The following is a 123,740-nucleotide window of genomic DNA, read 5'->3' as shown; positions in this document are numbered from 1 at the left end:
TTTATTTTAATTTATAGTTAAGAACAATGAATCTATAATACTTTTATCTTGGAACTAAACAAATCTATTAAACTCATTCATGATTTAATATAATAAACCCAAACTATTTGTAATATACACATATTAATGTCCCTCACATCCTACAAGAGTTGTTTTTTAAATAATACTTTTATTTTTATTTTATTTTAATTTACAGTTAGGATCAATGAATCTTTATTACTTTTATATTGGAACTAATGAAATGTATTAAACTCTTACATGATTTAATATAATTAACCCAAACTATTATTAATATACACTTTTTAATGTCCATAACAACCTACAGACCTTGTTTTAAAATTACTGCTTTTTATTATTTTTGAAATTAAAATTTAAAATCAGTAAATCCATAATACTTTTATATTGGAGATAAATAAATCTATTAAACTCTGATATTATTTAATATAATAAACCCAAACTATTTTTAATATACACATATTAGTATCCCTCACATCCTACAAAAGTTGTTTTTTAAATAATACTTTTATTTTTAATTTATTTTAATTAATAGTTAGAATCAATGAATCAGTAATACTTTTATATTGGAATTAAATAAATCTATTAAACTCTGATATCATTTAAAATAATAAACCCAAACAATTTTTAATATACACATATTAATGTCTCTCACAACCTACAAATGTTGTTTTAAAAATACAGCTTTTTGTTTTTAAATTTATAGTTAAAATTTTTATATACATAATACTTTTATATTGGAATTAAATAAATCTATTAAACTCTGATATGATTTTATATAATACACCCAAATTATTTTTTATAAACACATATTAGTGTCCCTTACATTCTACAAAAGTTGTTTCATAGATACTGCTTTTTTTTATTCTGTTTATTTATACTTAAGATCAATGAATCCATAATAAGTGTGTATCAGAGGTAAATCTATTAAACACTGATATGATTTAATATAATAAACCCAAACTATTTTTATATACACATATTAATGTTCCTCTCAACCTACAAACCTTATTTTATAGATACTGCTTTTATTTTTATTTTATTTTTATTCATAATGAAGATCAATAAACCTATAACACTGTTATATTGAAACTAAATAAATCTAATAAACTATGATATGATTTAATATAATAATGTCAAACTATTTTTAGTAAACACATATCAATGTCCCTCACATCATACAAATGTTGTTTTAAAAATACTGCTTTTTTTATTTATAGTTAAAATTGTTAAATACATAATAATTTCATATTGGAATTAAATAAATCTATTAAACTCTGATATGATTTTATATAATAAACCCAAGCTATTTTTAATATACACATATTAATGTCCCTCACATCCTACAAACCTTGTTTTGTAGATACTGCTTTTATTTTTATTTTATTTTAATTCATAGTTAAGATCAATGGATCCATAATATGTGTATATCAGAGATAAATCTATTAAACTCTAAAATGATTTAATATAATAAAGTCAAGTTTTTTTTATAAACACATATTAATGTCCCTCACATTCTAAAAACATTGGTTTATAGATATTGCTTTTATTTTTTATTATTTTAATTTATACTTTAGACCATTGAATCCTCAATACTTATACATTGGACACAAATAAATCTATTAAACTCTAATATAATTTTATATAATGAAGTCAAACTATTTTTAATATAAACATATTAATGTTCCTCACAACCTACGAACCTTGTTTTATAATTACTTTGTAGTTAAAATCAGTACATTCATAATACCTTTATATTGGAACTAAATACATTTATTTAACTCTGATGAGATTTAATATAATAAAACCTAACTATTTTTATATACACATATTACTGTCCCTCACATCCTACAAACATTGTTTTATAGATACTGCTTTTATTTTTTTAATTTTAATTTATAGTTAAGATCATTAAATCCAAAATAAGTGTGATTAAGAGATAAATCTATTAAGTTCTGATATAATTTAATATAATTAACCCACATTTTTTTTTATATATACACACATTAATGTCCATAACATCCTACAACAGTTGTTTTGTAGATACTTCTTTTATTTAGATTTTATTTTATTTTATGGTTCAAATCCATAATAAAAAACCATAATAAGTGTGTATCATAGATAAATCTATTAAACTCAGATTTGATTTAATATAATAAAATAAAACTATTTTTTAAAAACACATATTAATGTCCCTTATATCCTACAAACCTTGTTTTGTAATTACTGCTTTTATTTTTAATTTATTGTAAATTAAAGTTAATATCTGTAAATACATAATAATTGTATATCAGAGATAAATCTATTAAACTCTGAAATAATCTACTATAATAAAGTAAAACAATTTTTTATATACACATATTAATGTCCCTCACATCCTACCAACATTGTTCATAAGATTTATTTATTTCCAGTATAAAAGTTTTATGAATATTTTGATCATGACTATAAATTAAAATAAAATAACAATAAAAACAGTATCTATAAAACAAGGTTTGTAGGATGTGAGACATTAATATGTAATTAATAAAAATAGTTTGACTTTATTATTTTAAATTATATCAGATTTTAATCAATTTAACTCTTATACACACTGATTATGGATTTATTATTATGGATTTTAACTATAAATTAAAATAAAATAAAAATATGAGCAGAATCTATAAAACAAGGTTTGTAGGTTGTGAGGGACATTAATATGTGTATTTAAAAAATAGTTTAGGTTTATTATATTAAATCATATCACAGTGTAATAGATTTATCTCTGATAACCACTTATTATGGATTTATTGATCTTACGTATAAAAAAAAAAAAAACAATAAAAATAAAAGCAGTAATTGTAAAACAAGGTTTGTAGGATGTTAGGGACATTAATATGCGTATATTAAAAAAAGTTTGGGTTTATTATATTAAATGATTTCAGAGTTTCATAGATTTATTTACCTTCAATATAAAAGTATTATGGATTCATTGATCCTAACTATAAATAAAGATAAAATAAAAATAAAAGCAGTAACTACAAAACAAGGTTTGTAGGTTGTGAGGGACATTAATATGTGTATATTAAAAATAGTTTGGGTTTATTATATTAATTCATATAAGAGTTTAATAGATTTATTTATCTCCAATATAAAAGTATTATGGATTTACTGATATTAACTATGAATTAAAATAAAATGAAAATAAAAGCAGTATCTACAAAACAACTTTTGTAGGTTGTGAAGGACATCAATATGTGTATATTAAAAATAGTTTGGGTTTATTATATTAAATGATATCAGAGTTTAATAGATTTCTTTAGTTCCAATATAAAAAATATTATGATTTTACTGATTTTAACTATAAATTAAAGTAAATTAAAAATAAAAGTATAATTTAAAAAACAACTTTTGTTGGATGTAAGGGACATTAATATGTGTATTTTAAAAATAGTTTGGGTTTATTATATTAAATGATATCAGAGTTTAATAGATTTCTTTAGTTCCAATATAAAAATATTATGGGTTTACTGATTTTAACTATAAATTAAAGTAAATTAAAAATAAAAGTATAATTAAAAGTAGGATGTAAGGGACATTAATATGTGTATATTAAAATTAGTTTGGGCTTATTATATTAAATCATGTAAGAGTTTTATAGATTTCTTTAGTTCCAATATAAAAGTATTATGGGTTTACTGATTTTAACTATGAATTAAAGTAAATTAAAAATAAAAGTATAATTTAAAAAACAACTTTTGTAGGATGTGAGGGACATTAATATGTGTATTTTTAAAATAGTTTGGGTTTATTATATTAAATGAAATTAGAGTTTAATAGATTTCTTTAATTCCAATATAAAAGTATTATAGATTCATTGATCATAAGTATGAATTAAAATAAATTAAAAATAAAAGTATTATTTAAAAAACAACTTTTGTAGGATGTGAGAGACATTAATATGTGTATAATAAAAATAGTTTGGGTTTATTATATTAAATCATGTAAGAGTTTAATAGATTTATCTCTTACACACACTTACTACATATTCATTGATTTTAACTAATAATTAAAACAAACTAAAAATAAAAGTATTATTTAAAAAACAAGTTTTGTAGGATGTGAGGGACATTAATATGTGTATATTAAAAATAGTTTGGGCTTAGTATATTAAATCCTGTCAGAGTTTAATAGATTTATCTCTTATACACACTTATTACGTATTCATTGATTTTAACTAATAATTAAAACAAACTAAAAATAAAAGTATTATTTAAAAAACAAGTTTTGTAGGATGTGAGGGACATTAGTATGTGTATATTAAAAATAGTTTGGGCTTAGTATGTTAAATCATGTCAGAGTTTAATAGATTTATCTCTTATACACACTTATTACGTATTCATTGATTTTAACTATTAATTAAAATAAACTAAAAATAAAAGTATTATTTAAAAAACAAGTTTTGTAGGATGTGAGGGACATTAATATGTGTATATTAAAAATAGTTTGGGTTTATTATATTAAATCATGTATGAGTTTAATAGATTTGTTTAGTTCCAATATAAAAGTATTATAGATTCATTGTTCTTAACTATAAATTAAAATAAATTAAAAATAAAAGTATTATTTAAAAAACAACTTTTGTAGGATGTGAGGGACATTAGTATGTGTATATTAAAAATAGTTTGGGCTTAGTATATTAAATCATGTAAGAGTTTAATAGATTTATCTCTTATACACACTTATTACGTATTCATTGATTTTAACTAATAATTAAAACAAACTAAAAATAAAAGTATTATTTAAAAAACAAGTTTTGTAGGATGTGAGGGACATTAATATGTGTATATTAAAAATTGTTTGGGCTTAGTATATTAAATCATGTCAGAGTTTTATAGATTTGTCTCTTATACACACTTATTATGTATTCATTGATTTTAACTATTAATTAAAATAAACTAAAAATAAAAGTATTATTTAAAAAACAAGTTTTGTAGGTTGTGAGGGACATTAATATGTGTATATTAAAAATAGTTTGGGTTTCCTATATTAAATCATGTAAGAGTTTAATAGATTTATTTAGTTTCAATATAAAAGTATTATGGATTCATTGATCATAAGTATACATTTTAAAAAATAAATTAAAAAAAGTATTATTTAAAAAAAACAACTTTTGTAGGTTGTGAAGGACATCAATATGTGTATATTAAAAATAAATTGGGTTTATTTTATTAAATGATATCAGAGATTAATAGATTTCTTTAGTTCCAATATAAAAGTATTATGGGTTTACTGATTTTAACTCTAAATTAAAGTAAATTAAAAATAAAAGTATAATTTAAAAAACAAGTTCTGTAGGATGTGAGGGACATTAATATGTGTATATTAAAAATAGTTTGGGTTTAGTATGTTAAATCATGTTAGAGTTTAATAGATTTATCTCTTATACACACTTATTACGTATTCATTGATTTTAACTAATAATTAAAACAAACTAAAAATAAAAGTATTATTTAAAAAACAAGTTTTGTAGGATGTGAGGGACATCAGTATGTGTGTACTAAAAATAGTTTGGGTTTATTTTATTAAATGATATCAGAGTTTAATAGATTTATCTCTTATACACACATTACGTATTCATTGATTTTAACTATTAATTAAAATAAACTAAAAATAAAAGTATAATTTAAAAAACAAGTATTGTAGGATGTGAGGGACATTAGTATGTGTATAATAAAATAGTTTGGGTTTATTTTATTAAATTATGTAAGAGTTTAATAGATGTATCTTTTATACACACTTATTACGTATTCATTGATTTTAACTATTAATTAAAATAAACTAAAAATAAAAGTATTATTTAAAAAACAAGTTTTGTAGGTTGTGAGAGACATTAATATGTGTATTTTAAAAATAGTTTGGGTTTAGTATATTAAATCATGTCAGAGTTTAATAGATTTATTTAGTTCCAATATAGAAGTATTATGGATTCATTGATCCTAAGTATAAATTAAAATAAATTAAAAATAAAAGTAGTATCTATAAAACAAGTTTTGTAGGATGTGAGGGACATTAATATGTGTATGTTAAAAATAGTTTGGTTTTATTATATTAAATCATATAAGAGTTTAATAGATTTATCTCTTATTCACACTTATTACGTATGCATTGATATAAACTATAAATTTAAATAAATTAAAAATAAAATTATTATTTAAAAAACAAGGTTTGTAGGATGTGAGGGACATTAGTATGTGTATATTAAAAATAGTTTGGGTTTCTTATATTAAATCATGTAAGAGTTTAATAGATGTATCTCTTATAAACACTTATAATGTATTCATTGATCTGAAGTATAAATTAAAATAAATTAAAAATAAAAGTATTTTTTTTAAAACAAGTTTTGTTGGATGTGAGGGACATTAATATGTGTATATTAAAAATAGTTTGGGTTTATTATATTAAATCATATTTCAGTTTAATAGATTTATTTGTCTCCAATATCAAAATATCATGGATTTATTAATCTTAATTCTAAATTAAAATAAATGACATATAAAAATAGTATCTATAAAACAAGGTTTGTAGGTTGTGAGATACAATAATATGTGTTTATAAAAAATAAATTGACATGAATCCATTAATACATTACAAGACTGTAATGGATGTATTTCTCTGTAATAAGTGCAGAGTAAATGTTTCCTACGTTTTTCTGTTAGTTTTATGACGCTCCCTAACGCTTTAGCTGAAGTTAACGCTTGATCAGCGGTTTCATTTTAATCTTTCTTTAAATAAATACATTTAACCTTAAAATTATTATAAAATAGTTTTTGTAGTATGTAGCCTACTTAAATCTGTGCAAGATTTCGTAAAATAAGTAGGTGTTAGGTGTTTTTTCAACCATTTATATAGATCGGAATGGCGAATGTTAAACGAATGTCGAATATAAAACTAACTTTACCGCAGTGCTGATAGCCTAAATACAACAATTAATAACACCTGCAAATAAACCCAAACATTCATCTGTAGACGCACTGGAACGCTTGTCTGAAGCTCATCTTTCACAGGAATTGATTATTTTAACTACTTTGAAATATCAGTGGTAATTTGCTACACGAAATGTAGCAGATATAAAACAGTGTTTCCACGTTACCATTTTCCGAAGAAGTGTAAAAATAATAAAGCAAGCTAACAGCTTGCAGCAATTACCTGTGCCCCAAGCAACTTATAAATGAAGTTTGTACAACTAAGCCTAATAAACCTATTTAATCTAAAAAAGAATTTAAGGAGCTTTTACCTCGTATCTCGTGTCCAGTGGTTCGAATGAAAGAAAGCACCCAGTCCTCAGCTGTTGAACTGGCAGCATTCCGTGTTCCCATTTTAGACTGTTGAACCACACAAAATACATCTTTTTTTATGACAAACATTTTCAGTATTGTACACCATTGTCTGGTTTATAGTGAAACTGAAAAGGTACTACTATGGAGACAGTATTAAACTTGTACAAAATGTGCATTCCTAAACCACATACATGTACACACGATGGTGCTGTTTTACTTACAAAGCGTTTTTATTTTTAGCTGTAGCCATTGTACAATATAAACACATTAAATATAAAGTAAACAGCCACAGGAATGTTCGGGAACTATATCTATCTGGTACATATCTTTATCTATCTATAAATCTGTATATCAGTGCTACACATGGGTCATAGTTGGATCCATTGGAGGAACACTGGTTCAAAACTGTTTTAGTATTCAGCCTTTGGGAGCCTAGAGTATCTGAAGAGATTATATACATATTTATATACAGTATATTGGAGTTTACTAATATTTTAACAATAATACTTTGCTACACATGCATGAATTAAGGGCAGCTTTTTGTAAATGAGGGGCGATATGTATATGGGGGGGGGGTACTTTACGCACTTTACGTACCTCTTGCATATTCATCAAACATACTTAACCGTAAGAGTTTCGTGAATCTGACTTGCGTATCTCATTGTGTGCATTTAAATGTGCGCTTATTTTGAGGCAATTTTGATAAAGAAAGACGAGTGTTTTTAACTTTACACTCATAAGTGTGAATAAAACAGTATGTGTTTATCAGAATAAGCAAATATAAGCTTGAAAAAGCGGAATTAACAAGGACAAACAAATGTATAGAGTTTGACAGTACTGCGCATGCGCACAGTTCTTGCTCCCAGTGTTGTTAAACGGCAACATATAGTTACACTATCTGTAGTTTATAATGAGATATGTCTGCTCACTACACATAACAAATATACACCCAGTCGGCACAACTTTGTTAAAACTGTTATTCGTATTATTTGTAACGTTGTACTGATGTAGTAAGAAAGCTGAAATTAAACATTTTAGTGATTGTGGCAACGTTGTTCTGTAACGATGTACTGTATAGAAACAAACTGCCTCACAAGGTTCCAGTCTGCAGTCTACAATATACATGTACTTCGATAAAAATAAAGAAAATTTTTAATGCTTTTATGTGTTTATAAGAATAAACAAATATATGTTTGAAAAGGCGTAATTATCAAGGACAAACAAATGCATAGAGTGTGCCGGTACTGCGCATGCGCACAAGTGCTTGGGCTGTAGTTCCTATTGCAGTTATAGAGTAACTGTTATAGCTAAACTATCTCTAGTTTATGATAAAATACTGACGTGCTTATATAAGTTATCTGGTCAGTAATGTGAATGTAGACAATGTTAAACTGTTAATAAACTCTCTTAACTGAAGTGGAAGTTCCCCTCATGTTTTCATCTCGGAGCTTTGGTACTCAGTTTCTCACTTCAACCGTCCTTTATAATACAAATTTGCACCCACCCAGCCAGTTTTGTTAAACCAGCTATTCTTATTATTAATAACGACATAATTTGTGAATGTATTACACGATTGCTTTATTAAAATGTGGGACGAATAAGAACCATAAACATTATTCTGATACATGAGCGAGTTGATGTCGTGTTTTGATGTCGTGTTTGATGAAGTAGACAGACAGGCAGCGCATGCGCAGCTTAAACATTTTGGCTCAGTAGTTCTAAACAAGTACTAAAAAGCAAACTTTATTTTTTAGCACAAAAGTATAAAATATATTATTAACAAAGCTTTGGGACACAATGTGAAATATAAACAACAATGATGGGAAACGACAAGGATACCATGTTGGTGTCTGATGTTATTTCATGGTATCGTTTGTGTCCTTCGATGCCAGCTTTGAGGTTGCCAGAAGTACAGATGTATATCTGTTGGAGTTTACTAATGTTTTAATAATTTGTTTTTTAGTACACATGCAGGAATTAAGGGCAGCTTTTTGTAAACGAGGGGCGATATGTTGGGGGGGGGGGGGGTACTTTACGCACTTTACGTACCTGATGCATATTCATCAAACGGCTTGAACGTAAAAGAGTTTCGTGAATCTGACTTGTGTATCTCATTGTGTGCGTTTAAATATTCGCTTATTTTGACGCAATTTTAATAAAGACAGACAAATGTTTTTTATTGTATACTCATAAACTTAAATAAAACAGTATAAGTTTATCGGAGTCATCAAATATAAATTGGAAAAAGCAGAATTAACAAGGACAAACATGTATAGAGTGTAATACCTTTATGTTTTTGATAAATATTAGTCTGGTCAAGCTGTAGCCGACAGATTGTCACGTGGGTAACCCACAGTGGGTTTATTGACTCTGACGTCACCGTGGCACCATTTTGGAAGTCTTGTGTTGATTAGCAGTGCAGTGAAAGTAGCAGCAGATACTTGCGTTACTTTTATATTTTTTTTAGCAGTAAAAGCTGGAAAAACAAGAGAAATGAAAGGAAAACAAACAGAGAGACACTTAGCAAGGATACCAGAGACTGTTATTTGGATAAATTATCGTTTATCAACAGCACGTTTGTGATGATGTTGCCGCTTGTAGGGGTAAATGTTTGTATTGTTTATACTGTTTATTTTGCAAAAGTATGCGATGTACTTAGTTTTTTGTCTATGTTTACTTATAAATACAAATAAAGTACAGATTTAAATTTTACATAACTGTACTGGTTCTTTAGTCGAGACGGTGGTTTGTTTACATGCTTAAAGGGTTCTATATAGCACCAAAAAGCTTCTAAATGACTAAATAGCTGCTACTCTTAGTTCTTTTCTAAAATGTCTTAATTTTGTTGTATTGATTGTAATCGTATAAAATAAATGTACTTGATGAATCTGTGCAAGTAGCCCGTTAAGCTACATACGCAAATTGCATAAATTAGTCACGTGACGTACGTTACGCAATACGCGTATCTTACGCTACGTAAATCGCGTACGGTAGTATTTACGTAACTTGCGCCTATTGTGTAACTTGCGTAATGTGCCTAAGTTACGTTACGTGTTTAGGACGCCCCAATTCACTCTTGTTTATCTAAAATCTAGCCCTGCTTCTGAAGGTGTAGTGAAATATTAAGCAAGTTACACTCACTGTCTACAATGTGCAGTTATTTTGATAAGAATAAAGTATGTTTTTTGTCTCTTTTGTGTAACTGGTTTGTAAATGCAGTTATGTAGTGAAGTCATATTTTGTGAAACCAGGTATACACATTTTCTCTGAGGTCTGTTCCCAAACATTTGCCACTTGTATCAAACAATCTGTAAAATACTAATACTTTATTCTGAAAATGGTGTTATGCCTAGTTCACACTACACAGTATTTCTGACCTTATCGTTCTCTACAAAACATAACACCAACGTTGCATTGCAAAAAATATTTTTTAACCTCCAACTCACTACAGAACAATCCATGCTGTTCACGTAGCCAAATCCCACTCGGATTCATTTATTTTTCCTCTTTGCTTTAACGCTCCACATCAGCGCACAAACTTTGATCGCTCGCTACTTGTTGACGTGCATTTTTGGACGTAGTATCATTAAACCCCGCGTCACTTCTTACATTTGTTTTCGTGACAAAACATAGTGTGGGAGACCAGAGAAGCTCACCTGCGATTCCAGTTGGTGATAGATCGTGTAGTGTGAAAGCCACACCGACTTGAAAGACTCCCGATGACAAGAGATCCAGTTGTGTAGTGTGAACTGTACAGCGACCTGACGACTTGGAAAGTCGTGTAGTGTGAACGTGGCATTAGTGCACACAGTCTTTTCTATTTAAACATGAACCTTAACTTGAAACAAAGTTAAATCTGGAAATATTGTCCCAGGCACCATGTAGGTGCTTTTTTGTCAACTTTAGAAATTTGCGTTTGTTCCCAAACATTTGCCACCTGTATCAAACTATCTGTAAATCACTTGTACTCAGTTCTGAAAATGTTCTTTTTTGTGTTAAATTATCTTTATATTATATATTATCATTTGTCTATAGTATAATTTTAACCACACAGCCACTTACTCTACAGTGATGGTTTGGCAATTAAAAGAAACCTTGTACTACCGGTTCAGTCTTCCAGTTTTTTTTTCTTTTCTTTTTTTTTCTTTCTGACTTTTCTTTCTTGAATTTTCCCATGAACTAGACAATTTGGTAGGAAAAATATCAGGACGTTACCACAACTGCTTGCCTACAATAATAAGCCTGATCTTTCTCTCCACTATCCTTTCCTTTTTTCAGTGGTGTTTTTTATGCATTCTTTATTAGGTTATGTAACAGCAATCTAAACCAGACAGAAAAATAAACATTTAAAAATATTTCTTAGACATTTGTCTATGAATTATTATTTTTTCATCTTACAAAGAGATTAAGAAGTCATAACAAAACATTCTTTTTAAATTCTTCAAACTTCTTGTTCTGATGAATTAAACAGATCTTCAGAGATTTTTTTTACCAGACACTGGAGACAAGCAGAATTTGCAAGTGAAGGACTTAAATTGTAGAGAAAAATTATATTTCTATTAATCAGTTCTTAAATGTGTTCTAATTATAGACACACACACACACATTCTGCTTAAGTTAATAAACTAACAAGTGTACTTTTCATCTGTCAATGACCACAATAATGAATCTTTCATAGTTTAGGCTAAAAAACTATTTTGGAATTTCTTATTGAACAGTCGTCATGCCACAGCAACTAGCTGGCAAGATCTTTGGTGTTAGTGCACATGATCTTTTCTATGTAAACACGGTCTGCCATGAACCTAAACTTAAAACAAAACTAAATCTGGAAATATTGTCCTAGATGCATTGTGCACCATGTAGGTGCTTTTTTTTGCCAACTTGAGAAATGTGCTTTTGCAGACTGTGGTTTTTCTGTGGTGCCCTACCCTTAATTTCGGTCTGTTTTTGTAGTGGACATGAACAGGGACTTTGCCCAGTAATTAATTTTCTTGCTCTTTCACATTCAAAAGAAAAGGGGTGCTGAAATGCTACAGCAGTCTAATACCCACCACACCACCAGCACATCTTGACTTTCAACACTTGGGTACAAGTCTTGGTGCCACTGGCCTGTCTGGGCACTTTTATGAAATAATTGGCCATGTCAGAGAGAGGGAAGGCCAGAAGAAGCATAGTGTCCTTTGTTATAGCCTAGCAAAATATTTTAGCATAATAAAAGCTTGTAAAGGATGTAAAATCAACAAAACTAACATGTTTGAAATAATTTTACCATTTAAAAAATTAGTAATTTAAAGCAACCACAATACATAGGCAAATTAAGAGCTAAACAGTAAGAAAAAAGGAGCTATGGACCCAACAGTGGCAACTTGGTGGTGGCGGGGCTTCAACCGGCAACCTTCTGATTACTAGTCCAGTACCTGAGCTACCACTGTCCTTTCACATGCATGAGTGTGGGTTCCATTGATTTTGACCCCTTGTATTCAAACTGCAACTGCATCATATGGCATAATTAATTACCTTGATATCTGGTGCACCTGATATCAGCATAATGCCACCATGCACCTCAATTGTTGAGGCCAAAGGTATTTACTATCATTACTCGTATACGAGTCGGAGCAGATTGTTCAGTTATTAATTCCAAAGGGCTCACAAAGTTTTCTTAAAACTGTAAATGATATGACTGTTTTCTCAGTCAACTCTGTTATAATTTATCAAGTGTTCTTTCTTTTCGCACAAATTGAAATATTTTCCTTCTTACCTTATTCTATAACCGTTACCAGGCAAACACAGCTGCATTGAGTCATGGAACAGTTTTTGGATCTCACATGGGTCCACACTTTCAGAGTAAGAAATAGCCATTGTCTGTTGTATTTGATTGACTTTGGGCCAATTTATGCTGCCGACTTAACAGCATTTTCCTGTTGAATAAATGTTGCCAACAATGATGTTTAATTTGTATAATCTGTGACCAAAGCATATCCAGAAATACATTAGTCTGTTTTTCTAAAGGACCATGTACTGTATATATTGCTTATGCCTTTATAATTATGCACATACATATCAAGCCAGCACTTCATGGTTGATGGATTGACTTTAAAAGTCCACCCAACTTGCCATACAACAGCACACAGTGGGTTAAGGGTTGCTTCACAGACTCTCAGTAGCTCATAGGGAGGATCTACGTTCAGACATACAAAGCCACACACCATCAGCACCTCTTCTGCACTTGACGAAATGGACCGGAGGATATTACTATTTTCTTTTCTGATTGTACCATGGATGTTTTGGGCAACAGCACATAGTGATCAAGTAAAGCCTGAAAAAAGAGGTTCATCCAGAATAAAAGGGTTTGAAGAGTGGCAGTCAGATGATACACGCTCCCTAAAAGTGAAAAAACCAAAGGTAAGAAGCTTTAGGAGTTGCATTACTAAATCTTAAATTTTTCCAGGTACTTTTTTGCCTATAATTGCTGCTTTTACATTTATTTTTGATGTTGTTACATGTTTGTGGCAAATTTTGGGGGGTTCCAACAAAAGTGCAAGTCTTTCCTTAGAAATTCATTTCTACTTTTAAGTAGCTCTGCTCCAAAATTGCAATTCCATATGCAACAGAATGTGCCAGATTACATTAATCTGGTCCAAGTGTGTATAAAATAGAAAGTCCTAATGAAATAATTCCCAGATTTATGTAGCAATATATACTCAATATATTGTAAGTGATCAGAAATATAGTTGATTTTAGATGCATAACCTAAGAGTTGTACTAAATATTTTGTTTAATTGTTTATTCTTTTTCCTGTAATGGGACAGCCCAAGATTACTGTAGCCCCAGACTATGCAAGTCCTGGTAATGATGGTGATGAACGATCAGCAATAAAGCAAAAAGATGCAGGTATTTTAATCCAAATTTAAACTTGTGAGGTTTTTGATTCGCAGTGTATTTAAACTAATGGATTTCTTCCACCCTATTTTTCCACTCCACCCCCAGATCTGCCTACTTGCTTGCTGTGTGTTTGTCTGACTGGGTCTGTATACTGTGAGGAGGTCACCCCCGAGATGGAAACAGTGCCAGCTTTGCCAAAAGAAACAGCATACCTTTATGCACGCTTCAACAAAATCACCAAAATTACCAGCAAGGACTTTGCTGATGTGGGTGAGGAGAATTAAACAGGGTGGGGCTTTAATAAAAGCAGTGTGTAAAATCTGGCAGCACCATGAGTGATATTTTTCAAGTGGCAATAATTCAAGCCTGCAGAAAGCTGCTGATTAGGTGGGCGGTTCCGATAAATTACAGCTTGCAGCCAAGTTCCAGACTTTTATTATTCCTAGAACAAAATGTGTTGCTTTCTAAAGCTTTCCTGACATACCACAATGTCATTACAATATGTGGCCAAAAGTATGTAGACACCTAATCACGAGTTTGTTGGACATTCCATTCCAAAACCATGGGCATTGGTAATGAGCCTGCCTCTTACTTGCAGCTAGAACAGTGGTCATGCATCTAGAAATGCTTTCCACAAGATTCTGGAGTGTTTCTGAGAAAGTTTATATCCATTTAATCAACATTTGTGAGGTTGAGACCTGTTTCTTCACACCAAATGTTTCAAGCCATGTCTTTATAATTCTCGCTTTGAGAACAGGGGCACAGTCATACTTAAACAGAAAATGTGCGGCTGAAAAACCTTAAATCAATAGATAGGAGGGGTGCCCACGTAGTTTTGGTCATATAATGTATTTACTATGGACGTTTTTGTTATTTTTTATATTGTTTTACTTTAAACTTTGGTTTTGATCTTGGTAAGTCCATGAATAAGAGCCGGTTATGTCTGTATTTTTATAGGCACTTTAAAAAGAATTGATCTGACTGGCAATCTCATATCAGAAATAGAGGATGGAGCCTTCTCCAAACTTGACCAACTGGAGGAACTCACACTGGCTGAGAACAGACTGGTCAAACTACCACTGCTGCCCCCAAAACTTCTCTCGCTCAACGTTAATCACAATAAACTAAAAACAAAAGGCGTCAGATCAACTATTATTAAGGTAACTTTTGGTCAATATTTTAGCACACGTGATATTTAAAATGTTTTGTTTCCTTTCATAATAGCAGCTATTTATATTAACAGAAGCTAAATAAACTGGCCTTCTTATACCTGGGCAACAATGAACTGGAGGCCATTCCACCACTTCCTGAGAGTCTCTGTGTGGTTCATCTACAAGTATGTACATTAAACACAAATACACTGTATACTTTGCATACTTGTACAAGTACAGAGAAAGGATTTTTAATGTTTTTTCACTGACGACCTTAAACTAAAAAGTTGGGACAGAGATTGTGGTTGCTGTTGCCTGATTCTCCTATTCATGATGCACCATACATTTTCATTAAGAGATAGATCTGGACAGCAGGCAACTCTGTGTCTATAAAGCCACACTGTTCTGGTGTGTGAAGAATGAGGTCTGGGAAATACATTGCCTTGATTACCTGCTCAATAAAGCCAAAACTATAACATTTAATGCCTGTCTGACTACAATATCATTTTAATTGGACTACCCAACTGTGTTTAAATAGTGGGTTCCTTTATTTTTGTTAGTAAACTGATAAATCTTTAAGGTGTGTACTATCACTGTTGTTGTATCAAGCTACTGGGGACAACATTTCCAGTAAATTGCTTTACTGTCAAGTCAAAACCTATTTGTTTTTTTTGTATTTCCCCTTCAGAACAATCACATAACCAACCTGACCGATGAAACTTTCTGCAAGGGAAATGACACTCACTACATCAGATATAACTTGGAGGAGATACGACTGGATGGGAATCCGGTGGTACTAGCCCAGCATCCAAACAGCTTCATCTGTCTGAGAGCTCTACCAATCGGTCTCTACAAATGAGCTGAAATTATCTATTGGAGTGTGTATAGAAACAACATGATCGCTGCGCAATGGTGTATTTGGCAATGGGAATTGTTACAGTATCTCCACTTGCATTAGTCTTTTCAAGCTTTAAGTCAAGGTATATCTGCCTAAAGGTCTAATTACATTGTACATGATGCAGTTGAATAATTTGCAAAATGTGCACATTTGCACATGTCGCTTTTGAATTATGCCGAACATGTATGTTTGTAAATAGGACTTGATTTGCTTAGCATTTAGACATTGTAGATGTCTAGAACCACATACTGCTGTTAGAGATAAGTATGTAGGAATGCGTTAAAGGCATGTGGCTTTAAAAAAGTAAGCTGACTACACAGTATTCATTATGTGTAATCCTTTCGCTGCCATTTATTTAACATGTTACAAGAGTAAATAAGTGCTAGAAAAGACCTGTCAAGTCAAAATAATACACAACAAAAGAAGCAGCACTTTCTGCATCAATGTCACCAGCTTGGTAAAAGGCTTTTAACAAATGTGCTGTAATGTTCAAATATTTTGATTTCAAATAAATTCTTGAACAACTATTTCTATGGTCTGTCCTGATCTGTTACCCTTCAAACAGGTACATTTTAGGTTACACATTTGGCAAAAGAAAACAATTCCACCAGGGTAAAGACCCTCATCTTGTTTCATACTGCTGCCCACCTAGTTTCATACTGCTTGAATAAGTTCTTCCAGAAGTGTGTGACAGTTTTAGTGTTTATTTTGGTTCTGACTCAGGAAGTACCACTAATCCATCCTCAATTCTCTGTTGGTACTCTCTCTCGGACTGTTTTCTTCTGTAGACATCATCTAAAAAGAAAATGTCAAACATGTTAAAATCATGTTTATAGTAACAGTGATAAATTAGTGTAGAATTTGCTACTTTAGGAAATTAATTTATAATAGAAACACTGAGCAACTGATTATTTAATGTAAATAAGTATAAGGCACATGTAAACAACTGTAAATAAATGTGGAATCACACTACTATAAAGTGACATAGTAAATAGTAGTGCATTATGCCAATGCCTACAGTCTACTGACAATCTTTGGCATCATAATGAACAGCCCAATAATGTTCCAGTGTCATAAAAATAAGTTACTCCTGGCTAGTCATTTTTTCTAGCCAATTTGCTAAGCTCTAAGTGCTGTCATTATAAAGTTGAACCATCTAGGAGCAACAACTTCTCAGTCTTAAAGATAGTTCAACTTGAATTTTCAAAGGTGCAACCTTTAGTTAAATACAGCAACTGAACAACAATTCAAGTACAAATGTTTCCACTTCACCATAGGAAATGTCAAGTTTGCAGCTTTAGTTAAATGCAGCAACGTTCCTGACTATCAAAGTAGGAATTCCCAGATAAGGAATGTTGTATTTGTTTTTAAACTTCAGAGTTGCAAGATTTTGTTTTTTTCCTAGTTAGTTTGTTTGTTTATTAGGATTTTAACGTCATGTTTTACACTTTGGTTACATTCATGACAGGAACGGTAGTTGCTTATTATACAAAGTTCATCAGTTCACAAGGTTATATTGAACACAGTCATGGACAATTTAACTTCTCCAATTCACCTCACCTGCACGTCTTTGGACTGTGGGAGGAAACCGAAGCACCCGGAGGAAACCCATGCAGACACGGGGAGAACATGCAAACTCCACACAGAAAGGACCCGGACCACCCCACCTGGGGATCGAACCCAGGACCTTCTTGCTGTGAGGCGACAGCGCTACCCACTTAGTCACTGTGCCGCCCACAACGTTTAGTTAATTTCAGCAACTAACCAAACATTCCAGTACTAATGTTTCCACTTGACTATAGGAGATTTCAGGTTTGCAGCTTTAGTTAAATGCAGCAACTTTCCTGAATGTCCAAGTAGGAATTCCCAGATAAGGAATGTTTTCTCAGCCCCCCTATAAGCAACTTACAATCAGGATGAGTTTTCTTGAGTGTTTACTAGGTAGTAGCTGATAAATTCAGATTGCAGCAACACTCTTAATATTCCTAGTCATAATTTTCCACCAATTGAGAGTTGGGAATTCCAGATTAGAAGCTCTTTCCTTACCATCCAAGTAGGAATTCCAAGTTAAGAGGGAAGGGGGGTTCTTTGTTTATTTGTTTATCTGTTTATCTTGTAAAGGTCTGAAATCCCAAGTTTTAGGTATTTATTCATTAGCATAATACATACCTGTCATGAACTTGATCTTGTATCACTTTTTGTTAGTATTGTTAGCATAAACACACTAGTAGGATATTTTTATTTGGTTTATTAACATTAAATGTACTTATTTAACGATTAATTCACAAAATAGTGTATAGGGTAACAGAAATGAGAAAAAAATAGAAAATAGTAAACAGACTCATGGCATTAATGTTACAATGTTGATGTTACAATAATCCACTGTCATTGACTTTAGTTGTTCGAGTCTATACGACTACATAATGGTGCTTCTTTTCTATTTGAATGGACGGAAATGTATTTTTTATCTGTACATGTCCACACATTATCTATAGTGTTAGATACTTACAGAAGGTCTCTTTTCCTATCCTGACATTGATCATGACCCACTCCATCACTCCACCGACACAGAAGAAGAAAGGTAAGAAGCGGTAAACTCCAAAGCGCCGCTTTCCCGGTACAAGACTCAACATATATTTAATGTTCATGTTTTTCGCAAACGTGTGTCAACTCTCTACCAATACTGTGTAGAATTTCTTCAATAATAACAGGTTATTCTAACCAAGCTGTGACACTTTAATGTCCTTCCCGTTACCGACACCATACCGGTCACACTGTTATTACATAAAAGCATGGCGGTGCGAACGTCAACTGCGCATGCTCAAAAGCCACCCAACGAGGACTCCACCAAAAAGAGAGAACAAGTTTCACTTGAGTCTCAATCAGTGGGATCTGACTAAAGTTGTGTGAAATACTATTTCGAGTCCTATGCTCTGTGTTGTACAGCATCTGTAAATTATTACGAAATTGTTACACTTGCTGACACTGCAATTTACATTGTATCACTACAGTGAAGCACCCTGTATAGCACATTGAGTGTGATTTGAGACACAGCCTCGTTTTGAACCAGTGTGCACAATGATACAGCGTTAAATGATTCTTACTAAATTATTTTATCCAACCTGTCAAACTGTACACGTACTTTTATATTTTTTAGCCACTGTTTCTCAAACTTTTTAGCTTTGTGGATACAAGTAACAAGGTTATGAGACATACTTGTACATACTATGTCTGTGTACTGTGAGCATTTACCACATCATGAGACGACTGTATATTGTAAATGGTGAAAAAAGCAAGACACTGGATGAAGAGCTGGGAAACATTAAAGATATATTCAATTTATTCTCCAGAATTATTCCATAAGACTGAATCAGCAGTGGCTGGATATTGCTATACACCTTGCTACATAATTTGTCCTAGCTTTTATGTCATACATGCACACAAAAAAATAAAACATTTGATCTTACAGGTGAGATAAAGAGTTCCAAAAAATATGAATAAAAACATGTATAGCATCTACAAACATAACAGGTAATAGTCAGGTAATTGCCATACTTCAGGACAGAAATCACAAGGAAATGAATAAAGTCGATTTTATTTTTGACATGTTGATGTTTTCATACTTCAAGTACATTTTAAAACATGCATGCATTCAACACCTTAATGTTGCACATAGTGCAGAAAATTGTGTAAAGCTTAAATTTAAATAAATATGACTGCCTAAAAGGTGTCTTTGTCTTAAGGGGTGCCACCGGAGTAGTTGTTCTCAAATGGTCTGTAACAACCAAAGGTATGCATCTCCCAAGACTTCATGTGATGAGAAGGTTGAAGACGACTGTTGTAGAGTACTACTGATGGTTAAACTACTACTAATGAGGAATTTTTTCATTAAGTATACAACAATCACTTTTTTGGCCCCTATGAAATCTGTTTTATTTTTTCCCCACTTCTGGGTTTTTGGATTTTTTTTAATTCATTATATCTGTACTATTTTATCTCCTGTAACATCAAACAAAACATTAAATATTATAAGCTATCTAAACTATTTTTACATTAGCACATTTTATACTTTACTGTCTAGGTGTAACAGCATCTATCAGCTTTGATTTATGAATGAGGTTTAGTTGTAGAGCTTTTTTTTTTTTTTTTTAAATAATCCTTATTTTTATCTATTTAACAGTCTTTCAGCCTTACAACTGCTTGTGTGAAAGTGTTTCAAATAGCAATCTCTATTGCTTTTTCTTTCTTTCGGCTGTTCCTGTATTTAGCAGATTGGGTCTGCATACCAGACCTGGTAGTTTTTACACCAGATGCCCTTTATAACACAACGTTCCTATTTTTATCTGGGTTTGGGACAGGCACTGAGAGCGCACCAAGCAAAATTCATTTCTCATAGTGATTTTTGTACCGTTTCAAATTTAAATACATTTTCTGTCATTTGCCAACTGTTATATTAGCATGACAGTGCCATGCTGTAATGTGCATGTGTATACAATTGTCTTTTCTTACACAAAATCACTAGTTATCAAGTCAACACTAGTTATCAAGTAAACTAAAGAGCTTCTGTACTGCAGATTATCTACAGAGATGTGACAGGATTTCAGGGTAAAAATGATTGCCTAAATAAATCATAACACATGCTTCAAACAATTATGTTGAAAAAAAAGTGTACTTTTCTGAAATCACTAAATTGTACACACAGGATTTCACAGGGTCTAACATGAATCTATCCCTTTTTTTCCCCTCTAAATACTGAATTTGGTCACACAACAAACAATAACATATATACAGTTTCATTAAGTTAAAGCATTGGTATTAGCAGCAACCCAATTATATTAGTATAACAGTTTGGCCTTTGTCAGTCTTCTACTTTGTAAGCAAGCCTGCAGAAAGTCCAGTGGTGCTCCACTGTGTTCTCATTGGCACGCTCACTCATGTGGTGGACCCGAGTATTACGGATAGTAAAGCCCTGCTTAGTAATGTAGTCCATGAGATGGACTCTGAGAGACACCTCTTGATGGTAGTCACATGGTCCAAAGGTGAATGAAACCTGACAGTCTCGTGTGTCCATCATGTGTTTGTTCCACTTGGTAAAGTTGTTGGAGATTCCCTCCAGCAGTGAGTGTACCTTGGTGGTCACGGTAAGCTGGGTGATGATAACAGCTACTGGGTTTGAGTATTTAGAGAGTTTCCGGGTACTGGATAGTTCTACCACCTCTTCAAAAGTGTCCAAAGGATATAGTGGCTTTGGGTCATTGAGGCATTGGATTAAGGGTTCAATCTGGTAGAAGTCAGCTTCTTTACGCAGGAGATCCAGCTCTGTGAAGTCACCCGGTAGAGTAAGTTCAGATGTACGGAGAAAGTTTAGTATGTACCGGAAGAGAGTGCCATCCCGGTCTATAAAGTAGTTTCCATGAGCGTCTCGTGTGGTGGGCAAGTCACCACTGAACATGGCACCCAGCATGGAATCGGGGTAACGCTGGAGCGTTGACATGGAGGAGGTGTACAGATGACCTCCAACATTTAAGGTGACTGGGAGAGTCATCTATAAAAGATCATAAGGAAAACAATGAAGTGAGGCATGGAACTTACAGAAGATTGCTGTCTACAAAACATTAAGTCAGTTTATGAACGTGTACAGATATTTATTAAACATTTAACCTTGTACAATTACCATATAAAAACCGATGGCAAATTGAAGGGGAACAAAACAAGATCATAGGTGCTGGGTACCACAGCTTCAATGTCTAATTCAATCAATGCCGAAGAGATTTGACAAAGCTGGCAAAACGTGAAAACAAGTGAAAACCATTACTTCTACATACATGTTCACCCTTGATTTGAGTCTTTGTGTCCTAGACAGGAATTTGCAATTAAGAAAAGAAAACAAGGGTAGGATATTATAACTGGGTGCCTCCACATGCTGGGCATAATGCAGTTAGCTTGGTTGTGATGTCACAGCCTCAAACCCTATAATAAGTAACAAAGACTCCAACAATTAAATAAAACTGATCTAACACTGTGCCAAAATAGGCATGGTTTCGCCATCTTTGGTCATGAGTATGGATCAGTCGTCTTGGTAAGGTGACAACGTGACGTGATGGTTAAAGGTTTTGGCAATGTCCAAAATTTGGTTCAAAATCTTATTAAGTTGTCAAAGAATGGAATACTGTGACTATATGGAATAGTCATTTCTGAACAAGCGATTGTTAAGATTATTACCAACCATTAATGTTAAAACTAATATACATAGGTTAGCATGACCCTTTTTATTTCAGCTCCCACTAAGACACTTAGAGATGGAAATATATCCACATTGGTTACATTCATGACAGAACATGTAGTTACTGGTTACACAAGATTCATCAGTTCAAGTCTTTTAATATCAAACACAGTCTTGGACAAGTCTTTGGGCTGTGAGGGAAAACCGGAGCTCCCGGAGAAAACCCATGCAGACACGGGGAAAACATACAAACTCCACACAGAAAGGACCCAGACTGCTCCATCTGGGGATCAAACCAGGACCTTCTTGCTGTGAGACGACAGTGCTACCCACGGAGCCACCCAAAAATATATCCTGTCCAACTCTGGTTCCCTTTGAAGAATGGGCATGCCATATTGTTGCTTTTTACCCAGCCACGAACAGTTCCAAATTGTCATGCTTCACAGTTTAAATCTTGTTTAATAGGGCAACATACTGCCACCATTAAGCCAATATGTTTACGCCTGTCTATAAAAATCTTATAGTATAATCGTACACTGAATATACATAACACAAAATAGTTATTTTTGAATATTAGTGTGACAACTATCTGGTTTAGGGGAACCTAATATAATGGCTACTGGTATTACTAATAACACAGGGATAAAATAAGGACACAAATCAAGATCCTAAACGTGTAAACTTACCCTATGCCCCCAGTCCCCATTATCCATTTATTAAGGCTTTGTAGGCTGGTCTGCTCACAGAGAACGTAAATTCTGTGCTGTATTATCTGTAAAGGATAACACGTATCCAGAAACATGTAGTTATTTTTTACAAACCTAAACAAATCAATGTGAAATAAATAAAAGCTAAAACAAGTACATTTTGATATCATAAAACAAAAGGAGAGCATGAAAAGAACGAACCCGTTACAGGTTAGCAAACCAGGTAACAAAGAGAGCGAGCTAGAGGACGGGATACACATGCGTCCAGAAACCTACCTACTCGACCTAAACTTACTAATAAATGTTAATAAAATGTCATTTTATATTTAAATATAATTTATTTTAATTTAGACCAGTATTACGGAAGCTTAAATAATTACTGCTATGAGGGAAACACAGCTAGCTCTGGGAGTAGCCGTGGCCCGTTAAGGCTAGGAGGTTACTAGCATTTACTACACCTTACGCTCGTTCCCAACTGTAATGCAAATAAATGAATGAAACACATTTGCGTACGCAGGCCGAACAATTACCCCGTTCTTACCTATGTTCTTACCTATGTTAGGTGGTGAAGGTTTGAATTAAACAGTATTCAGAACTGACAGGGCATCGCAGCAGCTGTTAGCATGCAGAAGCAGAAGCAGAAGCAGCACCTCAGACTGACGTAAGTACAGAGGCGGGGAGCTGCACCAGGTCACGTGACACAACACCACCCGCCTCATTCAAACAGCTTCAATTTGTGTTTGCTTTGTATTCAGCTACATTTATTTGTCCAGTTTTACTATTTACCATTAATTAACAGTTTGCTTCATCCTGGTCAGGGTCACAGTGGGTACGAAACCACCCAGAAACACTAGGCTTAAAACAGGAATACACCCTGGACATGTGGGATTTAGAGTAGCAAATGAAACTTGCCAAGAAATGAACATGCCAAGCAAAAGACAAATGTACCCTATGTTTTTAAATCTGTGATCCCAAATGTGGTTGTTTCCATTGACTCGTGGCCCGTACTGTATCTAAGCACCTGTGCCAAATTTGGATATCCTTCATGACCAATGAGCAATGACCAAGCACACCAGGCAAAGGGGCAAACTGGAAAACTGTCCAGTTGTTTCTACCTCTTTTGTTCACGACTATGGCTGAGTATTTGATGCAAGGCAAGAATACACACTGGACAAGCCGCTAAATCCATCACAGGTCACCAAGCACTCACCCAACCAACATACTATTTTTAATGGGTGGGGACAAAACAGAAGAAATCCAAATGTACAAGGGGACAACATGCATTGTACTTGATGTTCTTAATTTTGTAGATGGTTGTTGTTAATTGACACATTAATTGTGGAATTAATTAAAGAAAAGGTGAAAAAGTGTTTAAGCCAAAATCCTTATTTTGCCAAACTTACTTTTTTTAGAACTCCATTAAACAATGGATAGGTGTCCTGTCCAGGGTGTGTTATTGCATTTTGCCCAGATGATTCCAGAATAAGGCAGTGGTAAAACATGAAAAATAAATTAAAAATAATTTAAAAAAACTCCATTACCTCACCTAAAGGTAAAAGCATGCCAGACCAATGAATTCAATTGTTTTCAAATAGGTTTAATTATCTTATCTTAGTAATGTAGTATCTCAAACAGAATTTTAAACAATACTATGCTTAAGATTTTATTGAAAAAATATTTAAAGATACACTGACCTATATATCATTTATTGTTTTTACTATTGCAAATAATTCAATTAAACTGAGAACATCCCAAGAAAACAGCACAGCTCCGGACTGTTGTTTTGTGTCATTTTCACATTTCTCCAGTTAGCTATGTTTATCTGGGCACAGAAAACTCCAGTCAGTCATGTTAAGTTTTCATTTTGACTTAAAAATAGGATAATATGATTTTCTTGTGTGAGACAGCACATATATAAACTGATATAACAAGGTGCACATTCATTAAGGAAAATAAATATAGGAAATAAAAGGTTTCTTAAAATTTCTTTTTGATAGTGGCCCTTGCCAAGCCCTGGTGAGAGATGATGAAGTCTAAGATGAGTTTGGCAGTGCGCCGTGGCCGCTCCATCACTACAGAATGGCCGCAGTTCTCCAGCAGGTCCACACGACAGGTTGGCAGTACGTTAGCCAGCACAGACGCCCCAGACACATGCATTACCTGTAGAGAAAGAGTATACAGGGTGTTTTTAATCTACATAGTATAGAGGGGGATAGTATATGTACAATATCACATATGCACTTTATGGCCGAAAGTATTTGGACACCTGTTCTATTTAGTTCATATGTTCCAGTATGAAACACATTAACTGCTAATATGTGTATATTATATAATTATAATAACCTACGCTGGTTAGCCATTAGGCTTATTATGTAAATAATATGCTTTTAACTTTGTTGCAACAGTTTGGGAAAGGCCCATTCCTGCTGCAGTATTTGACAGGTTGGAGAAACATCTGTGTCATGCACAGATCATGTACCATTATCTCTTATCCACTGAATTTTACAGTTGAAACTATGGGACATGTAGCATTATACCATGTTAGCCAATGCTTGCCATTACACATGATGATATAAGGCTGTGCAAATGCTTGGCCATGAAAAACTCAACCCATTAGCATTTTTGTTCTGACACGGCATTTGCACAACAATTTGACTAACTTGTTGAAAAGATGTAATACTATAACCATGCAACATATACAGTCATTTACTTAATTGGTACTACATCTGTTCAATTACCCGTTAACAATGGGTGTGTTTATAATGGTCAAAATCACTAAACTAAAGAATGTCTACATACTTTGGCAATTTAGCGTGTTTTAAATAATTTAGAAATCATTTATATTTACCCTGTGAACACCTACCTGGTCCTGCTTACCCCAGATGACTTGCAAAGGCGTGGTGATCAGATGCATATGATCATGTAGGGCATATTTAGACTCCTCCTTCATAATCTCCATGAAAACTACAGATCATTCAAGAAGACACAAATGCATAATACAATTACAAACCAGATTAAAAAAAACTGGGTAAAAATTTCCAGATATTTTATTAAAAACAAAGAAAAGATATTTACTGTTTTACCTTATTAAGTCTGACTTAACTGAACTTAAAAAACAGATACTACAGGTGCTTATTGATAGGCTAAAAAGGCCTGTGGGTGCTGATGAGACCTGGATCAGAGTTCATGTCTGGGATCATCACTACTGGGGCAGGAAATATCAGGGTAAACTTAAACCATACATACACTTACCTACGCTGATTGTGATTTCCATTTTTAGAGATTTTTAGAGCGAATGTAGTAAAAGCATTGAATGTTCAGACTGACCTTCATGATAGAAGTCATTGTGTGGAAGATGAACATCCACGAGTCCTTGCAGAACCTGAAAACATTGCAAAAGGAGCCATATTGAGTATTGCAGGACATGAAATCAAAGCAAACAAGTCTACATATAAGGAGTTCACCTGTTGTGGAGATGTACCTGTTGAGGAACTTTAAAGCGCACGTGAGAGCAGAGCTTCAGCATGTCCTCCATCGCCTCTGGATTGAATGGGATGAGAGGATTGCTTATTGTGTACTTACTTTGCTCCAGCTCCTGCATTAGGTCATCAAACTTGCTTTTGTAAGGGCACCTTAGACCTTGAATATTTTTGTATTAGAGCAAGAAATAGAATGAGGAGGTAAATTGAGTATAATTTCTAAACATTACAGAATATTTAAGAGCATTATATTTAGTGCAGAATAAAAGTCATAAGTATGTGGACACCCAAAAAGCACAGTAGTATGTAATTGTTAAACTTATTTTAATATTTTAATCTAAAGGCATGGACAATAATATATAGTTTTAGTAGCCTCTATGTTTTGGAATGATTTTGAAACAGAATCATATAGATTCACTTTAATTCAAACATATTTGTGATGTCAGGAGTTATATGTTGCATGGACCCTTTCCTGCTCCATCATGACTGAAAAGGTTGCCCAGAGCCTTAACATCAAACACATATCCAGATAAGACTAACCAGCTGGACAGATGAGTGTCATACTACAGAGGTCAGAGGGGTAGCAGGCTGCATACACTCCAGCTACATTTCCACCCATTGAAGTGCCCACCAAGTGGAATGGCTTCCTGTTCAGCCGGATGGTTTCTACAAACTTACAAATGACAACAAATCAAGCAGATAAACAGTATGCACTTTAGCATCATCATTATTATTAAGATTTTTACATAGTTCATTATTTCAGCATTAAGATGATCATTTAAAATCAATGTGAAAAAAATCTAAATGATAATAATGAATATGAATATTATATGTACATCTGTAGCATTTAGTAGATGCTTTTATCCACAGCGACTTTCAATTGTGACCAAATACAATCACTTGTATTGAGTATTAAGGCCTTTGCTTAAGGGCCCAATTGGGCCAACCTGGCTGTAGTGGGGTTTAAACCAGCAACCTTAACCGATAAGCCACCACTGAAGTGGCCAGTCCAGCTACTAGCATGATTTAGGAGGAAACCCAAGCTGGACCCAAGCAACCAGAGGCAAGGATCAAACCCAAGTCACCAGGACCCTGATGTTAAATGGCATCCACCCTATACTGCTGGACCACTGTGCCACCCCCACTACGTTTAAGTATCATTTATATAATATAGGCAAGATTATTCACACCAAAACTGTGTAGTTTCAACTATATTGCCATAAATACATTTTGACAATAGCCTTTATGGTCTCCAACTCACCCATATAATTTTAGTAACTTCTTAATCCTAATCATGGACGTGGAGTCCCTGGAAGACTAGTTGCAAACAAAATACTTCCTGAACAAGGTGCCAGTTCATCAATCAGCACCACACAATCACACCATAATGCACAGTAGTCACACCTAGAGACAATTTAGCCGGTAGTAGCCGATTCAGCATTTCAGCAGCCAGCATGTTGTGTGAGGTGGAAAGAAACCAAAGTGCCAGACAGACATCCTACATAAACTCAACATAAACAGCAGCCTAGGACACATCACTATCTCTATATATTTAGACACAATGTGAATGGCAACATGCCCACCTGGCGTATTCTCCTAACCTGTCCCTGGATGGAGTAGTCCTCTATGCCGGTGCGTGTGGTTCCCTCATGCCCTGGCATATCCACACACAGAAGATGGAGATGTTTCGGAAAGTACTGTGAAGAGCATGGCATGAGTTGTATTTGTTTCTGTAGAATTTTTTTCCCTCAGTGAAGAAACATTTTATGCAAGTCAGAGGTACTCACTTTAATCAGAGACAGCCATGTGTCTTTGTGTGCAGAGAAATCATGCAGCATGAGAATGGAAGGTCTGGCGCTCGGCTTTCCTCTGGAAGAGTAACAGAAGCGGTATCCTCCACAATCAGCATGGTACACCTGATGACCCAGGGTTCGCCTCCAGTACCTTGCAAATAATAATGTAACTAATAGTTTGAAAGCTAATTATTGCAGTATTTCAGTCAGGAGTGAAATAGATTGTATACAATTACCAATTTACTATTGAGCATACATTGAACCTACATTATTAGCATTTTCAGTAGTGGCTGATGGGTTTGCATGGGTACTTTGACTGGCCTCTGGCTGCATAGTCTCATATGCAGAATGTGTTGTGACACATTTCCTTCCTCACTTGTTTAAAAATACCAGCAATTTGAGCCATAGCAGCTCTTTTGTTGGACAATAACAGATTCCATAGCCTTTACTGTCCTTTAATGTCCTATATTTCTTTATTGAGCCGTGGATGCCCAACACCCTATGACCAATGCCCTTTAGGCACATGCCACAGCTGCTCATTAGGATCTTTTGCTGTTTCCAATCATACTGCCATGTTAAGTTGGTCCTAATCTTCAATTCAAGACGTGTGCCATGAGTAATTACCATCAGCCCGACTTCATATGTCTTTGACTGTGACTATCACAAAATACAAAATAGCTATTGCCATTTACATGTTGAGGGGTGGATCTTAATGTTTTGGCTAATAAGTATTAAATAATGCATAAAAACAATGGGAGGTTGATAGAGACAGGGGTTTCAAGGGACCATTCCGATTTAGACATAATTCACTGATTTAATAAAACACCTGATTGTAAAGTTGGGCTGTTATTTCCCTGAATAAATCTACAATAGAAAAGCTTTCACAGATTCATCCTGATTAGAGTTGTGGATCTGTTTCCATCCAGAAACAGTCTAACCTAATTAAAAAGCACTTGGACAGGATGCCACTCATCCTAGATTGTGACCAAGGACCCAGTCCAGGTCGTCAGAGCCCTGGTGTTCTAAGGCAGCCACAGGACTAGCTGTGGAACTGTGACACCCAGTGTCAGAGATATGCCATGTCAACTAGTTAACATGAATTAAGAATAGGCTTGTGTGTTGACGTGGGTGGGGTTGGTAGGCACACTGATTGCAGGGTTGGTTGGTACATGTGTCAACCTATCAGTTGGCACAAATATGGTGTAATTATATGACTCAGATTGGGACACTAATACTCACACACAAACAAAAGTTAGTAGTGTGTAGTTAAAAATGTGCATACATCATTTCTAATAAATGTAAAGAAGATTCAGGACATTTACTCTGGACATTTAATACATGTCATACATTTTTATACACAAATACATGTTAATGTCAGCAGCTCTAACAATGTCTTTATAGCCAGGGTAAAGTCTGATCTGCATTCCAAGCCCTGATTTGTGTATTTAATGATTCATCAGGATATCTACTAGACTAGAGGGGTTTCTAAAAAAATCACACAGAACTTTATCTTTCTATATTTATATAAATTACACAAACGACAGTGAGTTCTTATTTAAGAGGTAAAGCACAAGCACGAACACAAACACGGTTTTTGTTACTTTATTTTGACAAAGATTAAAATACATACTAATATAATAATAAAATTCAATTGTATTGAAAACTAAGACTGTACAATACACCCTTACCTTGTTGTATTACTGATTCATAATGGCATTTAATTAACTTAAACCCCTTTTCAATTCTTTTGTTGCTGCATTCTTCAAAACTAAAACACTGTGCCAAATTTTTAATTTAAACTAATTTATTATTTACCAATTTATTATTTGCCACAATCATAAATTATAGCTTTTTAGCCAAGAGGTTAAGCTTTTATTTGGCCCTTTATGTGCAGTTGTAAGATTCGTAGATATTAAAATAGTAATTGTGGCATCTTATTATGTTTAACAAATAATCAATCACATCTACCTAACAGAACGTTTCAAATAAACCATAGTTCTGTGAGTGCCATTCAAAACTGTTTTTTGAGTCATTGCCCTGTTGACAAAGCCAGTCTCATATCAGCAATAATTTCTTCAATAACTTCTATTTATCTTTCTCTATCTATAATAAAATACAATTTTTGTGGTAAAAAATACAACTCAGGGTGGTTTAAAAGAAAAAAAAACATAACTAAAAAACAATTTATTGTGATTACCATTTATTATCTGGAGGAAACAATTAAAAGTAAAATTTTGTTTGAGTTTAGAATTATAGGTCCATGTCTTTTGACTAACATGCAAAATGGATTATATAAGTCTAAACAAATAAAATACAAAACAACTGTACAAACTAAATTATAATTAAACTGAACAGTCACATCACTAAAGACAACAATTTACACTGCAATAAGTTTACTTACCAGTAATAAACTTTGATGAGTGATGAAGGCCACAACATAAAGGATGCCATGAAAAGTAAAAGTGGAACAACCAGCGTCCCCATGGCGATGGCACAGACAGACACTACATCAATATCCATGATGAGCTAAACAGCAGAATACCACCACCAATAATAACTCTATAAAAAAGCAAAGTAGTTGTAGTAAAGCAGCCTTGTCCAGGAAGAGTTATTTTATGTGATAAAAACATAACAGTGGGAATTTAAATGTGTATCTGTCTAACCATGCAATAACCGAGCAGTGGTGGGTCAGGAATGTCTGCATCACTCAAACTAATCAATATATAACCCAGATTTTCAGGATCATGAATAAATGTACTGAGCCTTTGTTTTGTAATTTGGTGTTGGTAAAATAACAAATATAAAACATGAGAAGCTGGATGTGATACTAGACAGATATAAACTAGCTAGTCTAGCAAGGTTTGAATCAATGTATGTTTACTTCAGTAAATGTAATATTTTTAGTCAAAACATGAACAGATGCAATAAATGAAAAACTTACTTGGCTGAATTATTATCTGAGGGATTTAATACAGCTTGGATCTGGATGTCCTGGATGTTCTCAGTGAAGCCAAACAATCATATGAGCTCCCAAGAGACAGATATATGCAGCTATCACTGGTGTTGCTCTCAGAAACATGGTCATTGATTAGGATGGATCAGTTCAGAACGAAAGTAAGTCAGACCTCACATTTGTCTTTTACAAAGTATAATATATAGGTGTTGCAAAACATGATTCATCAGTTCATGTTCAATGTCCAACACTGTCACAGTCAATTTTGTATCTCCAATTCTCCCAACTTACATGTCTTTGTACTGTAAACTGTGAACAAGAACTTCTTTCTTGTTTCTAGAACAAACAGCACTCTCTGGATAATGCGCCAATTCTTTTTTTTTTTGTATTTTGTTTATGCATTTTCTCCCCTTTTTCTCCCTTTTAGCGCGTCCAATTGCCCGATTGTGTCATGCTTCCTTTCCACCAATGCCGATCCCCACTCTGATTGAGGAGAACGAAGCTAACCCACGCCCCCTCCGACATGTGGGCAGCAGCCGTATGCATCTTGTCACCTACACTTGACGAGTACAATGCAGATCAGCACTTTGTACGGAGACACAGACCCTGACAGCACTCTTTTCTCATCTCTGTGCAGGTGCCATTAATCAGCCAGCAGAGGTCATAATTGCATTAGTTATGAGAGAGTCCCTATCTGGCTTTTTTAATGCCCCACCCCTATCTGAATAACAGGCCAATCGTTGTTAATGTGGCTGCTCAGCCCAGATGGCGGGCACAGCTGAGACCCGGTACAATATATTCGAGATCCCAGCTCTGGTGTTCATCTGTTCTGGTGTATCGTGCAAATTCTTACGATATAAATCATTAAATAGCATTAATTTGGCTTGATATGTTTTAATTGGTAAAATACTGTTAATCCACACTCAATTTATTGCACATCTTTATTAGTGTGAAACAGTTGGCACCACTCATATTTGGCTTTCTTTTGCTTGTTGGTCTCCACCATCTGATCTTATAATCTTGAAGTTATAGTCCACTCCAGCATGACTACCTTTCTCATTAAATCAGATATCAAGATGATATCTGGTCTACGGGTGGCTACTGTAATGCTATTTGGAAACTGAGCTGTCTGCCAAAGTCCACTTGGAGTTTCCAGTGCTTTGCTGTTCCTAGCAAACCAGCACCTATCTTTTGTGGTTGGTCTGTCTCACTGGGTGAAAACCTCTACTGGGGCTGATGCTACTGCAGATGGTTTTGGCTACAGCCCTCAGTTATGCCAACAGTAATAGCACCCCTCTCTCAGGGCTTTAGGACAGCAGCTAAGGATATACTCCATGGCAACTCTAATCACCTAGGATTACATAAGAGCATAATAAAAACACAAGCAAGGCCAATCAAAGGATGGGCAACAACAAGGACCAATAACAACACAGTTATATAACTAATTTTTAATTGGTGTAATATTTCTATTGCAAGTAACACATTGTTAAATCCATTTGGAGCAAACGTCTCAGTAAAATACCAAGCATTAAATAATTCCTTTGTTACAGGTCTCTTTGGGACAACTTAGTGCTCTTAAATTCAAGTGCAATATAGTGATTGTTAATAGCTTAATATTTGAAAGCCACAGAACAGTGACGGCACAGTGCATAGATATGAACATTTATATCAAATTAAATTCAGGTCTAAACTGTTATCTATATACACAAAACATTAAGAAGGTAGTACACAAGGGGGAACAAAAAACAGGCCTGTCTTCATACTATGCAAGATTTCTATTGTGCTGCTGATGTAGCTTTTCTTCAATAAGTTAGTTTAGTTTACATATTCAGGGTTGGTTGTGTTTGAGTGAGCGATTGGCAATAGATTGGCAATAGTGAATGACTTGATACTCGCAGGCATTACTCACAAAGGCAAAACACTAGACATTGGTTTAACAAAATAAACACTTCCTGGGAACATTAGCAGTTGCACCCCACAACTGCACACACTTAACAAAACTGCAGCAGCTGCTGCTCAGAACTGTATTTGATATGGATCTCTATATAAATAATCAAAAAGCCCTCAGTCTTTAATGCAATTCTCACTATAGGCCCGTTTATACTATATTTATATACTGTTGTGCTGAAAGAATACATGCAGCTGTAGTATGCCAGTATGTCAGATACTCAGGATGAGGCCTTTTTAAGCACAAAGGCTGTACACGCTGTCACAGCAACCATTATGGCAGCGACAGGCATCCACTTGATCCATATTTCCTGAAACGGCAAAAGACACACAGATTACAGTGCAGTCAGCACTCTGGAACAGAAGGCGCTTACACAGACGCACGCAGCAAAGGGTCAGCAGCAAAAGCACAAAGCAAAGCACACACAACAACGGAGAGAAAGCCGGCAGGTTAGGAGCTAAAGCTAGGCAAACTGCCGAAGAATAGGGGGGCTAAACAATAATTGGAGCATCCTAACAAAGGCAAGTATTCCTTGTTAGTATAGTGGACAGTATCTCCGTCTGTCACACGAAGACCAGGTTTTGATTCCCCAACGGGGAGTCACTCAATCTTTTGGCTTATGGCCAAACCACCCTGAGAAGGCCTGATCTAATCTGTTGGGCTCAGTCAGTACCTATATGGGAGACCATCTGGGAATGTTGAGTGCTTCCTTCAGGATAAATAAATAATCTATCTATCTATCTATTTATCTGTCTGTCTGTCTGTCTGTCAATTGTGTCTTGAGTGTCTGGTGAGGGTACTGGCACTACAGAGACTAGAGTAAACTTGAGTGACTTTTGTTGGATCTTTCAGCTGTAACAACAGCCACTCTTCTGATAAGGCTTCTCACAAGACTTTAAAGTATGTATGTGGGAATTTGTGCCCATTCAATCGAATAGACAATATGCACACCCGCTACAAGACAAACATGTTAGTTAAGATGGCAAGAGGTTATAAAACAAACAAACAAACAAACAAACAAAAAACCCAGGGGGAGGGTGCAGGACACAGGTGTTGAATTTGCATAGGCTATAGATGGCGGACTCAGAAGCGGATAAACAATAAGCGAAGAGACAAGCACTGTGTACCTTTCTACCACAATGGACCGAAGCACCAATACAGCAAAGCCAGGACAAGGCCGGCGATTACAGCTAGGACGGGCGGCAATAAAGACAGCTAAAGGAGGAAAGGGATATCACAAAAAAAAAATCAACCTATGATGACTGACTGCATGGGACTGGATTTAATAAAATACAGTGTGCTGTTGTGATTCTATGCCGGAAAAAGTAGGTGCTTTACTCTTAGTCATTCACATGAAGACTTAAATCAGACAAAAATCTGTAACAAGGTCAGTGCTTCATCTTATAACATCAATAATTCCAGGGGCAAAATAAAATATGATAAAGAATCTCTCCTCTAGAACTGTCCCTATTGTCAGAACCTTGTTCTGAAACATAAAGGCATAAAACCCACCTGATTGCTTTTCTCTGCAAGAGCAGTCAGACTGGCCTGACAATGTTGCATCTCTGCACTAAGGGACTCCTTCTCCTGCTCTGCCTGCTCGCACCTTTCTTTAAGGTCCAACAACTCAGCCTGAGTGTCCTCAAACTGACAAAGACAGAAAGCAAGAGAATCTGAGATCATTTTTAAACAATCGTAAACAAGTAGCAAAAACATATATATTTTTAATCCAGTCATTTCCAATTCCAGCTTGAGGGCTACTGTGCGACTCTCTGAAAATGTTGCACTTACCTCTTTCTGCAGCTCTTTGGTCCTGGTTTTGCTCTGCTCCAGCTGGCTGTGGAGCTGTGCGGTGTCTCTCTGGTGTTCCCCCTGCAACACACTTAGCCGTTTCTGCAGGTCTTCCTGGGTCTTCTTCAGAGCCTCCACCGTGCTGCTCAAACCTGCATTCTGCTTCTTATAACTGCAGAACAGATATCCATATTTACTGTACGTATCATATCCAATTACCCAGTTGTATATCTCCTCTCTGCTGCAGACCCCTAGCCTTAAAGAAAAGGGCCATACCTGACACATGCCCTCCTCAGAACTGTGTGTAGTAGCCAATCGCTTATTTTTACTTGCATAAGATGGGTTCACACAGCATAGTATAAAAGTCACGCACTGATCTCTGTTATTCTCTATCTCTAGACAGACATCATCAACGAGCCAGCAGAGGCTGCAACTGCAACAGTAATGAGGTCTCCCTTCCTTGACCATAAGCTTGTTTGACAAAGTATATGATGTCCAAGTTAATATGTATATTATGTCCAATATTTGTCCATAAAACTGGCATAGTTGGGCCCTTAAGCAAGGCCTTTAAGCCTCAATTGCTTGCACTGTACTCAGTAACAATTCTAAGTGGTTTTGGATGAAGAAGTGTCTGCTAAATGGCGTGTATGTAAATGATTTTGCTTAGGCAGAAAATAACCACAAATTAGACCACAAATTAGGCCTAATACATGGTTTATTTCAAATAGTCATAATCACATTTGCCTATGAAGTTTTATATAGACTTTAATTCTGTACTATTTCTACAATAGCATTAATCTGTAGCATTAATAGCAGGCAGACCTGTCTAGCTCTTTCTCCAGATTGTGCAGACTCTTCATGAGCTGATCTTTCTCAGAACGCAAGGAAGAGCATTCACTCTGCAGGGTGCTCTTCTCCTTCTGCTGCTGCGTAGTTAGCTGCTCTCTCTCTGACTTGAGAGAGCCACACTGTTTCTGCAGGGTTGCATATTCCCGCTGCAGCTTTTCCAGTTCACTTGCTGCAAAACATGCACACAGCCCCACACACACAGACACACACAATTAAGTTATATAACTTGAGCTCTTATGGAACAAATCTGAATCATCGCTCTTCTGGTGTTACATAAAAAGAATAATTAATATTAGTGATGCACTGACAAAACAAACCTCATGTGGAAAAATTGATTTGTCTTCTGGCAGCTGCAAAAACTTGTAAACACATCTGATTTTTACACAAATTTTCCAAAGATGGATCTCTGTATGACCTACTCCGAATAGCAACAGTGACTCACTGTCACCTCACGACAAGAAAAGCCTTGTTTCTGTTCCCCAGCTGGCTGAATGAATGAATGAATGTATAGCAACATGATATAATGCATTTTCTCTCCATATTACCTGAGAGGTGCATTGTTCCCATTTATTTATTAGGATTTGTCATGTTTACACATATTGGGTACAAATTCACCTCACTTGCATGTCTTTGTATTGTGAGAGGAACTTTGTAGTTTGTACTCCTGATAAAAACCCAAGCAGACACGGGGAGAACATGTGCTACCCACCGAGCCACCATGCCGCCCGCATTGTTCACATAAACAAATACTTTTTACCTGATGCCCTAAATCACTGAAGCAGTTTGTTTATTTACAATCCCACCATTTCAATGTGAAAACATGGGAAAAGGGGCATTAGTGTGCATTTAGAGGTACCTTGTTGTTTAGCTATTTTGTCCCTTTGCTGGTTCTGTTGCTGTTGATTGGCTTGCAGGTTGTCAATCTCCCGCTCATACTTATTTGCAGTCGACTGCCATTTCTCCAGCTCATTGGTTAGTGTCGTCAGGTTGCCCTTCAGAGTGCTGACCTCGTGCTCCCTATCAGCTGCGCTTTTCTCCATGGCTCGGCGAAATACCTGAACTGCCTCCTGTGCTGCATGCAATTCCTGTCGCATGCTGAAGATAGCACTGTCCTTCTGCTCCCTGAGATTTTCCACATCATCCTGGAACTTCTGAAGCTGAGCTGTACACACACACACACACACACACACACACACATGACAATGAATGAGTACATATGCTTAAACAAACCTGTAACACACTGTAAAAACAGATTTCCATTCCCTTATACTTACTCTGTAGAATCTTCATCTGCTTCGTAGATTCTACTGCCTGCTGCTTGCTGGACTTTTTCTCTTCCTCCAAAAGTGCTGTAGTGTGTAACACACAATAGGGCAAGAGGTTATTTTATAAAAGACCAATATGATGTCACATAATGCCAATCCACTGATGGGAAATCACATCCAATTGTTTACACCTGCCTTTTCAAAAGCATGGTACAAGCACCGTTAACTGGAGTTAAATGAACTGAAATGAACTAAAGTTCTTTAATAATCCCAAATGTAATAGAAAGAATGAGAATGAAAACATAAATGTATTTTACCTTGCAGCTCCACACATTTCTGCTTTCCCACATTGGCCTGATCGTGGGCCTCTTGTAGCTCCTGGTTCAGATGCTGGATCACCTGCTCTGACTCGCTGGCTTCCATAGAGCTCCGACTCAACTCATCTGGGCAGAGTTTACATGATAAAGAATGTGACATTTAGGCCAGAGTGACTTCAAGCATGAAGTAAAGCAACATGCTTCCTGAGTTGGTTCGATCCTTGCTTCTGGCCACTGTCTGCATGTTCTCTGCGTGTATGTGTGGGTTTCCTGTAGTTTTTTAAACACCTCCTAAGAACATGCAGAAGTTACACAGACTACAGTAAATTGCTCTTAGGTATGAGTGATTGAGTCAATGTGTGTTGCCCTGCTTTGGATTTGTGTCTTTTACAGGTTGCTTTTTTGCCTTTGTGCCTAGTGTTTCCAAGTAGCACCGAATACACTGCAGCCAGGATGAAGGAACTAGTACATATGAAGGAATACTGTCAGAACTTTTGCCCTATCGTTTACAAACTACATCATCACGGTCATTTTAATTATGACACAGTAGCTGGCAGCTGATGCAGCTCTGCTGCAGAGTTCATAAAGACGCTGGCCATATTAAATTTAGATCTGAAAGAAGAGGAAGATAATTTCCCTTGTGGTGACCCAGAATAGCTTTTCCCTAAAAACATAATTATCTTATTTCTAAACTAGGACCTAATGTCTCTAACAACAGACGTAGAACTGAACAGAATACGTGCATCTCCTTTTTGTTTTCCATTCATAATAATTAAAAATAAAGTAAGTCTTGTGAGGCCAGACTTTATATCTAATGAGTCAAGTTTTAAGTCAGGATTTGTTTTGAATCTCAGTGATGTGCTAGTGTATTTAAACACTTCCAGGACAACTGAATAAAATGATAAGCTGATTTCTTTGACATTCGCTTTAAGGATTGTGTACAAGTGGAGATATCTACTCATGTTTGTGTTTTGGATTAAACTCCTCTCGTGGTAAAGTAAAAGCAGATTGGCACCACAAGATTAGCATTCAGTATACAAACATCACCTAATTAAGTACCCTAAAATATGTCTCTATTCTTTACTAGACTTTCTTTCAAGCTACGAATATCTTCTGCAAAACAAAAAAAATTCCACTTCTAAAATTGGGTTGCAAACCTGAACCAGGCCATTCTATTGAGTGCTTCAAACAGCAATGACCTCATCTTGCATAAACCGGAGTAGGCACCATAAATGGTGATTTTAGAGACATATCAGTGTAATCAGTGGAAAAACAACGCTGCACACAGCCTGCATGAGTCAGATGTAATAGCACTGCAAACATGGCCTTCAGACACTGCTGGGAGAATGATGGGAGCGAGAACATTAAGGATTCATGAATTCCTCAGTTGTATGTGTCTCAGCCCCACGCTCGTCCGTGCCACTCAGGTCTAGGCACACAGCTTCTCGGCAGTGAGGACACACAGGGACACTCCGGCCTATTTCAGCTTTGCAACCCCACAATCTACAAACTGCATTACATCTATATACACAGTTTACAGGAGGATTCATCTTTTACTGTAAAGACAAGCTCTGTTTACTTGCAGGACCAGTGCATAACTGTAACATTTGCATTTCCTTAAATAAAATAACATGTTTTCTGTTGGAACAATTTACTGCTTTCAGTACCTTTGATTAGAGATACTTTATTCGGCGGATTCTTCAGTTGCTGCTCCATTTACTCTTTCTGTGGCAAGACAAAACATCCCATTTAGGTCATTTAGGTCACAATGTTCCTTAGTTACATTTTATGGTTATGTTTTTTACTAAGCAAAATAAAACAATTTCTTCTATTATTTGAAGAGCACAGAGTAAAAGACATTAGGAGTTACTGTTTGACCTACATATACAGTATGTTAAGGTCACAATGTTCCGTACGTTCTTTAGAGGAACATTTCATATGAATCCTATTTAAATAAATCAAACAACTAAACACGTTTAAACGGACATAAATTTGCCTTCAATAAAGCAGACAGTCAAATTAATATAAAGAACTTAATGTTTCAGTCCATCTGTATTTAAAACTATCAATCCTTGTGATGTGCGGAACACCGTTACTTTACTTTTGAACTTTTCGGCTACATATTATATAACCTGGCAACAATTTCAGGACCACACGCATTCAAATAAAATAAAATAAAATAAAACAAAATAAACAGAAGTACTAAATTAATAAATAAGCGTAAAATTGCATTTGTATACTTTGTTGAACAAGCTAACCTGAGCTGAGGTAATTCAGTGACATAAACAAACTCAGTTTGAGACTAAAATATGAAGCTAAACCTGACGCAAACAATTTCAATAAAAATATTTCGAATACATACAATTACATAATACTAATTATATCGTATATTTATAAATATAAATATAAAACATTTACCTCACAGCAGTGACACAGATTATAAATGACACTAAACGTCCCTTCTCTGAGGATGAAGCAGCACTGTTCAGCTTCTCATTCCTCCAAACATTTGCTTTCCTAAAGACACGCTGGACGATTCCATGTCAGAGATGGTGTGGGGGGGGATACAAAGAGCAATTTGATGTGCATAACGCAGAACTTAATTACAAGAATAATCATGATGACTACCGTGTAGAGAGACATACTTAGAATCAAAGAACATTTTTTTCATTATTATTATTTGTAAAAAAACAGTTGGTTTTCAAGCACTTTCACTTATGCCACCCCTGTACTCGCATTATTTGGAGGTCCCGGTTGACCCACATGTTCACGTATTCGACCCATGGCTACTGATGGAGGCGGCTGCTGCACCCGGCACAGTCCAAGCACAGTCAGGCTTTGTTTCACCGTGATAGCTACTGATCTACTTGAGTGGGCTACTTCATACAAAGTCGTCATTTTTGTGTTTGTGTGCATCCAAGACCCTCCTGCGTTATGGGGTTTGGGAATCAGAGACATAGGTTGAGTGCAATAATTAAAGGTCACATTAAAGGTGCAGTCGGTGATTTTTAGGTTGAAGCACTTTGCATTATGAAGTTTTACTTGGATCCTGGCAACTGTCTAACATTCTCAAAGCAAAAAAAAAACCAATCAGGACATCTCTGAGGAGTCTCGAAACAATTCACCTGCTGATTTAGAAAGCTCCCCCAGTGCACTAACATTAAGGGATTTAAGGCAGGGATTGACTCCTTTGTGAGGAGATGTTGGACAATTCCTTTTATCCAGTTCTACCCAAGAGTGTTTGTATGCCCCAAAGATCATCTTGTATTAAGTGTGTCAAGTGTCACAGACACATGTTGAGTATATTAACAGTTAAAAGTTTGTATCAGTTAGAAGTATCATTAACAGTTAGAGGTTAACAGGTTGGGTATCATTAACAGTTAGAAGTTTGTATCAGAAGTATCATTAACATTTAGAAGTTAACAGGTTGGGTATTATTAACAGTTAGAAGTTTGTAAGTTATGACAAAATTTGGTAAAGATTTTACATTGTTGCAGCTGTCATTAAATACTGAATATTTGGAGTTCCCGTCTATCCCACATGGTCATGTATTTGACCAGGGCTGATATTTATTGGCAGTTGGGAATCATTCCCAATTGACACAATACTTCACTTCTTGGTGAAGTTGAAATTTTAATGCTGCCATCTGAGAAATTTCTTCCTTATCCAGACAAAAAAGCATATGGAATTCTGTGATCCCATGGAGCAATCAAAAATAAAATTGAAGAGGAGAATGCTTGCTAATTTTTCTATTCCTATGAGAGAAATCTTGAAACTTCCTTCTATACATTTAATTTAGCTTTTTATTATTAAAACATAAATAGAAACACTACCTTAGTATTGAAAGTGCTCAGATTTTTGGACATGGAACACAATTGTTTGTCCAGCAGATGTCGCCATACCAATACAAATCATGAAAAAGTCTGGCGCTCTCTGGTGGTGGAGTTGTAGTATTACATATCTTGTATGTGGATTTTCTTATTTGCAGAACCACTTTGACTCTGATCGAGTCAATAAAAGACTAAATGAGGAGCAAAAATTTAGTAATTAACAGTGTATGATGACAATTATGAGTTATCTTGTAGATTCCACCACAGCAATAAACTGGTTTCATTTTCAACCATGTGCCAGTCTGGAAACACTGGCAAGAATATCCTGAACTATCTACTACTACTTGTACTACTACAACTTCTACTACTACTACTACTACTACTAATAATAATAATTTAAACAATAAACAAATGAACTGTCTAGTCACATCAATAAAATTAAAAAAAAACCTGCAAAGTACCAGTGAGTCATAACAATGTATAATCTACATGTATCACTACTGTCAAATACTTGTAACATTTACCTATATTCTATGAAATCATATATATTTATTCAGCTTTACTCTTTAGCTTGGTGGGTAGCACTGTTGCCTCACAGCAAGAAGGTCCTGGGTTTGATTTCCAGGTGGAGCGGTCCATGTTCTTTTCTCTGTGGAGTTTGCATGTTCTCCCTGTGTCTGTGTGGGTTTCCTCTGGGAGCTGTGGTTTTTTTCACACAGTCCAAAGACATGCAGGTGTGGTGAATTAGAGATACAAAATTGGCTGTGACTGTGTTTGAAATAAAAGACTTGAACTGATGAATCTTGTGTAATGAGTGCTTACCTTTCCTGTCATGAATGTAACTAAAGTGTTTAAAACATGACGTTAAAATCCAAATACATATCCAAATCAGGGTCACAGTAGGCCCTGTGCTACCCAGAAACATTATGCACAAGACAAAAGCACACAATGTACAGGAGATCAGTTCATTACACAGCAGCACACACTTCACACTAACCCTGGAGAAAATATGCTCTGCAGAAACAGGGAGACTTAAATACTAAGCTGTATCAAAAAGTATAAAAAAATCAATGTGTTGAGAATGAGTATTTCCTATGAGTGTCGCCTATCAGTGACCCTGTAAACCAGTATGAGCCAAATTGAACCAGTGAGGATAGGTGACAGACACACTGTTGAAGCGTGAGCCAGGGAAACAGAGAGGCTGTGTGTGTATGTCTGTATGTGTGTGTGTGTGTGTGTGTTCTGGTCCAGGGCCGACAGGTAAACGGCTGCTGTAAGGGGGTAGGCTCTGTTCCTGCTGTGAGGTGAGAAGGGAGAACAGATGGCAGAAAGGACAGAGAGAAAAACATAGGCAGGTGGATGAGGTCGCTTTTACCAAACTCCAGATAGCAGCAGGAACTCTTGGCCAGGTGACTGCAGCCAGTGAGCTGGTGTGATCTGCAGTAATAGGGTTGCACCATGCTGATTGTTGTTTGAAATTATTCTAAGACAATTACACTTTGAAGAACTGTGATAAGTGTCACACTGATCTGCAGCTGCAGCTGGTTATGTCGGTCCATGCAGCAACATGGGTCCTGACAACCTGGGTTTGATCCTTACATTTGGTCACAGTCCATGAGAAGTAATCTCCTGGTCATTGTGTGGCTTTCTTTTTGGTATTGTGATTTACTCCTACAGCTTAGTAAATACAAATAATACAGAATTACCTGCTGTAAAATAATTACATGTGAGAATATGTTGCCATCTGATGGGTGCCACCTGTCCAGGGTGAAGACTAACCTTGTGTCCAGTTTAATATACATATACAGAATTAGCCAAATTGGACTGTACTTAATATTTATATTGTTAATATTAAAACAACAAAGACAATATGTAAGCTGACTTGCAATTGACATTCAATTTATCCCAACAGTCTTCAATGATGTTGAGGTCATTAAACTCATCAAACTTTGCCTGAAATCCTAGGAGTGGTGCCCACTTACTTTTGACCATATAGGTGTGTACAGTCATTTACAAACACTTATAATGTTTAGAAATTAAGTTTAGACCACTGAATCAGATTTTAAGTGGAATATCAGAGACAGAGCCAGTGTTTTAATTCTCATTTGTAGATTTCAGAGTTTTACCTGGAACAGGGGGGTCTTGCCCACATTGGATATTTTAATAATACATGTAGTAAGAAGAATTCTTTTATTGTCATATATACAGTACATATACACATGTACAGCACAATAAAATCCTTTTCTTCATGTCCCAGCTTGTTTAAAAAATTGGGGTCAGAGTGTGGGTTCAGCCATTATACAGCACTCGTCAATGTCCCAACAGTGGCTGCTAACCACCAATTTTTAAAAGTCTGCTACACCCCCGAACTAACACAATTAAAAGTATGAAAGATTTCAACCAATACACTGACCAATTTTATCATGATCATTTATTTTTTAAAATTACATTCCATTCATTGGAAATTTGTATGTAAGCTTCCATTCTATCCAAAAAAACATTGCACTGCATGGTTTCAGAGCCACCTCATAAGGTTTTATCAATAGCTGTTGCCATGCTGTGAGATATTGCAATAATGACTGATGTTATACCTTGTAGATATTTAAATTCTTACTAAATATGATACTGATGGTATTGAACAAATACATGAGTTAACATTCAGCATTCTTTCATTCGTTCAACAGGACGACTCTTGAGATATATAACGCTTGCTGCAAAGGAGTGCACCTCTATTAGACCTAATACATTCCATCTAGCAATGAGGAAATAGTTTAAATAGGTCTAGTATGCATTCATATAAAATTATAGCAATGCAATTTGTAAGATATTTCTGAATTGATAAATTAAACATTTTAATGCATTTGGATATAGGTTTTGATGTAAAGTAGGTAGGTCGTTAAATACTCAAACAAGTGGCCATGACCTATACAGCTACAGCATCTAACTGCATATTTTGAGGTGAGAAGCATAACAGTTGGAATTCCTGAATCTGCTGTACTTTTTTGGCTGGATTGCCTAAAAGTGTACTTTGTACTTTGTGGATGTTCTTTAACTTACAGTTGTATGCAAAAGCTTGGGAATCTCTGACCAAATGACATATTTAGTTAATTTCTAAGGTAAATCAAAGTAAACACAACGTCTGCATTAAATTATTTACAAAACATTTTTCAGCAAATGCAATAACAGTCATATTTAACCTCCACATCTTGCATAACATCCATACTGGCCAAAAAGACTCCCTATAACAACCTATAACCTATAACATAATATGTAACAGTCACTGAGAAAAATGTTATATTCCAAGTATTTCTTTGCTGCTCATGCCAGCACTTTAACCAAACAGTAGGAATTGCGATTGAAGAAGCAACAAGTTGATCACCATCAGACAGCCAATTGTCTCAGTAGAATGCCCAATCAGGCTGGTGGTGCTGGGCCATCAAAGCATCCTGCAAATGTTATCCTTGGCCAGGATAAAGCAGTAGTAAAACATGAAATGGAACACAAGGGAAAGTATATATGGAAAAAGTATTGGGACACCACAACGATTGCTAACAGGTGCAATAAATCAATTATATAAAGAAAACTATATCCTTCTAACTGTGCAGCAAGTTTAGGAAAGGTCCTTTCCTGTTCCAGCATGACAGTGTCCCTGTCCACAATACAAGTTCTATAAAGACATGAAAAAAAACTTGGTTTAAAGAAACTCCAGTGGTCTGCCACAGAGCCCCGACCTCAGCCCCAATGAACAGCTCTGGAATGAACTGGAACATCAGTTGAGGCTTTCCTGACCAACATCAGTTTATTCGTTGTTGAAATAGGATGCCTGACAAGCTCACAGTCAGATGTCCAAATACTTTTGGCCATATAGTGTATGGGGGCACACAGATTTTTGCATACAACTGTAGTTACATTTTCTTATTCACAGTGGCCCTTATTCATCAAAGTTGCATTAAACAAATAGGGATTTATAGGTGATAAATGTTCATCAGGTTCATGGAAGTGGCTGCCAGCCTATTTACCCCTTATTTACATAAATCTCTCCTCTATATGCATGTAAAACCAAGATAAGAGAAGAAGCAAAGGAGGGAATTAAATCCAGAAAAGAAAAATAATTAAATAAAGCAGAGTTTGTTATCCTTGATCCAACTCTTTCTAGCTGCCTGGACTACCACAACTCTCGCCCTCTCGGAACCAGTTCATCTCCTTCCCAAGTTCTGCTGCTTGCCTTTTACTCATAGCCAGTCACCCAGCATATTCCACCCATACTACAGGATCTTCACTGGCTTCCCGTGGAGTACTCTCTTCATATTTAAATCCAACCTTTTTTTTATGACTATCCATGACTTTCTGCTGTGCTCCCTTCTTGGCTTATTTAATGCTGGTATGTTGGTAATATTACGTTTGTATTTGTATGTTATATTTGTATTAGTAACCGTCTCTGGGTTCTTGAAAAATGCTATGTAAATTTCATGTATTATTATAGAGTTGATGTTTAATTTATTAAATTTTTAATTCTAGCCTAAAACACCAAAACTGAAATAAAATATCATCTGGCTACCTCCAGCTAAGTAAATATGATCACACAAATCCACCAAAGAAGGAAACGATAAACTTTCCTATGAGCTTTCAGGCAACTTTGATGAATAATTCAATATTACGATAAATGATTTGTCAGGGCCGACAGACCATATCAGTACCATCCACTGTTCAGGAATTCCCCTGTAGCTAAATGACACTGCAACTTTTGTACTGCTGCATAAAAAAAAGATTCATATTTCCGACAAGTTCACAGTCAACATGAATTCAGAGGTACGTCAAAATTCTGCACATATGATATCACATATCTCCTGCGTCTCTAACCACAGTACTTGCATCCAGCGTTTCAAGTGCTTGTGAAGTTTTTGGTCTAATAAAAGGCCAGCTTGTTTCTCCTTCCTCATAGGCTTTCCAGTCCTGGAGAAAAAGGATATATCCAGGTTTTGCTCCAGCCTGGGATTAAACACTTGATTAAGATTATCTCACCTTTAATCTTAAGAACAAGAGCTGATGAAAAGGTTTAGTGCCAGACAGGAGTAAGACTTAGAGTACGGTGCAGCCATCCAGAATCACAAAAGGCAATCCTCTTTCTTAGGTTCTCGCTGGTCTTTTAGAAATCTGTGATTGGTCCATAGATGCCCCATGGTGGCACCACTGCCCCTACACACTGTTCTTCTCAGGGAGCTCAGCATTGGGCATACGTGGGAAATAGACAGTGGTCTTGTGTTCCTCATAGCGATCGATGTGCTTGAGATGGACCACCATGTGCAGGGCGTAGGCCAGTACCAACAGCAAAATCAGTGAGGTAATGAGTCCCATCAGAATGGCTGGGGTAAACAAGGTGGCACAGTCTCTGGCTGAGGCAAATTTGTTGGACTGCACGTTAAAAGCCTGGATCTGGGAACATGAAATAGTGATTCATATCATAACAGTCATAAACATTTTATATCATTTTATGTTCTCCATGATGTATTTGTGTTTACTTCTATTATTTATAATAGCCTTTAAATAGCCTTATCATATTATCAGGAAGGATAAATCATAACCCAAAAATGTGGGGTGTTTTTAGCAGGATACACACTGAACACCAAGGGGACAATTTGGAGCAGTCAATCCACCATTTGCATATTTTTAAAATAAGAAAGGTAACTGGAGTACCAGGGAAAAAACAGACAGCAAACAGACATGGGGAAAACATTCAAAACTGCATACAAACAGTTACAAAGCTGAATTTTAAACTCAGCCAGTCTACCAGCTGTGCCAGTGCACTACAGCTGGATTAAATTATCATACATTATTCATTTCTAAATTGAACTTCCAGACACCCACAACATGGGTCTGGGCAAACATACAGGATAAAATTGGATAAAATCCCTCAATTTATTATTTTCTATATTATATATGAAATAGTTCGATGTGACAATAGCAAGAAGACTGGGTACCTACCTGAAAGTCGGTAAAAGTGATGTGCCAGTTTCCCGAACTGTCTGTGTGGGAGCTGGGCACGAGTAAGGTGTCATATTTCTGTAGGCTGCTGACATGCTGGCAGTGGAATGAGTAGGTGGCAGGAGCATAGACCTCTGTGGCATTGAAAGTGGCTTCGTGGGTCCAGTTGTAGTGAATGTGGACGCTGTCCAAAGTGAACCAGTTCTGACCTACTGACTCATAGAAGGTGTTTGACATTTGGAGCCTGTGGCAAAAGTGGAAGTCATGAGAATGAGTGAGGTATTATTATTGCTATAATTATTATTATTATTTTTCACTAACCATGTAGATTACCTACTTGTAAGCTACATAGGTGGAATAATTCTACACACCTTACAAATGGTGTTAGTTTTACTTGAGTCATTTGTCTTAAAGCTCTCATTAGTTTGATTTAAATACAGCATGAGAATTGGTTACCTTATACAATGCCTGATGTGCACCTATACTAGTACTGGGTCTTGACCTGTCTACCCCAGCATTACTCAACCTTTTTTTCTCTTAGACCCCATTGTGTTCAATTTTTTTTCTTGGACCCCCTTGACACAGGTTGTGATATTGTTCTTATGTTCTAACCAAGGATAAAGGTATTGTTTTTAAACAAACATTACTTTGTGAGTCGTTCTTGCTCATGGTATATATCCTGGTATTTTCCGATATTGGTTGATGTAGGTTTACTGCTAGTCCTTGCAAAGCTGGCAGCTTCTTTACCTGGGTTTACTTCAGCAGGATCTGCTTCAAAAACTGAATCAGAATCATAGCCCCCATCTGTTGACCTCTGAACTTTTCAAATCAAATCAATTCAAATATTTGTCCATTCTCAAAGACCCACCATAGGCTACAGGCAGTTTAAAATAGATCTATATGACATTACAAGAACTCTCCCATATGCCAATAGCCTATTGAATGCAACATAACCCATTTCTGGCCTCACTGAGCCCTGGCCCCTTGGTTGAGAACCACTGGTCTACCCAACATGTTATTGTGGCGAGCCAGCCAACTCGTCTGTGCAGTTCCGATGTAAACAAAGCACCATTTTGATTCCCAGGATGCATTCTCTCTGATCGGGGGTTGGCCAGTGGTTGCGACTTCCCAAAGGACAGCGCACCGGCCAAAAACCTAAATATTTCTGTGTAACAGTATAAGTTTGTAATAGATGCTGTGTTAGTGTGATGTGTAGAAGAGGATGAATCAATTCATGTGTATTATATGCTGGTTTGTGTGATTTTGTGTAACTACCATTTGTGTGAAGCTGTATATACTTGGGACCTGACCCCAATTTTGGTCATGTAGATAGTCCTGAGATAAGGTAGTGTGGGCCTGTTTTCCCGCCCACTGATTGATATCAGCAAGTGATTTTGATAAAAGGAGCAGTCAATGTCACACTATACTTTGAGTTTGCCTATCTGATAAATTACTGGTAAATTGGCAGGTATATATGCATGTGTGCAAGGTTTTTTGATTAACAGAGTATACAAAAAACACTATGCCTCCTACACAAAGAGCACAGCTAACAGCGGTGTTGGGCCCCAGAAAGAAGGTTATTCTGTAAGATTCCAATATTAGTTTTACCAGGGGATAAAATAAAAAAACGTTGCTTACCTAATGACAAGTCCCTTGATATCCTCTACATCTCCCAGGCGTAGAGAAAGACTGTTGAGAACAAACAACACTTTGTCATTGTTGCCATCTGCCAAATCATCCTGTTGCACAGTCATGTGGTTTAATTCCTTACATTTCAAATCAGTAGGTTTAGTTTTTTTTAGTGTCAGAAACGACTATTTAAATAAATAACACTCATGAATGTGCGTTTTAAGCAGTTAGCAGTAAGAAATTAGCACATACGTGGCATTCTCTTTGGTGCATACTGAGCCTTTGGTGTCTACAGAAGCATTGGGTCCAAACACTCTTTCTGTCAGGTCCAGGAAAGTGTTGTTTCTGTAGCGAATGGCCAGCCTTTTGGCCTTGAACAGGATACAGATTTTGTCATTAAACGCTACACTCAGAGGAGAGTACGGCCCCGAGCTCGTAGACTGAAGTAACTTCCGTTTAGTTCTGGGCTGTGTATGCAAATGCCATCCATAAGGCTGTTAGGAAGATAGAAACGGATTAGTATAAAATACAACATTTTACTTTCAGACACATTTACACACTAATGAAGTTTAATTGCAGCATCTCTTCTTTTTTGTGACAGCATGATTGAAAAATGCTTGTTTATTAAAAACAGAAACCTTTCACGAGTTTTGTTTTTACATATGTCTAGTGTGGGTTTTCTAATATGCTTGGTCACAAGTATTTACAGCAATACAATTCTTTATGTCATTTAACTTCGTTGAATGACCTCCAAATTTCTTGTTCGTGGTTTGCAGATGACCTTTTTGAGCCCATGTAAATAGAGCTAGTTTAACAGCACCTATGGAACAGTGGTCTCTTGTCACAGCTGAAAAGCAATCCCAAACTGTTACTGTCATGCTGAGAGACAATTTAGCCAGATATACAGATGTAATCCATAAACCACAAAAGAACGGCTGCTGGACGGTGGGTGACACTGTTCACAATCAAGCAAGCTTTACATTACCATGGGCCTAGAGGCTGCATTGCCACATTAAAGCTTGAATGAATTTGATCAAAACGACAAAGAAAAACAAGGTCTTTTGCTGGATTTTGGATTGCATCTAATAATCCAGTCATCCATCCATTTTCTCTTAACATAAGGAAAGAGTTTTGTACATTCTGGAAGTATTACACCCACTGGCTGTCCAGAGCAAAAAACAGCACATACTGGGAAAACCAAGATGGCTACTGTTTACATCGGTTAGTTTAGCGAGCTAGCATATTTTCCAAAACACAGTAACTGTATAAATGAATTCTAATTCATTAATGTCTTTTGAACAATAATTCAATGTCAGAAAAACAACAGTTGCAAAAATCAATGAAATGTCAAGACTGCAAAGTGTATGTAACCTTTTAATAAAACATGATTAAATATTACATTATAATACAAATGCACATGCTTTTTTTATTTAAGCATCTGATAGGAAGTGCTGGGTAGCGTTTTCTTGGTGCCCAAGGTCACACTAGCCTTCAGAAAAAAATGCAGTACCTGCAAGATTTTTTTGAGTGGATTTTCAGCTGCAGGTGAATAACTTTCCTCATGCGAGACACTTGAACTCTCGATGCCTACTCCATCTGCATCACAAAATTTGCAAATAGGACAAAAAAGAGACAGCATAGTTAGGTAATTTAGAGCAAAATACTGCTGCATGTTTCATGTTTACCACAAAAACATTACTTACTTTTTTATGCTTTGGTAAACCAATTGACTAGACAGAAAGGGCAGAAGACCAAACCTTTCAATGATTTTTCGGCATTTTTAATAATTGAATTAAATTTTTAGGAGTGCATTTCCATCTGTTGTGCATGAATATTATTGTTTGAGAAGAAAGAAACCTCTATAAAAGGTATGTCCCTGTCCCCAACTATGGCCCATTACCAGTTTTGAAACAGCTTGTGAGGTATTTCAGAAATAAAATTAAAATTAAAAAACTGCTTGAACTGTTTGAACTCTGGGTGTCACTATCGTATAAAACAAATCTAAAACGCTCCCCATCTTCTTTCCCCCAACTCAAAACTTAATGTTCCCGAGTCTTTGGATAAACATGGCTGCTCCAAAGTAGACAATAAATGCAGAAGATTTCAGGCGCGCTGGGAAAATAAATATTTTTTCACTGAGTTCAGAGGGAAGTGGGTACATTTAATATAAAGAAGTATAATAATCTTCCGATTGGGATTATAAACTGTTGAGTGAAATTGGAACGCAACACTAAGAAGGATAATAAGTCACTCAAATTAAAAAAGAAGTGTAATTGTTAGTAATCAGTTAGGTCTGTTTTATTTTTATTTGTTTAATTATGAATGAATTATCTGTGGCCCGTGTTTGCATATTTTTTACTCCATCTGGCCCCCAACAAAAAAGTTTAGACACCCCTGCTCTATAATGCTCTATATTGATCAGTTGTCTAATGAACTACTGAATTTTTTTCCTTAATGCATGTTTACACTTTTCATATTCATAGTTGATTTAGATTAAACATGAATTAGTACACAGAAGAAATTTATATAATAGTTTATTAGACTGTGTCATCCCGATCAGGGTTGTGGTGGTTTTTATACTCAGGAAAGACTGACAAAGAAAGAAGGCACCCTTTGACAGGGCAGCAAACCATTGGACAGCATCACACACATCCATTTATGCACACAATCACACCTATGGGCAATTTGCAGCAGCCAACTCATCTAATGACATGCTATTGGAAGTTAGAGGTAAGGCTGAATCAACCTGCTGGCTGGACTTTGGCTATAGCACTTATTAAAATGTTATTAAATGTTGGGACTTTCTGTAGTACAACCACCATGTTCAGTTTTTGATAGACAAGAATAGTTTACTGGTTGAAACTGGGAGTTGAAAATGCTAGCCCTCCACGACTGACACTTGAACCAGGCCTGATCTGGCATGCTACAGACCCAACGATTGTGTCTGAAGAAGATTAAGCCTCCTTGCAAATTTGCAAACAACAAGGAGAAAATGTAATAAAAAGTAAAAAATATGTAATATGTAATCTCTTACCTGGTCTGATTCTGATTGATTGATATGATGGGACTTCCAAGCTGTAATAGACAAGAGAAAAAATTTACTCAGGCTTAAAGCAAAGAATTTAACTCTGGTAACAAAGTGTCGTGTCAATCTTTAGTGGAAATCTAGTGACAGAAAACTGATAGATCAAGTCAAACATTCCCTGCTTCTTGCTCTGTACGTGTGCTTAACACCAGCTTGTCACATTCTGGCTGTTTACGTAGAACTGCCAACTGCCATCTCATTAGTACAATCCCCTTGTGGCTATAAAACCATTCATTCTTCTGGGAAGGCTTTCTACAAGATTTTGGTATATGTCTATGGAACTTGGTGCTGATTCAATTGAAGGAAAATGAGTAAGGTCAGACAGTGATGTTGGGCGAGAGGCTTTGTGTAAGTCACTGGAACTCATGCACAGTCAAACTGAAGCAGAAAATGGCATTCCCCAAAACTGGAAGCGGATCATTTAAAAAAATATATATTTTGTGTATGCATTTTCTCCCCTTTTTCTCCCTTTTAGGGCGTCCAATTGCCTCGATTGCGTCATGCTTCCTCTCCACCAATGCTGATCTCCGCTCTGATTGAGGAGAACGAAGCTAACCCACGCCCCCTCCGACACGTGGGCAGCAGCCGTATGCATTTTGTCACCAACACTTTGACGAGTGCAATGCGGATCAGCACTGTGTATAGAGAGACACGCCCTGACAGCATTCTTTTACCGTCTCTGTGCAGGCGCCATCAATCAGCCAGCAGAGGTCGTAATTGCATCAGTTATGAGAGAGTCCCTATCTGACTTTAATATCCCACCCCTATCTAAACAACAGGCCAATCGTTGTTCATGTGGTTGCTCAGCCCAGCCGGCAGGCAGAGCTGAGACTCGATACGATGTATTTTAGTGTTTTTACCGCTGCGCCACCTGAGCAGCCATAATATTTTTCTAATAATGATTTTCATACAACTTTTTATCAATCAATGTGGCTAAAACAACTAAACACAATAATACACAATACACAATAGCCGGAGTTTCCACATACCCTTGGTCATAAAGTGTACATTGCTTCAATATGAATGGTGCCTCTTTAAAAAAAAGATAGGGTAAACAATGCCCCAGACCATGATTAATGATACAGCTTTGCCCAATCCAGACACTATAAACATCCAACTGTTGTGCTAATAAGCTTTGTGAAGGATATTCTACAATGGTTCTAAACATTTATGTCAGATGCCCCGCCACAACCAGAGAGCAAGATGAATGGTAAACTGACAGCAGTGTGACATCCTGACATCAGGAAAACACTAGGATCGAATTAAAGGCTCCATGAATTGCACGCACTTCATTTGAATTCATGGACTAGCAGCATTATGTAACCCTCTGTAGTCGTAAACAAGTCATGTACAGGCTTTTTATAGCATCGCTTTCTATGCTATAAAAATCTATTTTGTGTGTGGAGGCTCCTTTTTCTTTGTTCTCTTGGTTTACTGTGGTCAGCAGATGAGCACTCTGCTGCTGTCAGTGATCTGGGCTAAGCACAGTGGCTTAAGTGCTGAACTGGACATATAAAAATGTCCCACTACTTTAGCTTATTGCTAACAAATGCTTCAACATGTTTTGACTACTAGTTTCCAAGGATGGGAAACAGCCCAGTGCTACACCGTGATATCTATTAATAGATTACTTCATTAGATCGGATTAAGGTTAAGGGTTTCAGTTTAGCTCCACTGCTGCTGTTGTGGTCCTTCTGTGTTAGCTATGACGTATTGACTCAGTAACCTGAGAAAGGCCAAGAAACACTGAACCAGTTTTGTTCTAAGAACATTGCAAATGACAGATTTTAGTCCTGTGAAAGCTAAATTATACACTGTGGACAGAAAATATTTACTGTTAGATATTTTAAAGTACACGTGCATGGAATCTGCCAGCTTGGATTGATAATGTTTAATATTGTAAGATGTGAGCCAGGTACATTGTCATGCTGCATTTGAATGCTGCTTTCACCTAAATGAGAGCTGTTTTAAATATTTCAGAGTGTAAATAACTGCTTTCTTATTTGTGAAACTGCATGTTGTCTTTCCTGTACTCTGATTTGCTTCCATCTCCCAAAAACATGCAGAAGTTGAATTGGCTACTTGGCCTGAGAGTGAATGAATGAATGAATGCAAGTTGCCCTAAGATGAATCGATGCTGTGTTTATAATGAATGAATGAATGAATGGGGGCTAGTGTAATCATGCAAACAACATGATGCTTTTAAAATATATATTTATGATATGTATATAATATGTGTATGGCAGGCTCAGTGGGTAGCACTGTCGCCTTACAGCAAGAAGGTCCTGGGTTCAATCCCCAGGCGAGGCGGTTCGGGTCCTTTCTGTGCGGAGTTTGCATGTTCTCCCCGTGAGCTCCAGTTTCCTCTCACAGTCCAAAAACATGCAGTCAGGTTAACTGCCCTATAGGTGAATGGGTGTGTGTATGTGTGTGTGTGTGTCTGCCCTGTGATGGACTGGCGCCCCGTCCAGGGTGTTGCTGTGTGCCTTGTGCCCATTGAAAAGCTCCCCCACAACCCTAATTGGGTGAGCGTTTAGGAAAGTGAGTGAGTGAGTGTATATGGCAGTGGTAGCTCAGTGGTTAAGGTACTGGACCAGGGATCATAAGGTTGCCTATTCAATCCCTACTACCAGCAAGTTGCCACTGTTGGCCCCCTGAGCAAGGCCCTTAACATCCGATTGCTTTCATGGTATTTAGTCATAAATGTAATGACAAACACATCTGCTAAATACCACAAATATGAAAGCATATATACACGTCACATACAATCAATGAACTAAACTTACTACCATGTTTTTGGGTGGTAGGAGCCAATTAGAATTCCTAGAATACTCCAAACAGAGGGTTATTACAGGGCAGGGATCAAACAAGACATCTAAGGACCCTAAAAACGTGTCACCAACACTACCAGCATCACTAAAAACCTTCAAAAATCATACAGCCCGGCAGACAATAATTAATTTTTATTCTGAAGTGCTTTAAAAACAGCAATCAGGGACTTGCATTATTAAGATCCTATCTTACCAGTGCTTTGACAAGGTCAGTAGCCCTTTCTCAAACAAACTTTACTGTCATGGTTATAAAGAACGGCATTTACTAGTAATTAAATAAAATATATGTATTTATTGATGTCTAGTCACAGTATCATGCATCATATCATGGTAGTAAACTCTATTATCTTATTTATACATGAATTCATTCCATTTTATAGTAAAAGTCATGACCACATTAACAGACTGAATATCTAATTATATAATTTTTTTTTTTAATAATCCACCACTTACAGCCACTTCTGGAAACTCTTGGCACAAGGTGGAAATGAACACTGGACAAGACAGCGATCCATTACATGATATCACTAAATCGTTTAATTACATTTGACATATTTTATTCAAAGCAGTTACAATTCAAAACAATACAAGTCAAGCTATTAGGGGTTAATGGCATTGCTTAAGGGCCCAACAGTGGCAGCTTGGCAGTGGCAGGATGTAAAACCTTGACTTTCCAATCAATAGTCCAATACCTTAACCACTGAGCTACTTCATTTACACAATGTGTAGTTTACACCAGCCATTTCACCTTCTGGCATGTTTGGAGATTTGGAAGAAAAGTATTCCATTGATTATACATCATTCCAATTTTTACTTTCTTATTTTTTTTACAGGTCAGTGGTCATCACTTGAATCAACAAAGTTGCATTGGTTAGCTAGCTGAATGGATCCAATAAAAATAATGATTTGATTAGCACCAAATATAATTAAAGTCCCTTTATTGGTGCCATGAGCTTTGTTATAGCTGAGCCTACCACAATGATCATTCACCCACATATTACAAAGAAAAAACATACAAACAAAAAACCCCATAAGACTGATATTGTACGTTAAAAGTGCAAGACAAGCCAAAGAAACATCCAGAACAGCTAAAACTATAAAACTAAGTTATGTGTCTCAAGAGTGCTGTGCTCTTGTGGGTTACAGTGATTGTGATTGTATTTCAACGGTGCAAGTTAGATGTTGTTAGATGTGACATCCAATTACAGGTTTCTGAACTATTGGGCCATAGGACATACATTTATGATTAGTCTGTGAGTCCTATTTATTCCTCATTATCATTACAAAATATAACGGAAATTCTAAATAAAGGGAACATGATTGCTATTGTATTAATGATTCCCAACATAAACTATTCTGATTAAAGTTACAGCTAAGATAGATGCTTATGTCTCAGCCTTATTTGTATGGGCACAGAGAATCACCATCTGTAGACAATCACTCACTCACTTAATCACGCACTCACTATCTTAACCGCTTATCCAATTAGGGTCGCGACGGCTGCTGGATTCTATCCCAGCTTTAACACCCTGGACGGGGCACCAGTCCATCGCAGGGCAGACACACACACATACACACACCCATTAACTTATAGGGCAATTCAGTGTCTCCAATTAACCTGACTGCATGTTTTTGGACTGTGGGAGGAAACCGGAGCTTCCGGAGGAAACCCACACAGACACGGGGAGAACATGCAAACTCTGCACAGAAAGGACCCGGACCACCCCGTCTGGGGCTCGAACCCAGGACCATCTTGCTGTGAGGCGACAGTGCTATTCACTGAGCCACCGTGCCGCCCTGTAGACAATCTGTGTGTGAAAACACATTGAATTAATTACATTAGTAAAAAACTACTGATCCCAAAGGTGTTAAGTGGGGTTGAACACTTTTGGGATCATTTGTGCAGGCTTCTGGAGTTTCTCCACACCAGACTTGTAATGCTGTGTCCTGGACCTCATGGACCTCACATTGCACACATGGGCATACATGCAGAATCAGAAATGGTCCTTATACAACTGTTAAGCCATACTTATGTGCATAACGTATAACATGTATTACAGCTGACATCGTAAATCACACCCCTAGTTACCAGGTAACACCTTAACATAGTACACCTTAGTACAGTTTTCTTTAAAAGATCACTGATGATTCCTAACCAACTGTCTAAAAGTCAAAATACCATAATAAAAATTAAGCTCTATGTCTCCTGATCTCTAATAGCTCTTCTTTCAGTTATTGAACAAAGTCTTAAGGCGGGAGATCAGTCGCATTAAAACACCTCTAATCCTAATCTAATTGACAGACCATATGCTCTGTCAAAAAGAACATCAACCACCAAACTCTGTGAGACGACTGTAACAGCATACACTATCTGGATGAATTCAATGAATTTTACCTAAACCCATGAGATGGGGTTTATCCAGGAGCTAGGACAATAAAAGGTTTACTTTCAAGAAAGTTTGAATAGTTGCATTCACAGACTGAATTAAGATCCTCATAACTATGGGTTCTTTAACAAACTTGCCTGTTATCACTGTCATGTTTAGCTTTTTATTTTTTAAGCTGCCAGTACTGTGTAGTACACAAACAAGCAAAACAGAAAGATTCCTGTTTTCAAGTGCATGCTGGTCAATGTAAACAACAGTACAATAAGTGTACAGAGAACTGTATTTTTAGATGCCCTGGATGGTTCCTCCTTTGCCAGCACACAGTAGAGTAGCATCTGTAAACTGATTCCTTGAGACAAAATCCTGGACAGAGTCCGCCTCATGTCCCATTGTCATGGCCATGTTTAATCATCTTACAGTTACAGTTTAAGAAAACTGCACCACATACTGCAGATCCTTAGTAGAATCTACTGTACTCATTGCTAAGCAGATACGCTGATCCAGGAGTGCTGCTTCAACAATATTTACCTATTCAAGACCTGGTCCCTGGTGGGCAGTGGCCACAGTAGAAGACTAAGACAGTGCCTCAGCTACACAGCATCACTCCCTCTTCACCCACCTCCCCATGCTGTAGCTGAAAGAACTACCCTTACCTTCTGTCCAGCACTGCAGGCACTTGATCGAAGGGCAAAGCCGGCTGCACCAACACAAAGAGCCACAGCAAGGAAAGCATGAAAAGCCTGTGTTCTGCCATTGAGACAAGCAGAGGAGAGAGCCAGGGACGAGTTCTACTTCATAATCTGCCTTAATGGCACATCCCTGAACCTGAGCTCAGAGACAGACGGCCCTGGCAGCCAATGAGAAGGCAGAGTGAAGATAATCGTGCGTCACTATCCTCACAGCCTTCATTCTTGCAGCCTTGCGCTCCCCTTGCTTTCTCCGATTCTGGCTCTATCTCTCTCACATACGCATGCCTGCATGCTGCCCATACCCCTCCTCTTTCTTCTCCCTCCTTCTGCCTCTTTCTTTATCAAACAAAGCTGCTGAAGCATATGGCATCATTCTTTTAAACCACCATCCATACAAAACTGTTTATCCTATAAGTTCTTTTAATGTGCACTAATAACTGTGTATTGGGGCTATTTATAGGGCATTAAAGAGCTAGACCTACATTTACATTCCACAGAGTTATGTACACACTGGTATGTATACACGTTATAGGTACATGCCATATACATGGTGACATGCTTTAACAAACAGAATGGTTGTTGTAATAGAATTATCTGTTGAAATTGCCCTTCACAGTTTTCCATAATGGTAATTAAAGCTGGGTGGCACAGGGTGCACCAGGTAATGTGAGGACTTGGGTTGACACTCCGTCTCCAGTCACTATCCATGGGTACTCTGGTTTTCTCCCACTTTCCATAAACATGCTGAATATGGACTTTCACCTTGTGCCCAGCTTTTCCCAATCCAAATTTGGATGAATCAGTGAGTAAAATTTAAATAATAATAAATAATATCAGGGACAGTGGTAGCCTAGTAGGTAGAGCTTTGGGCTATCAATCAAATGGTTGAGAGTTTGAATCCCAGCTCTTCCATGCATCCACTGTTGGGCCCTTGAGCAAGGCCCTTAACCCTCTCGGCTTGAGGGGTGGCGTACAATGTCTGACTCTGGGATGGCGCTGTGACCCCAGCTTCCAAACGAGCTGGGATATGTAGAAATAGAATTTTGTTGTACTGTACACCTGTATATTTATATATGACAAATAACGGTAGTCTATTATATTCCAAATAATAATGCTGCTGTATAGCTCCTGATCATCCAGGGTTGTGGTAGGTCCAGGTCCAGTGTGATTAACAAGCTGGGTGACAATTGTTTAATTGTCTGTTTAATTGACCAATGTCCAATAATATCTGGCATTCAAATTATTAGATCATAATGAGTTAGCTAGATAAAAACACTATTTCTTAGAAAAATACCCAAATATACTACATAATCATCTAAATAAGTGGAAGCTGAGTGGTACTAGACCAGTAATTAGAAGATTACTGCCAGATTGCAACTCTTTAATTGCTTGGATTGTAAGTCACTTTGGATAAAAGTGTCCACTAAAGGCAATCAATATATTTTATTTACATACAATGTTATTTTTTATTATTAATGAGCTACTAAAATCACCCTTGGTGTGTGTGACGTGTGCATTTGGCCTGTGATGGACTGGCGACCTGTCCAGGGTGTGTCCTAACTTTCTCCCAATGAATTGGCCCCACCGCGACCCTGAACAGGATAAAGCGGTGGTAGAACAATGAGTGAATGAATAAAAAATAATTTAAGACGTAGAAAATATTAACGCGTAAAATAGCTAAATTAGAATTTTTAAAGAGGAAAGTACAAACTAAAAAAACCCAAATGATTTTATACCTGAATACCTTGCATTGAGGGCAACTAACAGCCAACAGAAAGACAGAAACGTCTGGACCGGCTGAGCTGCAAATGCAAACAATAAGATAAGTAGCGCCCTAGATAGGGTGCGCTGGCTGTTGGTTTATACACAAACAAAGGGCACGTATATAGGATGAAAGGAGACATTTGAAATAACTACCTTCTTGTACTGTCTCCGCGTGTGTTTCCTTGGTAACCAATGTTTGCATATAAAAGGCTACCAAACTTCAGCCGGGGTCGATATATATTTAAAACACTGACGGTTAAACGGTAAGAATATTTGTTTTTTAATGAAATAAATACGAAATAAACATTTGTCAAAATAATAGCCGTTTTTATTCCGAGTTTGTTGAGCTCCTCACAGCCGTTTAACACTTTGAGCTACCAACCTTTTCAGCTAGCTATGTACTTAGCTGGAGTTTATTACTGACGTGAAACCACAGCGTTCCATAACAGTGTACGGAACACTGTGATGTATGGAAAAGTTGCGACTTAAAAGTTAAAGTTAAAAGTTTACATTCACCAGTATGACTTGGCGATCTTGACCACAACTTCCATAGAAGCTGGGACACGCAAAAAGATTTAATTGTATTTATTGCACTACACTTGTATATGTGTATACAGTATACACATATATTACAGTATTACAAATAAAGGCATCACATCTGTCCTAGATTATCCTAATTTCACTGACTTCTGCATCTGTTCTTTTTCTAGAAATGAATCATTAAAACACGCTTATATGGTTTTTGAATTTTATATATTTATTAAATGTATAATTTCTAAAAATCTGTACATACAGCAGCTTATTAGCTTATCAGGTGGTAAGGACAATTGTATAGTGTCATTTTACTTTATGGGCTGGCCTTCAAATTCCTTGTTAGTAATTGATTAGTGAGGCAAAAAAGAAGCCGTATCAGATGACAGTTTGAGATCATTGTTTCATTTTCAGTGGCACTATTTATGTGGGCACAGAGAAGTCACCAGCTGTAGTCGGTAATATTAATTAACAAAGGAGGCCATGCCATAAAGTAAAATAACATTGTACGTACTTTCTACACCACCAAGCTAATAATCTGTGTTTCTTTATGTATAATTTTCACCCACCATCATTCAACTGTACATTTACCCTGCTCTCACTGCCCATTTAGGTAAAACTATCTAACTACTGTTGGATACCCTGGGTAATTTTCCACTTACACAATGGTCAGTTTATTTAAGTAGCCAGTACATAAATTGCTACAAGGTAAATGTACATGAATACATACATACGTAAATGAAAAAAAATTTAATTTATGTTAAGAGTTCAAGAGTTAATACATTTTAGTAAGTGAACAGGTCATTATTGTGTTTCAGTAGACACCTTAAATGCCTACCTCAGCAGAAGCCATAAAGGCTTCCCTGGAAGATGGCATCAGTAAGTACTTGGTCCTTCCTCCCATCCCAAGCCCTCCAGATCCAGACGCCAACCTTCCTGATCACAGAGTGGCAGTGCGGAGAAAACTACTTTGCTACAGGAGGAGTAAAGAACAGCGACATGAGCTCCATAAAATCATGTAAGTATGCTATGTGATATTGTTTCTGTCAAATTATTTTTTGTTTATTTTATTTACTTTCAGTTGTCTTTCAGAGAGTAGTCCCTAGTCCTCTTACTGTGTTGTAACCCTGTGGTCTTTTTTAGGGTTGCACGTGCAATACAAGCCTATCAGCAGGCCAAGGATGCATTCCCAGCGGCTCCTTCATTTCATGAACCAGAATTTCCTGCAACAGTATTAAATTATTTACTTTATTACCCTCACCTTATATTGCAATGCCCTTTAAATTTTATTACTGCATTCTAACATAAACCCCTTTTTTACAGATGTTCAGTGAAAAACGGAAACAGCAGGTAGGTATTTGTAAGGCAGAGTTTGCAGTAGAGTATTTTCCAACTAAGTGTTTAAATAAATTTTTTGACAGTTGTGTCCACACTACTGTTTGTAGATGAACTACATGTTTCTAAGGCAGTGTGTGGAAAAGAGCCCTATTGCACCCATTCAGCAGCACTGGCTGGACAACATGTTAAGTCGGGTGTCACCGTGTCTCAGAGAGGGGTCTGGAAGAATGGAGCTGCTGGAGGAACTGTGTAAGGAAGTCAGTGAGAACTTCCACACTGACATGCTGGAGCACACTGGTGAGTTGTTTTCTGAGTGAGTGTTTAGCACATATTGCAGAAACTACACTTACATATTTATTTATGCACTCACTGAGTAGAAAATTATAGTAGCCAATCTACCTTTTGCATGTTTTTGGGAGATGAAAGGAAACAGAGTACCCAGAAAAGAATATTAAACACTCCTCACAGACAGTGACCAGAGGTGAGGATTTAACCTAGGTATCCAGGATGTTTTTATGCGACACTCTCTCTACTTACTATACCACCATAGCACTATATTGTTAAAAGTGTGTTTAAAGTTTAAAGTGTGTAAATTCATTATTAAACAGGATAATCACATGTAACACTTCGAAGAGTTAAGAGTCAACTACTATTAACACATCACAAAAGCATGCAGATGGTGGACTAGTTACTGTAAATTACCATGATTTAGATATTATTAACAAAAAGGTAATAATAATAATAATAAATAATAATAAAAACAAAACTATAATAATAATAACAATAATTATATGAATAATAATATTAACAATACTGATAATAATAATATTTATTTTAATAATAATAACAATGACAATAATAATATAATAACAGTACTACTACTAGTAATAATAACACCCACAATAATATCAATGACAACAGTAATAATAAAGATAATAATAATAAAAGTAATGCTACTACTAATGCTGTTAATAGTAAAAATGTAATACAATTATTTTCCATTGCTAAAATATTTTTATGTATTTCTATGCATTGCAAATGTGTTTTTATAGAAAGTGTTGTAAAATAATGTGATGTATGGCATGTAATTATTATTATAAAAAAATAATAATAAATGTGTGTAAACAATGCATTTATTCACAATAACCCATCTGTAATAATCAAATGTGTTCTATTTGTTTTAAAGCTTTAAAAGTTGCCACATAGTGTAACAACACATACATAGCTGTAGATACTTACATTTTACGTTAATTAACCACTGGGGAAAAATGTTTGCACTGAAAATCTGTTTAAATTATGAAAAATTTATGTTGACCTACGTTTTGTTTTAGTGAACAGTGTCCTGCAGAAGCCACAGATGGGCGAAACAATTGCTCCCCTACAAACACTACCCACACCCATGTGAGTGTGTATAAGAGTTTAGAATTCATCCAACCTATTCCATGTTCCCACGATTTAAATATGGACTCCTTTAAATGTTACATAAAAAGCCATGGTTATCATGTTTTCTTTTTTTAAGGACCCCTGATTTCTCCAAACCATGGCATCAGAGCTTTGTCAGGAATCGAAAAAAGATTAAAGAGAATTTACACGTTTTGCATCCAGCCATGAAAGCCATTTTGGATATCTGTTATAGAAGTTTCTCAGAGCTGCTCCTGATTGATCTCTCAGACTGCAGGTAGTGCTTATTTTCTTGCATTTAGTATACTAAGTGATTACAGTATTTGCTTATGTTTGCAGTCACGTAGATATTATGGACTGCATTTTATCAGAATTTTATTATTTAAGATGCTTTATTCATTGGCTGCAAATAGATGTTTTAGGGGGGCATGCAAAAACCCAATTCTTTAGTGTTTTACAAATATGGGGTAGTTTTTTTTAGTTTGGATTAGCATACAGTATTTACCCATCAAAATGTTTATTGTTAATGTCAATTAGATGTCAATTTTATTTGTTTATGGTGTATGTGCCAGCCTTATTTGTTGGAAAACTGTGTATTATGTACGGCCAATAGCACCGCTGAGATTCGAACCCGGGTCTCAGTGGTGGTGGGTTAGCATAATAGACTAATGTGCCACCCAAGTGCTCAGCTCTTTATGTGTATCTGTAATGTGAAGGTCATCAGGGCCTGTGAACTGTGAGAAACTGAAGAACAAAGTGGCTGTGGAGTGTGAAAGAATGGAGGAGAAGCTCATGAACACCTGGTTCCCAAAAGTCATTCACGTGCTGACCAGCAAGGAAAGTACACAAAGAATGAGTGCAGAGAAGCTTGACACATTTTACAACTGTGCTTCCAAGCTGCTCTCCAATCAGGTACAATTTCAAAAACATGAATCAAAATGTTCAACCAATGGTTAATGAGAACTAACTGTTTCCATTCTTTTATGTGTTCTCCTATAGCTGAAGTCCCTGATTCAGAGGAGTGTGGAGGCATTCGTCAGTCTGTTTGAACCTGCCAACAAGCACAAGCTCCCCCTGTTTTGGATGGACCTAACCTTTGAGAAGATGGAATTCTATCCAACTTTTCAGGAGCTGGAAGAAGCAGTGTTAGAGATTCTCAGCTTGCTCGTTAATACTATGCAGGTAAGATGAGGTTTAAAGTTTGGTTACCTTAAGTTACCTTTGAATAGTGACCAGTGGTAGCTCAGTGGTTAAGTTAATGGACAAGTAATCAAAAGGTCACCAGTTCAAGCCCCACCACTGCCAGATGACCACTACTACATTCAGACGGTAGTGATTATTTGCCTCTCATTGCCCTGTGTTTTTACCAGTAGTGTCATCATCGCCTGTGGGTGTTTGGTTGCCATGGTTTATACCACAAAGCAGATGTGTTTCTGCTAAAAAGATCCTAGATGGAAATTTCTTGACTATAAATTTCATGTTGTTAACTCCGCCCACTTTTGCAGCGCTAACGTATCAGTAGCTTTAAAAAATTGGAAGAATAAATGGTAAGTGTAGCTGAATTAATCAAACCCACTTGTCAATGCAGTGTCCACATAGTCTTGACCTTGGAGTGAAACATGTAAAACCGGTGCTATTTGATGAATCCTACTATTTTTTAGAAAGTCCAAACTGTTCAGTCCTGTCTGGCTGACACCAACAGCGCAGTGGTTAATGCTAAGCTTGCAGATGATGTTCTCATATGGGCGCGAACCATGCTGAGCAACGCGGTGCGTAAAAACCTAGAGGAGCCTGACAAACACCTTCAGTATTACGGTAAGCTTATCAAAGTTTCCAGTTCAGAATGCCAATTTAAACATTTTTGGTTTGATTAGTTTTATTAAAGTCAGTTATTTATTGTTTTTGTATTTTTCGTAGTCACAAATTATGACTGGCTGGTCAATGGGAGTGCACAGACTCTGGTAGAGACATTTCTGATGGAGGACCACAGTTTTGATGAGTTTACTGAAGTAAGTTTAAACATTTTTTATTCATTTCAGTTTCATCAACGGCTTTATCCTGTTCAGGGTCAGCATGTGTCCACGAAATAATAGACGCAAGGCAGGAATACCCTAAACAGGGCACCAATCCGACTGACTGATAGCACCACTGAGAAATGTACCCTGGATTTTACCTCGATTTACAGCATGTGCATGTGTTTTTGTGTATCGGAATCTTAGCAAGTGGAGATGTTTCGGACTGTTTCCCAAGAGATCTCCAACCTCCCCTCTGTGGCTCATTTCGACATGATCCGCTTGGACTGTGAGGAGCTCAAACAAGGACTGGCAAAGAAAGCGAGGTCTTTTGCTGAGACCCTGGTGGATCAACTGATCAGCGCACATCGGGAACACTGTCTTCAGTAAGACTTTATTTTATTTGTTTGTAGTTCTGTCCTTGATGTTTCTCTTCATCAGAAAGTCACTGATTACTTTAGAAACATTTTTATTCCTGAATGTTTCATTTTATTTCATTTTCATCAGCTGCTTTATCTCAGGGTCCACCGTGAAACACTAGGTACAAGCCAGGAATACGCTAATCCATCATTGGGCTTTGACCAGCTCCCCCTATTAGACATAGTCAATCATGTCTCCATAGACATCTGGCTGAGATTTGAATCTAGTGTAATAGTGAAACAGACTTCTGCACCACTCCATTTAGACAGAGCTTTATTTTGAATACTATAAGGAGCTGTATTTTAAATACTGCTTCTTTAAAATGTATTAGGACTCAATGCAGCTGCGTGTTTTTTTCTATCCTTTTGTCTATTACTGCTCAGCCTGCCAACATGCTTTTGGTTTTCTTTTGTTCGTTTTCCTTTTGTAGAATTTGTAAAGAGTTTGAGACCATGAAGGATAAGGCTTTAAAAATCCCAGATGCAACAGAAGACATGACAGAGATGATTGCTTACATTGGTCATGCAAAAACCAAGGGAATAGAAGAGCTTAACAGTAAAATAATAGTAGGTTTCTAAATTTTAATTGAACTTTTTTCACCATGTACAACCTGTATTTATACCTGCAATTAAAAACAGAGTAATGTATTTGTCTTTCAGGAAACGCATCGTAGATTAAATTACCTACTAGATGTACACACATTTACCACAGAAGACATGGAACTTAATTCAACGGCTCTACTTTGGCCTCAAAATATTAATCAAGCTTTTGATCTCAGTGATGAGGTAATATTTTTTAGTTAATGATCATTTATATGTTTTTTTGCAATGCAGGTGGACATTTATGTAATATTTTAAAGCTTGTGAAGTCTGGTTTGACATGGATTGCTGCATTCTAACAATAGGAACATATATTAAGCCTTGGTGACTAACAAACAAGCCATATTATTTTCCTCTACATTAAACACATTGATTATTGATCATTGGAGGGTGTTAGGTTGGAGATGCCCTGAACATTTAACAGAACATTTCAGCATTGCACACTGTGTTTTTGGTGGGTTAATTGCAGCTTAGACTGTAAATAATTAGTCACTGAGTCCAATGATTTAAAGATCAGAGCACATTTTATTTATTTTTTTAATTTTCATCAGCTGCTTTATCCTGGTTGTGGCCGGTCCAGTGTTATTGCAAGAAGCCAGAAAAGGGGCTTCGGCCATCAAAGCCCCCCCCCACTTCGAAGTCTTCACAAATAATTCTCGTGACTGTAAAGCTATCTGTATTACTTTACTTTGCTGTAGCTATTGGAGAAGGCCAAGCATAAAGGAGAGCAGGAGCTGCATGGCAGAAGGGAAAAGCTAATCCTGGATCTGGAGAAACTAAGCAGAAGGATGGAAGAGTTTGCAGAGTGTTCAGAGCTGGATATGATGCAACAGGTACAACATTAGCCTGAATCTGTCACATAAAAGAAGAACACACTTCATCCTAATTAACACGACATTGTTTTCTATTTCTTGTTTGCAGTATGTGACAAACGTAAGAACAGTACAGAAGAGGCTTCAGGAAGTCGAGGAAGCTATTGTTTTCATCAACAAAGAGGAGGCCCTTTACAAATGGGACCTAACAGTTTATCCTGAGGTTGACGTAATGAAGCAGAACATTGAGCCCTACCAGAAACTCTTTGGGATTGTACTGAAGTGGCAGCGAACAGAAAAGAGGTTAGTAAGATTAGCAGGATGTTAAACCATGTCTCCAGATTAATGAATCATGTCTTTAGGTTAATTTTTTTTTTCATCTCTGACCATGTTTAGATGGATGGATGGATCCTTCTTAGATTTGAATGCAGAGACTATGGAGTTGGAGGTGGACGAGTTTTTCCAAGAGATCTACAAGATACAGAAGGTCTTTCAGCAGAAACAAAAGAAGGTCGAGCAGGAGAAAGAGAAAATTGCAGCAGGGAAGAGGAGGCCTGGAGTAGAAGATGAAAGACAGGAAAATCCCACTGTACAGATATGTCTCCGAGTTATAGAGCAAATCAGAGAATTTAAGGTGCACCAAACAAACAAACTTAACAGTTCATTTTACACCCGGTTTCAGATTACTTAGATATTTCTTTTGTTTTGGTTGCTGTTATTTGTATTTCCAGTGTTGTATCATTTCTCATTGACAGGAGCACATCCCAATGGTTTCCATACTGTGTAATCCTGGAATCAGGGCTCGACACTGGGAACAGATGTCAGAGGTTGTAAGCTATGATCTGGCACCTAACTCGGGCACCACCCTGCGGAAAGTGCTTAAACAGAATCTCACCTCTTATATGGAACAGTTTGAAACCATCAGTGCTGCTGCCAGCAAAGTGAGACCTGAAAAGATTTTTAAAAAGTCCCCATTTTTTAAATTATTTATATAGAACTGTCAAATTAGTGGTTTTATGAGTAAATGTGCCTTTATTATTAAGGTTTATGTACCTTTCAAACAACTTGACAGGAATTCTCACTGGAGAAGGCAATGCAAAATATGATGGAGGCCTGGGATTCCGTGTCATTCCATCATCATGTGTACAGGGAGTCTGATGTGTCCATCCTTACTGCAGTGGATGAGATTCAGACCATGCTGGATGACCAGATAGTCAAGACCCAGACAATGAGGGGCTCCCCATTTATAAAGCCTTTTGAGACAGAGATCAAGGTAAATTGGCCTGTGATTTTGCATAAACCCTGTTCTATATTTTTATGGTGGATTTTGCAAATGTAAGAACTGTTAGCATAAGAGCAGGATAGTTAGGTAATTATAAGTACAGTTATTTAAAAGGCTTTTAAGTATTTCAGATATAGCAAGGTGTTGATGGTCATGTTTGGGCACCAAAGGGTGTCATATCCTTTGCTTCTAAAGGCCATTTGAAGATGTCTTGTTTGGTCTTTGATCTTGTAACACAGTGTGTATACGTACATGAAGCTGGTGTTCCCATCTCTGTACTGAACACTAATTTAGCTCGTTATTTGCAAATAACTTTAGATGTAAAATCACCCTAGCTCTGCACTCTGTTATATGTGATATATATAGGCCTGGGAGGAACGTCTGATCCGAATCCAGGACACCATAGATGAGTGGCTGAAGGTACAGGCCCAGTGGCTTTACCTGGAGCCCATTTTTAGCTCTCAGGACATCATGCAGCAGATGCCTGAAGAGGGACGTCTGTTCCAGACAGTGGACAGGCACTGGAAGGAAGTAATGAGACACTGTGTAAAAGACTCTAAGGTATGGACAGTTTTCAGGCATCGTCTTAAGAAGTTATACAGTATTTTACAGACCTGAACAATGAGATTACAGATGTAATATGTAATTTTGCCATAGCTTGTTTAGAGATATTTAACCCTGACAAGACTTTCTGAAGACTGCATACAGCTGTAACAGCCTTAGTTCTGGAATGCAGAAATAATTAAATCTTTTACAGACTTTGATGCCATTTAGTGGGAAATCTGCTTCTGTGATTAAATTTGACTGAGCAAAACTGGAACACCCCCTTAGCTCACTGTCAGTGGTTTTAATGTCGTGTCTGATCTGTGTATTTAGCTGTAATGGACTGCTAGCTACTGACCCAGTTTGTCTAAAATAATTTGCATTGTGTAACTTGTTTGTGATATTTATGTTATTTTACTGTTCTATATTACTGCCATTACACTTTACGCTATTTTTATTATTTATCAAGACCTAAACTCGCTGATATGAAACTCTATGAGGTTTAATATTTGAATGAGTTGCAATGAGCTTTCTTGCTAAAAGTTAATTGTCAACTAATGATGGTCAGTTATTGTTTTTTTGCAGGTTTTAGCAGCAACTTCCTTACCTGGCTTACTCGAAAAGCTTCAGGACTCAAACAACCTTTTGGAACAAATTATAAAGGGACTGAATGCCTACCTTGAGAAGAAAAGATTATTCTTTCCACGGTAACAACATGATTGTGTGATACTAATACCAGCCAAGCTCCAGCGTTTTTGGCTATATTATTTTCTTAGTATTTTTAATTGACAGAATATCTCCTGTATGTATTTATATTTGTGTTTTAGCTTCTTTTTCCTTTCCAACGATGAGATGCTTGAGATCCTTTCGGAGACCAAAGACCCTCTGCGTGTGCAGCCTCACCTGAAGAAATGCTTTGAGGGCATTGCCAAACTGGATTTTCTGCCCAACTTAGACATCCAGGCCATGTACAGCAGTGAGGGTGAGCGTGTGGGCCTGCTACAGCATATCTCCACTTCAGAGGCACGGGGAGCAGTGGAGAAGTGGTTGGTGCAGGTGGAGGATGTGATGCTGCGTAGCATCAGGGACGTAATAAATCGAGCCAGACTCGTAAGTATTAATATACATGTACATAAAAAAATTCTCTGCAGGGCCTGTTGAACTTCACTTTAATAGACTTTTAGTCTATTATGCAAAGCAGATCTGCTGTTGTGACCCCTTAAATATAGGAGCACCCGAAAGAAAGAAAGAAAGAAAGAAAGAAAGAAAGAAAGAAAGAAAGAAAGAAAGAAAGAAAGAAAGAAAGAAAGAAGGAAAAAACATGAAAATGAAATAAAAACTAGTATAGCAAGTAAATGTTTACTACATAAGGAGATTAAATTACTTTATAATGTTTTTTTGATTGTGTGCCTTCTTACTTGCTTGTATTGCACTGCAGGCTTATCCAGAGACCAAGCGAAGTCAGTGGGTTCGGGATTGGCCTGGCCAGGTGGTGCTCTGTACATCACAAATGTACTGGACACTTGAGGTGCACGAAGCTATCAGAAGTGGAGCTAATGTAAGAAAATACTCAAGGTATCTGGTACAGTATTTATTATTATAGCTATTTTTGAAAGTAGTCATTAATCGACTTTTTCCTTTTTTCACGGCAGGGTCTGAAGAACTACTATGATCAGCTACAGAACCAGCTGAATGACATTGTAGAGCTGGTCAGGGGAAAACTGCCCAAGCAGACTCGTACCACTCTAGGAGCGCTGGTCACTATTGATGTCCATGCTCGGGATGTGGTCATGGAGATGATTCAAAAAGGTTTCTTAATTGATTTACAGCAAAAATCTGCAATGGTTTTTACATTTAACTTCAAGTACTTTGTTTTATTTTAAAGCTTTTTGTTAGGACAGTCCCTGCTTTTTCTGAAGCCACGCCCCCAAAAAATGCAAAAATACCATAAATGGTCAAAATTCAGATTGAGGTGTAAACATGGACGTATTTTATTCTTATTGAGCTTATAGTTTAATTATTAACATATTATCAGGCTGCATGTTAACATGGCTACTGTAGTAATCAATAACTGAGCTCGGGTTGCGCAGCAATAAATTATGCTAGCCCACTACTGTCAGCCGGTCGGGCGTACACCCAGCAATTGAAAGGTGCACTACTCAGTGCGCTGTCAGTGCTGATCCCAAGCCCGGATAACATAAGGCGGGTTGCATCAGGAAGGGAAATACACACAATAGAATCTTGCTAGCTCACATATTGGTCATGTAATCTGGGTGATTCACATAATAATTAAAAACTGGCATGAGCTACATTTGAAAATGTGAAGGGAAAAGGTTCCTGATCCTGCCTTTAATTGTTGGCAATACGATCTAAATGGAGACATTAAACATTTGATTTTGTATGTTCTGTTTTTCTAATCTTGAAATTGCTTGTATTCCTCAGGGGTTTCTCATGAGACAGACTTCCAGTGGTTAGCCCAGCTGCGTTACTACTGGATGAATGACAACGTCCGTGTCTGTATCATTAACTGTAATGTAAAGTACGCTTATGAGTATTTGGGAAATTCTCCTCGATTGGTCATCACGCCTTTAACCGACAGATGCTACCGAACTTTGGTAAACCAAATCATTAAGTACCTATTCGATGTTGTCTTTATTGACCATTCAGATGTAGCTAAGAAGAATTATCTCCAATAAAATAAGCAAACTTGTGAAACTAATATTCAGTTCTGGCTTCACCGTAGATTGGAGCATTTTATCTAAATTTAGGTGGAGCTCCTGAAGGCCCTGCAGGAACAGGCAAGACAGAGACTACTAAAGACCTGGCCAAAGCCCTTGCAGTGCAGTGTGTTGTGTTTAACTGTTCTGACGGACTTGACTATCTAGCCATGGGAAAGGTAAACAACAGCTGGTCTCATATTTACAGAATTTTAAGAGTGAAGTAGCTTGATTTTGACATGACTGACTGTTTCTATGTAATGTTTTAAGTTTTTTAAGGGGCTGGCGTCCTCGGGTGCCTGGGCGTGCTTTGATGAGTTTAATCGTATTGAACTGGAGGTGCTGTCTGTAGTGGCACAGCAGATCCTGTGCGTTCAGAGAGCCATTGAGATGAAGCAGGACGTTTTCGACTTTGAGGGTACAGAGCTGCGTCTCAACCCCAACTGCTTTGTGGCTATCACCATGAACCCAGGATATGCTGGAAGATCTGAGCTTCCTGATAACCTTAAGGTAACATCTCAGACTCATTCCTGTGTGATATTAAGTGCATGTATACACCTTTTTTTTAAACATATTTTAGAGTTATATTGGAAAGGGCTTTGAATTTGTAAGTCTGATATAAGCATATGACAAAATAAACAGAACGAATGTCTAATGCTTATATTATGAATTTATGTATTTAAAACAATTATGTTGTTTGCTGGTCATTGAGTTACTCTCAGCACATCACAGGACATCACGACGGATATGCAACCATAAACCAAAACAAAAGTTAAATGCTCCACTAGGAGCTGCTACAGCACTGCATGCACATTTGCATCGCTTTTGTGCACATCAGATCTGCCTGATCTTTTTTCTAACTGGCCCACTTGATACGTATGAGCATTTATATATGACAGTGTATAAGCTAGTACTGTTTAAACATGATCTTTTATATTGTAATAACAATATTCATGCTGTATAATCATTTATTATCATTTGCACCAGCACTTTACCTCTACCTCACACATATCTGCACAATTATATATCCATTAAAACCCCTATGTATAGTTATTATACATACCCGATCATTATTATACAAACCATTGATTGATAAGTTTACTGATGTTCTTTGATTTTTTTTGTTTCTTTGTTTTTTTGCACAGTGCTACTAGATGCATTTCTGGCAGCTGCAAAACTGCATTCTGTTGCCTTGTAACCACACTAAACAATGAAAATAAAGTTAAATCTATCTAATCTATCTATTTAGTTTCAATATTTAAAAGTTTGTCAAATGATGGATTTGAATAATTCATTTCATGACAATAAATACATTTATTATTTGACATCTGACCCACGTAGCGAATTGCTTTAACACATAGTAAGATCTGTGCTTAAAGCGATCCTCAAACCAGAGCAGAGAACAGTTTTTTCCCAACCTACCTAATTTGGCCTGGATCTTAGATCAGGGTTTTCTTAGAGAAGTTTCACTTTTCTTGTATAAGTCAACGCTTTTGTGTTTCTGTGTTTTGCTTTCTAGGTTTTGTTCAGAACGGTGGCAATGATGGTCCCAAACTATGCATTGATTGCTGAGATCTCGTTGTACTCTTATGGGTTTCTGAATGCCAAGCCACTTTCAGTAAAGATCGTGATGACGTACAGGCTGTGCTCTGAACAACTGTCCTCCCAGTTCCACTACGATTATGGAATGAGAGCCGTCAAAGCTGTTCTTGTGGCAGCTGGAAACCTGAAGCTCAAGTTTCCAGATGAAAATGAAGATATTCTTGTAAGGAAAAAAATCATCAGATTCCATTAAAGTTGCAAACATGCAAATACAAACATATAACGGTGATTTATAAACTGCTTTTTATGTGTATATAACAGGTTAGTTATGTATGTAGAGACTGACATTTATTATGTTTGTTGGTTAGATTCTACGATCCATTAAAGATGTGAATGAGCCCAAGTTTCTCTCCCATGACATCCCTCTGTTTAATGGAATTACCAGTGATCTTTTTCCTGGAATCTCTCTTCCTGTCGCTGACTATCAGGTGAGAATTTGCACAGCCTTTGAATATTGTTTAATTTTTGATGTTGATAAATATACATATTAAAAGGTAAATTAAAAATGTACTTTTTTTTGTTTTTACAGCTTTTTTTGGCATGTGCTCATGAATGCTGTACGAACCACAATGTCCAGCCTGTAAAAGTTTTCCTGGATAAAATCATCCAAACCTATGAGATGATGATTGTGCGTCATGGGTAGGTGGGCTTTCTTGTACAGGACAATATTTAGGGTTTATAGCTCTGAGTTAAAAGGTTACACTAATTAGACAGTACAGTCAGATTACAAAAATTAATTGGTGCCCCCCTGCCACTCTTCATCTTAAGATTAGAATCTTATATAGAATCTTGTATAAAAGGGTAAAATAGGATAGAAAAAATACTAAAAAAGTTGGAATTTGGATTTTGGAATGAACGGCCTGCAATCATATTGAGTAGGATGAGGTAGTTTGTTCTCACTGGTCATTAAGTAATTCAGCTAGATGCTAGATTGCAAGTGCATTAACATTGCATTGGTGGAAAAAGGTACATTATTTATGCTCTAGCTTTTGTACTCTTTGTGCAGTGAAAGGCTGCACAGCAAAATAAAAAATAGATGATCATCAAGATCACTATATAACAGGATGAGGTTAAATCAGGTGTATGTCATCTTTGTATTTAACAAAATTTAAAACCGTTCATACAGTGTAATTCTTGTTTCTGTCCCTTAGATTCATGCTTGTCGGTGAACCGTTTGCTGGCAAAACCAAAGTGCTGCATGTTCTAGCTGACACATTAACACTAATGAATCAAAGAGGTTACAATGAAGAGGAGAGAGTTCAATACCGTACCATCAACCCTAAAGCTATCACTATGGGTCAGCTTTTTGGTCAGTTTGACCCTGTGTCTCATGAGGTAGGTGTCAGCTGGCTTTTACTTTGACATTATTGAATGCTTTAATATATTGTGGCGAGTTACATGGAGTTTTTTTTAAATTACTAATTTAATTTATTGAAATGGTTGACTTTTTTGAATAAAAAGGATTTATCATTATCATTATTTTTTAAGTGGACTGATGGAATCGTGGCCAATACATTTCGGGAGTTTGCTTCAGCAGAGACCCCTGACAGAAAGTGGGTGGTGTTTGATGGACCCATAGACACACTTTGGATTGAGAGCATGAATACTGTGCTGGATGACAATAAAAAGGCAAGTTTTTAGTCTGAGTGAAATTTATTTCACCTTAGTCTAGATCTATATATTATATGGTCGTAGTAAGTGCAATCATTTACGCATGTCTCTTAACTGTTTTATGACATGCCGTATGTTAGCTTATCATTATAATTTCCTCTACAGCTGTGCCTCATGAGTGGAGAAATTATCCAGATGTCCAACCAAATGAGTCTGATATTTGAAGCCATGGACCTGTCACAGGCCTCAGTAAGACTGCTGATTTCATGATACCAGTAATACCAGTAATGAATGTTTATAGTGGAGTAAAGACTCGGTTACAGTATTTCCTGAGAATATACTGACCATAGTTTTATGGATTTTAATGTACACCAATATATAGTTTTATCCAGGTTTAAAATTCTGTTCCAGCCAGCCACAGTGAGCCGTTGCGGGATGATCTACATGGAGCCGTCTCAGCTAGGATGGTCACCACTAGTGGCATCTTGGTTAAAGACTCTACCACAGCCTTTACAAAACCAGGAGAATTCCACACTAATTCTGGAGTTGTTTGATTGGTTAATCCTTCCAGCACTTAGGATGTTAAGAAAAAACTGTAGGGTAAGTGTAACATTATTGACCTGCCTTTCATTGTTTAACACTGTGCTGTATTTGAATGAACTGAAGTTATTATTCTTGTTTTATTTGTTTCTGTTTCAGGAGGTTGTCTCAACCAGTAATAGTAATACAGTAGTGTCTCTTTCACGACTCTTTGAAATGCTTCTTACTGAGCCTTTAACTGAAGAACCTGGAAGCAAGAATATCCGCACATGGATAATGGTAGGTATACTGTATATAATACGAATTTGTGATGAAATTATGTTTTATTTACATGTCTGTTATGTGCTTGAACAAAAAATTAAGGACCTTCTTAACAGTGCCTATAAGTCTAAAGCCACGAGTAGAGGGAGGAATGCTCCCTTTAGTAAAGAAATACTAAATACTTTGGGATCTAGTGATGAATATAAAACTGGTAAATCTGCACTGTCCGGTCTCATACTGTACAGTTATGTGATTGTGAAGCAGGACCAAGACCAATATTTCTTTATACAAGTCAGACCATGAGTCTATACTCACTTTATCTCATGAGAGAATTCATGGATGTCAAAAAATGTTTTTTTGTCAGACTGCTGGTCATACTTTCTATAAAAAGATAAGAAACACTGCAATCTAAACCACTTTCAAATAAGAAGCCAGTTGAGTTAGTTCAGGAAGCTGTTAGAGTAACAGATTGTGATAACATTTGATCAGGGTAGGAACAGATATTTAAACAGATGTTCATCTGTCTACCACTGGAGGGTGCTGCTAGCTATGAGAGTGGTCTGATAGGACTTTTCACTCTCAGGTCTTTAACAATGTAAGCCTCAGGCAGTACTTTTACTGCTGCTAAGTTCTAGAAGGTTACTTAGCTTTCCCACCACAAAGGTCTGTAAGAGACTGTGATTCAGTATGTTCTAACTAAAAGACAACGGGAATGTCCCAATTATGAGTTTTACCAATCTCATAGGATGTCATTAGCTGTTCCAGGTAGGACTTCTTCCATTCACCAAAAAACTCACATTAATTTTTTTCTTCATACAGGCTGCCTTTGCCTTTTCTTTGGTGTGGTCTGTCGGTGGAAGCTGTGATGGTGACAGTCGTGAAAAATTTGATCTGTTTCTAAGAGAAATCATATCAGGAAAATCAGAAGAGCACCCCATTCCTGCTGCCGTCTCTAAATGGGAATGTCCTCTTGATGAGAAGGGTCTTTTATATGACTATTATTATGAGGTATGTGTTGTAAATATTTATTATACGTTTAATTAATACAATTCAAACGTTGTTGATGGCTGTTAAAGGCAATACTTACGACCTTTTGTTCTAATTTCTAGTTCAAAGGAAAGGGCAGGTGGATTCACTGGAATGAATCAATAAAAAATGCCACCTTAGGGGACAAAAACACCAAAGTTCAGGACATCATTGTTCCCACAATTGACACGGTGCGCTACAATTACCTGATGGATCTCTGTATTACTTATGGAGTGTAAGTGGGTGAATATACTAATGTTATACCTTCATACAAATATTGAATTACAGTGAAGTAATGAACTGTGCCTTTAAGATTGTAAGCACTGAATGTTCCTCTTATTCTGATTATATGCTTTAGACCTCTTCTGTTTGTTGGCCCCACTGGTACTGGAAAGTCTGTTTATGTGAAGGAGAAACTGATGAACAATCTAGATAAAGACCACTACCTTCCATTCTTTATTAACTTCTCAGCACGCACTAGTGCTAACCAGACTCAGGTAACTATTGTATAAAGACTATCTTTTTCATATTTTAAACCAGCCAGCCTAATCAGATCAATAATATTCGGTTATTTTCTTGCATATATTCTTTTGTAGAACATAATTATGTCCAGACTGGATAAAAGACGAAAAGCAGTATTTGGACCTCCTATGGGAAAGAAGTGTGTTATATTTGTGGATGACATGAACATGCCTGCCATGGAAGTTTTTGGTGCTCAGCCTCCCATTGAGCTTCTTCGTCAATATTTTGATCATGGAAACTGGTATGTTAAGTCCAGTGTTTATACTGGCTTGCATGTTAAATAAAAAGCACCTTTTACTGTAAACCTACTGTAAAATTCAGGGGGGAAATGCTGTGGAGATTTTGTCACATTTCAAGCTCTGTTTTTTTTATTTATTTATTATTGGTGGGTCATGTTGGGTCCAGAGTCTAGCCATTAACACTGGATGTCATTACCTAGAAGAGTGCAAGAAGTAAATACACCTTGTGCAAGGCAGCAGTCCATTGCAGGGCACTTATTCACAACTAAGGGTGATTTGAAATGGCCAATCCACCTTGTAAATTGTATTTTCTATGTATTTATTTATGTGTTTTCTCCCTTTTTCTCCCGATTTAGCATAGTCAATTTGTCTTCCGCTGCTGGGGATCCCTGATTGCATTCGAGGAGGGTATATTTTCTGCTCACGCCTCCTCCGACACGTGAGCAGTCCTTAGTGGACCCCTTTCTTTTCGCCCGTGCTGCTGCACAGGCACCTTTATCTGCTAATCAGGGTCCTTACACAGTGTTTGAAGACCTCACCCACATAGTCCGGTTATCCCGCCCTAGCAGACACGGTGGCCAATTATGCCCGCTAGATTTTTGAACCAAGGAGTTTAGAATCTCGGCACTGGTGTGCTAGCGGAATATCCTGTTGCGCCACCTGGGCGCCGTAAATTGTATTTTGTATGTGGGGGGAGCCTGAGGTGCCCGATGAATAAACATGTAGACGCTAAAAATATGAAACTTCATTATACCGTGCAATGGTAATACACAAGGTTCAAACCTAGGTCCCATGGTCCCATATTGCTGTCCAGCACCACTGTTCCATGACTAGTTATTAAAGATTGACTGCTCTCGTAGTATGCTAAAATTGTGTTGTTCGTTTTAGGTATGACCTAAAAGACACTTCCAAAATCACTTTGGTTGATCTGCAGTTGATTTCAGCCATGGGTCCCCCTGGTGGTGGGAGGAATGCAGTGACGCCTCGTTTCCTGCGCCACTTCAACATCTGTAGCATCAACGCATTCAGCGACGACACCATGTCACGCATATTCTCGAATGTGGTAGCCTTTTACTTCCGTAACAACGGCTTCCCCCCAGACTACTTCACCATTGGGAACCAGATAGTCGCAGCTACCTTGGAGGTAATTAGTACAGCACAGACTTCACACTGTCACTTTAACTTCTTTTAGTTTATGAACATATTCTGATGTATTCTGTTGCTCTTTAATTGAATGATCAGGTTTATAAGAAGGCAATGGAAAACCTACTTCCTACCCCGGCCAAGTCTCACTACACGTTTAACCTGAGAGATTTCTCACGAGTGGTGCAGGGCTGCCTGCTGTTAAAGAAGGAATCTCTGGAGAGCAAGGGCACCATGATACGCTTGTTTGTTCACGAGGTCCTGCGTGTCTTCTATGACCGTCTGGTGGATGATCAGGACCGAGCGTGGCTTTACAGACTTATGAATGAACTTGTGAAGGTGCATTTCAAGGAAAGCTTCGACACGGTGTTTGCACATCTGAAAGCTGACAAAAAGTCTGTAAGTGCAAAGTGGTTTTTTTTGTGATTTTGTTAAGAATGTGAGTATGATTGAAAACCTTTTATAAAACTATTGAGATTAATGTTTCATTACTTTCCTAATTAATCACGCAAGGATTCTATTGGATTTCATTTTAATCTAGGTCATAAAAAGACAAACCCTCTGCCTAATATTTGTAAATAACATATTATGTATTTGTAGCACATGTTGATTAAGACTGGAAAAAAACTGATAATCTCTGAACCATAAACTCAGTAAGAGGGCTGTGCCTCATTCTGCTCACAGTATTCTACACAGAGGGCTTAATTTAGTACCCTTGCCATTCTATGAAATCTAATTTAGCACACTATTTGGGATAAAGGATGGAATTTAAAACACAACAGATTTCCTCTGCTTCGTTTGCGACCTGATCCTCCTCCTTATCCATTTAATCAGTTTTATATTCCCACATTTAATTGATCTTACACTCTCTACTCAGTCAGTTTACTGTGTTTATGCCTGGAAGTACATGTGCTGATGTCATGTATATCCAGCACAGGTCCATATTGATGCTCGTAAATCCTAGGATAGTCAGGTCTTTGTCATCATACGCCCACCAGTCAAACCCTAATTCCTAGCTTGTGTCCAGATGGCTAGTTAGAGCTCGCCCTCAGTAAATTTCACTTTTTGCTTCTTTGGTTTGACAATGCTCAGCTTACTCACGGCTATAGATACAAATTGGATGGGAAGCATTAACATTCACCATGGCGTAATAGACGTTTGACTATGCAACAAGACAGTGATCCAAAATACGCCCGTACATCAACATTAAATAAAACATTTAAAAACAGGAAATTGTTCTGAATGGTGAAGTCAGATCCTGACTGAAATGCAATGCAATTATTGTCTTGTAATTATGTTTCCACCCTAGCTCTGTGAGGAGGACCTAAGGAGCTTGCTTTTTGGAGACTACATGACCCCTGACGTAGATCCTGCTGACAGATTATATGCAGAAGTTCCCAGCATGGATAGCTTCAGTCAGGTGGTGGAGACCTGCCTGGTTGATTACAACCAGACACACAAAAACCGTATGGACCTGGTCATTTTCCGGTTAGTACTATTTTAAATAGCACTTTTATTTTCACCTCTTTACTGGCTTTCTGTAGCTGCGCATTCAATTTAAGACTATGATGCTTGCCTACAAAGCCAAAAATGGACCAGCTCCAAACTACCTTAGAAAACTAATAAAACCCTGATCTGTACCACGCAACCTCCAAGCCACTGGTCTTGCTCGCCTTAAACCTCCACCCAGAACTCAGATTCCAAGGCATCTACAGAGTACCAATAAAACCAAATTACTGGAGCAGAGGTTGCTTATGATCCATGCTGCTGGTAACACCAGTGCCTGAGTTTTAGGGGTTCGAATCCTAGGCTGGGCTCACAAATACAGATGATGCATGCCTATATGTCAACCTAGCCATTTGGTGAGACCCATATTAGTGCATCCTTAGTGCTGGTCTCACGCCCTGAATGGAATCTAGCGTAGAAACTGTGCCAAATCAAATATGCTGCCAAATGATACAAGCTCGTGACCCTTAATGGGTGCAGCCAAGGGGAATCATCAATGTACATAGAGTTTTAATTGTTAAAAATGAACAGTTCAGACCTAAAGAGACTGTAAAGCTAAAAGAACTTGATTGTGTGTGTGTGTGTGTGTGTGTGTTTGTGTGTGTTAGCTATGTCCTGGAGCACTTGTCCAGGATTAGCCGTGTGCTGAAGCAGCCAGGGGGAAGCGCTCTGCTGGTCGGGGTCGGGGGAAGCGGCCGTCAGTCCATTACTAGACTGGCCACATTCATGGCTGGCATGACTATGTTCCAACCTGAGATCTCCAAGAACTACAGCATGAACGAGTGGAGAGATGATCTTAAGGTACTGAATCATGTCTGGTAATTAGATGTTAGCCTTTTAATCAATGCATATAATTGGTGCACCATTAAATAAGGTGTGTTTGTTTGTTCCATGTACAGGTTCTGCTGAAGAAAGCAGGTGTAAAGGGCCAGAAAATGGTGTTTTTGCTTACAGATGCTCAGATAAAAGAGGAGGCCTTTTTAGAAGATGTGGATAGTTTGTTAAACACCGGGGAGGTTCCAAACCTGTTTGCCGTGGATGAGAAGCAAGAGATCATGGAGGTGCTGTACATTTAAAATCATACACTTGTTTCTGAATGGCTTCTGATTAATTACAAATTATTTATGTTTTATGATGAAAAAATCCAGACCTGAATTTTAATATTAGTTGAAATACACTCACCGAGCACTTTATTAGGTATGCCTGTCTAGTACATTCATTAATTATTTTATAAGCTATACCTAATATACTAATGAATGTTGTGGGTATATAGTTACTGACTGGAGCCTGTTTCCCGTTTATCAAGTCAAGGACACCTATTGGATCTTCACTGACCAGATGCTATTTGGATGGTGATTTGGACCTTACATTAACAGAGTAATGACATGTTAGTGTTATTAGTAATTGCATGGTTGTGCATTTATTAGTAAATTAGGTGTAGTATTGTTGTTGGGATTTGTGAACCTGTTAATGAGACGAGAGTCATTCTCTGTCCAAAAATATAAAGCCACCAGCATCCGGCGCAAAAAACAAATTGTCCATATATAAAAGACTAGAGTACTGGGATTTGAACCCAGATGCCAGCAGTATTGGGCTAGCTTTAGTGGGCTATACCACTTGTAAATATGGCAAAAATGAAGGCTTATTGTTCCTTAATAAATTAATTTTTCATGTTATTTTTATTAACAACTTTATCCTGGTCATTGTGGTGGCAGGTTCAGTTCCACCGGGAAACACTGGGCGCAAGGCAGGAATACCCTGACCAGGGTGCTAACATTATAGTACTTCTATTTCTCATTGTAATAATGTAATAATAATAATCTTCATTCTGTCTTTTCAGGCCATGCGACCCATAGCCCAGGCTGGCAATAAGAATTTGGAATTCAGCCCTCTGTCTCTGTTTGCCTACTTTGTAAATCGATGCAGAGAGAACTTGCACATCGTGGTGGCGTTCAGCCCTATTGGCGATGCGTTCAGAAACCGCCTGAGACAGTTCCCCTCTCTTATCAACTGCTGCACCATCAACTGGTTCCAGGTAAATTTGTTTTTCTGGGTGGGAGAACTGATAATTAAAATAGTTAATTCATTATTTGATTTTAAAAGCTAGCAAGCACATTCCAACACATTGATTGTAAATTATTGCACAACAATTCACTGCTCGTTGGTGTAAAGATTGTTCTCTTTTAGATGTATAAGTCTGTTGTTTCTTTCAGCCATGGCCCGACGAGGCACTAGAAAGAGTAGCCAACAAATTTTTGGAGACGCTACAGATGAGTGACTACGAGCGACAAGAAGTCATGCAAATCTGCAAGTCGTTCCACACTTCCGCTATTCAACTATCCAATAAGTATGCAAATTCATTAGTGAGATATTTTTGCTTTAAAGAAAACACTTATTGGGAACAGACTTTGTCATGAACAAATTCTGATGTGTCCAGGTTTCTGTCAGAGCTTGGTCGCCATAATTATGTGACCCCTACTTCCTACTTGGAGTTACTAGCTGCATTTAGACTGCTCCTTACTCAGAAACAGGATACTGTAATGAAGGCAAAGAAGAGATACACGAACGGACTGGACCAACTGGCTTTTGCTGAATCTCAGGTCTGGTTTTGTGCGTTTTCGACACATTCTGAAATTTTCACAGTATTCTATGTTGTATATTTAATAAATACTGTAAATACACACTTAGGTGGGGGAAATGAAGAAGGAGCTGATGGATCTTCAACCTAAACTGGAACAGGCCAAGATTGAAAACACAAACATAATGAAGGTAAAATGCCAGTTAGAAAAGAGCAAATGAAATCAAACCTGCAAGACACTTTTAATTCCAGAAGAACTAAGGGGTGTTCTCTGATGGCTCAGTGTTTTGGGTACTCTATAATGACACCCACAGGCTTTGTGTGGTGGGACCAGCACAGGCAGTGCCAGTTTAACAGGAAGCAGCCAGTCAGAGCATTGACTCTGGCATTGTAGGCTTTTGACATGTTTTTAATGGTCTCACCAAGATAAACATTAATAATTTGAAACATGATTGTAGCAGCACTATAATTCAGCATTTTCACCAAAGAGTCCAAAATAAGCAAGAATCACTTCATTTATTCGTACGTTCATGCAAGTACAATGTCTTACCCAGATAAAAACATGGATGTGGACCGCTAAAAGCTCAGAACTCAGCATGCACTGTGTTCTGCCCAGCTAAAATGGCTTAGAATTTTACTAACACAGCTCTAAAGCAGCTAGCATTGACAAAATCAGCATTTTACTAATCTAATCGACCATAAACCCATTTTGGTCTTGACATGATAGTTATCTCTTGCAACCACAATGCTACGTAGAATAACATGTCCCATTGAACACCTTGACTTTGCTTATTGCTCCTTTAACTACCGGTAGTAACATACTTCTTCTATGGCTAAAGATTAGAGGTGGGTGGAAACAGCCCTTTTCAGTCTGGACATTTTCTAGTCTTTCCGACATGGTAACATGCTACTGTACTGCAGGTGATTGAGGTGGAGTCAGTGGAGGTGGAAGCTAAGAGTAAAGTTGTGCGTGTAGACGAGGAGGCTGCCACTCAAAAAGCAACTGAAGCTCAGGCTCTGAAGAATGAGTGTGAGAATGACCTTGCTGAGGCGATCCCTGCTCTGGAGGCTGCACTTTCTGCTCTTGACACCCTGAAGGTATCAGTCTTCCCACAACTTGTTTGCTCTTTTGGAAAGAAGTTCGAATCTCCTAAACCTGTGCATAGCAATACTACCCATAGACCTGTTGTTGTCTTTTACTACCCATAAACCTGTCGTTGTCTTTTAGCCGTCTGACATTACGATTGTCAAGTCTATGAAAAACCCTCCTTCTGGAGTGAAGCTAGTGATGGCAGCAGTCTGTGTAATGAAGGACATTAAACCTGAGAAGATCAATGACCCTGCAGGAACAGGACAGAAGGTGAACAAAGGGAATTATTAATTGCTAATGCAATCGTAGAGTTTTGCAAAACTGAGCTGATATATTTAGAATTTCTTTATGAACCATGCATCGATGTCCTTACATACAGATTTTGGATTATTGGGGTCCAAGCAAGAAGTTGCTTGGAGATATGAATTTCCTCAGGGACCTTAAAGAATATGACAAGGACAACATTCCTGTAAGTGTATTTTTATAAGAAACGATATCACTATGACTATTATTCTGTCTAAATCTTACTTTTCTGACTTCTGACAGGTACCAGTTATGCAGAAAATTCGCAGTGAGTATATGACCAACCCTGACTTTGACCCCACCAAGGTGGCCAAGGCCTCCTCTGCAGCAGAGGGGCTGTGCAGGTGGATCACTTCCATGGAGGTTTATGACAGAGTGGCGAAGGTAGGCAAGGCATTGTCGCCAGTGTCAAATCACCTGATCTATCACATTTCACCTCCATTTCTGCATCCTAGTTGCTAAAGAATAACCCACCCACATCTTATTAAAGTGGGTGGAAAGATAAAATCTCTGCCATAGTCTGACTATGTAATCCAGTTTAAAAGTGGCTGTTGTCTTTTTTAAACTCTACATAGGTGGTGGCTCCTAAGAAAGCCAACCTAGTCGTGGCGCAACAGTCACTGGCCGATACAATGGCTTTGCTGAACCAGAAGAGAGCAGAACTAAAAGAGGTGGAGGACCGTCTGGCCTCCCTAAAAAAGACATTTGAGGAGAAGACTGAAGAGAAGGCTCAGCTGGAATTTCAAGTGGACCTTTGTGCCCGCAAGCTAGAGAGAGCTGAGAAGCTCATCGGGGGCTTAGGCGGTGAAAAGACAAGGTTAGAATGATATTCCTTTCCCTTTTTCTTTTCAGGATTTATCTTTCAATTTAGTCATTTCCAGTTTCCTATTATGAATCCGCTTTAGCCTACATAACTCCCACTCTGATCAAGGAGAGCTGGATCACCACGTGTCCAGTCTGAGGCCACTTTTTATCACCTGTCAGTGTTGGACTCCCATACAGTGCTGTATCACATATGGAGAACCACACTATGCTCTATGCAGATGCCTAGACCAGAGTTTTTCAAACCTCCAAGCAATCCACATTTTTCCCATGATTTGTATGTGACCCAGGCAACACAAACAATGCATCTTACTCTCTCTGTACAATCTGGTCCTTCTGTGATTTACAAGATGTAACATAAAGCCTCCACAAGGGGGCAGTCACATCACTGCTGAGATACTCTGCAGTGATGTGACCGTTGTGCCACCCAAGCTCCGTAGACTAAAATTTATGTCGAAAGTCGTATAAAACCATTCTGTATTGCATTTGTATGTAGTTTTTGTTTACTGTAAATATTCACTGTAGAAATTTATCTCAGATATTTTTTTCTGTCTTATACAGGTGGTCCAAAGCTGCAGATGAGCTGCAAGACACGTATGACAATTTGATTGGTGATGTGCTGATATCTGCTGGTGTAATTGCTTACCTTGGAGCCTTCACTGCTGGTTTTCGCCAGGACTGTACTAAAGAATGGACCAAGCTCTGTAAGGTACTACACGCGATGACGGTATTTAAAGTCATGGTGCAAAATGCACATCAGATTAGTACCTGGCCTTTAGTTGATTACATTTATGCAAGGAATGAGCACTGTTGAAACATAGGCTTTTTGAGCACCAACATGGAGAGCTCAAGCTCTTTAATTTGAATCTCAGCCAGCAGAGTTAGCCATGTCTGAGCAAGGGAAGGTTGGACGGGGTTTCTTGTCATTGTAGCTGCAAAAATGCCACCTCAAATCTGTTGTGTATTTTGCACCTTATATAGAAATGCTCTTTCTCCTTCTTTAGTCCAGAAAGATCCCATCATCAGTTGACTTCTCTTTGAGTAAAACCCTTGGAGATCCCATCAAGATCAGAGCCTGGAACATATCTGGACTGCCTACTGACAGTTTTTCCATTGACAATGGAGTCATTGTGAGCAACTCCAGAAGATGGTACTTATCCACAAGTACACTCAGACACAAAGCAAAAAACAAAAAAGCATAATAATTGTTTTCTCCTTTTATCCAATTATACATCTTTATAGCCTGAGTGTGTTACTTTGAGGTCAATGCATACTAAATATATTTGCAGGCCATTGATGATTGACCCACAGGGTCAGGCCAACAAGTGGGTAAAGAATTCAGAGAAAGAGAACAAGCTGAATGTGATCAAGCTTACTGACACAGACTATATGAGGACTCTGGAGAACTGCATCCAGTTTGGTACCCCTGTGCTGCTGGAGAACGTGGGAGAAGAACTGGATCCCTCAATAGAGCCCCTCCTGCTCAAACAGATATTTAAACAAGGTACGGATCTCTTTTTTTAATTTTATCTTTTCATTCTATTAATTTACATGATGTTTTAAATAGGAAATATTCTATCCTCTGTACACAGGGGGTATGGACTGTATCAGGCTGGGAGAGAGCGTGATTGAGTACTCAAGTGATTTTCGTTTTTACATCACCACTAAGCTCAGGAACCCTCATTATCTACCAGAGCTGGCCACCAAAGTGTCCCTGCTTAACTTCATGATTACTCCAGAGGGCCTAGAGGATCAGCTGCTGGGCATCGTGGTGGCAAAAGAGAGGTAACACATTTACTTAAGCATGCACAGGCTTGTTGAACATCCTATTTCAAAGCCACGTACATTAATCTGGAGTCGACCCAAATAATTTTTATGTTTTACGATCGGTTTATCCTGGTCAGGGTTGTGGTTGGTCCAGCCCTGTAATCACTCTGCATTTACTACAGTGCAGTCACACATCCCAGACAGGACGCCAAATAATCCCATGTCTGTATGCCTGACTGGCCAATAACATCTGGGGATTGTACACTGGATCCTAGCAGTAGTGGGTCAGCGTAGTTTAACACTGCGACCCCCAGTTGGCCTAAAACTTTATTGATTAAGACTCGTATAATAAACTCGTATAATTACCATTATATTTATTATATTCCTAATACACTGACTGACGTTACCTGTAGTGATTGTTTATACCGCACAGAACACAGAAGTATGATTTAAATTAAAAGCAATGCAACGATTCAGTCTTATTGTGATGCACAGTACCATTTTCAATCCTTATTTAACCTTATAAAATGGCACACCCTCCCACCTCTGCATTATTATTTTTATTTTTATTTATTTTTATATATTTTTTTATTTTACCCCTTTTTCTCCCCTTTTAGCGCATCCAATTGTTCAATTAGCATCGTGCTTCCTCTCTGTCTATGCCGAACCCTGCCCCGACGGAGGTGATTGAAGCTAACCCATATCCCCTCCGAAACACGAGCAGCAGCCAGATGCATCTTTGCCACCCACACATTGACGAGTTTGGCGCCACCCAGCGTTGCATGCGGAGAGACACACCCTAAGGGCACCCTCTCCCATCTCTGTGTAAGCGCCTCCAATCAGCCGGCAGAGAACGTAATCGCATTCTGACAGAGAGAGACCCACATCCGGTTCTTTGTCCCACCCCCCATATGAGCAACCGGCCAATCATTGCTCATATAGCCACTCAGCTTCGAACCGGTAAAGCAAGGCTGGATTCGATACCACGCTCTCAGAATCCAGCCCTGGTTGCAGCGTGTCTCTTTTTACCGCTGCACCACCTGAGCGGCCCACCTCTGCATTTTTAACTATTAGTTTGTGTACTACGTGTGTTTCATAGGCCAGAGTTAGAAGAGGAGAGAAACGCACTGATACTGCAGTCTGCTGCCAACAAGAAACAGCTCAAAGAAATTGAGGACAAAATCCTGGAGACTCTGCAGTCCTCAGAGGGGAACATCCTGGAGGACGAGAGTGCCATCCAGATCCTGGACTCTGCAAAGATAATGTCAAATGAAATCTTCCAGAAACAGCAGGTTTGGTTTAAGTACACACTGATTTGGAAACAGATCTATATATTGGTACTGGGATTGATTTGATTTATGTTCATTTTCAGGTTGCAGAGAAGACTGAGATTAAGATAGCCGAGTCGAGAGAGGGTTACAGGGACATCGCCAAAAACTCCTCTATTTTGTTTTTCACTATTGCAGACCTGGCCAACATTGACCCCATGTACCAGTACTCACTCAGCTGGTTCGTCAACCTATACATTAACTCCATACAGGACAGGTAATGAGATGTTTGCTGATTCACTTATTTACAGAAAGTACATCTGAACTAAAATGCTAGCTTAATGACAATTAAGATTACTAATTACTAATTATCAGCATCATCACATGTACATTACACTAGGAATAAAGAGTACACCCCCTGGTGTGATTTTGGGAAAGGGGTGGAAAGCTAAGCATTCTGTTTATTTAACAAAATAAATCGTTAAAGCACTGTTGTTCAAGCATCAATGGCTGTGTCACAATCCACAGCATATTTAATATCTTTCGGGTTCAATAAAGTATCTATCTGTCTGGCTATCTTTCTATTTATCTGTCTGTCTGTCTATCTGTCTGTCTGTCTGTCTGTCTATCCATATGTCTGTCTGTCTGTCTGTCTGTCTACTGTCTGTCTGTCTGTTGTCTATCTGTCCATACATCTATCTGTCTGTACTGTCTGTCTGTCATCTATCTGTCCATCTATCTGTCTGTCTGTCTACTGTCTGTCTGTCATCTGTCTGACCATCCATCTACCTGTCTGTCTGTTTGTCTATATATCTATCTGTCTGCCTACTGTCTGTCTGTCGTCTATCTGTCCATCCATCTATCTGTCCATCCATCTATCTCTCTGTCTATCTATCTATCTATCTATCTATCTATCTATCTATATATCTATCTATCTATCTATCTATCATGATTGAGAATTCAAACTCAAAACCTTATTGTGAATGCAGCCTTACTTTATCATTTGGACTGCTTTTATAGCATTCGTTAACAGTGCCCATCATAGGCACTGCAAGTCTAATCAGACCATACTTATACATCATTAATTACTTAATTGTTGTTGAACTTAGTCCATATATCATATATTCATTGCATTGTACTGTATGTTTTAGTAACAAGTCAAAGATTCTGAAGAAGAGACTGAGATACCTGATTGATCACTTCACTTACAACTTGTACTGCAACGTGTGTCGCTCGCTTTTCGAGAGGCACAAACTGCTCTTCTCCTTCCTCCTTTGTTCCAACCTGCTGCTGTACGTAAGCTCAAATTTGAGTCCTAATACATTCTTTTATTTGATTTAAATAACAGCATTGTTTCCTGTTCAGAACTGTGTTACCTGACTGTCTCTTGTTTCTATCCAGGGCTAAAAACGAGATCGATTACTCAGAGTTCATGTTCCTGCTCACTGGTGGAGTAGGGCTGCAGAATAATCTGCCCAATCCTGACCCCTCCTGGCTGCAAGATAAGAGCTGGGATGAGATCTGTCGAGCCAGTGACCTACCTGGTCTGCACGGCCTCAAGTCAGCATCTCATTTTATTGCTGGTTTAACATGTGTAACATAAATCAGTTGATCTGGACTATTGTCTGATACCAATACATGTACAAAATAACCTTATGAAATCAGACTGAGCAAAAAATTTGGAATTAGGCACTTAGTGCTTAAACACTGAATAAAGTCTATAATAATCTGTTCGTTCTTCCTTTAATCCAGGGAAGGTTTCGCCAAGGCACCCACAGACTTTTTGCCTATTTATGACAGCAAGGAGCCATACAAAACACCTCTGCCTAAACCATGGTGTGATCAACTCAACGACTTTCAGAAAATGATCATCTATCGCTGCCTTAGGCCAGACAAGGTAATGTTGACTTTCGCTTACATGATGTTACTTCATATTATATTCCTCAGAGGATGGCAAATTATACATTTATGAGCTAGGCCATGGACAGGGTGCTTTTTAGTCCCATGTTTTGGTTGCTCTAAGCCAGCGACCCACATTATGTTCATAATTTTTTTACGCATTTTACTCTCTCTGTTATGTACAATCTGGTCCCACTTTGGATTACAAGATGTAACATAAACCCTCCACAAGGGGGTGATCTTGTACAAGTTTGTTTCATGTTTCTGTGCTGTTACATTTGTTTCTTTAATTATTATTCTTTTTCTCTGCGACCCAGGGTTTGAAAACCCCTGCTCTATGCTATCTAACAGAAAGAGAGATGTTTATCATGTGTCATCACTCATGACCAGATTACCTGCCCTCCTTCATACATGACATAACAATACTTCCACCACCATATTTACATATACAGTTGGGGAGGTGTTAGGGTTCCATTTACATTGTTGCCATTTATCAGACACTTACAGTACTGTGACAGTTTACTGTCTAAGCAATTGCTCAAGGGCCCAACATTGACAACCTGGCAGAGGTGAGGTTTGAACCAGCAACGTTTTGATTACTAGTCCAGTACCTTAACCGCTAGGCTACAACTGCCCCAACAGGTGATTTGTACTGTAGTGAGATTCCACCCCATAGGATGTGACATTTTTCAAAGTGACATGTGACATTTTTTTCAATGAGGGCCTCATCCTTGAGAGGCTTTTTAGCATTTAGCAAATGATCTTATTCAAAGCTACTGGACAGTAAACATTAAACATGTTTCCATTCTAGTTTCTAGTTGACTTACTTAGTCTTTAGTCTCTGTTTGAAACTACTTCATTCAAACAGACCAGGAAAGTGCTGGGCTTAAAATACTAGCTTGTTTAAACTATCGAAAATGCATGATGTAGAATTCTTAATGACTAGTAAAACATGTTGTACCCATCTACAGTACAATAAGTAAGCAGCGAATGTATGTAACATACAGTATTTGGCAGTTCCCATAATGATTCTGCCATGTTCTGCTCTTTAAATCCATTGTGTCTAATCTTTCATCCTAGAACTTCACCTGTTTATTGTCCTCACCTTTCTAAATCCTAAACCAGTGACTTAATAGCACAGTTTATTTTATTTCTCACATTTTTCTCAGATTGAACCAGCCATTACCAGTTATGTCAGTGACAAACTGGGCAAAAAGTTTGTTGAACCTCCTCCGTTTGATCTGAGTAAGAGCTACATCGACTCCAACTCTACAATCCCACTGGTGTTTGTGCTCTCTCCAGGAGCAGACCCTATGGCCAGTAAGTACAGTCCATTACTGTATACACTTTCATTACACATTCATTGTAACTGGCTACTGAATTTTTTTTCTTCCAATAGGTTTGCTCAAGTTTGCAAATGACAAGAACATGGGTGGGGCCAAGTTTAAGTCGATATCGCTTGGCCAAGGCCAGGGTCCTATAGCTGTGAAGATGATCCAGTCAGCGATGAAGGAGGGTACATGGGTGTGCCTGCAGAACTGCCACCTGGCCGTGTCCTGGATGCCCACTCTAGAGAAGATCTGTGAAGATTTTAGCCCAAACACGTGCCACCCAGACTTCCGGCTTTGGCTCACCAGCTACCCCTCTCCCATGGTGCTTAGCTATTACAGCTATAACTTTTTTACATAAATGATTGTTACTACCTGGAATAGTTTAATGAGGACCTTTGCTAGTGTACACATGGAGTTTGATCATCTCCCAGTTGGGTACAAAACAGATGTCAATGATTTATAATTAGTCAGTCTCCATGTTCTATGTCACACCACCACATTCTCCGGTGAAAACAATTTCAGACCTTAATTTACGTTGGCACTGCAGAGACTCAAACTGGGGTAATTGCATTATTTGTTACCAAATGTAACCATCTGCTTGAATTTATGATAGACACTAATGGTCTCTTATATAATGTCTGTAGTTTCTTCCCCATTTGCTCCAATTTCCTCCCATTAGGATCATGCTGCTAGCACCGTCTTCCCGCTGGCATCATGTTGGGAGAGATCTTCCACTGCTACACAGCAGAGTCACTATGCAACAGAGTACTGTGCAATTGTACAGTCATTAGCACGATTAAGATTCAAACTCAGATCTCAGAAGGGGTGGGCTGGCTCAATAATATGTTAGTAATGTTATGTAATGCTACTGTGTTATTAAGGTTAGTAGTTTCATAAGAATGTCACAGGATACTTAGCCAGCGATTGCAAATCTAACCAGTTTTCTGTGTCAGTTCCCAGTGACCATTTTGCAGAATGGAGTCAAGATGACCAATGAGCCTCCTACAGGCCTTCGACTGAACCTGCTGCAGTCCTACCTGTCAGATCCTATTTCCGATCCACAGTTCCTCTCAGCTTGCCCAAACAAAGAGCTAGTGAGTAAACGAACTCTGTGTTTAACAGAATTCTCCTGACACCATATTCTGAGAGATATTAATCCACTTCTCTGTGATTAGGTTTGGGAAAAGCTTCTGTATGGGGTTTGCTTTTTCCACGCTCTTGTTCAGGAGAGAAAGAAGTTTGGACCGTTGGGTTGGAACATTCCTTATGGATTTAATGAATCAGATCTGCGTATCAGTATCAGGCAGTTGCAGGTACAGCTTTTTGCATAAACACTAGAAGGCCACACAGATAACCATACTAAAGTGCATTTTATGACCCAGAGTGTGTGGACACACAAGCTCGATTACGTGCTTGTTGGACATCTTAATAAAAAAAAAAAATCTGTATTTGTTAAACTATAGGTAAATATTGCACATTTGTAGCATTAATTTTTATCTTTTTACTTTCATTTAACAAATAAACAGTAATCGTGCAGATTGTTATTAAAAAAATAAAGTATTAACTGTTTATCGATTATGAATACATTATTAAGTATTAATTACATATTAATGTATAAAATAATGTAATTTTGACCAGATTTTGCATAAGACAGTGTGTGCATAGACAATCCAGATTCACATAAAACACACATCCCAGGAACTATTTTGTGACCCACTTTGAGGCGTCCTGACCCCTAGATTGAAGAGCCCTTGGTATCTAACTATTTTTAAACAGAATAGCGAGTTTGATATTTAAAGCTATGGCGCTCTGGTGGTGCATAGGCCTGTTACGCTAACCCACCACCACTGAAATCCAGGATCGATAGATCGATTGGTGCTATCGGCCAGCCAGGCATCTGCACAGGTATGATTCGCTATGTTTATGGATGTGGGGAGGGGGCTCTGTAATAGATTGGGTCTTGCGTCCAGGTTTCCTGGTGGCACTGGACCACAGCTTGACCTTGATTTGAAATGATTGTCCTGTGAACAGTTGACATTATATTTGTTGTTGGACTGTAAAAAGGCATAAAATGGCTTTTATTTTGTAAATGTGTTACTGAAATGCATTGAAAATGTGTTTAGAGATAAAAAAAAAAAAAGAAATAATGCAGAATGATGAGAAATGTCTTTGTTAAATAATTAAAAAATAAAAATATAATGCACTCTCGCAGCTGTTTGTGAATGAGTATGAGGAGGTTCCCTTTGAGGCCGTCACATATCTGACTGGAGAGTGTAACTATGGTGGGCGGGTCACGGATGACTGGGACCGTCGCCTCCTCCTGACCGTCTTGGCTGACTTTTACAATAAAGACATCATCGAGAATTCCCGTTACGCTTTCTCTCCTAGTGGTAAATACTACGCACCTCCGAAGTCAGTTTATGAAGACTATGTGGAGTTTATTAAGGTGAGCAGAACAGCTGATATGTGATAACTGTTAATTGTGAACAACAAGAAAAACAAAAAGTTAAGGAGTTCTTTACCCCTTTCAGAATCTGCCTTCTATTCAGCATCCAGAGGTGTTCGGTATGCATGAGAATGTAGAGATCTCAAAAGACCTGCAGCAGACCAAACTTCTGTTTGACTCCCTGATCCTGACCCAGGGAGGAGGCACGAAGGGAGGAGGAAGTACCGGAGGCGACAACAACCTCCTGGATATCGCCAGTGACACTCTGTCTAAAGTAATCACTCATACTGTTTGTAATACTACTTAGTGTGCATTTTTAAACAGCAACAACAAGCCTATAAGTGCTAACCTCTTTTAATTATCTTGTGTAGCTTCCAGAGAACTTTAACATCGAATCTGCTCTTGCCAAATTCCCAGTCCGGTATGAAGAGAGCATGAACACGGTTCTTGTACAGGAGATGGAGCGATATAATAAGTACGTTTCAGAAATTTGGTCCTGGTCAGAAAACATGAATATCTAATGTGTTAGGAGTTAAAACATATACAAACTAGTTTTGTACTAGGTGAGAAAGGCCAGATGGGAGTCAGTCATCTACTGTCTAGTTAAAGTACTGGCACAATTGGAGAGCATGTAATGGTTCTCCATGTGAGGTAAAACTCCCTATAGTAATCTCCTACTGATTGGTGAAAAAAGCATCAGACAGCTCACATACAAGTATAAAAAAAAATATTTTAAAGAAAGCGTGTCTGTGGATAGATGAGACAAAAATTACACTGGTTTGTAAAAGAAATCCCTGAATGGTGTGAAATTTCTCTTCACAGCTACAGGAAAGGTTTGTTTATTGTTTAAGGTGTATATTATTATCATGAGATCAGACCAGAGTAATTACTTAAGAAATCCAGGTTCATAAAGGGTTAAAATTTTTATTCTTTGCCCCTGTGTGTTGTATTTTGAATATGCATTTATATTTCATTGTACGTGTTCTGTCTTCAGTTTGTGCAACACCATCCGTACAAGCCTGCAGAACCTACTTAAGGCCATCAAGGGGCTAGTGGTGATGGATGCTGAGCTGGAAGCTATAGCAAGCGGCCTCCTGGTGGGCAAAGTGCCAGAGAAGTGGGCCAAACGCTCCTATCCCAGTCTCAAGCCCCTGGGCAGCTACATTTCCGATTTACTCGGCAGACTCAAATTTCTACAGGTTGGATTGACTGTTTTTCATTGTAAAGTCACTTTAAACAGTTTCCCATTTGCTCAATGGTTTAGTGTGTGTGTGTGTGTGTGTGTGTGTGTGTGTGTGTGTGTGTGTGTGTGTGTGTATAATTGCATTGGAAATAGGGACACCAATTGTTATGAAAGTTCCCCTTCAAGCTTAATCTAACACTTCAGCTGCGTAGCAGTCCTGGGTCTTTATTGTTATATAATTCTCTTTACAGTGCTTTATACATTTTCAATGGGAAACTGTTTTGACTGCAGCCTGGCCAGTCTAGCTCCTGCACTTAGTTTTTATAAAGTGGTGAATCTTTGCTCAGTGTTGCTCGTAAACAACTGAGCTTTGCACATTTGTGTCTTTTGTATACAGTCAAACTGTTTTTGTTTTTGGTCATTCCACAAACTTTTTTGGAATGTGTTGTAGGCATCAAATAATTAATTAGTAAAAATTGAAGACGTTGAGAAAATAAAGGATTAAATAATGCAGTTTGCAAATTACTGCTTTTTGTTATTCATGAATGATATGTTTTGCTTTTTAACTCTGTGAAATCTTTACTTTACATTTATTGTAGGACTGGTATGACACCACCAAGCCCAACGTTTTCTGGTTGTCTGGCTTCTTCTTTACCCAAGCATTCCTGACAGGAGCTATGCAGAACTATGCCAGAAAATACTCCATCCCTATTGACCTCCTCAGCTTTGACTATGAGGTATTTACTGCATATAATTTTCAACATATTGTACATAATTACATTACATAGGTGGTATTACCATAATATCACAATCTGTGTCCTCACCAAGACCCAGTCATTTCTCTCCATAACGCTCAGCTGATAATATGTGAAACCTCAGTGTTGTTCTGGGTAGCCAGCTGTCCTTCTCTGCTAACATGCCGGTTCCTCCCTACAACAACATTCTTGTCCAAATATTAGTTATCTCAAGGCTGGACTACTGAAACTTCATCATGGCAGGTGCTCCCACGTCCACTATCAAACCTCTGCAACTGATTCCAAATGCAGCCTCCGTTGCAACCACCCCACTACTGCAATCCCTTCACTGGCAAAGCCAAAAATCTACCTTAGAGAACTCATCAAAGCTCATTCGGTATCATGTACTCTTCCAGCCACAAGTCTACCTCATTTTGATCCACTCGTTTGATCCAGAACTCTGTTAAAACAGTCGAGTCTCTCACCATCTTTAAAAGACGATTAAACACCCACCTCTATACCAAGCATTTAAATTAAAACTAACTTGCACCCACTCCTACACTCATTTAAAGAAAAACATTTTACATATACTTTTGTTCTAACAGTGGCTTTGTGTCTTACACTGTTGTCTACAGAGCACCTGTTAAATAGATTTAAATAGAGATGTAACAACTCTAAAGAAAATAAATACTTATTTTTGGCCTCCTTTACCTTTTACCACCTTCATCCATCTGTCTTAGTTTGAACTTTTATTTAATAGTGGCTGATTTTTCTCTGATAATATTAAACAGGTCATGCCTTTCGATACCTCTGCCACCTCCCCCGAAGATGGAGTCTACACTTATGGACTATTTCTCGATGGAGCCCGATGGGATAAGAAAAGGTTTGAATCACAAAACGGTTTGACTTTCATGTCTTATTAGGTTGATCCCCTTTCCCAAAAGTAATGTCTGTTTTTGAATGTTTGCATGCAGTGGTGTTCTAGCTGAACAGTACCCCAAAATCCTTTTTGACTCAGTTCCTATCATTTGGATAAAGCCAGGTGAGTGAACACATGAACTCTTTAAACAGTCATAATTGTAATATGATGCTGATATGATAACTACATGCTGTTTTCCATATTGCAGTGGATAAGCGGGTTACGAAGCAGCCCCAGAACATATACGTGTGTCCATTGTATAAGACCAGCGAGCGTAAGGGGACTCTGTCTACCACAGGCCACTCTACGAACTTCGTCATCAGCATGATGCTGCCCACTAACAAGCGCCCGCAGCACTGGATCAAGAGAGGGGTGGCCATGCTCTGCCAGCTGGATAATTAACACTGGACCTCTTAAGCTCTAAATATGCACTTTATCCAACCTCAAGTGGGAGAATCCTTCACAACCACCATAATTATTAAATAAAGTTTGAAATGTGAACATGCAACCTGCATTTCTTTGTTTAAAACTATTTTAAATGATTCATCTTTACCAGTTTGACCTGGTTTGAATACTTTAGCCACACCTATTGCCAATGTGCAAGGGGTTTCACAGGATTCCAACTGCCACACTTTTTCAACACTTCAGTTAATTTTCAACACTTCATTAAAATTCTTCCTTTGTACAGCTGCCTGGTCGACTGACAGCGATGTTTTTGTGGTGGAATAATCAAGGAGCAACCACAGCTCAGCTGCAAAGCTAAAGTCTACGAAATCGTCTGCATTTAGCTGCAGCCCTAAGTACAGACTTACAAACTATCTCTTAAAGAATCATCAGCAAAAAGGGATTTAACAGATAGGTTTGTCATTGCTAAGCTTCCATACAAAACCCCTTAAAATTTAGGCTTAAATCAAGGTCGCAGTATAGCGTAGGATAACAGCGCACTAGCACCTGTGTTCAACCACCCTTGTGCAGGCATCTTGACCGGCCAGCAGAGGCTGGAATTGCAGAAGTGATAAGGCGTCCCTGCTTGTGTTCTTACAGACACCCAGCAAATAATGTGCCTGTGTAGGTGCAGCAAGCTGATACCGTGCTATCACCCAGCTGGGCACCACTGGCCAGCACTTTCGTGATAAATAGCAGTGTATACTATCAGGATTCCTTGCCTGACCTCACGAAGTCTCATACCGCTGAATAGAAGTGAATCCCTGTAATCATGTTCCAAAAATCTAGCTATCAATGTCTTAATAATGATTGTTTTGAAACAAGGTATGTATATCCAAAAGCATGTAGAGACCCCATACACACACACACACACACACACACACACACACACACACACTTGGTGGTTGTGGGGCTTGAACTAGCAACCATTCTGATTACTAGCACAGTTGTACAGTCTGATTACTTACCACTGAGCTACCACTGCCTCATGTTACATCTTTCACTTTTTTGGAAAGGCTGTTAAAAAGTTTTTGTGCTCAATGATGTTGACAAGTTTGGTGTGAACTGGAATACACAGAGCCCCGGCCTTAACCCCATTAAACAACTCCGAGATGAATTGGAACATTGATTGTTCTAGGCTTTATCATTCAACTCACCAGTGCCTGGCACACTTCTGTGAAAAGCTATTCCAGAGTAGAGTGGGGGATGAAAACACACTACTGCTTATGGTTTCAGAATGGAATATCCAACAAGCTCATGCTCACGTGGTCACATACTATTAGCCAACTGAATAATGCAATCACTTGGACATTAACTGTTTCCAGCCTTGAGAGCTGAGCGACTAAGGAGAGTTGCAGAGTAGAGTTTCATATAGTGATCCATGTCAGAGGGAGGTTGCCTGGACCAGTCCCATGATAGGATATTTTTAACTGTGTCAGGATATAAATATATGTGTGCTGGTTACGAGCCTAAAACACTCTGAGGTTACAAGTGCAACAAAAACAGCCACCACTTGACTTGGTCTGAAGGTAAAATGAATGTTTGCATCGAATTTTCTCTTTATTTGAAATAATCTTCCTGGGTGAAAGGTGGAATTCTGCATGAAATAGAGTTGCATGCTGAAAAGACAGGCAGTGTGGTCCAAAACTACACTGCAAGCACCAACTGTTGTTGGAGAAGCTCTTATGCTAATGCTAACTCCTGATTCATAGTAAAACAAATAAACACATTTAGCCTCCAGCAATCAGAAGATAAAATATTTAAACATCTGGTCTAATGCATCCAAAAATCAGGTGTTTCAGTGAATGGGATTAGTTTCAATGTGTGGGTTGTGGAGATGGTCAGAGTCTCTTTTTAAGAAGGTTCTGTTCATGGGTACCATGGCTTGCTCGAAAAACAAATTTGTTAGCGGGTTAGGGTTAGGATGCTGGGTTGAATGAGATCAGAGGTGCTAGTTGTGACGGTGGCTTTCTCTATAAACAAAGTCTGCTCATGGGACAACATATACAAAAAGAGCAAATTCATTATCGTTTCTACCTTACTTACTAGTGGGTGTCCTGCAAAGATCACACCAAGAGCACAAAGTACAGTGCCAAATGGAATAAAAAAAAAAACTCTTAAGAGGATTAAGAGCCTTGCGCAGGGGCCCAACAGTGTGACCTTGGTGGTTTTGGGGCTTAAACAGGCAACCTTCTGATTACTAGTCCAGTACCTTAACCACTGAGCTACCATTGTCCCATGTCCCTACACTTTTGTGGACATGCAATTTCAAAACCATTGGCAATAATATGGACCCGTCCCCCTCTTTTTCCTTCGCAGCTATGTCATTTTTTACTTCTCTGGAAAGACTTTTCACAGGCTTTTGGACTTTGTCTTTGGGAATTTGTGCCCACTGATGTTGGACGCCTGGAGAATGGATGCCTGTCAACAGACAATACAATTTATTATAATGGTGTGTAGTGGGGGTGGAGGTCAGGGCTCAGTTCCTCCTCACCAAACACATCAAACAATGTCTTATGGACCTTGCTTTGAAGCACAGGGGGGAAGACGTGCTGTAATAGAAAGGGTCCTATTTATACGTTGGAAGCATATTGTTTATTTCATACCAAAACTTTATTACAGCTGTGAAGTATAGTGGAGGTGCATCAAAGTTTTAGGTTACGTTGCTGCATCAGGGTCTCAGATATTTTACAGGAATTTAAAAAAAAATCCAAAATGATTCACAATTTCTTCTCACTGTTGTGTATTGTCTGAATTTAAGCTACAGACGATTTTATTCTTGCTTAAATTATCAGATGCTAAGATTTACATGCCTTTTCCAGACAAAAAATAGGACAATTTTTTGTCCAACAAGTGATTGTCCTATTTTTTAAAAGTTCTTGAGACTTTGCTTCAAAATGTGCATATACCATTAAACACCTTTCCAATTAAGGATTAAGAGTCTTGCTCAGGAGCCCAGCAGTATTGACTTTGTTGCATTGAGCTGTTGTGAGGCTTGAACTGGCAACCTTCTAATTACTAGTCCACCAGTGAGCTACCACTGTCCCATGTCCCAACACTTTTAGGACAATATCTGACAGTTTGTGGACATACCATTTCAAAACCAGGGGCAATAATATGTGTCGTTGGATGCCTGGAGAATGCCTGGCTGTCAAGTGTCAAAACCTCGAGACTTTGCTCCAAAATGTTCATATAAATGTACCATTAAACTCTTTTACTATTGTAATTTAACTGAATTTACCAAATCTAGGGAGGATGGAGGAACAGTATGAGAGCTCAGCAGGAGACTGGGATGAGGATGAAGACGAGGCCACACAATACATGATTGAGCAGAGTCTTTTAGAATGTGGAAAGTCCAGGAATGAAACGAGGTAAAACTATGTGATGTTATCTATAACTGTGGGTCAGTATGAAGCTTGATTATGCAAAGTAATACAATTAGTTGTGATTTTGCTTAGTGGTCCTGCTCTGGAATACATTGACCATGAGGAGATTTTTACAGCCATACGCGCAGGTGAGAGGTGAATCATTTTTACTATTCTGTGCTGAAAATTCTCTGAACCTTTTAAGTATCTTTACTTTTTTTGTATGGTCAAAGGAAATGAAGATGCCTTACGGATGCTTGTGCAGTGTAAAGAAGCCATGTCAATGGCAGACAGCAGAGGCTGGATTCCCTTACACGAGGCAGCTGTACAGCAGAAGAGGATTATTTTGGAGATCACTTTTTCAGGTACAGTTGAGGTAAAAACAAAAAACAAAAAACTGTTTTATACATGCCAAGGCAGTCTTGGGATTTAAATAATGCCTATAACTGCCCTCTTTAAAATGTGCTTTTTTTTTTTAAGTTGATCTTGAAAGTAATCTAGGATAAGTGGAATTAGCTTGTTGGCTATTGCCTCTTGGTTTCATGGCTGGAACATTAATGCTGCAATGTCTGTTTATATAAGAAATCAGCTTGCTATGTTAGCTATGTGCTAATGTTAAGTACTGCACTAAAATCACTATAATTTTTAATTTCAGTGTATAAAATGCTAAATATTGACATTGTTATATTAAGTTATATTATTTACTTAGACATATAAAACATATCAAACTATGTATCTGTATAATTCTACATAATTATATTTTGTTGTTTACAATTACCAGCTACATTATAGCTTCAGTTTAACATTTCCCGTGTCGTTTTTAGCATCTCCTCAGGGGGCGGCTCAGTCCCACACACTGAGAGGAGAGACTGCCCTGTTCCTTGCGGTTGTCCATGGTCTCCGAGATAACGCTACATTTTTGCTTCAGAACGGCTACAACCCTGACTGCCAGAATAAAGATGAAGACTCTCCCTTAGTTGCAGGTGGGTAATAATGCAGCTCGGTTAAAACACAGCTTGCCGATTCAATTCCAATGTAATGAGATGGAGTACTCCATATGTTTATGGAATGGTTCTACAAGTTTAGACTTGAGTTTAGAACCTTTGTGGACACCGGACACAAACATCCCATCCAGAACAAAAGGCGTTAATTTCCTCTACTTTTATGGCTAGTCTTTCCACTCCAGTTTGTAAATGACTGCGGGTCTGCTCATAGTCAGTAAGGGCAGTGGTAACTCAGTGCATTGGGCTAGTAAATATTAGGTATTAGGTCAACACAAGCTGCCACTGTTGGGCCCCTGAGCAAAGCCCTTAAACCTCAATGGCTCTGATTGTATTTGGTGACAATTGTAAGTTGCTTGAGATAAATGCTGTAAATGTAGTCTACATTCTAATTCAAGTGTTAATGGGACTGTTAATGGGATTATTGTAGCATCCACCAATTCCAGATAGTAAAGTGTCAGTATTACTCCAAAGAACATGTTTCCACTGCTCAACAGTCAAATGTTAATGTGTTTTACTCCCCTCCAGCTTGTTCCCTGTTTGGCATTGTGCATCATGGTCCTAGTTTATGTGTTGCTGCTCAGCCGTGAAATCTTTTGACTCACACTTCTTGTGTCAGTGTTTTAATTAAACATGACTTTTAATATTACAGCCAAATTGAAATCATTAAAAATGACTAAAGTTATAACACAATTATTTGTGTTTTTATCTCTTTAAACAGCCATAAAGAATAACCAGTATGACTTGTCGTCTCTATTGCTACGTTATAACGCCTCTGTGGACCAAAAAGGCAGCCTTCAGAGAACTGCACTTCATGAAGCATCTCTTTTGGGCTTAGAAGACTACGTGTACCTGCTCCTCCAGTCTGGTGCAAACCCAGATTCCTGTGACACCAATGAGCGTACTCCTTTGGGACTGGCTGCCCAGGCTGGACATTTAAATGTTGTTGAGATCCTACTACAGAAAGGTTATTAAAACTCTGTCTAGTCCCTAGAGCTAGCATAATATAACAATGAAGAGATAATTGTCACCATTTCATGTTAATTATTTTCTGGAGGTCCTAGGCTAGTTATTTTTGCAGGCAGAGAAAGGCTCTTTTACTTCCTTAGTTTTGCTAAAGTGGTTTGACAACCAATTAGGCATCTGTAAAGATAAATGAGAGCAATTAGTGCTATGTGGACACACTGAGGTGCTTGACACAGCTGTGTAGCTCGTAGTTTAAAAACATGCCAAGCCTCATGTACTGTACATTGTCTGTTCTGTGGTGATTAGGGATAAGACCTTTTCACACTAAATGAGAAGTTTCCTCAACATGAAGTTTACAGTCTGTAATGGTGCTGGAACACGCCCCCACATACAAGCCTGAATAGAAATAGAACCCAATTTGCAAGTATTTAATCAAGGTAGAATGATACTGTGACTAAAAATCCTAATTTATAAGCAAAACAATAGAAACAAATTATCAAATTAAACAGAAGGAAACATCCACAACCCGAAACTGAGACACTAGATAGAAAAGGTATAGTGCAGAAATGAGAGCTGGAAGTCACAATATGAGAGGCTACTCTGGATGTCCCAGCTATGAAAAAAGAAAAGACAGGGAACTGCCCAAACCTGCTGGTTCTGGCAATACATGAGCAAAAACAATATTATATCAGTTTGGGCTCCCCTGTACATAACAGTGGATTTACAGGCAAATCCAGCTCCAGAAAAGGGATGTCACGTCTCTTGTGGGGCAATTTGCTTTCCCAGGACAGTTCCCTCATGAGTTCCAAGAAATCAAAAGAATGCTAGCAACTCTGAGCTGTTCGTCACCTCGGCCTCAGACAAATGCCCATGTGCCAGTAAGAAGCTGGTGAGGAAGACAGAGAGATGCCTCGATATATAGGAAACTTTCCACCTGAAGCGACTTAAGGCTTCTGACTATCGCTTGTACCTGTGCCTCTGTGACCCATCTGCCCTTTACAGCACCTCCGTGCCCCAACTCCACTTTGTGCAGGCGTCATTGAGCACCCCAGCAGGGGGTAATTGTGGCAGTTATAAGGACCTTCCCTCCATTTCCCACAAGCAGATGAGCCAATCATTGTCAGTATAGGTGCTCAGTAACAAAGCTCTGGTGTGCTTGCATGTTTTACCACTGCGCCATCTGAGCGTCCCCAAGCCACAAATATTTTTTAATGTGTTGCTTTTTATGGCCCATAAGCTCTTACCATTTATTGTGCCTTTTAATACAAACATCCTGTGCAGTGTGAATAGTCTTTATTTCGAATATAAAAAAGTACAGTCAAACAATTTAGAAAAATCTATAACTGTTTTCTTTGTCTTCTATCTGTTTGACACACTGTTGAACTGACTCACAGGGGCCAGCGTATGGCCGAAGCTTCACTCTCCAGAGGCTTTGCCGGTGCTGTTTGAGGCTGCAGCGTCTGGAAACCCTGACGTCATCTCAGTGCTGTTAGAGTACGAAGCTGACCCCAATGCTCCCACACACACTGGCCATCTGCCCATTCACCGTGCCGCTTATCACGGCCATCTGCTGTAAGTAATGGATGTCCCGTGCAGATTCCTTGTTTGGTCAGCAGAGGCTGCTCTTACACCAGTGATGAGGACTCCTGTTTCAGCTATTGTTTCTTCCCTACAGACACACAGCCAATCATGTGTCTGTGTAGGCGCCTGGCTGGCTGATAGCAGAGCTGAGATTCAAATTCGAGAGATCTTGAGATCTCAGCGCTGGTGGGCTAATGTGTTTTACCGCTGCACCACCCCAGAGCTTGAAATGTATCATTATTAGCAATATAAACACTCATTTGGTTTGTATACATAGTACAAACTATGTAGTTTGGGATGCAGCACTTCTTCACCAGGCTTTGGGTTGCCTTTGATTTGTGGGGGTGTTCCGATCATAATAAGTTCTGACTCATCTTTTTCCCTAATAAGCTCCCAATCTAGTGACGTCCAGTTCCCTCCCATCAGAATCATGTTGCTAGCACTGTTCCCCCTGCCGGCCGGGAATGGCTGAGACTATCACACACCCCCTTTTGACTCGACAAAAATGCTATTGACCAGACAACACTGAATTTTTGACCATTTTTCCTTCCTACAGACAAACCCAATTGTATCTGTTTGGGCAGCTGGCTGGTTGATAGCACAGCTTAGAATCAAATTGGGATTTTAATCCACTGCAACACCTAAGTGCCCCATAAATTGTCACTCCTCTTTAAAACTAATTTTCTCGGGTGCTCAGGTGGCACAGCACAATAATCCACTACCACACCAGTGCCGAGATTAAGACTACTGGTTGGCTGGGCGCCCTCTAGCAGGCATAATTGCTGGGTGGAAAATGGCCGGATTAAAAGAGGTGGGGCTGTGTGAGGACATTGGTTGCTCAAGGCGGCTGCACAGAAGTGGATGAACACAGAGATCGGAGGGAGGGAGTGCGTCAGTTAAGAATAGAGGGGGTTGCCCTTGGAAACAAAAAATCTCCAGATGACTATCCTGATTACAAGATCACATCTGATTTTACAAGTCTAGGTCAAGCTAATCAGATACAGACAACCTGATAGACCATTAAAATCTAGTACGGGCCAATCTGAGGTTATTAGATGTCTATTAATAGATGTCTATAAATGTCATGAGTCTGTTGGTGCTCACTGGCTATGTTCTCAGTTTAAATAAATCTCTTCTCATTTCTCAGGGTACTAGAGCAGTTGATCCCAGTAACTAAAAAAGAAGCCATAAAGGAGAGTGGCATGAGCCCGTTGCATTCGGCTGCTGCAGGAGGTCACTGTCAGTGCATTGAGATACTCTTGAATGCTGGATTTGACCCCAACTTCATGCTTCACCCCAAAGTGCGCAAAAACTACGATGACGAGCGGCGGTCGGCGCTCTACTTTGCCGTCTCGAACAGCGACGTTCAGTCGGCGCGGCTGCTCCTAAAGGCTGGTGCCATGCCGAACCAGGACCCGGTCAACTGCCTGCAGGTGGCCATGCGTCTGGGCAACTACGAGCTCATCAACACTCTGCTGCGCTACGGTGCAAATGTGAACTACTACTCACGTGTAAATACGACACACTTCCCATCAGCCCTGCAGTATGCACTGAAAGACGAGGTGATGCTTCGCATGCTGCTAAACCACGGCTACGATGCACGGCGCTGCTTCGACTGTCCCTACGGCCAGGGCTCTCACACGGCACTGGATTACGTGGGCTGGAGTGTTTCTGTAATAAGAGACGTTGTGGTGAGAGCAGTTTTGCAGGTTTGATTTTTAGTAACTACAGTATGTTTAACTCTAAAACTGGTTTTGTCTTTCAATCAGAGTTAGTGGTGCATGTACCATGTACCTACAATATACATCAATTATTTATATATCTTTATACTGTATATCCAAATGTTTTGCCATTTTGGATCATTGGACTCATTTATCTTGAGAGGAGTGCTCAGGGAAAATGGGTTCAAAGGTCTAAAATGGCAAAACATTAAGATTTGTATGATCTTACCAGTAACTTACTAGTCTGTAAGTTTATGAAAAATAAAATAAAATAAAATATATATTTCTTCTCTTTCCTTTGGCATTTTTTGTTGTATTAATGGGAACACCTGACTTTTAAAAAGGTAATTAGAGGTTCTCATTCTATTTCCATGCTGGATTGTGAGTAATTAATAGACAAAACCAAAGTTTAGACTGACTTTGTTAGTCTAGTATTATAAAAGATGAGGGTTCTTTATGAGGGTTCTTTATGAGGGATCTTCAAAAAGTTTCCGCATGTTTTAAAACTCTATGTATTAAGAATTTAAAAAACAAATCACATCACTTTTCTACTTAGTCACCTTCCTTTGTGATGCATTTTTTCCAGCGTCGTACCATTTTAATGCCATCAGCAAAAAACGTTTTTGGTTGAGCGTGTAGCCTCTGATGCACCGCTGCTTTCACATCATCATCACAGAAAAATCTTCTTCCCCTTAAAGCTTCTTCGAGCTGTCCAAAAAGGTGGAAATCAGATGCCGCTAATTCCGGACTATAAGCCCTTTCTCAGTTTCTCAGACATTAACTAATTACTACTCCCTCATCCATAATATTAAAGGATATAAAGTCCTGCATCAGCTTAACAAATAAAGAACATGGGCTATACTGCTTTAGAAGATCAGCAATATCAATCTGTAAATAAATACATCTAAGTAGAAAGGAATATGATAAATCTCGTTTATATTCTGTCTGCAGTTCTGTGAGGTGATCACAGTTTCCTGGTTCAAGCACTTCACAGGCCAGGTGGTGAGAATCCTGCTTGATTATGTTGACCACGTCACCTTCTGCTCCAAACTGAAGAGCATTCTGGTAGAACAAAAACAGTGGCCTGAGATTTGCAGGATTCAAGGTGTGTAACCAGCAGCAGCATACAGGCTGGTGACAAATTATAGGAAATGACTTGATTAACATTGTGCTTTTTTCTTGTTCATGTGTAAAACGTCAAGCAGGTTTAATTGACCTTGAGATTTTGACTTTTTAAATTAAATTTGGCATAAAAACAAGACCTAAATAATGTTTAAAAAGGGGATTATTTTGGGGGCATGTATGGCAGGAACTTCAGTCACAAAAACTGCCCAACTGGTATTTCAGTGGTCTTCCACAGTCCTAAATAGTGTATATATTGGCAGAGGTATCTCAGTGGTTAAGGTGCTGGACTGGTAATCAGAAGGTTGCAGGTTCAAAGCCCACCACTGTCATAAAACCTCAAAAAGTGGCACTCTTGTTCCCCTGAGCAAGGCCCTTAACCCTTATTAGCTCAAACTGTATTCATATGTAATTGTATGTCTTGAAAAGTGGGCAAATGCATAAGTGGTGTACACTAAGAGTATAGTACAGGCCTGAGTGCCTGACAGAAAAAAAGTCAGACAGCTTTGTTTTGCTGTGAGGGGCATTTTGCTGGCATGTTTTGGCCCAGTTGGTCTTTTAGAGGGACTGTTCAAAGAAAATCAATATTTTGTGACTGATTAAATTCTCAGTAGGATGGAACATTTTATCCTGGTGGGTGGGTCTGGTTTCCTTAAGATTATAATCTCCTATTCATAGTGCTTCAGGAGACACTATATGGCACAAGGATAATAATAATGTAACTCATATGATATGGACTTCACAGTCACCAGATCTAAACCAAGATTTGTGGCCAACATGTTTGACAGCGCTCTGTATTATTGTCATCCCTTAATTTGTCACCTATCTGTATTACAGAGCATCTGCACTTATATGTGTGTCTGTGAATCACATTTGGATTGTTTAAATTGCTCTAGTTATCTCAATAATACTGCAACATCATCTTTTCTCTTTGCAGAAAACACTCGGAGCCTAAAGCATCTGTGCCGACTCAGGATCCGTGAGTGCCTTGGTCGATTACGGCTTAGGGCTCCGGTTTTCATCAGCTTCTTACCACTACCGAACTCTCTGAAGGACTATATCCGATTTAAAGAGTATGACATTTACAACAAAGGAACCAGTTCTGAGCTGGAATACAACTGATGTTTTTATATTGTATTTGTTCTGTTATTGTTTGTATATTTTAATTGTTATGACTCTTATGTAACATTTTTTATTGTGCATGGTCAGTCAGTACTGAAAATAGTTTTGGACTTGTATTGTAGTAAAATTTTGAACAATGTACCATTACATTATTTTTTGTTTTGTTAAAAACACGCCTTTACTTAGGGTTGTGCTTTGATGCAGAAGATAATCTTGACGCCACATAGTTCCAGTTGTTGGATATCATTCAGAATGTGATTGGAGCTACTAACTGCTGTAACTACACTTCCACTTAACATTTACATTTGGTATTGGTATAGACAACCTTGACTCATATAACTGTTTTTTAATATATGAACTATATGCAATTAATGATACGTCTATCACCTTGCTGTAATTTCAAGCACTTTATCACCTCAGCTACCACAGCTGGGTTTAATCATAATAACCAATCATAACTAATGATCGTGTCACTTTTAGAACCCAAAATCTTGCCAGAAAATCAGTATCAAGTATCTACTGTAATTTGACCTGCTTTATTTTTAGGAACTCTTTTGATTAGTATTAAGCAATTGTGTACTTAATTTATATGGTAAATCGGCATGTCTATGGACATGATCCTATTGTTATGAATAATAAACACTAGTGTAGGAAGTGATGGAGCTACTGAGGAATGTGGAGATGTAATAGAGTCAAGGTCACTTGGAAGCAACATATTTAATTTGAGACTGTTGAATAATGGTACGGAAAAGGTAAACACATTGATAACTGTAAACAGAAATAATCAAATCAAACTTGAAGCCAGAAACCCCTTCAGGTGCAAACAAACAAACAAATCAATAAATAACAAATCTATGGACCCCCATAGATTAATTTTATTTTTTAAAATATTTTAATGTTTTTTGGTTGATGTATTTTATTACTTAAATGGTCTCTCTTTTTTTGTGTGATCTGGTTTTTAACCCTCAGTCACTACTCACAGGCAGGTGAAAGTTTTTCCACAAGAGGGAGATGTTTAGCGGTTTTAACATACTATGAATCATTAAAAGTTTACTTCATGTATAACCTTTTTAAAATGTGGTGTGTTTTAATCTTAATACTCTGTTTAATTACTATATAAATATAAAATATATCTTAACAAATGGAGGCTATCTTTAACCTAATTGATATGCCTTATATTTACATGTAAACCAGTAGTGAAGGACAGAATGGTAATTTTTCACATTTCCACAGCATAGTAAGCTACAGTGATTCAAATTTAAAGCAGCTAACAAGTATTAATAAAAGAAATAAATTTGTTTTTCGGTGCACAGCTATGACAAATAGAATCCACATTTTTATTAATTGCCAGTTTTAACAAAGCCATAACCATGAACTGAACACTGAGGGGGGACCAAATCTTCCTGGGTGTGGGAAGTTTGAAGTTTCGTGCCATTCTAAAACATTTCTGCTATCAGTAAATGATGGGAACACTGACAGCTCCTTACATTGATTTTTACATTAGTATATGGGGGGCATTTTGAGTATATCTGAATATGGGGGTGGGGGGGGGGGCAGGTCCCCCAGTATATATTGTGATTGTGGCCTTGAGTTTTAGAAATTTCTTTATGTTTGCTATTCTGGCTATTTAAAACAGCAAATGACTGCACTCAAACATTAGCAAGTGATGGGTGTACTGCTTACATTTACATTTTCACCATATGCCTTTATCCAATGCGAAGAAGGTCATGGGTTCGATCCCCAGGTGGGGCGGCCCGGGTCCTTTCTGTGTGGAGTTTGCATGTTCTCCCTGTGTCTGCGTGGGTTTCCTCCGGGTGCTCTGGTTTCCTCCCACAATCCAAAAACATGAAAGTGTGGTGAATTGGAGATACTAAATTGTCCATGACTGTGTTTGATATAACCTTGTGAACTGATGAACCTTGTCTAATGAGTAACTACTGTTCCTGTCTTGAATGTAACCAAAGTGTAAAACATGATGTTAAAATCCTAATAAACAAACAATCCAATGCGACTTACAGTACCGTGACAGTACACATTCTGAGCAATTGAGGGTTAAGGGCCTTGCTTAAGGGCCCAACAGCAGCAACCTGGCAGTGGTGAGGCTTGAACCAGTGACCGTTTGATTACTAATCCAGCACCTAAACCGCTAGGCTACAACTGGCCTACTTCGGTTCACATATCATACTTCTTTTGGCTCATTTTAAGACTGACTCGGCTTCAGAGGAAAATAACTGCGGAACCCCTAACATCACGAAAAGGACCACCCCAGGGGTCCCCGGACCCAGTGGCGTAACTACAGGGGGTGCAGGGGGGCCCATGTCAGGGGGGGGCCCTCCAAGACATGAACTCAACCACCCACCCCATATTGGCTGCACGTATTATGCATGTATTATGGCAAGCCAAACAGAAAATATATAGCAAACACTGATATTTGTTGAGGGGGCCCAACATTTTTTTTTGCACTGGGGTCCATGAGCTCCTAGTTACTCCACTGCCCGGACCCCACTTTAAGAACCTCCACCTTCAAAGTAAATAACCTTTGGACGGTACTAACGGTGTGGTTTAGCTGAGATGTGCAGGCTGGGTGCAGTGACCCGTGTTGTCCTGCAGGCGGCGCTCGGCTGAATGTAAACAGAGGTGACGCTAGTATTAGCAGAGCGCAGGGGAAGCTGCACGTCAGAAGCATAATGGCGGAGGCTGGTTGAGAAGGATCGTTTCTAGGTGAAGCGGCACTAAAACCAACTTCATCGCACAGTCGACTAGGCGATCGGTGGCCGTTCCAAAAATGGCCTGCAATCTCAACGAGGACAGAAAATTCGAACGGGACGCCGTCCAGCCAGGAGCGTCGTGTCCGGACAGCTGCGAGCAGTCGTCAACCTCTAGCGCCACTACATCCGAGCAAAATGGCGATCAGGCTGCTGGATGCGAGGAAGAACCGACGCCTGAAGCGGATCCGTGCGAGCGGCGGAGGAGCGGGCTGTCAGAGCTGAGGAACTGCGCCGCTTCTCCGGTTCCCCTGCACAGATCCGCCGCTGAGGAGTGGTCGCGCAAAGGCTTCCACATTCCGCGCAAGAATAAAGAGCGCAGAGGTTTGCTCATCCACACGGGCATTCCTCAGAGCCCACTGCTCCCTGTGCACGCATGCATGTTTAGAACCATAGTAACCCACACACTGGCTATAACCTCACTGCCCACTGGCACTGCATTCGGCCGCTCACCTGGAGCTCAAGTGTTTGTTTTGCAGCTGTAGTTCTAGCTAACTGTTTAGCCCGTACACGCAAATTAGCCTGGCTTAGCTAAGTGTACAACAATAACACTGGCACTAGACTCTGTTTTACACCTGCACTTGTATGTGCTTGCTTATTTCCAGTAGCTTTAGTGTTTCCCAGTACGATACTTCATGCTGTAATTTGTGTATAAAATTGCTACTTGAGTGTTTGTTAGCTTTATCGGTAGCTAAAGCAACAGTGTTGCCACTAGTGAACACACACACACACACACACACACACACACACACACACACACACACACACAAAGGTCCCACTCCACACCCACCACTGGCACTGCCAATGTAATGTAGCTACACATCATAACACATACTCAGTTCATCTCAGTATCAGTTCTCAATATTACCCCCATTCCACCTAAAAAGCCCCATAAATTCTAATCCAAGTGCAATTGTGCATTTTCATCATAGTATTTTCATCACACATGCCACACAGGTTTGACTTCTCTTCCATATTGGCACATAGTTGCCATTTATTAAGAACAATAATTCATGTATCATGGGGCAACACACCCATCCGTTCATTTAAGTACTCAAACTTGCAGGCAGTTTCAATTAGATTATTATAAAACACTTACTGGCACAAACCCAGGGCCCAGCAGCTGCACAGCACCCGACCTTCCTGTTGTGCTACAAGGGAAAAACTGACATGAAAGGATATGGATAATCTATAGCAGATGGAAGACTTGTGTACAGTACAATTAAATTATTTATTTGCATATCTCGGCTTGTTCGGAAGCCGGGCTCGGAGCGCAGCGGCCCCCGGAGCCGAGAGGGTTAAAAGGTCTTGCTCAAGGGTTCATACGGTGGCTACATGGCAGGGCCGGGATTCAGACCCACAGTGTTACCCACTAGGCTACTACTGTCCCCATGTTTTAACATGAGGGGCTTTTATAGATGTACATTTATTTGGCAATCAATAAATTGCACGGCTCAGTAATCAAATAATGTTACTAAATCTCGAGTGACAGGCAGGAATAACCCAAGTCAAGGTGCTAATTAATTGCAGGGCAACATCCACCCCCATTTACTCAGTCAGCTAGGGGAGATTTAGAGAACAGTCCGCCTAGTTTTTTATTTTTGGGAGGTGAAAGAGCGTACACAGCGACAACGTGCCGTACTACTCATTGACAGTGACTGTGAAAATAATTATACTGTGTATATATTGTTTTAAAGATAGCTATACAGTATATTGTCATTTTTTATTTATCTTTGTTAGGGTTGCACTGGGTCCGGTTTAACTGGGAAACACTGGGCACAAGGCAGAAATGCCCTGGAAAAGTCACCAATTCATCACAGGGCTTCGACCAATAGCACCGTTGAGATTCAGACCCAGATTCAAACCTGGGCTAACATAATAGACTGCTGCCCCACCTGAGCACTTACAGTATATGTACACATACACACCCGGTCACTTCTGAATTGTTTACCAGCATTTAAATCACTGTGTCTTTGGACTGTCTGTTTTGACTGTTATACTTCATGATCTTATTGTACCAACATTCTTGATTTTGAAATGTCACATATGAGCACTCTAGTAACACTTATCTCTGTTCTAATTCTGCAGGCTTGCTACAGCCTTTAGCTCTGGATTCACGAGAGTATGAGGAGCTCATGAAGATCCTCTCGTCATCATACCTGGATGCATCGTCTCGAGGATCTTTTACCTACACTAAAGCATATCTCATTCACAATGAACTGCTGGAGAAAGAGGTACGACTGGGCCTATTTGCACGTACACTAGACTTGATTTTGTAATAAGAATACACATCTGGAGAACCTTGGGGGGAAAAGCTTGCACTAGAAGTGTGTGGGTACTAGGATTTATAAGACAGCAGGCAGGTGTGTTGTTTTGTGTGTAGTGTACATGTGGTAAATATAAACAGCTTATTTAAAGCTAAACAATACTGTAGGTGTTTCAAGAGATTTTATCAAAGAGATAAACAAACTGGAGAGAATGGTTAGGATTAGCTTTTATTTTTGTCAACAGGATGCACAACAGTTGGCACATTTGTCTTGCCTAATTAAATTTGAGCCAGTAATTTAGATCACAGTTGTCATGTGACTTACTGCACCAAAAAAAATGTGTGTTTTAGTGGCATACTGCATTTTTCTTGTCAGTTTCACCTGTCCAGCTTAAACCTGACCCCCTTGTTTAAGAGCAACTGTATTTGGACACACCACCTAAAAACGTGTAGAGAGATGTTTTTGTTAAAAATGCATTGAATGTAACATATGCTTGCTTTCAGACTCTTCAAAAGATGTTCTCCAGATGTTGGTTCTTGTGATTAAATCTTGTCTGTCTCCATGTGACAAGTTTTAGATTTGATTTTGGTAATTAGGAGTCCTAGTCAAAATGCTTTTCACTTTATATATGCAAGCTGAATTGTCATACACACCTCAAAAGATTGACACAGACAACTGGAGCAATGGTAGAAGCAAAATAATCAATTAATTACTCAGCTGAGGACCAATCTTATCATATATACACTCACACAGCTTTACGGAAGAGAAAGGTGGCTGCCTACCCCCCCAGCCCCCAACTTGATTGTTGGAAAGACTGGCGTATGTGCTTGATACAGTGTGTCCACCAAGGCCAGCATGTCTTGAACTCAACCTAAAGTTTCAAGCAGTAACACTCGTGATTATTAGTCATGCTATTCTATCAAGAATATATGTTCATTAATAAAATATAACATTTTCCACCACACTGTCATCACCACCCTCTGTTTTTTCAGTAATTAAAAATATCTTAAATGTGTCTAACATTGATTTGGGCTTCTTTGTAGTGTTAGGTTATGTTTTCATGTTTGACCTCTGACTGACAAATGCCAGGCTAATTTCAGGTCATCACAGGCTAAATTAAGCAAGGCTTGAGTGAAGCCAAGCTGCCCGTACTATTTCTGTCATGCTCTTGCATCACGAATCGTCTCTTCTATCTAGACGGGTTTTTAAGGTGCATTTGTTGTTTGTGTTTGCAGTTTGTTGAGAAGAAAAGAGAACTCAAACAGGCCGGGCGAGGCGATGCTGAACTAACGGATTCGTATGCTTTTCTGATGCCTGATCCTAATAAGGTGAGAAACCAGAGTGTTTTCACGTTTATGTAACAATTCAATAATTGCTAAATCCACCTGATAGAAAAAAGCGTGGTCTTCATAAGTCAGTAATGAGATTTTTTTGTGTGATTCTTTTTTTTCAGACTCACTGGATCTGTGAAAAAGGTCTGTCAGCGGGACATGCACGCATTAGCAATTTAGGAAACCCTGTTAAAGGTAACTGCTGGTTTACGATTATGGATAGCATAGAAGATGGATATAATGCAAACTATTGTGATCTGAGTAAATGAATAAAACAGGATTATGGTTGCTTCAGTTATGGATCAGCCTGAAAGTCTTACCTTAACTGCATGAACACAGTCCATCACCTGGGTATCAGATTGGCACTGGGGGCGTACTGCACCTCCCCCAATCTAAGCCTCTACGCAGTAGCACAGGAACCCCCCTTAGACTCAGAAAACTGAAACTTGCTTTACAATAAACAATCATAAGCAGTCCCCAAAACCCAGTCTATAAATCAATCCACCCATTATGGTTCTCAATTCCTGTAATAAGCTAAATGCAGTTCAACCCTTTGGAGTCTGACCAAAAACTGAACCCAATCACAATAGCCCAGATTTAAAGTCAGGGAAAAATACTTATCCTACTATACACAGATGGATCCAAAACAGTAAACCAAATGACAGCAGCAAAAATAACAAACATACCCCTCCTCAGCTCCAGTTATACTGAAGCCCTGAACTAAGCAGAAACAACACAAAAACGCAAAAGCCTAATATGCACAGGCTCAAAGTCACATCTCCATACACTAGCAACGCATAGATCACATACATTAAATACAAAGCACAATCAAAAAATTAATGACTGAAAATATAACTCGTGGGTACCAGGGCACAGCGTGAGAGCAGAAAATGAAAATCTACATATGAACTGAAATGCCATATATTGCATGGACATGTGCAAACATGTTAAATCTCAAAAATAAATAAATAAGATCTGACGATCTGAGTAAATAGGATGTGCTGTACTTTACAAAAATGTGAAAAATGTGTACATGGAATGTTATCAGACTCTAGCATGCAGGTTTGTTATCTCAAAGCTAATCTGCTTTTTTCCCCTCTCTCGTTACAGGGGTCTATCTTTCAAAATATTCGGATTTGTTGCAAATAAATCCGTTTGAAGCAGGCGCTTCTGGGGAGATCATTATATTTAAAGTTATGAAGGTAATACTTATTTTTATTATGTTTTTATACCAGTATGTAATGTATTTTTTGATTTCTATATTTTGGGTTGTGTTTATACTTGTCAGCTTTGGGTTGATTGAATTGAACCCTGGTGTGTTTGTTCACTGTAAGTGTTAACGTTTTTTTTTTCCAAATGCTTCCTTTCAAAGATCGCTTGAGCTGGGGGTCTCAGCCCGTTTTTAAAGGAATTCTGGTGCAGCATCTAAACGAACCAAACACATGACGTGATGATGCGACACTGAACTTGCCATGAGAGAACAGAGTGTGTTGAAAACAATTATAAAAATAAATGTTCCGTGGAGATTTTTTTTCTTTTTTATCCATATTACCATCTCTTGCTTTGTTTCCAAAAGTACCACCAGGTATACATGACCCGATAAGTGCATTAAGCCCAGCGTGTTGCATTGTTTGGGTGACTCACTCGCAAAATGCATCATGCATCACCTTTTTCTTTTTTCTTTTTTTTTGTGAACGCTAGGAAAACCAGGACTATAATGTAACAATGTAACATTTTCTTGGTTGGTCTGGACCAAGGAAACCAATCTACAAGAATAAACACAACCTTACTTTTCAAATTAATATTACAATAACAGTATGTATATATTTTTTTTCCATATTGCTCATAACTCTTTAATTCTGTCCTGCAGGGTAAATCTAAGACTTTGTTTGAAAATATGCCTAAGGGTAATCTGGATCCTTCTCTTAAGTTTGAGTGCCATATTCACAAGAACGCCAGCAAAGTGACCTCATTATTGTCGTATCGGGCCTTTGAGCTCACTCAGGTAATGAGTGTTGGTTGGTGCTGGCTTCGTACCATATGCTTTCGTTTGCTACATGCTGTAATGTTATTTGTTTACTTCCTGTCTGCAGCAATACTTTTACGAGTTTGCGTTTGATGAGCCGAGGTCCCGGCCCAGGCACGTTTGTCCATATGCGTTGGTGTCGTTTCAGTTTAAAGGCAAGGAGTCATCCACGGGTGCTCACAGGTACACAATTTAAAAAAAATATTTAGACCTGCTGATTCCCACCCCACCAACCCAATTGGATGGTCAACCGCCCCTTCCTGCATTACGTCCACGTTGACTGAGGAGAACCACAGACTAGCATACATACTCCTACACCAGTTTGGCTTTCCCTTAATCATACATGAGCAATTTTGTCTATAAAGCACCTGACCTGACCAGTGGCAACACTGACACTCAAAACCAGGCCTTAGAGGCGGTGGGTTAGAGAAATACACTGTTATACCCATGTGTGCTCATATACTCACAGTCACATTCTTTCTCATTTTTTTTCAGGTTAAGCAGTTCTGTGTATGAAGGGCATCGAGGTCAGTCATTTATATATGTATGGTCCATAATATCTAGTCTGGAAGTCTCACTCTTATAATAAGTATTTACATTGGGAAACGATACTGCTATACAGCTACATATTATTACATATTACAATGGTTCCGTAATGAGACATCTAACCATCTAATGGTCAGATGTCCATATAATTTTGGCCATGTAGTGTATATTTGAAGGAAGTCAGTTTGCTCAGACTGCTGCTAACATTGTCGGAAAATATTTCTATGCTGCCACCAATGTAAATGCGCATTTTGCAGCAGGTATATGTATGCACAGATAATGCACTAATGTCTATGTGTTTGTGTAGTCAATAGCAATAGCTTATGTTATTTGAGGAAAATGATTATATCATGCTTTTCTTAATGAATCTCACTAACTGGTATATTGTGCTTGGTAGGACGCCGAAGGTATACGGTGTGGAGTGGTCCTCTAGTTAACAAGGGAGAAGAGCTTTATCACGTTTGCATTCGCTCAGCCAGTAGCCCCATTCTGCCTTTCAAACTGTAAGTGACACTTTTTTTGTATTTTTGTATGGTATCACATGGTACAGCTTAGGTAAATTATACTGATTTCACACACTTTGATATTAGAGGTGTTGCATAAATAGTCATTTGAGAACAACTAGCTGTTAGAGCTTTAAACATGTGCCATGTTTTATTTTGTTACTGCCTAAAAATCTATGAATTGGGTGCTCAGGTGGCGCAGCGGTCTAATGCGCTAGCACATCACTGCCTAGTTTTCAAACTCGTGTTTAAATCTCGGTCACCAACCCTGCTGTAATCTGGGAGTGATCTCGATCTTTGTCTCCTTAAACATCTTGCTTTTGTCTTTGTCTTAATAACAAGTAGACAGGTACAATACAAAAAAAAACCACTAGTAGAAATGGTGTATTCGGCACAGAGTACCCTTTGCCCCTGACTGTGATCTCTGACCCTCATAAACAATTTTGCACTATTTGTCCAAAGATAAGATTTACTAAATTGCTCTTTTTTGTGCTTTTTTCCAGTCCTGATAAAATTGATATCAGTGTGGCAATGCATATTGATCAGGTGAAGAGGAAAATTCCTGCTACGCTTCTTTCATGGGATACATACAGTGGAACACAAGAGGGTAAAAAAAACAACAATGTGCTTTGCATTAAACAAGAAACGATTTGAGCTGATACTATGTAAAGACAATGTGTGCATGGTTTTGGCCGTATGTTCATGTTGGGAAAGGTTCTGATTATTTACTATTATTCTCTACGGCAGCAATGAAATGCGGGATGTACTGCAGCCTGTTTAATGTCATGGCTAAGAACAAGCAGGGTCGCTGCTTGTCCAGCCTGCTGCAGAAAATGGAAAAGGACAAAACGGTAAGCTGGTTTTGTTAGTGCACCTGCTACTGTGAATGTTTTAATAGGGATGCACTGATACCATTCTTCTCCTATCACAATACTGATATCGGCCAATAGCGAAACCCACTGGGGAACAACTTCCAGGGGTTTTATCCAAAACACTCCATATAAATTACTATTATTGGTTGGATAACATCACATTAGAACTGGGTTATATGGTCAACATTTTATCATACCATCTTTATTGCTTGATCTTGATCACAACATAGAAATTGGAACATATAAGTAATGAAAATTTAATAAATCCGCTGGATATTACACAGCCATTTTGATAATTATTATTGATAAATAGTCTGGATAAATGCCAACCACTTTGTGTCTTGTCTGCTTTTTTGTTAAAAACATGATTTAAATAGGAGTTGTTTGGTTTATTGTCAATACAGTTGATAAGCAGAGGACAGTAGTAGCCTAGTGAGTAGAGCTTTAGGCTATCAATCAGAAGTTGTGCGTTTGAATTATAGCTCTGCAATGCACTGTTAGGCACTTGAGCAAGGCCCTTATCCTCTTGGCTCCAGGGTGCTCCAAAAAGTTGGGATATGTGGAAAAACAAATACATATATACATATGAATATATGACAAAGAAAGGCATCACATCTGCTCTACATTATTTCTTCTTATTATATTTCAGTCATTGTGAAAGCTATCAGGTTATCAGTAGTAATAGGAACAGGACATATTTAGTTCCCTTAGTTTTATTTTCTGTCCACGTTACGATGTATATAATAAATATTTAGTTATGCTTTTGTCCAGGTTTTTGTGAAGCCCCTGGTAGAACGAGGATTTCTGCTACTCTTGGCGTCGTCTCACTTACACAGTTCTAACGGTATGTTTGTTCTGCATATTCCTGTATGACACATACTCTTGTTTTTTTTTGTTGGGATTAGGGATGCAAATTCAGTCAAATTTTGTTAACAAATAACAGGCTGTCAGAGATCTGCACTTAACAAGCCTTTCATTATTATTAGAGGCATAATATTCCTACACTGGTGTACTAGTGAACCAGATGATGTCTAGGAAAAGTCTTTGCAGAAGTGGGATATCCCCCAAAAATTCTTTGCAGAAGTGGGATATCCCCCAAAAATTCTTTGCAGAAGTGGGATATCCCCCAAAAATTTCATAGAGTTTTTTTTTTTTTTTTTTTTTTTTTTGCATTGTGGGTTTTATAGGGCAACATGCATCACTCACTGGTATTGTCATAGAAATACTACTTAATAGGATAGTGTGGTTTGAAACGCCACCTATTTCAGCCACAGTCGTTTCTTTCTGCTTCATCTAGATGAGTCAAAAATCCTGCATACATACACATGAATAAAATCTGGCCCAACATGACTAGTTTCACTGCTGCATTCAACACAAAAAAGCTGCATCAATTGCTTTGTTATGTGTTTGGTTATTGTTTGACCATTTGATCATATTGTTAATATTTTTGTTTGCTTAAAACTAATAATGGCTGTCTTCTGTTTATACGCAGAGAGGCGGGGGAGGTATGACAGAGGATTATACGCACTTTTTATTTATCAAGAGTCAAGAATGACAACTAGATTACGTACGTATTTGCCTTTTTGTTTATATTTTGTTGTTTTACTTGATTTACAGGTGTGCGTCAAAGGGGAAAACAAACCTATACATATAACATATACTGTGGTTACTTAGTAACGCGTTACTCTAATCTGACCACATTTTTCAGTAACAAGTAATCTAACGAGTTACTATTTCCAATCCAGTAATCAGATTAAAGTTACTTATCCAAGTTACTCTGCGTTTTCCTTAGTAAAAAGATATATTTTTGCTTTCTTCTTGCGTCTCGGGGAGTGACGTCTGGCCTGTGCGACAATTAAGTCACGTTTTCAGCATGAGGACAACTCACGTGTAATACCACGCAGCGACACGAACGTAAACAATGGAGGGAGGAGAGAGATGCGCGTTTTCTAGCTGGAAATACAGGCACTATTTTGAGTTTGTGTCAGCTAAAGATTTTATATTTTATAAAAAAACAAGTATTTTTTTCAGGAAATAGTTTTTCAGTTCAACTTTAAATGTCAGGAGATACATTGTTACTGTTAAAAATGCACTTCCAATAAAGTGAGTTGGCAAAACTGGTTGTCATTTTTATGTTGAGGCGGCGGGGGGTGTTGTCGGCAGCTGCTGAATGTAACTAATAAAGTAACTTGTAATCTAACTTAGTTACTTTTAAAATCAAGTAATCAATAAAGTAACTAAGTTACTTTTTAAAGGAGTAATCAGTATCAGAAATAAGATTACTTTTTCAAGGTAACTATGCCATCACTGACTGTGGCCTAATAAAGTATTAGGACACTATAAAACAACAGAACATTTAGGCTGGTTCTGTTCTCCTAGTGTAGACCATACACGAGTATGGTGAAGAATAATTTGACTTCAGGGCTGCCTCATCAGTTATTAAGTTTTCAATTTATATAATCTGTGTATAATATAATTTACCATTAATACTAATCTGTAAGTATCATGGTTTGCATATTGGTAAATATTCACCTCTTTTACTTTCCTTAGTTTCTCCCAGTATGTGCCAGCTGGGCAGCTTGAAACAGGACTCTTTGGTGTCGCTTGAGCCCAAAGATCCAATAACTGCACATCTAGACACCTATGTTCCTGCTCTCCACCATGCTTTATTTAAGTTTCGCTCCAGTCCACCAAAAGACCTGGCAAGTGCAGTGAAGAGCCAGGCTCTGGAATATCTGAGCTTGAAAGAACAGGGCTCGACGAGGCTCTTTTCCATGCCAGAGTACCGGCTGAGACACGACGAGCGACCCCACCCGTACCTGGTAACACGGCCCAAGAGCCTGGACTCTGTGCTGAAAGCATACATCCACACGCCTGCTTACTTCCAGCTGGCTATGGAGTGCCTGCGACCGGGTCCGGAAGACAACGGCCCTGCTATGGAAGACGAGTTTAGCCCTGTGTCGGACTGGAGCTCAGGCAGTGCCAAGCCGACACTGGTGCAATCCAATGGCAGCGGGGCTCAGAGACCTCAGGGCGAGTACAACAAGGAGAAAATGGAGAAGCTGTTACAGCTTATACATATGCACAAACGCACCCAGGGCAAAGAGGACGGAGGCTCGCAGGAGCGCAGCGATGACTGGGAGCCTGTTGGGCACAAAAGGAAATTTGAAGGCGAAGGCTCGGCTGGAGTCAGCAAATACCAGAAGTCTGAAAACCTGAGCAATGGAGAGCCAGGCAGAGGTGAGTTTGTATAGTCATGAAATGTACAATTTTTTGTGTTGGCAGGATTTATTAATTTTTTTACTACTAAGATGAAGATGAAACTGAATTTTTCTCTCTCGCAGCACCTCTGGTGGATAAGCAGAGTTCTCTCTTGACGATGATGGATAGTGTTGGGTTGTGTGACACAGACTTCCGCAAGCATGTCAGCCAGAATGCGTCCATCATGGATACACAGAATTTGCTCAAACTCTTTCTCACTGCCGTAAAGAAAGTGGCCCAGACCTCAGTTTCTGATGCTTCTGGCTCTGATGCTGACCCCTCACTGTACGGGCAGGTTCAGGACTGCCTCACACTTGAGTCAGTGGGTGAACTATCCAGGCATGCTGAGGGAGAGACAGCCATACATGATATTTTAAAGGTTTGTCTTTTTATTCTTTATGCAAATCACATCATTTTTAAATGTTTCCAATATGACAGTCCAAAAACATCCAAATAAACCAAAGGATTTCGTTCTCAACCATCGGGACATACAATGCTAACAGTGGTTCAGTTTTGTGGTGTGCAGCACCTGTCTGCCCATAATAAACAAGCACCCCTTATTTCAAGCAGCTCCTGGTAATTACTGTATAAATCATCATAAATACACATTAAACAACATGTGGCTTATTTGCATTATAAGGTGAATCAGAATTTGTGATGCAGGTGCTAAAGTCTAAGCCAACTGTTTTCAACCATGGGTTCACAACCCCTTTTGGAGGTTACCTGAATATTTTAATAATAATGATAATTTTCCAACATAAGATCATATTAGCATGACTGAATGCAATGCAAGCGATTAAGGGTTAAGGGCCTTGCTTAAGGCCCCACAGTGGCAACCTAGCAGTGTTGGATCTTGAAATAGAAACCTTTCAATGACTAGTCCAGTAACTGTGGACTGTGTTAATGTTAAGTAACAACGGTTTTCTAAAGTACTCCCAAGTAGGGATGTAGGGGCCGATCAAGGCATTTTTTAATTGATCGGAATCGGCTTTATTAAACCCGATCTTAATCCCGATCTTTTGTTTTACGTCAGCAAGTCCGGTGTGTGGAAATAGTTTAAACTGGAAGGTAAAACAAGTCCAACAGTGAAGTGTAACGTCTGTAATGCGAGCGCTTCACGAGCCGGTAGTAGCAGAGCTGCGTTCATTACTGTAGAATTTTACTGTTTATATGGTGTGCGAGTCAAGGATCACACCGGTTTACGAAACAACGTAGTGATGCACTCGTTTAATAAAGAAATAAATACACGGTATATTCACATATTGTCTGGAGCAGAACACTTTATTAACTTCTGTTACGGTACCGAATAGCCGACAGTTGAGTGAAGTACGCTGTTTCATGTTCTATGGAAGGCCTAAAGGGTCAAAACACACTCACTTCGTGTACAAACGTCCATCAAACCCTTGTCACAATACAAGCACTTTAAGAACTGGCTTTCCTTCATAACAAAAGAGCCTTTCCATTTCAGGTTTTACTGTAATGCTTTCAAGTAACTTATTTTCTTATATTCAAGTTAAGCTGCTACACAGATTTCTGTTCATTTTTAGTGCATCACTGCATTAAACAGATTTTTTTTCTTCGAATGTAAAGTTTAAAGTAAAACTGGATTAATGTGAATAACTGTTATGTACTTGAAGTGTGCACTGTGTGAACAGTATTATCCAGTTCTTATCTAGAAAATACAAGTATCGGTTTGAGACTCGGTATCGGATCGGGATCAAAATTAATAATCGGGATCGGTATCGGGAACAAAAAAACGTGATCGGGACATCCCTACTCCAAAGCCCATGTGGCTATATTTCTTATAGTAGCATGATGGTTTCTAATCAGTGCCATCTAAATGCTCAAAGGTCACTCACGTTCATTAACGGTTTCAAGCCTTACTCTACACAGACTTTTCTGCACAGATTTTTCTGGATTTCTTGAATCTTTTCACATTATTATGTACTAGAGATGGACCGATCGGGGTTTTTGGCACCGATTCCGATCTCCTTTCAGGGACATCGGCTGATAGCCGATTCCGATCGGGGTTGGATTAGCAGTAAATAAACTTAAAAAGAGCCTCACAGTAAAGATAAACCGGAGCAGCGCGCGCGTGTGTGTGTTTGTGCCTTTAGAAGATACGCTTTGTTCACAGTATCGCTATAAGTGATTCATTGATTCATGAGTTGATTCGTTTTTATGTGAAGCGTAAGTTTCTCTTCTCAGTTATCTCTCCGTGTTTACTGTTATTAATTAAATGTCGTGGTTTTAAATAAACACCAGCTACTACAGAACATTTTGTGTGACTCTCTTACATTAAAAAGCTTAATTAAAAAGCTTAATTAAACTGCTATTATCACAGATCTGTAACCGAGTCAGACTCGGAGCTAAAAGTTTTCTAAAAGTTCAGCAGATGATCCTGAACTAACGAATTTGGTAATGAATAAACTTTTGCCTCGGATTGGCTCTGTAACGTTTTCTGTTCTCATCTACATCACAAGTAAGAACCGCTCACGATTTACCAAAGTGAACCAGGAGTTTATATAACGTGCTGATAGAATCGACTCAGATGTGACCGGGTTGAATTATCTTTTTAAAGTAAATATTACAATCAGCAAAATTACATCGTAAGA

General features: G+C 38.0%; 9 protein-coding genes across 14 annotated transcripts in view; 4 read left to right on the top strand and 5 right to left on the bottom strand.

The window, feature by feature from the left end:
- The first annotated feature begins 13,568 nt into the window (after window positions 1-13,568).
- On the top strand, window positions 13,569-16,603 carry ognb (osteoglycin, paralog b). The gene is made up of 6 exons (XM_063015255.1): window positions 13,569-13,736; window positions 14,144-14,225; window positions 14,322-14,486; window positions 15,174-15,376; window positions 15,460-15,552; window positions 16,056-16,603. Exons 1-6 carry the CDS (start codon window positions 13,569-13,571, stop codon window positions 16,224-16,226), a joined length of 882 nt encoding a protein of 293 aa, XP_062871325.1. The 3' UTR covers window positions 16,227-16,603.
- Window positions 16,604-16,607: 4 nt separating this feature from the next.
- Window positions 16,608-19,042, bottom strand: LOC134333313 (ubiquinol-cytochrome c reductase complex assembly factor 5). The gene is made up of 2 exons (XM_063015256.1): window positions 18,775-19,042; window positions 16,608-17,060 (listed from the first exon to the last, which is right to left on the bottom strand). The coding sequence occupies exons 1-2, from the start codon at window positions 18,911-18,913 to the stop codon at window positions 16,969-16,971; spliced, it is 231 nt and encodes a 76-aa protein (XP_062871326.1). The 5' UTR covers window positions 18,914-19,042; the 3' UTR covers window positions 16,608-16,968.
- A 536-nt stretch (window positions 19,043-19,578) lies between these two features.
- kctd6b (potassium channel tetramerization domain containing 6b) lies at window positions 19,579-23,805 on the bottom strand. The gene is made up of 3 exons (XM_063015431.1): window positions 23,749-23,805; window positions 23,175-23,260; window positions 19,579-21,810 (listed from the first exon to the last, which is right to left on the bottom strand). The coding sequence occupies exons 2-3, from the start codon at window positions 23,199-23,201 to the stop codon at window positions 21,124-21,126; spliced, it is 714 nt and encodes a 237-aa protein (XP_062871501.1). The 5' UTR covers window positions 23,202-23,260; window positions 23,749-23,805; the 3' UTR covers window positions 19,579-21,123.
- Window positions 23,806-24,854: 1,049 nt separating this feature from the next.
- Window positions 24,855-30,987, bottom strand: abhd6b (abhydrolase domain containing 6, acylglycerol lipase b). The gene is made up of 8 exons (XM_063015739.1): window positions 30,869-30,987; window positions 28,462-28,618; window positions 28,258-28,371; window positions 27,215-27,347; window positions 26,677-26,834; window positions 26,523-26,577; window positions 26,059-26,159; window positions 24,855-25,355 (listed from the first exon to the last, which is right to left on the bottom strand). Exons 1-8 carry the CDS (start codon window positions 30,985-30,987, stop codon window positions 25,173-25,175), a joined length of 1,020 nt encoding a protein of 339 aa, XP_062871809.1. The 3' UTR covers window positions 24,855-25,172.
- Window positions 30,988-32,298: 1,311 nt separating this feature from the next.
- Window positions 32,299-40,086, bottom strand: slmapb (sarcolemma associated protein b). Of its 3 annotated transcripts, none has more exons than XM_063015285.1 (10): window positions 40,009-40,086; window positions 39,258-39,315; window positions 37,591-37,716; window positions 37,283-37,357; window positions 36,865-37,170; window positions 35,982-36,177; window positions 35,160-35,331; window positions 34,881-35,015; window positions 33,557-33,678; window positions 32,299-32,725 (listed from the first exon to the last, which is right to left on the bottom strand). In XM_063015285.1, the coding sequence occupies exons 2-9, from the start codon at window positions 39,304-39,306 to the stop codon at window positions 33,589-33,591; spliced, it is 1,149 nt and encodes a 382-aa protein (XP_062871355.1). In that variant the 5' UTR covers window positions 39,307-39,315; window positions 40,009-40,086; the 3' UTR covers window positions 32,299-32,725; window positions 33,557-33,588. The 3 variants fall into 3 exon arrangements, with proteins under 3 accessions (XP_062871355.1, XP_062871354.1, XP_062871356.1); XM_063015286.1 differs by lacking the exon at window positions 32,299-32,725 and adding an exon at window positions 34,496-34,583 and having other exon boundaries at window positions 33,590-33,678; XM_063015284.1 differs by having other exon boundaries at window positions 32,299-33,678.
- Window positions 40,087-46,496: 6,410 nt separating this feature from the next.
- atp6ap1lb (ATPase H+ transporting accessory protein 1 like b) lies at window positions 46,497-58,088 on the bottom strand. The gene is made up of 7 exons (XM_063016126.1): window positions 57,988-58,088; window positions 52,066-52,106; window positions 50,542-50,627; window positions 49,284-49,525; window positions 49,041-49,091; window positions 47,403-47,646; window positions 46,497-46,853 (listed from the first exon to the last, which is right to left on the bottom strand). Exons 1-7 carry the CDS (start codon window positions 58,086-58,088, stop codon window positions 46,617-46,619), a joined length of 1,002 nt encoding a protein of 333 aa, XP_062872196.1. The 3' UTR covers window positions 46,497-46,616.
- A 1,905-nt stretch (window positions 58,089-59,993) lies between these two features.
- dnah12 (dynein, axonemal, heavy chain 12) lies at window positions 59,994-96,740 on the top strand. 4 transcript variants are annotated; one of them, XM_063015987.1, is made up of 74 exons: window positions 59,994-60,050; window positions 61,140-61,336; window positions 61,462-61,549; window positions 61,642-61,668; window positions 61,764-61,953; window positions 62,988-63,057; window positions 63,176-63,334; window positions 63,774-63,969; window positions 64,057-64,239; window positions 64,719-64,872; window positions 64,975-65,066; window positions 65,277-65,455; window positions 65,920-66,055; window positions 66,149-66,274; window positions 66,787-66,921; window positions 67,010-67,203; window positions 67,297-67,534; window positions 67,656-67,841; window positions 67,973-68,173; window positions 68,549-68,743; window positions 69,311-69,432; window positions 69,553-69,835; window positions 70,164-70,283; window positions 70,378-70,534; window positions 71,168-71,340; window positions 71,469-71,621; window positions 71,713-71,952; window positions 72,962-73,207; window positions 73,353-73,472; window positions 73,574-73,683; window positions 74,196-74,379; window positions 74,533-74,673; window positions 74,821-74,904; window positions 75,067-75,255; window positions 75,355-75,474; window positions 76,276-76,464; window positions 76,566-76,717; window positions 76,841-76,979; window positions 77,079-77,245; window positions 78,132-78,387; window positions 78,486-78,785; window positions 79,696-79,874; window positions 80,501-80,693; window positions 80,792-80,953; window positions 81,733-81,927; window positions 82,106-82,239; window positions 82,330-82,492; window positions 82,581-82,661; window positions 83,392-83,568; window positions 83,699-83,830; window positions 83,940-84,029; window positions 84,107-84,247; window positions 84,439-84,680; window positions 85,247-85,394; window positions 85,690-85,835; window positions 85,975-86,189; window positions 86,278-86,470; window positions 87,552-87,744; window positions 87,825-87,997; window positions 88,872-89,012; window positions 89,122-89,280; window positions 89,473-89,617; window positions 90,789-90,939; window positions 91,019-91,272; window positions 91,904-92,044; window positions 92,126-92,263; window positions 93,163-93,396; window positions 93,482-93,670; window positions 93,768-93,871; window positions 94,391-94,595; window positions 95,179-95,316; window positions 96,105-96,196; window positions 96,288-96,355; window positions 96,441-96,740. In XM_063015987.1, the coding sequence occupies exons 2-74, from the start codon at window positions 61,149-61,151 to the stop codon at window positions 96,632-96,634; spliced, it is 11,892 nt and encodes a 3,963-aa protein (XP_062872057.1). In that variant the 5' UTR covers window positions 59,994-60,050; window positions 61,140-61,148; the 3' UTR covers window positions 96,635-96,740. The 4 variants fall into 4 exon arrangements, 3 of the variants coding, with proteins under 3 accessions (XP_062872057.1, XP_062872058.1, XP_062872059.1); XM_063015988.1 differs by having other exon boundaries at window positions 60,021-60,050; window positions 61,137-61,336; XM_063015989.1 differs by lacking the exon at window positions 59,994-60,050 and adding an exon at window positions 60,342-60,368 and having other exon boundaries at window positions 61,137-61,336.
- Window positions 96,741-99,931: 3,191 nt separating this feature from the next.
- On the top strand, window positions 99,932-107,659 carry asb14b (ankyrin repeat and SOCS box containing 14b). The gene is made up of 9 exons (XM_063015678.1): window positions 99,932-100,047; window positions 100,135-100,190; window positions 100,275-100,406; window positions 100,866-101,024; window positions 101,764-102,009; window positions 103,403-103,580; window positions 104,737-105,280; window positions 106,262-106,415; window positions 107,370-107,659. Exons 1-9 carry the CDS (start codon window positions 99,932-99,934, stop codon window positions 107,552-107,554), a joined length of 1,770 nt encoding a protein of 589 aa, XP_062871748.1. The 3' UTR covers window positions 107,555-107,659.
- A 2,597-nt stretch (window positions 107,660-110,256) lies between these two features.
- tasorb (transcription activation suppressor b) overlaps window positions 110,257-123,740 on the top strand; it is a 21,321-nt gene continuing 7,837 nt past the window's right edge. Inside the window, exons 1-15 of the mRNA XM_063015307.1 lie at window positions 110,257-110,643; window positions 112,408-112,553; window positions 113,822-113,914; window positions 114,040-114,112; window positions 115,028-115,119; window positions 115,788-115,922; window positions 116,011-116,126; window positions 116,439-116,470; window positions 116,887-116,992; window positions 117,496-117,599; window positions 117,740-117,843; window positions 118,636-118,708; window positions 119,357-119,431; window positions 120,415-121,104; window positions 121,209-121,504. Coding sequence (XP_062871377.1) covers window positions 110,340-110,643; window positions 112,408-112,553; window positions 113,822-113,914; window positions 114,040-114,112; window positions 115,028-115,119; window positions 115,788-115,922; window positions 116,011-116,126; window positions 116,439-116,470; window positions 116,887-116,992; window positions 117,496-117,599; window positions 117,740-117,843; window positions 118,636-118,708; window positions 119,357-119,431; window positions 120,415-121,104; window positions 121,209-121,504 — 2,439 coding nt within the window. The 5' untranslated portion in view covers window positions 110,257-110,339. The remainder of the gene's footprint in view (window positions 110,644-112,407; window positions 112,554-113,821; window positions 113,915-114,039; window positions 114,113-115,027; window positions 115,120-115,787; window positions 115,923-116,010; window positions 116,127-116,438; window positions 116,471-116,886; window positions 116,993-117,495; window positions 117,600-117,739; window positions 117,844-118,635; window positions 118,709-119,356; window positions 119,432-120,414; window positions 121,105-121,208; window positions 121,505-123,740) is intronic.

This window comes from Trichomycterus rosablanca, chromosome 19 (assembly GCF_030014385.1).
Source record: "Trichomycterus rosablanca isolate fTriRos1 chromosome 19, fTriRos1.hap1, whole genome shotgun sequence".
NCBI classification, from domain to species: Eukaryota; Metazoa; Chordata; class Actinopteri; order Siluriformes; family Trichomycteridae; genus Trichomycterus; species Trichomycterus rosablanca.
The sequence above is the reverse complement of the archived record's forward strand: the minus strand, read 5'-3'. Positions and strand labels throughout refer to the sequence as shown.

Bases quoted from the DNA above. Each gene is read 5' to 3' on its own strand.
- ognb (XM_063015255.1), top strand. From the start codon at position 13,569: ATGGACCGGAGGATATTACTATTTTCTTTTCTGATTGTACCATGGATG. The intron at 14,226-14,321 runs GTATTTTAATCC...CTCCACCCCCAG, and splicing joins AATAAAGCAAAAAGATGCAG to ATCTGCCTACTTGCTTGCTG. The intron at 15,553-16,055 runs GTATGTACATTA...TTTCCCCTTCAG, and splicing joins TCTGTGTGGTTCATCTACAA to AACAATCACATAACCAACCT.
- LOC134333313 (XM_063015256.1), bottom strand. From the start codon at position 18,913: ATGAACATTAAATATATGTTGAGTCTTGTACCGGGAAAGCGGCGCTTT. The intron at 17,061-18,774 runs GTAAGTATCTAA...TTTTCTTTTTAG, and splicing joins GATAGGAAAAGAGACCTTCT to ATGATGTCTACAGAAGAAAA.
- kctd6b (XM_063015431.1), bottom strand. From the start codon at position 23,201: ATGGATAATGGGGACTGGGGGCATAGG. The intron at 21,811-23,174 runs GTAAGTTTACAC...GATCTTTTATAG, and splicing joins ATGGGGACTGGGGGCATAGG to ATGACTCTCCCAGTCACCTT.
- abhd6b (XM_063015739.1), bottom strand. From the start codon at position 30,987: ATGGATATTGATGTAGTGTCTGTCTGTGCCATCGCCATGGGGACGCTG. The intron at 28,619-30,868 runs GTAAGTAAACTT...ATTATTTGCAAG, and splicing joins CTCATCAAAGTTTATTACTG to GTACTGGAGGCGAACCCTGG. The intron at 26,578-26,676 runs GTACATCTCCAC...CAATGTTTTCAG, and splicing joins GCTTTAAAGTTCCTCAACAG to GTTCTGCAAGGACTCGTGGA.
- slmapb (XM_063015284.1), bottom strand. From the start codon at position 39,306: ATGGAGCAGCAACTGAAGAATCCGCCGAATAAAGTATCTCTAATCAAA. The intron at 37,358-37,590 runs GTAAAATACATT...TACACACTACAG, and splicing joins GAAATGTGTGGAGCTGCAAG to CACTTTTGGAGGAAGAGAAA. The intron at 36,178-36,864 runs GTACCTCTAAAT...CATGTTTTGCAG, and splicing joins CAAAATAGCTAAACAACAAG to CAAGTGAACTGGAAAAGCTG.
- atp6ap1lb (XM_063016126.1), bottom strand. From the start codon at position 58,088: ATGGCAGAACACAGGCTTTTCATGCTTTCCTTGCTGTGGCTCTTTGTG. The intron at 49,526-50,541 runs GTACTGCATTTT...TCTTCCTAACAG, and splicing joins CACTCAAAAAAATCTTGCAG to CCTTATGGATGGCATTTGCA. The intron at 47,647-49,040 runs GTAAGCAACGTT...CTTTTGCCACAG, and splicing joins ATCAAGGGACTTGTCATTAG to GCTCCAAATGTCAAACACCT.
- dnah12 (XM_063015987.1), top strand. From the start codon at position 61,149: ATGCCTACCTCAGCAGAAGCCATAAAGGCTTCCCTGGAAGATGGCATC. The intron at 84,030-84,106 runs GTAAGTGTATTT...GACTTCTGACAG, and splicing joins ATGACAAGGACAACATTCCT to GTACCAGTTATGCAGAAAAT. The intron at 87,998-88,871 runs GTAATGAGATGT...TGTATGTTTTAG, and splicing joins ATTAACTCCATACAGGACAG to TAACAAGTCAAAGATTCTGA.
- asb14b (XM_063015678.1), top strand. From the start codon at position 99,932: ATGGAGGAACAGTATGAGAGCTCAGCAGGAGACTGGGATGAGGATGAA. The intron at 100,191-100,274 runs GTGAGAGGTGAA...GTATGGTCAAAG, and splicing joins TTTTACAGCCATACGCGCAG to GAAATGAAGATGCCTTACGG. The intron at 102,010-103,402 runs GTTATTAAAACT...ACTGACTCACAG, and splicing joins TGAGATCCTACTACAGAAAG to GGGCCAGCGTATGGCCGAAG.